The sequence below is a fragment of the Nuphar pumila genome, chromosome 6, assembly GCF_984573655.1.
Source record: "Nuphar pumila chromosome 6, dmNupPumi1.hap1.1, whole genome shotgun sequence".
In the NCBI taxonomy this organism is placed as follows: domain Eukaryota; kingdom Viridiplantae; phylum Streptophyta; class Magnoliopsida; order Nymphaeales; family Nymphaeaceae; genus Nuphar; species Nuphar pumila.
In genome coordinates, this window is record NC_143254.1 from 135185846 (window position 1) to 135330024 (window position 144179).

Here is a 144179-nt window from a genome sequence, read left to right on the forward strand (position 1 = left end):
TAACATACTTAGATAACCTACTTCATGGGCTTAAAGGCATAACAAAGTTACCTTTTGCTTGACCTTGCTTCTCAACCTTCTTTGGTCGATACCAGAGAATCTCTAATCACTAATCTAAGGTGGACTCCATCTAGTAGCCAAACCAATTGAGAGGTAAATAAGGCTAAAAATACACTAATGAAAGAAATTTGTATATCTTAAAATAAGAAAAGGCTTTGTCATACCCTAGGCTTTGTAATTCTGTATAAAATTATCACCATGTGACAACAATTTAGAAAAAACAAAAGAGCCAAAAGTTATCAAAGTACTTTTCCTTTTTGACAAAAAATAAAATTCTAATATATGAAAAAACCAAATATGATAGCATCAGGAATATCTAATTGTAAGTCCCTATAACTAATAGTCTCTGAATCTTAGTTAAGATCCAGTAAAGAGGGTAACGGTAAATGCCAAGCCATTTATCTTGATCTAGGATGACTTTTTAAAAAATAAAAGAAAGCTAATGTAGTTGAATTTGAAATTTTGTCAAAAAAGAAAAAGATTGTTTGGAATTTAGGCAATCACAAGCACAAAAGTTCGCACACAATATCACAAGTTTTACCATGGCCGCACTCGCTTTCTTATACCGAGAGTTGACCCGCTTTACACTCAAAGAATCAATATTGGTCGAAGGGTGCACCTACGCACTACAGTCCTGGTTCCTCCAGCATGTGCCAACCAGAGCCAGTTCATTCAAGTACAACGACAAAGAGCTTCTTCCAGTTGCACGATACTGATTCTTAATCAACAACCTCCAAGAGAAAGAAGTCGTATGGGACTACTTTGATTGTCAGATATCTCCTCCCAGATACACTTATGCACATGGAAAGCGATTTAAGCTACTTGGCCCATTCTTTTGTATCTACTATCATCCAGAGCGATGCGTCAGACAATTTTCTTAGAGACAAAAGCGCGTAGAAGCTCAACTATTATCAGGGATCATGCCAGAATTCGATCTTGCATCAGCAGAGTGGTCCGAAGCATACCATTCTGCCAGATATGGTTGAGATTCCTTCGTCAATCTTACTCTTTTTCCAGGTCCTCGAGTGTCTGCTGATTATCAGGAGTGGTGACAAATTGTTTGTCCGCCCTCCTCTTTGTCAAGTTTACTATTGATGAAATCATAATTTTCTTCAATAAAATCCTTCAATTTTTATTCTATTATGCTTTGACGACCTCACCTAGGTAACAAGGCCTATTTTTAGTTGTTTGTTCTCTTTGCAAAGAATGACAACACAATTATCGTGATTCCAGCGATGACTCAATCCCTAGTAATGGGATATCCTTCCAATTGTCTACCAAATTCTCATCAAATATTTTTTTCTATTCATTTTTATTCTGAATCGTCATCATCGAATTCTAATCATCCATCTTATTCTGCAGAGAGTATCAGTATTCTCAAGTGGTTCAGATCAGATCAGGTAAGAAGACACTACTATATCAGTGCATCAGTGATTTCAGCAGCAAGTAAGAAGAGATACATTCTCCAAGATCTGCCAGAGGATAGAGTCAGACTAACTGGATGACATCGATCCCGCTACATATCAGTTATTCAAAAGAATAATGATCAAAATACAATCAGAGCAAGCCATGATAAGTTTAGGAAAGAGGCCTTCCAAGGAGAAATCCAAGAGCAAGCCTGTCAGAATTGCCCAATATGAAGATATCTCGGAAGAGACAGACTCTGCAGACAGAAGCTCTGATGAAGAACAAGAAGCATGCTTACCAACTCACCAAATATTCAAAAAGCAGATCCTAGAGCCTAAATCCGTCAAAAGACCTGAGGATCAACTAGATATCAATCATATACATCTACAGCTGAGAGAGATGAGTCGCTTAGTCAAAGACCTGCGAACTGAAGACAAGGGAAAGAAGGTGTGCACATGCGAGGATTTCTACGATGGTTTCGGGGACTGCACAAAATTTAAGGTGCCTGCCAAGGAAAAGATACCCGTCACCTTCCCCATGAATACCACCAGAAACAACAATAGCAACAACAAGAGGGGCGGTAAAAAGAATCACAAAGGCGGCTCAGGAAACCAAAATCCCGACAGAGATAACCACACAAGTCAAAAGGATGAGATGGACAAGCAGAATGACAATCCCACCCTTTCAAAGGTCCAACAAGAATTAAAGCCACAAGAAAAACTAAAGCATGACAGTTAGGGATGCGATCACAACTTTACTCCCCTTGACCAACTACACAAAGAAATCCTTGAATATATGCTGGCCAAGGAAATGATTAAATCCCCAAAAGTCGTTGATCCTACAGTGGTTAGAGGAAGGTTTAAAGTTCAATTTTGCGATTTTCATCGAGCATTCGGGCATGATACCGAACACTACTTTGTTCTAAAAAACAACATTCAGGACTACATTGATAAAGAACTCCTTGATAGAAAAGAAGACCAGTCGACCATCTTGACCAAGCATCTTCAATCCAGTCCCCAACATAAAAAGAAAGATCAGGAAAAACCAAAGCACAAAGACTGAAGTGTTGATCGAAAGTTCACCCCTGTGGACCAGACACTCAACAGTGTTTTGAAATACAAGCTCGCGAGAGATATGATCCGTTTGCCCAAAGGCACTGATCCTTCAGCAATTATGAGCAGATTCAAGGACCGTTTTTGCAAGTTTCATCAAGCAGCAGGACATGACACGGAGAATTGCTTCATCCTTAAGAACATCACCCAAGGATGGTGAAGCTTTAGGTAGATCTCAAATTTAAGTTGGTAGACGAAAAAGTGGATTTAGGTTCATGGATCGGACTTTGCTACATGTTACAGGGTCAGACATCAAACTGCCGCAGCCATCATTCTTGATGAGTTGGAAACACTGAATTGGCAGGGAGGACGAGTCATTGTTTTTCACCGGCTGTGAAGCTTGTGGGTTAAGCATAGAGCATTTTGGATCTCACATTTACTGCATCAGGCCCTAGCTTTTTAAGTTGGACAGAGGATATGGTCAGGGAAGTAGCTCCTGTGAAATTTCAAGCAAACTGATCGATATAGACTTTGTCACCATGGGGCACTTTCAAATGAGTAATGCTTACCATTCCATTAGTCACACAAGCCATTTGATGACTTATCGGCTGCCTTTGATGCACTTTAGTGTGAGCTACGAAGAATTAGTTAGGGATGGTAGTGGATCGGGGGAAAGCGGGGCCCCACCTCGCCCCGTTTGGATCGGGGATGGAGGCGGGGACAAAGGTTAAAATCCATCACCGTTCGAGGATGGCCGTACACTTTTCCCCACCCTGCCCCGATCCCTGCCACTTTTCCTCGCAATAGCCCCGCCCTGCCCCGCCTCATCCCTGTTTGAACCAGGGATGGAGGACATGAAACAGGGATGAAGGCAGGGGTGGAGGTTAAAATCCATCCCCGTGCGGGGATGGAGGTTCTAATCTTGAGGCGGGGTGGAGGTGGAGACCTTGTCCCCCGCCCCACCCCACTGCCATCCCTAGAATTAGTATCTGAAAATTGAATATATATATATATATGATCAAGTGCTTCAGGAGCACCTACTCCCACCCCCATAGAGGCTTTACATTTTCATAATTCTTGAGAGCTTTTTGTTGATCAGACCCTATAGATATGATCTACAAGTATTGTTTTGTTCAAATCAAGTTTTGGATCATGTGATTAAGGCATACATATAGGTTTTTCAATATCTTCAAAAATCAACTGCTCACAATGTATCAAAATTTCATGACCTAAAAAAGCTTAATTTTATGTCAAAAAACATGATCCAAAGCATGATCCTATCAAATAAAGTATGTTGAATACATCTGTATGGCTTGATTGAGAAGATGAAACCTACACCTATGATTTCTAGTAGGTGGGTGTAGGTACTCCTAGCATTACTAATATATATATTGAAGAACATTTGGACCATCATGAATCAGCATCGAAACGGTATATTATACTGAAATTTAATCGTACAACCTTCTGTATCTAAAACTCCATGCTTGCTATCCATCGTTTGATTATTATTGTCGATGTGAAAAAATATATCACAAAGATCGTTGCTTAATCGACTCTGAAGTGCAAAGGCATAGTTTGGTGTGCATCATAAAGAAAATACAAAATTGATCGACTGATGCAGCAGAAAGCTGATTATGACCCATAAATTCTGTTTTCAACTTGTGGAGTCCCATCAAGAAAGAATGACATTATTTTAAATACAATGATCTAAGAATGGCCTCTATGTTAGTCGGACAAAGATTTTCTGAGCTGAAAAAGCCATGAAGCAATTTGCAAAGTGAGTAGTCGAGCTTCCAGCAGGATCTCCTCCAGTAAGATGCCTACTCTTGATAAAAAGGATTTGTTCTGTGAAATCTTTGTCTCGACAACTGCTTCTGATGAAACTCTTCCGATAATCAAGAACGTGTCAAGAGAAGACCCCTGCAACCACAGAATATCCTTTACCGTTATTCACAATAGAAACCATGTCCAAACAAACATAGCAAAGGTCATCCTATTTTATTGTATCACAGTATATTGGAATAAGCGAGACTTTGAAACACACATAATATCAGGATTTTCATGTCCCGTGAATATCTCATGAAAAGTGTAAGATTTTCAAAATATCCATGATATTTGTGACTATTAAACTACAACATTGTAGTGTAGCATTTCTGGTTTTAAGTCATTGATAAAGGTAAAGGGTTATGGCATACCAGAGAATGATTGACAGCTCGCAGACAGTCATTTGTCTTAAGCATTAGTAGTATTACACGTGGAAGTCTTCTTAACAGTTCTGATATTTGAACGAAATATTGAGAAGCATACATCTGCACAAATAAGTAGCATTGCCCAGCTAAATATCAAGACTGAAAGAGTGATGGCACTTAAATATCAAAAGTTTTTTTCAACATGCTTAAAAACGTAAAATCTACATAGTACACTAGTCAGCTTCAACACTAGGGTAACCAGATCTTGTTATTCTGAGAAAGATGATGGAAATGAGTGGGCTCTTGAAAATGCCTCAAATACATCATGTGCATTCGCTGACTAGATGAACAAATGAGTGAACACTAAACACAGCTAATCAAGTACATAGCATGTATTATCCGAGTATCGAGCAAAATTACTGCAAAGAAGACAGTGGCCAGGTGGTTTAGCATAGATCTTCTTGACATTGAACTGGAAGGCACAATGTGCTCAGAACGAACAGGATGGGTTCAAGAGAATTAGCAAAAATATGAAAGGATAAGGAATCCTTTGAGATAAACATCTCAGGGAGAATGTAAAGGCAAGATAACTGACCAACCTCCGGTTTTGAACAGGGTAGTGGAATGAGACGCAATCTTATTAGGCACCAGAAGTAATTTGAATTACAAGGAATCCTGTCAAGCACAGGCCTCAGCAGCCATATCTGGATCTGTGTGGACACAACTGTAAGACCACAGGCTTATACGGGCCAGGAATTAGAAGATAATCAGTGAATGAAGGGTTGCCAAAAGGACAATATGGATATACTCAGGTATGAAGTTACAACATCCACTACCTTGCAGTTTAAGAGCATACAGCAACAAACAATGAGAACTTTGAGAACAAAGATGAAAAAATAAATCATTTTCATACTGAATCAGAACAGAAAAAATTAAGAACTGCTTCTAGAAAAAGATAGTACTTTAAACATATAAAATACATAAGAACATATTAGATTAATAATCAATGGATTATAATATTAGATATGAATTTGATAATATTCCAGTCTGAACACAATAAGGCACATGTTAATACTAAGAAAATAACATGCCATAACTTAATGATGAAGGAACACGACTCTTGTCCACCTTATACAGAGTATGCAAATGTATCTTGTAATTTTCTTTTATCTATTGATAAAAAAGAAAACGCTATTGAAGGAGTAAAGAGAAAGGTAGAAGTGACAACACTTCACAGACCATTGGTGTAAAATAAGAAAGGTGAGAGAAGTATGAGCTTATCTCTTAAAACTCTCTTTACAGTCCATTGGTAAATGTCTGAAACAATTATTTAGGAAATCTGTATCTAAGATCTTTCTACAGTTTCATAAGTATGGGTCCCCAAATAGAACACTTCCCTAAAAATCAGTAAGGAATAAGCAAAGCCGTAATGCTTTGCTTTGTCAGTGGTTTCACCAGTAACTTAAACCCAAACCATCAAATCTCCATCTCTTGACCCATATTTCTTGTAGTTCCACTGAAATGGCACAAATGCAAGTGTTGTTTAGCTGCTGGATGGAGGGTTCAGGGTGGGGTTTGTTTTTTCGGTTGGTGCTGCTTGCTCTTGAAAATGTTGTCTGCTCACAAAAAGGGAATCTATATTATCTTTTCAATGAATCAAATCAAACATTCTCCAAAGCATGGTTCCTCATAATTTGCCAAAGATATACATTTAGCAAATGTTTATGAGCACATACTAGGAGCAAAGAATACTAAACCTGTAGTTCTGCACGGTCACTATCATTGCCTTGCAAAGACAAATGATCTACTGCTGGATCAATGACCCTATTCCATGGTCGCATTGTTAGAATCCCTGCAAATAGGGTATACAGATCCTCTCCAGCACCCAGCTTAACACTGTTTTCTTTTATCCCCTTTACATCGGCAAATATAAGAGCCTACAAAAAATGACAAAATATAAGAGGGGAAAAATGCATCAAGTGAGAATCACTGTGATGCTATCAGATTAAATACAAGAAAAAAAAAAGTACATTAAAGGTTGATGGATTACCTTCCAAAGCGCAGCATAGTTTGTCCTTGTTGAAAAGTCAAGTGTCTTGTACAAACCATGATCCAACAGAATCAGTTGAGGCTTTCTTCTACCTATAGACAGGCAATAACAGAACACGTATACAAATGAAAAGTACATCTAATATCTATCCCAAAGACAGTCTAATTGGTATATACTATTGAATCACAGAATAATAAATTATAAGTTCGAAAAGGGATGACGATAATAAGAGAAGCTTATTTTTAAACAGTTTAATTTTATGATCGCAACGAAGAAGATACTAACAAAGTTAAGGTCCAGTTTGCACCAGAGGAGAAAGAACTTGCACGTGCTTAAAATTGGTAGTTGGTGGCACAAACCAAACAACTGTAAGGAAATGAGTTCCTCTGAAGATATTCACTAAATCACCAAAAATCGACACTCAAAAGAGTTCCGCCAAAATACCAAAAAGAACACACAAAGAACCACAAATGGGTTCACTCACAAACACCCACTAAAGGGCACAAGAACAAGAAATGAAAAATAATACTTTTATTGATTTCAACCATTGAAGGAAGCTTACATTTGAGAGGGGGTTTCACCCCTCGTTGTATACGCAAAGAAGGTCTCCAAGAGAGACGTTGGGAGAGGTCCCAATGGCTCCAATAGAGCCATTGGGCTCTCTCTCCAGTGTCTCTCTTAGTTGAAAAGATTCTGAAAAGTAAAAAGAAGACAAAAAAGGAAACTAACCTAGTTATTGAAATGAAATAGGGATCTTCGAAACACGAGCTTAGATTCTCAAGGGAAAGTGTCAAGAATGACACTAAAGCATAACCCTTAAAAAGAGTATAACTGAAAATAAAATAAAAATAAAAAGGTATTCTTTATTGATATGAAAAACCAATTGCTTAGGAAGCATTGGAATTAAAATAAAAGAGGGGCTGCACCCCTTTATATACACAGCTGAAAGAGGACTTAATAGAGCTGTTGGACACAGTCCAACAGCTCTATTGCTAGTCAAGTCTGGACAGGACTTGACTAGCAACTGTCATTCTAGTTCAAACTGAACTAGATGACATAAAGACAAAATAAAAATAAAGAAAAAAAGTTACAGAAAAGAAAGAACGAATATATATATATATATATATATATATATATATATATATATATATATATATATATATATATATATATATATATATAGTTTTACATTTTAACACTCCCCCTCAAACTTACGGTACAATGAGCGAAAGTTTGTCTAAGAGAAAGTAAAATCAGGGAGCAGCGAGAGGCTTTGTAAAGAAGTATGCTAACTGATATTCTGAAGTGACATATGATAGATCAATTATCCCGTGTAGATATTCCTCTTTGACGTAGTGACAATCCATTTCGATGTGTTTGATACATTCGTGAAATGTTTTGTTACTGGTAATGTAGATCGCACTTTTGTTGTCACATCACATTTGTGAAGTCTTTGTTGTTTCAACTCCCATGTCAGCAAGCAGTCGTCGAAGCCAAACTACTTCCATGGTCGTGGTTGCCATGACTCTGTATTCAGCTTCGGTGGATGAGAGAGATACCTTCTGTTGCTTTTTATACCTCCACGAGATCAATGATTTCCTTAAAAAAACACAAAAAACAGTGGTTGAGTGTCTGTTATTGGGATCACCTCCCCAATCAGTATCAGTATATGCAATTAAATCAAGAGAAGAGAAGGAAGATAAGAAAATTCCTCGTGAAAGAGAGGACTGAATGTATCTGATAATACGCATGACTACTCCCATGTTGAAATTGACTTGCTGTGTAAACAACATGTGCTATATCTGGTCTCGTAATGGATAGATAGGAAAGTGCCCCGACAAACTGTCTGTAAGGAGTAGGGTCTGCAAGAAGTTCTGCATCATCAATCTTTATTTTAACATTAACAACTTCTGGAGTGTCGACTTTCTTATCATCAGTAATACCAGACCTGAAAACAATATCAAAAGCAAATTTAGTCTGAGATAATAAATATCTTCTAGGAGAATAAGCAACTTCAATGCCTAAAAAATATCTCAACAAGCCTAAATCAGTCATTTCAAAATGAGAATTAAGAAGTGTTTTGATCGTTTCAACTCCCTGTTTATCGCTTCCGGTGATGATCATATCATCCACATAGAGAAGAAGCACAATGATCCCTGCATCAGAATTCTTAATAAACAAAGTAGTGTTAGTTAAACAAAATTGAAAACCAATATCAATCATAACACGACTAAACCTATCATACCAAGCTTTCGGTGCTTGTTTAAGTTCATAAAGAGCTTTTTCTAAGCGAAAGACTTTATCCTCAGGAATACTTAGACCAGGAGAGGGTTCCATGTATACTTCTCCAACTAACTTTCCATTTAAAAAGGTATTTTTGACATTCATTTGAAAAATAGACCATTTTTTGATAGAAGCTAAGTATTCTAAAATAGGCAGGTGTAAACACCCCAAATTTTCCTCGTTCACTTCCAGACACCCCTGTGCCATAAATACCAAACCTGTAGGTCAGTGTAGGAGTCTAACCCTAGGTCTGTCCCCTTTTAGGTGTCGTTTCACCCCCCATTCTGTCAGTAAGATTCCCATTTTACCCCTAGGTCACCTTAGATTCTTGTCAGTTAGAGTAGAACAAGCTCATTTTTAAGCTCAGAACAATTAGAATGTCAGTCATTTCTAGCTCACCTGAGCTCACGATGAGCAGATCATGTTCATTTTTTATCATTCCTGCCGAAATTGGTTCATTTCCTGAGAAATGAGCTCATTTCTAACCTGGATCCCAGTCAATTGTTCTCGGGTCAGTCAAATTCAGTCGACCCTATTCCCTTGAGTCTAACCTGAGCTCACTAGGAGTTCAAGTAGTGCGGTTCCAGTTCAAATCCATTTCCCACAGTCTAGGAGTCCATTTTAGCCCATTTCAGCTGAAATTAAGCTAAGTCCAGTCAGTTGAGCTAGTGTTTGAGCTTTAGTTTTAGTTCATCCCAATATTATTGATCTTTGTTCCAACTCAAAACCCAGTTCTTGTTCGTCACTCACTTCACTCCAGTGATCATTTCTCACCATTTCTCTAAGAAATGATATCATTGCTCGATCGTTCAGTCCAGGAGTTTAGTTGAGCCAGTATCTTGTCAGTTCATTTGAGTTCTGAAACCCTAGAACTCAGTTCATTCCAGTTCAAACTAGTTAAAACCCCAGTTTTCAGTGTCACTCTTGGCCCTGCAAGGACAAAAACCATTTCTTTAATCATTGTGTTCATTTTTACCAATTTTATCACTTTTTAAACTAGTACAACTGTCAATCGGGGTCCAATACCTGAAATCCTTTATCCAGGGTTTGCATTTCACATGACATTCCATGTCATATCTCATCATTTCAGTGAAATCGCTACGTGGATTCGGGAACAACTTGCCAATGCAATATCTCCCTTGTCGAAGATCCAATCGACGATCCATAAGTTGCAGTGTCTTCGTTATTCTGTCTAGTATTTCCTGTAAAATTTTCAGATTTTTATGCATCTGTTTACTATTTTTCCTCTGACAGAAAGTAGAAACGGTTTTACAGAGCCGTTACGTATTGTCTAAACCCTAGATCGACTTGTGTCAATCGTATCTCTCTCACCAAAGATCCGATCGATGATCCATAAAAAGGAAAATCTTCCTCCATGTATCCACTGTCATCTGCTAAAATTTTATAATTTTTGAACATGATTTACTATATTTCCCTGTACCCGAAACCGGATGTATTTATATCAACTCATTACATATAAGTCAGAATCAATCGTATATTGTCGGAGCAATATCTCCCTAACCAGAGATGATTTTTCCGATCTGTAAAAAAGGAAATCTCTGTTTTTTTGTCTAATACCTCTCTGTAAATTTTTATGAATTTCTATGGTGGTTTGATTCCCGATTCGGGTCTGACACTGTAACAGATACGTGCCCGCGGGCAAAATCACGTATTTTAGGATTTTATTCAATTTTTACATTACAATAATGTCAAAAACATATTTTTTTATTACAGCTTAATTTTAGGGTTATTAGAACTATCCATGTCGATTTTTACTGATTTTTAAAATCATTTGATATATTATTTGATTAAATCATGAAAACATGGTGCCCGAGAGTCCCGATTTGAGTAAAACACTGGCGAAAATCACTATTTTTGTGATATTTCAATTTTTTTATAAAAAGTTTCAAGTTTTTAATGTTTGATCATGTTTATAATCATGCTAGGGTGCTTCACACCCGATTTGGTGTTTATTTAAATCTATTTGAACCCTAAATCCAAAGTTTTACAAAAAATTTTTCTGAAAACCCTGATTTTAAGGCCATAGTCTTGTTTTCGAGGGTATTTTTGTATTTTTTTCTAAATTTCGAATTTCAAAGTTGTTTATTTTTATTATTTATTCAATTTTATATCATCTTTTATTATGTTTATCTCAGGGGAAACATGGAAAAAGGCTTATATCCAGATAAATCCAGTAATTTTCAGATATTAATGGATAAATCCAGAAAAACCGACATATTTTCACTAACAAACTTTCTAGTTTTGCAGGGACATTCAAGAGTGTATTTTCTTTTATTTCTTTTCTCTTTTTATGTAAATTGTAATTGTAAATTTGGAATAAGAATTTACTTTTCCTGCTTAGAATAGGATTGCATTGCATATAGTGTATTTTTTTAATAATGTCAATGTATGATGGATGATGATTCATGCATATTCGAACTCATCATGGTCTACACGAATGGCACATGCACTAGCTTCTAAGAAGTTGATAAACTCGATGGGTTTCGTATTTGTGGTTATAGTCAAAATACGAACGAAACCCAGATTTACCATCTTTTTATAAGCCACAAATGACCTACACTCTTAGGCATTTTCAGAAATCATTGCATATTTCAAAGTTTTTCCAAATATTTACACATTTTAGAATCAAATGAGATATTATTCAATACATATTCGTGGCCATAGTCAGGGATATTGGTGAATATATTTCATCTAAATTCTATAAGGCACAAAAATTCTTTTTCTCAAAGATTTTCCTCAAAATTTCTTCAGAAAATATTTTTTACAAGATTGCATTCATGCATCACTTAGGTTTAGAATGCATCATGAAAAGGGTTTCACAAGGCTACACGCCCCTCCTTTTGATCAAATCAAAAATCCAATCCTAGAAAACCGATTTCTCAAAGTTATCCTGAATTTTCTTCAGAAAGTGATTTTCTCAAAGCATTAAGGTTTCCCTTCATTAAAGACGATTTTCAAAGATTTTCCAAGTACTTTTCTAAGTTCAATTCATGGTTTTCTAAATTCCAATTTCGAAGTTCAAGTTCAAGAGGAATTAACTTCCTCAAAACCATTTGAGTTTTTCTCATAAATCGATTTTCTCAAAAACCTCAGGATTTCTTCAGAAATCGATTTTCCTTTTATTCAGAAATGTTTTCTCAACATGATTCACGATTTTTCAAGATGTCTTCATTTACAAATATTTTCAAGTATTTTTCAATATTTGAAGCATACATCATGTTTTTTCAAGTCAAAATCTTTCTAAGTCATACCACATACCTGATTCTTTGTGCATTTAGGAATATAACATCGATTTAGACAAGTGGAGCAAAGCAAAGCACTAGATTGATTTGGGGTTTGATTACCCCTGGTTATGGCGCCGAAAATGGTTGAACCTCGTACCGACAGACGAGTCCCATTATTTGGAATTATCCTGCATTTTAAAACGGAGGCAAGTTATTTTCAAAAACTTTTTCAAATGTCAGTTTGACTTGCAAAAGTAAAATTTTGCAATGACAACAGTTTTGGCGACCGTGATGGGACCCGTCATCGTCTGATCAATCTTGTGCTTTGCTCTATTCAAGTTGTCAAAATCGTGTTCTACAATGTCAGCTCTATTTTCATGTGAACCTAAGAGCCTAGAATCAAACCCAACTGACATGGATTGCACGTAGACTTAGGCATGGTTTGGTAGGACCGATTGAGAAGGCATTATTCATGCTCACTTAGACTTAGGTCAAATACAATCCTCCTCAATCTAGGATTTGATTGAAAACAATGTTTGCTTCTTATAAATTTTTCAAAACTCTGCTTCTTTAGGTCATTAGAGCCTTCTGTTTTCTTGCATGTTGATCATATTTAAAAAACAACCCCACCTACTTTTACCTGGCCACCACGTTGCTGGGCTTTCTTCCAGAACCATAGTTCGGGACAAAGCCTCACAACTGGCCACCTATTTGGGTTAATCCCCCCTGCCACTTACCAAGAGCCATTGTCCAAAGTATATTGGTAGGCGCTCAAAGTTTTTGAAAAACATTAGCCTAGAACCGGAGAAAATATTTTTATACCACGTACATCAGGCCGTAGCTCGAGTATATCGGCATAGCATGATTGAACACAGATGATCTAAGCCTTAGAGTTAGGATTAGAGTCCTACAGCTATTTCAAAACTTGTGCATTTAGAGTCAGCCTTTTAGGGAATGTTATATGAGCATACTTATTGTGCAGGATGTGATTGAATGTTATTTCTCTTTATTCCCTTTGTTTCCTTATATTTTTTCATAATTTTTTCTGAAAATCCTGAACATTTTTTTAAAATCCCTTATTTTCTTACATTCTCTCTCATTTTTACAAAGAATTTATCAAAACCCTGGACGATTTTTGCAAATTCTCTATTTTTTCGCAAAACTCCAGGCGATTTTTCATCCTTCCTTTCCTCTGGATCTCGAATTTTCAGCTTTATTTTGATCCTGTCTACTATTTCCCTCAAGAAAAATCATGTGTTTTTCTTATGGATTTCAATCATGTTTTCAAAAATCTTTTCACCTTATTTTTTCAATGAATTCCATGATCATGGCAGTGGGAAATTATCTGCCCACCTTCCCTTATGGTTTACCTTAGTTGCGCACTTCCTTTGTCGAAGTAACAACGCAATTGTAGCAATTCCAGCGACGATCCAATCCTGGGTAATGGGATATCCTTTTAAAATTGTCAACCTAATCTCATTAGATGTTCCTCTTATCCTTTTCGTTCAAATTGTTGTCCTAAAAAAAAAAATACATCATGACCATCCCCTTTGTCCTACAGAGAGTATCGGCATTGTTGAATGGTTCAGACCAGATCAGGCAAGAAGACTGCACCATATCAACGCGTCAGCAATATTAGCAGCGAGCAAGAAAAGATGAGTTCCCCAAGTTCGGCCACAGGACAGGGTCAACAAGATGGCGACGACATCTTGTTGACCCTATATACTTTATTCCAGAAAATGATGGCCAAGATGCAATCAGAGCAAGCTGAGGCTAGCTCAGGAAAGGCGTCATCCAATAAGAAAACTAAAGGCAAAACCATCAGGAAACACATCAAAATCACCCAAAAGAAGGTTCAGTAGGACAGCGAGTCTGAAAAGGCAGATTCAGCGAAAAAAGATTATGGAGAAGAACGAGAGTTGTTCATTTAAGATTCCAAATCTATTAACCAGTCGAAGAAGCAGACCCTAAAGGTCGATGATCCAATCCAGCTTCAGTTGAAGGAAGTGACCAGGATGGTCAAGGACCTACAGGCCCGAGATAAAAGCAAGAAGGTCTATACTAGTGAAAATTTCTACGATAGTCTTGAAGGGGATGACAGTTTGGAAGATCTCCCCCATAAATTTGTCAAATTCGATAGGACTGATGATCCCAAGGCTAACCTGACCATGTTCTTTGTAGAATGCAATCAATTCAAGAGAGATAATCGGGCTTTGTTTAGATTCTTTCTGCACAGCCTAGAGGACATAACAGCCAAGTGGTACTCCGAGCATATCAATCCAATCGAGCTACGAGAGTTTGATAAGGTGGTCAACCTTTTTATCGAACGATTCCTATTCAATATTGAGGCATTGCCCACATTAAATCACCTCTGCAGCCTGAGACAGAAAGATGGTGAAAAGGCAAGAGACTTCATTCACAGATGGAGATCCACATGCAATCGAATGAGGGATCCGATATCAGAAGGGCATGCATTGTCAGTAATCCTAAACATTTTCTCCCAACCTCTGACGGGCCTGATCTCTACCTCCCCGGCGCGATCCTTTGTCGAATTAATAGAACGAGCCGAATGAATGGGGATAGAAAATGGTGTATATGAGAGCCTCAGACACCAAAAGAAAAGTGTGAGCCACTTGCGCAACCAACACCACGGGCCAAAACAATAGCAACGACATAAAAAGCAAAAAGGGTAATGCCCTCAAACATGATAACAAGTCTTCTAGCTCCCCGCAGAAACCAAGCACTCGAGAGAAGATAAAGCGTGACGGTTGGGGTTATGACCGCAAATTCACTCCTTTAGATCAGCCGCTTGAGGAAGTTCTTGAATACCTGCTCAAAAAAGATATGATAAAACTTCCAAGGGTTGCTGATCCTCCAGTCACCCTAGAAAAATAAAAAGATCGTTTCTACAAGTTCCACCGAGCAATGAAGCATGATACATAATGTTGCTTCATCCTCAAGAACATCATTCAAGACTGCATCGACAAAAAAACTTCTTGTAGTAGATGAAGAAGAAGATCAGTCGACCATTTTGACCAAGACTTTCCTTAATCATTCAAAAAAGTGATAATGTCAATGCTCTCCCATCTTGCTTTTGTCGTTTTAAAGGGATGATGTAGTCTCATTTCTTTCCTTGATTTGTCATTCTTTCTTTAATGCATCAATAAAATTATCTATTTTTTTCTCATAACCTAACGCCATCTTTTCGCAAAATATCTTCTTGCGAGGAGTGACCTATTTTAGAGTGCCTCCCGAATCAATCAAGAAGCGTATTGTCAATCTGTCGCCTTGTTATCTTCATAGAGCGTTCGTAAATTGTCTATCCTTTCGTCCAACATCTTACTCCCCAGTTACACTGGAGCATTTTTTTTAAAATTTATCTCTACTACAAAACGTCCTGTATGCAGGCAGGATCAAACAAAATCTTTCATCGTTCATTTGCATCTATTTGCATTCCTCTACATTTTGCATCTATTTGCATTCTTTTTCATCCATTTGCATTAATTTGCATCGAATTCATTACTCATTCAGGACAAGGGACAATCCTGAGACCCCGGCAAGTTGTCCAAGTCATCGTGAGGCTGAAGATTGAAAATCTCTCATCACAATCAACAAGCACTTTTCAAAACACCAATCTTTTTCAAATTCGACCTTCGGGTCGAGTCTTTTATCAAAACCATTTTCACAGGTGTAAACACCCAAAATTTTCCTCATCCATTCTATGACACACCCCCCCCCCCTTGCAGAGACCAACCCTGGTAGGTCAGTATAAGAGTCCAACCCCAAGTTTGTCTCAGTTTAAGTGCTACTTTACCCCTTTTTCACCAGGAAAATTACCGTTTTACCCCTACGTTATCTTAAATCCCTGTCAGTCAGAGTCGACCAAGCTCATTCTTAAGCTTAGAACAATTAGAATGTCAGTCATTTCTAGCTCACCTGAGCTCACGATGACCAGATCAAGTTCATTTTTTATCATTCCTGCCAAAATGGGTGCATTTTCTGAGAAATGAGCTCATTTCTAACTCGAATCCAAGCCAACTGTCTCTGAGTCAGTCATTCCTATTCAATCATATTCCTCTGAGTCTAGCTTGAGCTCACCAGAAGTTCAAGTGCTCCAGTTTCAGACCAAATTCATTTTTCATTGTCTAGCAACTCATTTTAAACCATTTCAGCGCATTTTAGCTGAAATTGAGCTAAATCCAGTCAGTTGAGCTAGTGTTTGAGCTTCAATTTTAGTTCATCTATCTTTGTTCCATCTCAAACCCAGTTCTTGTTCGTAACTCACTTCACTCCAATGATCATTTTGTTAGAAAGTGACTTTGAATATTTTAGGTTCGATAATGAACTCATATGCATGCACATTAAGTGCGAATATACCCACTTAAGGGAACAACACAAGCACATCAAGTGCTAATACATAAACCCATAAAAGGGATAAATATGACTTAAACTCATAAGTTGAATATTATTGAAGAAATAGGAAGAAGAGGGTAAAAACCCTATACAATGGAACATAAGCTCCTCCAAGGAGTAAAGAATACAAAGGGGGAGACCCCTATTTATAACACAAGAGAGGAACCACATAGGGGGCTCCCAAAGGAGTCATTGGGAGCCCCCAACGGTCACATTTGTGACCGTTGGGGGCTCCCCAACGACTTTTTGGGGAGCCTCCCTAGGTGGCGCAAACCACAAAAAAAAAGAAACTAAAAAATAAAAGAAAAATTACATGCATATTCCAATTGGAATATGCGTAAAATGACAAATTACAAGAATACCCTTGAGGGTATTTTAGGAAGAGAAAATATATATATTTATATATATATATATAAATAGAGATATGTATACATATATATATATGTATACGTATCTTTATATATATATATATATATATATATAAATATATACTCGTACATTTAAGGATTATATTTCAACATACATATATGTGTACGAGTACACATATTTTAACACCCCCCCTCAATCTTTGCGGGGAAACGAAAAGATTGAAAAAAGGCGCAAGACTCCAAGAGGCTTCCGTAAGGATGCTATTGAAACTTGTAAATGCCTTCTTCCAATGCCTTCTAATGGTGAACATATGTCCTGATCCATCCGGGGTACTTCCTTTTATCCTATCTCCAAGATCCTGTAGAATAACAACAAAGAAACAAGTAAAACATATATTTGCACTTTACTCAAGTGGAACATTTCTAACAAAATTAATTGAAACCAGATCGGATGACACATCCGCAAAACAATGGTGCAAAAATATAACTTATGCATAGAAATTTGAAGCACATGATAGGATAATTATTTTTGCATGAAAAGTAAATTTAGAAAACCAAAGTTTCAAAATCATACATCATGTTAAAGAGTGAGCGGAAGCAAATTATGCGGAAATGAATTACAAGAATGCATAATGCATTCATAAGGTCCAACATTGGACAAACATAACCCCATAATGGGGAATAACACAATGGTCCCCTAAGGGACACCACAGTAAGCCTACGAAGAGACATAAGTTACATATGCTTTATTGAATGAGAGCCTAAAAGGCCATAAAGAGCATATGCATATACTATCATGAAATGAATTAATACTTAAAGGAATCATTAATGAACATGCTCCAAACATGTAACAAAGTGTCAAACAAGAGAAACGAAGTCTCCAAGCATACTTTAGACAAAATGAACACAAGAGTTCAAAAGGTTTTGAATCCATTTAGAAGGCAAAATAATGAGTGTTATTTGAGTAGAGAACCTTATACATTTAGAAAAATCTCACTCAAATGACAAAAAACTCATTTTTCATATCAAATACAAAAGTGGTCAAAAATATCAATTTGATTTTAAAATATGCATATCAAATATATGATTCACTTGTATCTAAAGTTCATTCATTACAAGCAACTACCTCATTAGTCCTCCAAAAGCCCATAAATCAAGTGTATAAGCTACTAGATCAAGAATAAATATAATGCCATTAAAGGCCAAAGACACACACAAAGGTGTGCCAAAGAACCTCTTGCCTACATATAATTGTAATGAAATATGCGGAAAAGTAAAGAGTGCTCTACGCACTTACAACATCCACTAATGAACAAACAACAAGGGCTAATACCCAAACCCAAAGGAGACAACACAACATAAAAATATAAATGCCTCTTATTGAAAGAGAGAGAACTCTCAAGAGTGAAAAATACAAGAGGGGTTCACCCCTATTTATACACAAAAGAAGGAGGGGAGGAGTGGCCATATGGCCTTAAAAGAAGAGCCACCTAGGGGCTCCCATGGAGTCGTTGGGGGCCCCATCGACTCCATGGTGGGGCCCCTATTAGGTGGACAAAAAACCAAAAAATAAAAGATAAAAAAGAAAAAAGAAAAAATACAAAAAGAAAGAAAAGAAACAAGTACCCCTATCGGGTACTTGTGAAATGACTAAAATACCCCTATTGGGTATTTTAGATTATACAAATATATATGTATATAAATATATGCATATATATGAATTACATATATTTTAACACCCTCCCTCAAGCTTTACGGGGATATGACCGAAAGCTTGTTAAGAAGAAACAAAAACCGAGGAGTTGCAAGAGCCTTAGTGAAGAAGTCCGCCAACTGGTACTCTGATGTGACGTAAGGTAGTGCTATGGTTCCTCTTAGGTATTCATCACGAACGTAATGGCAGTCCATCTCAATATGCTTAGTACGCTCATGGAAGGTGTGATTGCTTGCAATATAGATTGCGCTTTTGTTGTCGCAACACAGCTTTGAAGGAGTAGAGATGACAATGCCCATATCACTGAGGAGGCTTCTTAACCACACAAGTTCCATGGTTGTAGTGGCCATAGCACGATATTCGGCTTCAGTTGAGGACAAGGATACTTTGTGTTGCTTCTTGCATCTCCAAGAAATCATAGAGTCACCTAAGAAAACACAAAATCCGGTAGTTGAGACTCGGTCATTGGGATTTCCTCCCCAATCTGCATCAGTATAAGCAATTAAATCAAGGGATGAGGCAGAGGAAAGAAAAACTCCCTTAGTTATGGTATTTTTGATATATCTGACGATCCTTAAGACTGCACTCATGTGCATAGTTGTAGGTGCATGTTGAAATTGACTGACAGAGTGAACGACATGAGCAATGTCTGGCCGTGTGATGGATAAGTAGGTTAGAGACCCAACAAGTTGCCGGTAGGGAGTAGGATCCTCGAGAGGTGTTCCATCTTCCAACCTTAATTTTGCATTGATGACTTCAGGGGTTTCTGTCTTCTTATCGTCGGAAATACCAGATTTGGAACATATGTCAGCAGCAAGTTTCATCTGAGAGAGAATGTACCCTCGAGGGGAGTACGCCACTTCAATTCCTAAAAAATATCTTAAGAATCCAAGGTCAGACATATCAAAATTTTCTTTCAAAACCTTTTTAATATCATTAATGCCTTTCTCATCACTTCCTGTGATGATCATATCATCAACATAAAGTAGTAAAATAACTACAGAAGACCCTGCACTTTTCACAAACAAAGCAGTGTCAGTATAACATGAACGAAAATTCAAACTTGTCATTACATTACTAAATCTATCATGCCAAGCTTTTAGGGCTTGTTTTAAACCATATAATGCCTTTTTAAGTTTAAGAATTTTATTTTTACCAATACATACTCCTGGTGGGGGATCCATGTAAACTTCTTCATTTAATTCGCCATTTAGAAAAGCATTCTTAACATCTAGTTGATAGATAGGCCATTTTTTCACTGACGCAATAGCAATAAGAGTCCTAACACTAGTCATTCTGGCAACAGGTGCGAAGGTTTCTTCATAATCTATACCATATTCCTGAGCATATCCTTTAGCTACTAACCGTGCTTTATAACGTTCTAATGAACCATCACTCTTGGTTTTAATTTTGAAGACCCATCTACATCCTATTGATTTCTTTCCAGTGGGTAACAAAGTTATTTCCCAAGTTTTTGCTTTTTCAAGGGCACTAAGCTCTAAGTTCATGGCTTCAACCCATTGAGGAATATTTTTGGCCTCATTATAGTGTGAAGGTTCATGAAATGAATGCAACGCAATTAGACATGCTCTATATCTAGGAGTTAAGGACTCATAGGAAACAAACCTATTAGGAGGATTGGAGATCCGACTGGATCTTCTTAAAGATGTTTCTTCAATGTTGGATCCTTGAGAGTATTTTTCCAAGGCACTTATTTGAGTTTGTTGACCACGCCTAACATATGTTTGGATTGGTCTATTATTCTCATCTATAGCATTATCAAGAGGAATTTCCTCTAGGTCATTCAAAGACTCATTAGAGATTTCCTCTTCTTGAGGAGTCTCATCTTCTTGAGATAGAAGATCAAATAAAAAAGTATATTCACTTTCGTCAATATCTTTAGTTTTCACAAAACCATTCTCATTTTCCAAAAATGTTACATCTTTGGATACATAGAGTTTGTTATTTTTCAAGTCAAAACATCTAAAACCCTTTTGATTTTCTCCATAACCCAAGAAAACGCATTCAATAGCTTTAGGAGATAATTTGTCCCGTTTATGAGTAAGGACAAAACATTTGCATCCAAAGACTCTTAATCTATTGAAGCCAGGTGTTCTTTCAAATAGTTTTTCGTATGGAGATGTATTCTGTAAGGATGAAGATATCATTCTATTTATTAAGTAAGTTGAGGTTAAGGCCGCTTCGGCCCAAAAATTCTTTGGAATTTCTTTGGAAATAAGGAGTGTCCTAGTGGTTTCCATGATATGTCTATGCTTTCTTTCGGCCAAGTCGTTTTGTTGGAGATTCCTAGGACACGATCTTTGATGACAAATTCCATTTACTTCTAAATAGTTTTGAAATTCATTTGATAAATATTCTCCACCCGAATCGGATCTAAGAGTGGAGATATTACTTGAAAATTGATTTTTAACTATCATATGAAATTTTTTGAAGAACTCAAAGACTTCGGATTTTAAATTGAGAAAGTAAATCCATACATACCTAGTGTAGTCATCGATGAAAGTGACATAATAGGAGTACCCTCCTTTAGACATGACGGGGGAAGGACCCCAAACATCCGAATGGACTAACTCAAAAGGTCTTTTGGACACAAAAGTTCGGTTTGGAAAAGGAGTAGATTTCATTTTGCCAAAAATACAATTCTTGCAAACAAAATGTTTCTCATTACAAAATTTCTTTCCAAATGGAAAGGAGTACATTTTTGAGAAACTTGGATGTCCAAGTCTTTGATGCCAAATATCAATATTTTTATCTTGGACATGGTTACAAAAAGAGTTAATGGGGAGTTTCAAGTTGCTCATGTAATAGAGATCTCCCCTTCTATGGCCTTGCCCAATCAGCTTCCCGGACCAGAGATCCTGTATAGAGCAATCCTTAGTTGAGAAGGAGATTTTACATCCATGATCGCATATTTGAGCAACAGAGAGGAGATTTAAATTAAGTTGAGGTACAACTCTCACGTTTGGCACAAAGAAGTCTTTTGAAAAGTTTAAAGTTCCAAAACTTTTTACTTATAAAGATGTACCATCGGCAGTTGAAACATAGGAGTTTTTATAATTATTACATAAATCGAAAAGCTCATTTACAAGGGGGGTCATATGAAAGGAAGCTCCAGAGTCAAGGATCCAAGACGACATACCTGGAGGAGAGGAAGAAGCTACGGCGGCACCCGAAGTTGATGGAATCTTGAGTAGAGTTTGTAGTGCCTCCGATAGTTGAGCAAGAGAAAAAGAGTCTGTTCCTTTGATTGCTTCCTCTTTCTTTTGAGTGGCTTCTTCAACGGAAGCAACTTTATTTTTTGGTGCTTCATTCAACTTAGGGCAATTAGGTCTTATATGACCCGGTTCTTGACAATGATGGCAAATGGCTTTTCTATAGTTGCCATTATAGTTATTTTGCCTTCCAAAATGAGGAGGTTTGTAGGTTTTCATATGGTTGCCGGGTTTAGATACGGCCAAGACATCATTTCCTCCTTTAATCATGCCAAGACGGGTTTCTTCTTGGCATATTTCGGCAATGGCATCTTCCAAAGGAAGAGGCTTTGATCTATGTAGGAGGGAGGATCTAACTTGTTCATACTCGGGCCTAAGCCCATGTAAAAATTGGAAAAAGTGTTCTTTTTCCATTTGTTCTCTCCTTAATTCCACATCTATACTAGAAACCCATTTTGGTTCTAGCAAAGATAACTCATCCCATAGAGGGCCAAGAGTGCTAAAGTAGTCCCTAACACTCATTTCTCCTTGTTTGATAGTCCAGATTTTTTCGTGAAGAAAGAATTGACGAGCAAGGTCTTTTTGGGTAAACATACCTTTCATGAAGAACCATGCTTCATTTGCCATCCGAAATTTGGCAATGTTGGCGCAAATCTTAAGCTCCACATTGTTCATGAACCAAGCAAGAATCTTGGCATGCTTACTTTCCCAATCTTCTATTTTAGATTGGTGATCTTCAATGGCCTTCATGCGGGCATCTCCTTCAAGAGCTTTTTCTTGATCGCCTTCCATCTTAGTTAGTTGGAGTTGTGGTTCCGGAATGGTGCCCATAACGTATCCCCAAAGCTTTTTCCCTTTGAGGTTGTTTTCCATGGCGGCGGCCCACATCATGTAGTTGGATCCATTGAGCTTGAAGGAGAGATCAATCTTTTGTTCTCCTTCCATAATAATCACACTTAAAAGGATAAAAGAAGAGAGAACCAACAAAAAAACAAATATAGCTACACAACTAGCTATATTAAGAAGAAGAGCATACACAAGGCTATGATACCATGTAATGAAATATGCGGAAAAGTAAAGAGTGCTCTACGCACTTACAACATCCACTAATGAACAAACAACAAGGGCTAATACCCAAACCCAAAGGAGACAACACAACATAAAAATATAAATGCCTCTTATTTAAAGAGAGAGAACTCTCAAGAGTGAAAAATACAAGAGGGGTTCACCCCTATTTATACACAAAAGAAAGAGGGGAGGAGTGGCCATATGGCCTTAAAAGAAGAGCCACCTAGGGGCTCCCATGGAGTCGTTGGGAGCCCCCAACGGTCACAAATGTGACCGTTGGGGGCCCCATCGACTCCATGGTGGGGCCCCTATTAGGTGGACAAAAAACCAAAAAATAAAAGATAAAAAATAAAAAAGAAAAAATACAAAAAGAAAGAAAAGAAACAAGTACCCCTATCGGGTACTTGTGAAATGACTAAAATACCCCTATTGGGTATTTTAGATTATACAAATATATATGTATATAAATATATACATATATATGAATTACATATATTTTAACAATAATAATACTTGAAATGAGTGCATCTACGACAAGAACAAGAGAATACACGCCAACATGGACCAAAAGCATCTCTTGTCTACGTAAAAATACACTCAAAACCAAATATGTTCAGCTACTAGAACAAGAGTAACAAGCCAATCATGGGCTAAAACACAATACATCTCTTGTCTACATAAGATGACACTTGAAATGAGTGAAATAAGTCAACCATGGGCATACATCTCAGCGACTAAAACAAGGACAAAAATGCCAACATAGGCTAAAATCACACATCATGGTGTGAATCAACGTGCCTTGTCTACATATAATAACACTCAAGACAAGTGTGTTCAGCTACTAGACCAAGAGAGCAAAAGCCAACAAAGGGCTACCAACACATGAAGGTGTAATAAAATTCTTATCTATATATGATGACACTTAGATAAGGGGCATAAAAGGAGAAGACTTTTGATGCAATAAAACTTGTAATGAAAAACATATAAATAAAACCTTGAAATAATATTCTTCAAAAAGAATACCCATAACAATATCATTTTGGAATAAATACACACACAAAGAACACTTGTGCACAAAAGCACAAAACATAAATGTGCAAATGCACTCACATGATTCATAGACAATAAAAGGTTGGACAATAATCCCCAAAACCTTGATTTTAATATACCTTAAAACATTTAAGGTTTCAAACATCATATATCCATCACATTTATATATAAATAAGAGCATCCATAAAATCAATGGCAAAAAACAAACGAGTGACACATTCATATACCAAATCATTCTATAGTCCCAAGGTGCCCATAACTCACCTCAACCACCATCTATAATATGGCAAGTGGACAATCTAAAATGACATAACAAAGAGTGACACACTCATAATTAGAGATCATATACCAAATCATTCTAGAGTCCCAAGGTGCCCATAACTCACCTCAACCACCATCTATAATATGACAAGTAGACAATCTAGAATGTCATAACACAAGGTGCCCATAACTCACCTTAACAACCATCTCTAATATAACAATAAGGCCATAAAAAAAGAATTTGATGCATCATATAACATGTGATGGATAGAAGATAAAATGCCATAAAAAGGCAATGAGTTCTTAGGGAAAACATTTTCCAAATATGTGATTTTTACAAAGAGGGTCGATTCAAAGGTCCAACATAATTAATCACAACAATATGCCATATAACAATAATGATGCATATATACGAAATTATGTTCAATCATGATCATTATACAAAAAAAAAACTTTAATAAACACAACATGAAATATTTAAGCTATGTCATGTGTGAGAAAGGATTTGGAATAATCCAAGAACAAATCAAGCCTTTATAATTTGCAATTATATGTATACCAAGATGCAAAATAGCAATAATCTTAAACGTGCAAATTTAGGACAACATGTACTAAGATATTACGGAAGCACTATGTGAAAATCTTACAAGTCCATTAAGGGATAAAAACAAACACAAGCCCTAAAGAAGGCAATAAGAACATCTCTTTATTGAAAAGAGAGTACTATGTGTGAGAAATCAGATGTGGGAGCCACCTTACTATCGTAGCAAGAGATAGAGAGAGAGGTAAGAGGGAAGAGAGAAAAAAATGTTGGGCGGCAATGATATCTTCTCCCCTTTCCATTGATATTTATATGTTGTACGAGTGGTACAATACAGTACAATAGTACAATACAGTACAGTATGTTGTACAATACAGTACAATAGTACAATACAGTACAGTATGCTGTACAATACAGTACAATACAGTACAGTAGTACAATACAGTATAGTATGCTGTACAAGTGGTACAATACAGTACATAAATATATTCATTTACATATACATATTTAACAGCCTCCCTCAAGTTGAGGATGATCTTCAATCATGCTCAACTTGCCCTTAAGTAACCAAAATTGATGACTAACCAATCCTTTGGTGAAGATGTCTGCTACTTGGTCTTCTGATCTGACATACGAAGCCTCAATTTCTTCTGTTTCAATCTTTTGTCTAACAAAATGCTGATCAATCTCAATGTGCTTTGTGCGACAATGATGAATAGGGTTAAAAGAAATATTAATGGCACTTTGATTATCACATAAAAGCAGAGAGGAAGAGATAGGTTCATTCAACTCTTGAAGAAGATGCCGTACCCAAGTGACATCAGTTGTCCCTGCTGCCATTGCCCTGTACTCTGCCTCAGTGCTGGATTTAGCAATGGCCTTTTGTTTCTTACTACTCCAAGTGACAATATTTGGGCCAATAAAAACACAATATCCTGAAACCGACCTACGCTCATCAGGGTCCCCACCCCAATCTGCATCACAATATGTAAGTAAACGGTGTCCTGTAGTGAAGCTTTCATCTTTGTGATAGAGCAATCCATCTCCAATAGTCCCTTTCAGATATCTGAGAATACGCTTAATACATTCCATATGACAATCAGTGGGAGCATGCATAAACTGAGATGCTTGATTTACAGCATAAGCAATGTCAGGTCTTGTAAATGTAAGATATTGCAACATACCAACAATGCGGCGATATAAAGTGGAATCATGATATAATTGGCCTTCTTTTGCACTAAACTTATGATTTAAGACAGATGGGGTGCTGAGAGGTTTACAATTAATCATACCAGTGGTGTGAAGAATGTCAAGAGTATACTTGTGTTGACTTAGAGTGAGTCGATCATCTTGTCTATCGACTTCAACTCCCAAGAAGTATCGCAATGGGCCTAAGTCCTTCATCTTGAATTTGGCCATGAGTAAAGACTTGACCAAGGCAATATGTGCATCATCACTCCCAGTGATAATGATGTCATCAACATATATAAGAACCCAAGTAGTAACATGATCATTCTTATACATAAATAAAGAATGATCAAGTATACTCTTAGAAAAGCCATGCTGCTGAATTTCCATGGAGAAACTCTCAAACCAAGACCGAGATGCCTGTTTTAAACCATAAAGAGACCTTCTCAATTTACAAACCCATGTAGCCGCATCATGTTCACTATATCCAGGAGGTTGCTCCATATACACCTCTTCCTTCAAGTCCCCATGTAGGAACACATTCTTGACATCCAACTGGCTAAGAGACCAACCATGCTGAAGTGCCAAAGTGAGGATCACACGAATGGTGCCAATTTTGACAACAGGGCTAAAAGTTTCCTCATAATCTTGCCCATATTGTTGTGTGAATCCGCGTGCAACAAGGCGAGCTTTATATCTTTCAATGCTACCATCTGGTTTACGCTTGATCTTGTAAACCCATTTGGAACCAACAACATTTCTATCAACAGGTCGAGGAACAATATCCCATGTATGACATTCATGAAGTGCTGCCATTTCTTCGTTCATAGCTTCAACCCAAGCTCGAGAATGGGCTGCCTGATGGAAAGTAGACGGCTCTTTCTCTTTGGCCACATTGGTTAGAAACAACTGAAAGTCAAGAGAAAAATTGTTGTAACTAACCCAACGATGGATAGGATGCCTTTCACGTGTGGATCGTCGAAGAGGGGGAGCCTCGTGAGATGGAGTTGAAGGGGCTCCTCGACGGGCATAAACCAAACCTGAAAACCGTGAAGGTGCATCCTGGATGATGGAGTTGTCTGCTTCAAACTGAATTGGTTCATCAACAACAGGATCTCTGATAGAGTCATATAGCAAAGTATCACAAAGCCATGGATCATAAGTAGTTTGCTCATATACCTGAGAAGTATCACAAGTGCTGAAATGGTCATCATCAAAAACAACATTTCTAGACACCTTAATCTTACCCAAAATAGGATCATAACATCTATATCCTTTATACCCATCGGCATATCCCAGAAATCTGCACTGAACTGCTCTGTCCTGAAACTTGTTACGTAAAGAATGATCCACATGGACATAACAAATGCATCCGAAAGCATGCAAATCATCATAAGAAGGGTGAGAACCGTGAAGCAAATAATAAGGAGACTGATCTCCTAATAATTCCATAGGCAACCTGTTAATGATATGCACTGCAGTGTGAAAGGCCTCAGTCCAAAGAGAGAAAGAAATATCAATATTGTGCATCATACTTAACGCGGTTTCAACAATATGCCGATGCTTACGTTCTGCTACTCCATTCTGTTGTGGAGTGTAAGGACAAGAGGAGTTACGTGTGATGCCATGGTCCTTTAAATATTCACTAAAATCATGAGATATGTATTCTCCACCACCATCACACTGGAAATAAGTGATATTTGAATTGAAAAGGTTCTGAACAAGAGCATGGAATTGTTTGAAAAGTTTGAACACTTCAGATTTAGATTTCATAAAGTAAATCCAAGTGTAACGAGTGAAAGAGTCAAGAAATAACACATAATAACGAGAGCCAGATAGAGATGAAACAGGAGCTGGGCCCCAAACATCAGAGTGAATAATTTCAAATGGCTTGGAAGCTCTTTTATTGATACTTTGAAAGGGAAGTACATGACTCTTGCAGGCATTACAACTAGGACACTTATGATCTAATTTGACTTTGGGAATAAAACCCTGAGAAGACAATTTGTCAAGGAACCCTTGACTACAATGACCTAACCGACGATGCCAAGAAACTGGCTTATTACATTGCATAACAGAAGAAGACTGACTCAAATAAGCAGGAAAAGATGGAGACACGGTAGATGACGTCTTCAAAGTCCCGGGGGCTGCTTCGAAGACGTACATGTTTCCGCGTCGTTCACCCTTAGCGAGCATCTTCTTGGTTCGAAGGTCCTTAAGACAAACAGAAGACGGAGTAAATTCCATGGATGAATTTGTTTCATCAACCAATTTAGAAACAGATAAAATGTTTTTCTCAATGGCAGGAGTGAGTAAGACATTTTTCAATGGTAGTGTAGATTGTGACAAAGAGAGAGATGCATTTCCAGTATGAGAAATAGGGTGGTGGGAACCATCTCCCGTGACAATAGTGCCAGTGCCAATATAAGGAACCATGTTGGAAAGTTTACCTGCATCAGAAGTAACATGTGCGGCTGCTCCAGAATCAATATACCAAACTCCATCATCATTCTGACGCAAATTCATGTTGTTAAATGCAGTCATCAGAATTTGTTGCACATCATGTGGCAACCCTGCACTCTGTCCCTGATCAGTACCCTGATGTGCTCGAAAATTTCCCTGCGGCTGCCCCTGAAACTGTCTAACATTCCTCTGTCCAGCTCTTGGTCCTGGCCTCCCTGCCTTGTTGCGATTCTGTGGGTTGTGCCAACAATCTGCTTTCACATGGCCACGCTTGTTGCAATGGAAGCAAGTAGGGACACGGGTACCTCTAGTGGCAGGTGGAGCAGTAGGAGTAGGAAGGAGTCCTCCACGGCCCATATGAGCAGCAGGTGGACGAAATGAGGTAGACCCAGATGTAAACATGACAGGATGAGGATCATCAATAAGATGATCTTGAGTCAAACTAACTTCATACTGTAGGAGTTTGGCCTGTAAATCCTCAAAGCATGGAAGTGTAGAGGCAACCTGTAATGCAGTGCAAAACATACGATATTGGGGCCCAAGGCTTCCCAATACCTGCTGAACAACATCTCTGTCAGAAACAGGATATCCAATAGCGGCCAACTGATCAATGATAATTTTGATATCCCCTAGAAATTCAGTAATGGTCTTAGTTCCTTTTCGCATAGATTGGAACTGCCATTTCAGTTGAAGTGCACGTGATTCAGAAACCTGTGAATAAGAGTGAGCAAGATGTCTCCATAGTTCTGCAGCAGTAAAATGGTCAGAGATAGTTTGTAATATACGATCAGATAACGTGGCAGTCAAATAGGCAACCACAGATTGGTCCTTCTGAAACCAAACATCATACGCAGGATTTGGAATAGCAATGCAACTCACCTTCCCATCATTACCAGTTACCTCTTGCGTAATAGAAATAGGTGGGGCGGGTGATCCCCCATCCAGATGCCCGGAAAGACCATGACTTCGAATAAACGGCAGAATTTGGCGTTTCCAAAGTAAGTAGTTATCATGAGTTAATTTGTGAGAAACAAGTTGAGAAAGAAATCCGGGGCTGATTTTAGAATCCATAAGGAAGAAGATCAAAGATGAATCAAACAACACGACAGAAATTCGTAGGTTGTACGGACAGAACCGTACGGACAGAAATTTTTGAGTTTTGGAAATCACGATTTTTTAGTTAATCGTGCAGAATGTACGATTTATCAACTATATTGCAAGAAATAGATAAGAAATCACAAGAAGTTTGAGAAAAGAGGCACTTTTGAGAAATGAGGGTTCCCAAATTTGGGGAAAACAGAAATTAGGGTTGATAAAATTGGGGATAACAGAATATGTAAGAAGGAAAAGATGCACGATATGAGGAAATGAAGAAACGACGTCGAAATATAGTGATTCAACGGAGAAACAACAGAGAAAAGATGAAAAAAAAAAACACTTTCCTTGAGAACGCCCAAAAACGCACGTCAAGGTCCTTAGGGGCCTTCCAGATGATCGTGATTACCACGCCCTTGGCTCTGATACCATGTGAGAAATCAGATGTGGGAGTCACCTTACTATCGTAGCAAGAGATAGAGAGAGAGGTAAGAGGGAAGAGAGAAAAAAATGTTGGGCGGCAATGATATCTTCTCCCCTTTCCATTGATATTTATATGTTGTACGAGTGGTACAATACAGTACAATAGTACAATACAGTACAGTATGCTGTACAATACAGTACAATAGTACAATACAGTACAGTATGTTATACAATACAGTACAATACAGTACAGTAGTACAATACAGTACAGTATGCTGTACAAGTGGTACAATATAGTACATAAATATATTCATTTACATATACATATTTAACACTATGTGAAAATGTCTATGAATAGACAATACACATACAAGCATAAATATTTTATAAAAGAAGTGTACGAAGACACTCTCACAATACTTGAACAAAATACGAAAAACGTAATAATATCAAACATGCAATAATGCATGCATTTCATAAAAGATGCAAATGCTTGAGACTCTCAAGCTTTAATGTAATTTAAGACAAAGAAGACCATATTATGGCCAATGTAGGCATCCTTAGAGATACAATCAAGAGGTTTTTGAAACCTTAGGTGAAAAATACAAACAAATACGTTTGCATCATTAGAAGAAAAAAAAAATGAAATCTTTTATACCAAAGGATGCAATAGATACACTATGCATTCTATATAGTGTGGGAAATTCTTTTAAAAGATCTTTTATAATGGTTCGAACAACCTATTTATCACAAACAATTTTTCAAAAATCCTTTAAATAAACAAAAAACATTGAAACATCTTTAGGAGTTCTCATAAATAGTTATCATTAACAATAACTACTTATGATTCATAACAAAGATAAAGACGTAAGAGATTCTTATATAAGAATTATATCAAGATTTTTCAAAAAAACACGCACTAAAATCCATAAACAAGAGAGGAACTCAAAACAAATTAGACTTTATATGAGAGAAAAGAGTTTTAAACAACGATCATTAATCAAGACATCATATATAATTTTTAAAAAGTAATTTATAGGTCAATCATGAAATACTTATGTAAACATCATAAATCCCACATAATTGAAGACAATTTTAACAACATAAATTACTATTATATGGGATGAGGAATCGATAGCCAAGAATTATATATTTGAACAATAAACAAGTTCACCAAATTTAAAAATAGATATTTTAAAATATACGAACACACGAAATGTGAAAGGAAATGATTCAACTATCAAAAAACACTAAATGTGCAAGAAAAATAGTTTCATAATGCATAATATGTTAAGAAAAGAGATACATACCGAAAACTTCAAAAAAAAGAGAAGGAACAATGAATACTTCACCATTTCTTGAGCACCACGCTTTCCGTTGCGCCAAGAGACAACCCCATCGTAACCAGACTCTGATACCATGTTAGAAAGTGACTTTGAATATTTTAGGTTCGATAATGAACCCATACACATGCACATTAAGTGCGAATATACCCACTTAAGGGAACAACACAAGCACATCAAGTGCTAATACATAAACCCATAAAAGGGATAAATATGACTTAAAGTCATAAGTTGAATATTATTGAAGAAATAGGAAAAAGATGGTAAAAACCCTATACAATGGAACATAAGCTCCTCCAAGGAGTAAAGAATACAAAGGGGGAGACCCCTATTTATAACACAAGAGAGGAGCCACATAGAGGGCTCCCAAAGGAGTTGTTGGGAGCCCCCAACGATCACATTTGTGACCGTTGGGGGCTCCCCAACGACTGTTTGGGGAGCCTCCCTAGGTGGCGCAAACCACAAAAAATAAATAAAAAAAAAGAAACTAAAAAATAAAAGAAAAATTACATGCATATTCCAATTGGAATATGCGTAAAATGACAAATTACAAGAATACCCTTGAGGGTATTTTAGGAAGAGAAAATATATATATTTATATATATATGTATACGTATCTTTATATATATATATATATATATATATAAATATATACTCGTACATTTAAGGATTATATTTCAACATACATATATGTGTACGAGTACACATATTTTAACACATTTCTCACCATTTCTCTAAGAAATGATACCATTTCTCGATCATTTAGTCTAGAAGTTTAGTTGATCCAGTATCTTGATAGTACATTTGAGTTCTGAAACCCTAGAACTCGGTCCATTCCAATTCAAACCATTTAAACCCCCGTTTTTCAATGTCATTCCTAGCCCTGTAGGGACAAAAACCATTTCTTGAATCATTTTGCTTTTTTTTTATCAAATTTATCACTTTTTAAACTAATACAACTGTCAATCGGGGTCCAATACCTAAAATCCTTCATCCAGGGTTTGCATTTCACATGACATTCCATATCATTTATCATCATTTCTTATCATTTTCCATCATTTCATTACATTTCATCTCATTTTCGAGATTCAGAACTCCAGTTTTGAAATTTCCAATCCAGATTCGAATTTTAAAATCTTTGTCAAAGTTCAATTTCAAACCCTGGGTTTTCAAAATTGACATTTTTACCACCAAGACTCTAAATTTCGAAATGTTTTCCTGAGAAAACAATCTGGATTCCTTTCAAACTTGATTTTCAAATTTTCAAACTGGATTTGCTTCGCAAAGGGGTATAAAATTTCAAACTTTGAGTTTTATTTCAAAATTGCCAAAATCTTTCATTTAATCGAAAAATCTTTCTGAGAAATCCTTCTACCTTCTTTGTTTTTCAAATAATGTTTTCCTTTATTTTTGTAATTCTTTTAAAAATAAGTGGGGCCCACTCTAAGTGGTGCCACACTGAAAATTTTTGGTTTTATTTATTTTAAAATATTCTTTTTAGAAAACGTGTGGGCCCACTCCAATGTGGCGCCCCACTTTGAATTTAAAAAAAAAAACGTGTGGGCCCACTCCAAGGTGTAACGACCCCAACTCATACTTTGAAAAATGCAGAATTTTTTTTAAAGAGAGTTGCGGAAAACTTCTCAGAGATCTGGGGTCCCTACAGTTCCAATTTCAATTAGATAACCATACACCACAAACAAACTTACATTTATCATCCATAATCAACCAACTAAACTCTTATATTAATAAATCAATAAGAGTCTCATACTCAATGTCAAAAGTGAAATAACAACTTGCAGAAAATAAGAACTAAAAAAAACAAAAGTAGAGTCACTCTATCCGTAGGTGAAGCAGTCTGAAACAAATGTGACCCTCGTATCCCCTCAGAAGCGAGTCGATTTCACTGATCACCTGTGTCTGGGAAAAACCAATAAAAGAAGAGGGTCAGAAATCCGAAGAATTCTGCGTACAGGTTTCCCTAATGAATCAAATAAGAAAAAGAGCATAAATAAGATTTATGTAATATTTTAAGGAATACGGTTATAATCAAATCATAAGACAATTAACCATTCATGCAGAATTAAACATTGAACATGAGGGAACACGAAGTAAGTAACATTGATCATAATTTAATCAATAAGGCAATTAAATGCAAAAGAAATCAACATCATGCAATGATCAATATATAACAATCAAGTAAACAGGTAAACATGCATGAACTAATGCATAACAAGAATATGTGTGATTTATGTGTAATGCATGAACCCCTTTATTATCTTTCATTTAAGCTCCACTCTTTCCATATGCATGTCCTATTAAATGCACACAACTTTAAATTCCTCTTTTTAATTTATCATTGTCCGCGGATACACCAAACGGGTACAGTCCCCGAGGTCAAGTAGGGTTCCTGAGGTAACTTAGCACACAATTTATATTTTATTACCGGGTTCCAAACGTAGCCCTCGACCGATATCAGGAAACAGCACCATCCATCGGAACCTTGGAAAACATCTAAAGTTGGGGACACCATAGAAAACAACATTCACTGGCGCCACTTTATTGGTATACCAAAACAACAACAACTGTGTCAAAACACACCACCCCCAGGAAAAGTGGCGGACTCTCCCTAAAACCATGGCCAGGAGAAGAACTTCAATATCGGGTTCAGGGGCAACAACACACACACGGAGTTTTTGTATCCTCACGGTTTCCCCCAAACCACAACATCCAAGATTCTCACGCTAAAGCAGGGACATCAAGAAGAAAATGAATTACACTGTTCTTTACTTTTTTTTATCTGGTTATTAATTCATCTCTTTTACATTTGCAAGATAACATGCAGAATTAATAACATAAGCTTGCACATCAGCATGCTAAGCTTTTCACGGGACCACAGCCCGTGACAACATAGAACAATGCGGTAAGACAATACTATCACATTTGATTTGTTCTCGAGGCTCACCCAGCCCCTGATGATCCAATTGACCAATCAATGCATTCACAAGCAAAAATCATCAATCATATGCCCATATGCATTCATTCCACATCCCTTTTCATGCACGATCATGTATGTTAATATAGAAATGTGCCTTAAACAACAATATCCTCATACATGCGTATGAGTTCACATATTCATGTTAAATGTAATTCTTTTGCACAGCCCGCACTTTAATCACACCTGTGAGCATTCTGGTAATGGTGCACGTGCCAAACACATCATTTAATATAAACATAAACATATAGAGAGAAGGTTTACACCCAAAACTCTTCATTCGTGACATGTATTGGAATTAACACTTGTATTCATAACCACCAATCTGAAATCTATCATGCATACCAAGGTAAAATTTCAGATTTTAATGTCACGTATGCATAATCGTGTATATTGTATAATCACAATAGATTGCATGTATATTGCAATGCAAGATCTCTTTACACGTACACATACCTGTCAATGGACTATGTTTTTTTTTTTTGAAATAACCCATGCATATTTCTAGCATGTGCATACATACAGTCCATATATATATATATATATATATATATATATATATATATATATATATATATATATATATATATATATATTTGTTGGAACAAGGATCATACAAGCCTAAAATCTTTAACTGGAAAAGATGCCATAAACAAAGCATCAAAATATGCTAGTTGGATCAACAGGTTGACCCAAAGGTTTAGAAATCCAAACCTAAGTTGTCTGGCAATATCTCCATAAACCAACGATTTCAAACTGATGGATTTCGCTACTAGCTATATGCAGAAGGTGAAACATCAAAGAAGTAATACAAAGAAATGGAGAGAAAATCTTGACTAATTAACCTCTGATTTAGACAAATATTACCCTCAGGCTACACTAGCTGAGGACAACTTAGTCTACTTAGCAACACAGATGACACGGCCAATCATTTTCAGTGAGTTAAAAATCAAAAATTATAAATTTTGTTCTGAGTTTGGCTTGGAACCAAGTCCAGCCACAGATCATCGTGAAGTACAGTAGTAAAGTACCTACTTTCTACTGTGAATTAAAATTTCGAAGCCTTTTCACAGTTTATATGCCCGTTGGAATATGAAAAACAGTCCTATGCAGGAAACAACAAAAGTTAGAGCTTGAGTGAGTTATCCATAAATTTTATAGTCTTGAAGGATTCATAGATCTTGGAATAATAAACACAGAAACCAACATTTCTAAAGTTGAGAAACAAAATCATTAAGTGGGATCACCAGAATTTTCTACCCACACATACAACACGTGCACAGTACACAACCACATGACTACCCATGGAAAACTGGAAATACTAAAATTGCCAACACTTGATGCATTTCAGATAAAACTCGAGTATTCTGGAACACCTATCCTCAATACACAAATACCCCAGCACTATGTATGGTTGAAACAAACTTGTCACCAAGACTTACAATGATATCCAGTTCGTGCACATGATGCCCAGTTAAATCATGAGAAAATCCCATTCTTAACATGCATTGAAATACACATAGTTAATGAAATCTGGAAGTTTAGGAAACACACCACATGTATCTCAAAAAAAAATCGAACAAGTGGCCCAGCCAAAACTGGGTCTAGCACACAGCCAGACCCACCCAGCCGACCCAGTTGGTTGGGTCTGGTACTCAGCCCAGCCGACTGAATGCCTGGGCCCTAATCATGAAAATAAAATTTTATTAACTCTGTTTTTTTTCTTTTTCACAGCAACCGGAATTTCCCAAAATCTGTCGATTTGGGAGTTACGGAAACCCAAAGCAAGCTTGACAATAATACCTCTGAGAGAACACCGAAACCCTACCAAAGTATTGCATGGGATACAAACCTATGTTCCCATTCTTATTTGAAATCAAAAGAGAACCCGTACCTCAAAAATCCATGTTTGAGGGTTGCGGCTATCGTGAGAGGGCGAGCGATTCCACCGGCCTCGACTGCTCCGGTGTCGTGGAGGGGATCTTTGTGCCGGCGTCGGTGGTTGTCGCACGCATGGGAAAGGACAGGAGAAGGGGGGTTGTCGTAGCCTGTGGTGGCTGCAGCCTTTCGACGACCTTCACCTCTCTGTTGCACGCCTACACGAGAGAGAGAGGGAGAGACGGGGGAAGAGAGAAAGACGAGGGAAGAGGGTGAAACACCCTCTTCCACTTCCCTTTTATCGCCGCCCCCCCCCCCCCCTGCCCCTTTCTTGTTCTGTTACAGACCTATCAGGCAACCCTTATCGGGTTGCCCCTTTCTTTAAAAGGGTGCTTACACAGGGGCGCGGCTCGGGTCCGGACCCGAGACCCGTAACCTGACCCCAAAATATATGGATCCACAAGTTGGATCCGAATGGATCCAACTGTGGATCCTCGGATAAATTTTAAAAAATTAAAATTTTATTTATTTCTTATTATTATTATTATTATTAGTTTTATTATAGATGTAGATATAAAGACCACTTTATAGATCTTAGATCCACATGTTGGATTCATTTGGGTCCAATCACGGATCCAACCCTAAATACTTAGTTTTTATACTAATTATTATTCCCAAAAAATTAATTTTATTTATTTATGATTATACTCATATATATATATATTAAAATATATATAGGTATAAGGATCCGGTATGTGGATCCCATACCCATCTACGCACCCCTATTAAATAATTATTCTCCGAATTATTTAATTAATTAAAAATTATTATACTTATACATACATATCAAATTTATGAGGTAAATTTATTCGAAAAAACCCTTTATGGGTCCTGGATCTGAAATTTGGATCCCAGGCCCAAATCCCTCTGTTATGAAATATATATTATAATATGTTTAAATAAATGCCTAAAAATTATGAGTATTACACCAAGGTGGCGCCACACTTAAACAAAAAAGAAAAAAAAATCCAGATTTCTTTCTCTCTACTTTCCTTTCTTCCTTTTTCCCTCTCTTTTTTCTTTCCTTTTCCCTCCTTCTTTCCTCTCTTCTTTCCTTCTTCTTTCCCTTCCTTTCTTTCCTTCTTTTCTTTCCCTCCTTTCCTTCTCCCTTTCTTCCTTTCTCCTTGTCGCCACCCCCTCTTCTTAAATCCTTCTCTTCCACTTTCTAAACCCCAACAAGGGAATTTCCCCCAAGCACCTATACGACTGGACATCTCTCTCCCTCTCTTTGACGCCAATCTCTCTCTCTCTCTCTCTCTCTCTCTCTCTCTCTTTACTCCAACCACACCACAACTGCCTCATTCCCTCAAGCATCCTCTCCCTTCCAGCAACACCCTCTTGCCTCCAACAACAGCAGCACCTTCCTCCGTCCAGCAAAGGATCCTCACCTCTTGCAGCATCACCTTCAGTCGTTGCAGTAGGATTCCCAAGGTAAAGCTCTTGTTCTTCCCATTATTTGTTAAGTTTATATGATATTTTTCTTTTCTGTCCAACGATATGATGTTATTTTCATGTATTACCGTTCTGAAAGCCACATGAAATCAACTCAAAAGAGATTCATATGGATGCAAGATAACGGTTTTACAAACTTAGATAACGTGAGGTGCATTGTTTTTTTTGTCATGATAAGACTATCGAGTGAGATATTTCATCCGTTCCATGGATGAAGTCTCTCACCTCAATAGCTGACATAAACAAAAATCGTGTCTCCCTGAGTTTTCCTGTTTTATTCCTAGTTTTAGGTAGATTTCATGTTTTAAGTGTTGCACTTAATCTCATTTCCTCATTTTTTATCGCTTAGTTTAATTTATCATTGATAGTTTAACAGTTTCAATTCTAGGCGTGTAGAAATATTAGTATTTCATGTGTAAATCTCTGCCAATAAATCTCAAGATTTTCGTGTTGAATACGCTTATGAGTTTGTGACCTCCTGTAAGAAACTTGAATCATTTTGAGACTTGTAGCCCTTCTTAAAAAATAAAATGTTGAATTGGGTTTTCAGTACTGAGAAACCACTGTATACATCAGATGCAGAACTATTAATCTGCGATCTCCCTCATGGGAGATCCGATTAGTAATCCGAAAATACAGTGTGTTCATAAAAGGATTTCGGATTTTCCCTGATTTTATTGGAATTTTCTGTTACAATATGCTATTTTTCAAAAATCCAAGATTGCAGACTACTCTGCAGAGCTCACTACAGGTCATTGGAGCTTTGGATCGATTTAGGTCGATTATAGCTCCCGACCTGTAAGTCGGATGTTCGGTCTATCAAAAGAGGAATTGGTCCTTATGATATTTTCTGGTATTACGTAGAATTTAAGGATTTTAGGATTCGTATTTCTATTTTTTTTAGATTTTTAAAGTAGATTTGTCAATTTCCTATTAATACATATTCATTAGATTTAGGTGTTGGCGTGTCCTCTGCAACCGTAGATCCAATGATAAATCTGTAAAAAGAGGATGTGATCCTCTGTTTGTCTGCAATATCCTCCTAAAATTTCAGAATTTTTGGTCATTGTTTAGTATTTTTCCATAATTTTAGAATAAAAGTTTGTTATTTCCCATTGGTTTTGGATTCGCCGGAATCCGATCTGTGCTGCCGGAGTTGTAATTCTCCGACTGTTGGTCGAATCCCAAATATGTAAAAGGCAAAAATCATCATCTAACTGTCTATTGTCACCCTGTAAAATTTGGTGAATTTCTATGGTAAGTTAGTACCCAAAATCAGATTGTCATTAGAGTAGGTACAGGCTTGTAGGCAAAATCATGCATTTTTAGGGTTTTTTATTAATTTTCATATTAAAATAATGCCATAAAATTTGATTTTATTATTTTTATTCCATTTTTAGGGTCAATATAATCGTCCATGCCAAATTTGGTGTGATTTTGAGTTCAATTGCCATGTGTGTTAGCCAAACTGTCAAAAGAAATGTTTAATTCGCGCGAAATACAAGCGAATTCGATATTTTGGTAATATTTTTGCATTTTTAGGGTTTAGCGTGCATATAACCATATCATAGCATCTTATGTTTAATTTTATTCTCATTTACAATCATTTGAATTTCAAAATTCTCATTTTTACAGAAAATTTTTCTAAAAACTTTGATTTCAAGGTCATAGTCGGGTTATCAAGGGCATTTTGGTCATTTTTACCTCAATTTTGAATTTCCAAACCTTGTTTTCGTATTTTCATGCATAAGCATCATTTATTTCTCATATTTATATCAGGGAGGTATGAACTGGGTTTATATCCAGATAACATCCGATAATTTCCCGATATTGTTGGATAAATCCAGAAAAACCTACATATCTATGCTAATCCATTTTTCTAGTTTTGTAGGGATATTCAAGTGAAAGACTTTATTCATTTTTTTTTCTTATTCATTATTCATTATTCGATGTAATATCAAATGTAATATTGGAATAAGAGTTACATTTCTGCATAGAATAGGGTGCATTGCATATAGTTCGCTTTCGTAATTTTCAATACTTGATGAATGACAATTCATGCAAATTTTCAAATTCACTATGATTGACACAAATGGCACCTGCACGAGCTTTTAAGGAATTGACAAACTTGGTGGAATTCGTATTTATGGTCATAGTCAGAATACGAACGAAACCTAGATTTGTCATCTTCGTATAAGCCACATTCAGCCTACACACTTAGGCTAACTTCGAAAACCACTGCATCTTTCAAAACAATTTTCTCAAATTCCTCAGAAAATATTCTTTGAAGTTATATTCATTCATTCGTATTAGTCAATTCGCATCATGAAAGCATTTCAAATGGCCAAATCATATGTTATTGATTTATTTCACTAAGAAATCGATTTCTTCAAAAAGAATGATCAAATTATTTCATAAATCGATTTTTTCAAAGTTTCAACTGTCTTAAGAATCAATTTTTTATTCAAAAGGTAATCTTCAATGTGATCCATGATTTTTAATGAATTCTTTTTCCAAATATCAGAAGCAAACATCATCTTTTCAAAATGTGCATTTTTTAAAAACTTCATAGCACATGCCTGATTCTTTTTGCATTTAGTAAATAGAACATGATTTAGATATTTGAGCCTAACTAAGCACACGTTGATCCTTGGTTCAATTACCCCTGGTAAAGGCGCCAGGAACGGTTGAACCTTGTACCGACAAACGAGTCTCATTCTACGAAATTTTCCCGTAATTTTAAAACGGAGGCGAGTCATTTTCAAAAACAATTTTCAAAACTTTGGTCAAGTTTGACTCGCAGAATTATTTCTCTCTCTCGTAGAGGGAGGGAAAAATTTTACGATGATAACAACTGGTCTTGCCAAAATCAACCGTCGGGTTAAGCCTTTTTCTAAATTCGGTTCTTACTGGTCGAACTCTCTAAATCCGGTTTTTACTGGTGAATGTTTTCAAACCCAGTTTAGCACTAGTCATTCCAAATCCGATTTAGCATCGGTCCTTCCATAAAATCAAATTTTCGAGTTGGTCCTTCCAAATCCGGTTTAGCATCGGTCCTTCCATAAAATCTAATTTTCGAGTTGGTTCTTATAAATCCAGTTTAGCACTGGTCCTTCCAAATCCGGTTTAGCATCGGTCCTTCCATAAAATTCAATTTTCGAGTTGGTCCTTATAAATCTCGTTTAGCACCGGTCCTTTTACTAAATCCAGCTTTGCGTTTGTACTTTTACAAAACCCAAACCTCTCATTGGTTCTTTTATTAAATCCAGTTTTGTGCAGGTCCTCTCACCAAAATCCGGTTTTCATATTGGTCGCTCTTCCAAAATTCAACTTTCGAGTTGATTTTTTATTAATACCAAGACTTTTTCAAGGTTCACTATTTAGTCACGGATGTGTCAATTGGATGTCAAGCAATTTCTTTCACAAAGGATTTCAAGAATATTTTTGTCAATTTGTCGTAAAAAATAGTTGTTAATCTCTAAATATTTATTGCACAAAATTTCACCTCATATTACCACCAGTATTCCCTCCAAAAGGACAAAGCTTTTGCGAAGAAAGAATAAAATTCAAGTTTTTCTGTTGGTCAACCAAAAGGACGAAGAAAAATCCTCGATATAGCCGGCAAAAGAAAAATTCAATGATGTTGAAAAGTCATAAGTGAACTGATATTGATCATAACTATGACGCATTTCTAAAGACTATTCTTCTAGTAATAAGGTAGTGGAAATATCCTGGGCGATATTAAAAAAAATTCACTCAATCTCAACTTCAATATCTCTTTAATCAATCAAGCTACAATCAATTGTCCGCAAATAGGATCTCTCAATCATCGTCAAGATGAAGACGGATGGATGAGTTAGACCCCCGGGGCCAAAGGAGACTCGGATTATCTCCAAGTTGAAGAAGTATGTGATGTGTCCTTCCAAGGAAAGTTTAAATCATCGTCAAGTTGAAGGTTGATGCGATGAACCTCCCGACAATCCCTTAAAGATATTTGATCATTGTTATCATAAAGAGATTTTCAATCCAATGAGACAATTTTATTAATATAATTCTTAGTACTAAAGAAGACTCGAATCATCTCTGAGTTGAAGGAGCATGTGAGGTGCCCTTCCAAGAAAAATCAGAACATCACCAAGTTGAAAGTTAATGTGATGAAATTCTCGCCAAATCCCAAGAGAGTTCACTTTTCATGTCTCAAAAGAGTGCAAAAGATTATCAAGATATTTCAATTAAAGAGACATCATTAATTCAATTCCTGGAACCAAAGAAGACTCGGATCATCTCCAAGTTGAAGGAGCATGTGACGTGTCCGTCCAGAGAAAATCAGAACATCACTGAGTTGAAGGCTGGTGTGATGAAATTCTCGCCAAATCTCAGGAAAACTCATTCTCCGTTTCAAAAGAGTGCAAAAAGATCATCATGGGTAAACCCCAGATATCAAACTACCGAAATTGTTAAGAATCCTCTTTATTTATGTGAAATTCTTTATCAATATCATTTTCATCAATTGCTTTTATGATATTTAGAACAAATTCATTTCTTTTCATATCAAGGAAATTGATAGCTTCTTTGAAGAAACTCAACAGCAATAAATTTGATTTTGATTCTAGATTCTACGGAGTTAACACCCAGTTGGAGGCAATACTCTATGTAGAAGAGGGAATATCTTTCAAACAAATATGCTTACATTTCAATTATTTTCAATCAACTATAATTTTTATTATATTGGCAATATTTTCAAGCTATCTTGACATGAAGTGAGAGCTTGATGTCTATTTTGATATATCCTGGCGTTATCCCTCTTTAGGACTTGATAATGGGAGTTCTCAAGATCCTTCCCTTCTTGTTTTAATCTGAGCACCTGGGCTCTCAGATTCGCACACTTCCCTTTGTACCCCATTGTCCCAACATAGACAGTTCCCGTTCAGGATAAGAGTTAAACCTGAATTGTTTTTGCAAAAGGTCATCAATTTTAAAAGTCATTCAGTCTCAGCAATGAGATGCCCAAGATCAATCACTTTTCAAGCTTTAGAGAACCTCATTTTCTTCCTTTTGCAAACCCCTCGGATTTATTATGCAAAATTCGAAGGTTCCATCATGGTTTCTTCTTTCGAGGATAGCTATTTCCCGTTCAGGTTAAGGGTTAAGCCTGAACCTCGTTCTTCTACGAGATATTTTTTTCTTTTAGGAAAAGGGTTAAACCTGAACCATTTTTCGCAAAAAGACTATTTTTCAAAAGCTATTTAGTCTCAGCAATGAGATGCCCAAGATCACTCCCTTTTCAAAGCATTTAGGGAACCATATTTTCATTGCCTTCTTTGCAACCCCTCATTTCGATGAGGTATCTTTCATGTTTTCCTCAATCTTTTCTCTCGAGGATTCCACTCTAACCTCCCATTCAGGTAAGGGTCAAACCTGAGCATGGTCTTCTAAATCTTTTCTCCCAAGGACTCCATTCAAACCCCTCGTTCAGGTAAGGGTTAAACCTGAGCCTCCTCCATGAGGTATTTTTTTCCCATTCAGGTCAAGGGTTCAAGCCTGAGCCTCATTCCAATGAGGTGAATTTTTCATCTTCATTCTTCATCCCATATCTACCAACATCACCAGAAATAATTCTCTCATACCCAGTCACATTTTTCTAACTGAGGATTTTTATAGTCCAAATTTGGTGTGTTTTTCTTTGCCACTAAGCTCGGCTTTTAACCGACTTAGTAGCAAAGATGGGCACCTGTAAACACCCCAAATTTTCCTCGTTCACTTCCAAACACCCCCTACCATAAATGCCAAACCTATAGGTCAGTATAGGAGTCTAACCCTAGGTCTGTCCCCTTTTAGGTGTCATTTCACCCCCATTCTGTCAGTAAGATTCCTATTTTACCCTTAGGTCACCTTAGATCCTTGTCAGTCAGAGTCGAACAAGCTCATTTTTAAGCTCAAAACAGTTAGAATGTCAGTTATTTCTAGCTCACCTGAGCTCACGATGAGCAGATCATGTTCATTTCTGACCATTCCTGTCAAAATGGGTTCATTTCCTAAGAAATAAGCTCATTTCTAACCTGAATCCCAATTAATTGTTCTTGGGTCAGTCAAATCTAATTGACCCTATTCCCTTGAGTCTAACATGAGTTCACCAGGAGTTCAAGTAGCGTGGTTCTAATTCAAATCCATTTCCCCCAGTCCAGGAGTCCATTTTAGCCCATTTCAGCTCATTTCAGTTGAAATTGAGCTAAGTCCAGTCAGTTGAGCTAGTGTTTGAGCTTTAGTTTTAGTTCATCCCAGTATTATTGATTTTTGTTCCAACTCAAAACCCAGTTCTTGTTCGTAACTCACTTCACTCCAGTGATCATTTCTCACCATGTCTCTAAGAAATGATATCATTTCTCGATCGTTCAGTCTAGGAGTTTAGTTGAGCCAGTGTCTTGTCAATTCATTTGAGTTCTGAAACCTTAGAACTCAGTTCAAACCAGTTAAAACCCCAATTTTCAGTGTCACTCTTGGCCCTACAGGGGACAAAAACCATTTCTTGAATCATTTTGTTCATTTTTACCAATTTTATCACTTTTTAAACTGGTATAACTGTCGATCGAGGTCCAATACCTGAAATCCTTTATCCAGGGTTTGCATTTCACATGACATTCTATGTCATATCTCATCATTTCTCATCATTTCATATCATTTCTCATCATTTCATATCATTTCATTGCATTTTATCTCATTTTCGAGATCCAACACGCTAGTTTTTTTAAAACATCTTAATCCAGATTCGATTTTAAAACCTTTCTTTCGAAAGCAATTTAAAAAATATGGGTTTTAAAATTGACATTTGTCATTTGGCTAACCCCAGAGCTTCATTTCAAAAGCATTTTTTCAAAAAAACAATCTAGATTCATTCCAAACCAATTTTCAATCTATTTTAAACCTCAGATGAGACCCATTCAGGTGGTGTCACTTCTGAATCAATGATTTCTTTCAAAATTTGCACAATTCTAATTATTTCAGAATTCTAGTTGAACTAGACTCTGTCATTTTACATTTTTAAGCCCTTTTAATCTTCCATTTATTGATTTTGAGTTAGAAGTGAGTTCATACCTTGTTTACTCCCCTTATTTGGTCTTTTTCTCATAGTTCCAGTCGAATTAGGACTTTGCCCCATAGTCCTAATCGAATCAGAACTCTATCCTGATTTCATTTTTTTATTTTATTTTCACTTGTTTTCAAAAGTCCTTTTTAAAATCTCGTCATTTGCTTCTCAGAAAACTAAAAATTCTCAGAGTTCTAGTCGAATTAGGACTCTTCCCCAGAGTCCTAGTCGGAGGACTCTGAACCCGACTTCAATTTCTATCTTATTTTTACTTGTTTTCTAAAACTCTCTCATTTGTTTTCTAGAAAACCCTAAATTTTAAGAGTTTTAGTTGAATTAGGACTCTGTCCCAGAGTTCCAGTTGGATCAGGACTCTAATTCTGATTTCGGTTTTCATCTGTTTTTGCGAAAAAGCTTCTAAAACCTCCTTGTTTGTTCAAAATTCTAAGAGTTTTAGTTGAATTAAGACTTTGTCCCAGAGTCCCAGTTAGATCAGGACTCTAATTCTGATTTCAGTTTTCATCTTGTTTTCGCGAAAATATCTTAAAATCTTCTTATCTGTTTTCAGAAAAATCAAAACTTTTAGAGTTTTAGTCAACTTAGGACTCTATTTCAAGAGTTTCAGTTGAACTATGACTCTGACCCTAACTTCGTTTTTCAGCTCATTTTATCAAATTTTGAGAAAACCTTTTAAAATTCATTTATTTATCTTTTAAAAATGCCAGATTTTCAGAGTTTCACTCGAATTAGGACTCTGTCCCGGATTCCTAGTCAGATTAGGACTCTAAATTCTCATGATTTTAATCTTTTATTTTCATCGTTATTCATTTTAAAGACCCTGTTTCTTAACCTTTGTTTTAATCTTTTAAAAATCCAATTTTATCAACTTTCTTCAGGTAGGGCCCACAATGCATGGAGTGTTCAAACCCTAAATTCTTTATTTTCATTCAAATTTCTTTCATTTCATAATTTATCCATACAAAAATACAAAAAATGTTAAGAAATCTAGGTGCTTTTTGAGGTTTTTGAAAAAAAAAATTGTTTTTAACCCCTTTTATTTTCAAGTTTTTTAAAATAGTTTTCTGAAAAACCAAGTGGGGCCCACTCTGAGTGGCGCCATATTTGAGAGTGTTAGGGTTAGCTTAGTATCCTAGCTAGGTTAGAAGAATCAAAACTTGATTTTAAAATTTCCATTTTACTTTAGATTTTAACTTAGGATTTTAAAGTTTTAAAAATTAGGGTTTTAGAAAAACCAAGTGGCGTCATATTTGGAGTCTCCTAAGTTATCTAGGGTTTTAGTTAGGATAATTAGGGTTAGTTAGAGTTCCACCTAGGCTAGAAGTTCACCAACCTCCCCCCCCCCCTAGTTGGTTTTAGATAGGATTTTGAAAAAGTCAAAAGGCATTAATTATCCTTAATTAATAGCTTTTGAAAAAAAAACTATAAAAAGGGGACCAAGGGGGTCAACCCCCAGGCTCTCTTTCTCTCTCTCCTTTTCTTGTTGCTTCTCTCTCCTCCTCCTCCTCCAGCCGAAATCCTCCATTGGAGCAGCCCAAGGTGAGTTTTAATTCATTATTTCTTATATTTTACATGATTATTTCATGTATTTTATCAATATCGCCCCTTATGTATTGGATTTAAGCATATTTTCCATTCAAGATCTATGGAATAAATTCAAGAAAGTGATATAATACTGTATGAAGGTATTTTTCATGATTTCAAACCGTTGAAATCGTTTAAATCATTGCTTTTATGTTTACGCCAAAGAAAATATGAGATTCGATCTTTTCACGGATCGAATACCTCTTTTATCGGCTAAATCAATTTCTAACTGTGTAATCCCTGATATTTTTTTATTTAATCATCATGACCATGTTTATTTTATATATTCAGGCATCAAATCATGATTTGTTACGTTATTTGCAATTTTTTTTATGGTTTTGCATGTTTAAATTAGGTTTGTTCGTGTGTGTTTTAGATAATACATGCTTTTGATTCTGGGTATGCGGAAACCACTGTATTTTATGTCCAATTTTCTGTCAAAAAAATATGATTTTTTTAAGGTTGGTCCATATGTTTGTCAGTGACCTCCTATAAAAAAATCGGATTATTTTGGGTTCTGGAACCCTATCAAAAAAATAGAAAACCAAACCCTGCTTTTTAAACCGTGAAATCGCTACGTGGATTCGGGAACAACTTATCGAGGCGATATCTCCCTCGTCGGAGATCCGATCGATGATCCGTATGTTAGAGTTCATCCACCATTGTTCGGTTGATGCTGAGGAAGGAGATGATTGTGAGAAAGAGGGGTGGCTGAAACAAGTGGTACAATCCTTCGTACAATGATCGTGCCCTATATGTTATATTTATACTGGAAATTAGATTGGGTCTGGATATTACACTATGTTACATCAGTTCAAACCCAATATAAATAATACAGACTTTTGGATTGATACATAGATTTCGAATCCAGATCCAGACCCGTAATGGGTAGAACAACCCAGTCTCAATACCCTCCCTCAAGTTGTGCATGGTCATGCACCATGGACAACTTGCTCTTCAAGAACCAAAATTGTATGCTGGTAAGACCTTTAGTGAACAAATCCGCCACCTGATCAGCCGTCCGAATGTAAGGAGGTTCAACTTTCCTGTCTTCTACCTTTCGTCGAATAAAATGTTGATCAATCTCAATATGTTTTGTACGACTGTGATGAATGGGGTTGAAAGAAATCTGGACGGCACTCTGATTATCACATAAAAGAGTAGTGGGTAGAATAGTTTCTCCTAATTCTACCAAAAGATGCCTCAGCCATATAACCTCTGCTGTAGCTGCTGCCATAGACCGATACTCGGCCTCAGTACTGGATCGTGCAACTGCACGTTGTTTCTTGCTACTCCATGCTATTAAGTTTCCATCAATAAAAACACAATAGCCAGACACCGACCTTCTGTCATCTGAATCTCCAACCCAAACAGCATTTGCATATACAATTAGTCGACGATGCTATCCTTTAGTCTTAGATTGATGATAAACTAAGTCATCCCCAAGTGTTCCCTTTAAGTATCGAAGGATTCTCTTGACAACATTCATATGTTCTGTGCATGGATCATGCATGAATTGCGAGACTTGATTCACTGCATACACAATGTCTGGTCTAGTGAAAGTGAGATATTGAAGCATACCCACAAGGCTGCGATATTGTCTAGGATCTCCATATGTCTCCCCATCCTAAGCACTAAGCTTATGATACAATACACTAGGAGTGGACAGAGGTTTACAATCCTTCATACCTGCCTTATCCAATAAATCCAAAGTATATTTGTGTTGAGTTAATGAAAGATATCTATCCCGCTGGTCTACCTCAACCCCCAAGAAATAACGTAGAACCCCGAAATCTTTCATCTTAAACTTTCGACTCAGGAGAGCTTTTGTAGCTTCTATATGTTCATCAGAATTCCCAGTAACAATGATATCATCTACATATATGAGAAGTAAAATACTGACCTGACAATCTCGAAAGATAAATAAGGAATAATCGAGGTGAGATCGAATGAATCCATGTCGTTGAACTTCGACAGAGAAGCTATCAAACCAAGAATGAGAGGCCTTTCCTTCTTCAAAGAATTTCATATAAAAATTCAAAACCAATTTTAAAATAATATATCTACTTTGAGAACTGATTCCGATGGTGAATACTTATCTAATAAATTACAAAATTACTTAACACAAAACAAAATTTGCCATAAAAAATCGTGCCCTAGGACTCCATAACAAAACGGACTAGCGGAAAGAAAGCATAAGCATATTATAGAAACTGCTAGAACATTGCTTGTCTTTAGAAATATTTCGAAAAAAATTTGGGCCGAAGCCGTCCTAACCTCAACATACCTAATCAATAGAATGCCTTCCTCAAAATTAAAGAATGCCACTCCTTATGAAAAACTTTTTAAATTCTCACCCGATTTCAATCGTCTTCGCATCTTTGGTTGTAAATGTTTTGTTCTCTTGCATAAGAGAGATAAGTTGTCTCCAAAGGCAATTGAATGTATTTTTCTAGGTTATGGGGAAAATCAAAAAGGCCATAGGTGTTTTGATTTAAAAAATGACAAGCTTTATGTTTTAAAAGATGTTTCTTAGAAGATAAGAATGGTTTTGAAAAAATGGAATCATCACATGAAATAGACTATATATTTTTACATGATCTTATTGATGACATAAATGATGATTCTATGAATCATCTTGAAAATATAGAGGACACTTTTGAAGTGTCTAATTTTGATATGTCACCACCAAGTAATGGTACTAATAATGAAAATATTAATGTTTACACCCGAAGAGATCAATAAAGGCCTATTAGTGCCCTAGAAAAATTCTCTCAAATCTCTGAATCTTCAGAAGAGCCCCCCATTAGGCGCTCTTCTAGAGAATCAATACCACCCAATAGGTTTGTATCCTATGAGTCTTTAGCACCCAATTATCGGGCATGTTTAATAACTTTCCATTCATATTATGAACCCACTCATTATAATCAAGTTAAGACTCTACCACATTGGGTTGAAGCAATGAAAATAGAATTAGATGCGCTAAAAAAGGCTAATACTTGGAAATAGTCAAACTCCCTCCACATAAAAAACCTATTGAATGTCGTTTGGTCTTTAAAGTAAAAACTAAAAGCGATGGTTCTCTAGAAAGATATAAAGTCAGGTTAGTAGCAAAGGGATATTCACAAGAATATGGAATTGACTATGAGGAAACATTCGCTCATGTAGCCCAAATGACTAGTGTCAGAACTCTAATAGTTGTCGCATCAACCAAAAAAATGGCCTATTTATCAACTCGATGTAAAAAATGCATTTCTAAATGAGAATTTAAATGAAGAAGTATATATGGATCCACCACCCGGAATTAATATTGAACAAGGTCAGACCCTTAAGCTTTTAAAAGCTTTGTATGGTCTTAAACAAGCTCCCAAAGCTTGATATGATCGTTTTAGTGATATCATGGTTAAATTAGGATTTCATTAATGTTATACTGACACTGCTCTCTTTGTTAAAAGTGCAGGTACTAGTATTGTTATCTTATTACTTTATGTTGATGACATGATTATCACTGGGAATAATCAAAATAGTATTGTTGATGTTAAAACCATGTTAAAAAATAATTTTGACATGTCTGATTTAGGCTTTCTTAAATATTTTCTTGGCATTGAAGTCATATATTCTCCTCGAGGATATATTTTGTCACAGATGAAGCTTGTTGCAGATATATGTACTAAGTCTGGCATTTCAGATGATAAAAAGGTAGACTCCAGAGGTCATTAATGCCAAATTAAGGTTGGAGGACGGGGTTCTTCTGGAAGATCCTACACCCTACAGACAGCTCATTGGATCTCTCACTTACCTAACCATCACCAGACCAGACATTGCTCATGCGGTTCACTCTGCAAGTCAATTTCAGCATGCTCCTATAACTGTGCATATGACCGTCGTGCTCCGGATCATCCGATACATCAAAAACACCATAAATAAAGGGTTATTTCTATCCTCATCTTCTTCCTTAAATCTTCTTGCTTATATTGATGCAGATTGAGGAGGTAACCCTAATGATAGAATCTCAACTACCGGTTTTTGTGTCTTTTTAGGAGATTCCTTAATTTTTTGGAGATGTAAGAAGCAACATAAAGTCTCGCTCTCTTCTACTGAAGCTCAATACCGGGTTATGGCCACCACAACAATGGAATTAGTTTGGCTTCGCAATCTTCTCAAAGACATGGGGGTTGATATTGTTGGAGATTCAAAGTTGTGTTGTGACAACAAGAGTGCCATCTAAATTGCAAGCAATCACTTTTCATGAGCGCACCAAACATATCGAGATTGACTGTCATTATGTTTGGGATGAATATTTACGAGGAACAATTATTCTTCCATATGTCACTTCAGAATATCAGTTTGCGGACTTCTTCACTAAAGCCCTTCCTGCTCCTCGCTTCATGTTTCTCCTTGGCAAACTTTCGGTCATCTCCCCGTAAAGTTTGAGAGGGGGTGTTAAAATATATGTATCAATATATATGTATATATATATATATGTATTTTTACATATATTTCCATAATACCCGATAGGGGTATTATGGTCATTTCACACAATACCCGATAGGGGTACTTGTTTTTTCCCTCTTTTATTTTTATCATTTTTGTATTTATTTTATTTTTTTTTCTTCTTTTTTTATTTTTTCTTTAAGCCACTTAAGGGGGCCCACCATTGAGTCGTTGGGAATTGTGACCGTTGGGGGCTCCCAACGACTCCATGGGAACCCCCTTTTTGGCACACCTTTTGAGGCCATGTGGCCTCCCTTCCTCTCCTTTTCTTCTTGTATAAATAGGGGTGAACCCCTTTGTAATTCTTATGTTAGAGAGCTCTCTCTCTCTCTCTCTTTTCAATGGGGTGAACCCCTTTGTAATTCTTATGTTAGAGAGCTCTCTCTCTCTCTTTTCAATAAAGAGACTTCTATATTTTTGCCTATCTCAAGGCTTGTGTATGTGTTGTCCCTTTGTGGACTTGGCTATCGTCTCCTTTGTTTGTCCATTGTAGGACATTGCAAGTGCTTATAGCACTCTTTGTATTTCCGCGTATCTCATTACATCATCGTAGTTGTACTTTTGAATAGGTACGTTACGTACTACGATGAGTAGAATGAGAGGTGTGTGGTTGCCTCGAACGTGCAATGGTGCGTATAAATCACCTAATGGTGATGGTTTTGCCTTCACAGGCAAGATGCTCGAGTGGATCGAAAGACCAGAGCATATAGAATAGGTCTTCAGTTAAGTAACACCTGACGTACACATTCGACCCGCTGACTTCATCAAGAGAGAGGATAGATGGTACAAAAACGCCGATGGACAGAGCATTAATGGCTATTTCGGACAAAAGACTTGGTTTTTCCAGTCATCAGAGTCAGGAGAAATGGGCTACAAAGTAGCTTTAGGCACTTTTACAGAAGTTGGATGCATCCATAGCCACTTATGCCTTTGGGGGTTTACTCTCTTGATCACTGGTCATCCCCTTAGGAACGGACTCAGCTAGCTACTCGGGACATCTAAAATACTTGGCATAATAAACCCCTAGATTAGTCTCAGTTGTTTCTATGTATCGTAACTTGTGCGTACCCGCAAGGCTAGCTAATATCGAAACAATAAATGTCTTGTTCTCAATAATTGTTGGCTTGAGTCTCTTACGACTAAGGTAATTGCTTACAGCTCGTAATTTACGAACTGTTTATAACTAAAACTAATGTAATTGTTTGTCTTATAAGGTGCTTATATCTTGTGAGTAATATAATTGTTGTCGTGTGATTGCTTACCGCATGCAACTTATAAACTGTTGGTTGTATAATTGTTTGCACCTTATGATTAATGTAATTACTTGTCGTGAAATCGTGTATGCTTTATGATGAATGAACTCTTACCTTGTGTTAGTTGATAACTCACTTGATTTTATAATTGCTCACATTAAAACCTTTATTTGCTTATATACTCAATTGTTCATGTTAGAAATACTTATTCATTTGCTTAGTCTATTAATCATGCTAAACATAACTCATTACTTGTTATAATTGCTTATTTCAGTTCCATATTGTCTCACTTGTGCACCTACTATTTTTCGTGAAACTAACTCATTTTATGGGTAGGTTATGTTTCGGACTACGATGACACGATGACGTGATGAGATCAAGATGAGACTATTTTCCTAACGTTTCGCTCCTAAGGACATTTCGATAAATTTGCATAAAGGTTTTCTTGAAAATCTCTTATTTGTACAAGTCTTAAAATTATTAAAAATTGCATCTCTATAATCTATTTGATTTCTTAAATGTACGGAGCTTCAAATCTATTGTGAAAGAAAGTTTGCGCTGTAATGCGCTCAAGGTCCGTTGACTTGCTTTTTCAAACACTATTTTCCGTTGAATTACTATTTAAAAACTCTGATAAATGAATGATTTCAAAGCTTTCGAACTTTTCATAAAAAGTTACAAGTCCTGGATTTTGGGGCATTACAGTGTGAGAGGATGATTCAGAAAAGAAAATGATTTGCAACTCAATAGAAACTCTTGTGATTAAACCAATTTTAATTCAGTCCTCCGCTTCTTTTGTCCCCACCTCTGCCCATATGGGAGAAACCACATTAGTTGTTATCTTTTGATAAACAACAACGAGAAGCTCTCTCTCAAAGTGCTTGCAATGTGCCCATAATAGTTAATATTACATTCTCTTCAGAAATCATGTGAATACATAATTGGAGCTCAATATATTAAAAAAAAAGATTCCTTACCCAAGAAACTTCTTTTGTCAGATGGACGAACCATCATGTTAGCAGCATGTGGATCACAATGGACAAACCCATGCTTGAAAATCATTTCTGCAAAGACTTGGCTTACCTGCACAGCTTTAGATAAAATCTTGATACATTACATAAACAATGACGAAAACAATTGGCAATGCAGCCATGATACTCACTAATTTTGCAACATCATTTGGATGAATTCCAAGTCGCCGGATCTCGGTCACATCAGTCACCTCCACAGCATCCATAAATTCCATTGTCAACAGCCTACTGGCACTCAAATTCCAATACACCTTTGGAGCATATATGTAGTCTGCAAGATGAGGAGAGAGCTTCTTAAAGTTTTCCAAACACTTCTCACTATTGTTGGCCTCATACAAGAAATCTAATTCCTGATGGAAAAAAATAATAATAAACTTGTCACCCTTTCAGCCTCAAGTTTCAGCTGCATATTCAACATGCTTCAATGGGAAAACGACAGGATGTATCACTTGAAAAGAAAAAGGGAAAAAAATACTAGCAATTCAAGAAAATGGTCATCAAATACCATATTTACAAGTTTGACATTCACGGATTCATCTTTAGATTGACAGCATATACTTTTATCATAATATATAACCTATGCATGTGAAAATTCAGTTTTCACAAGAAAACCAAAAGACATTCATTTGGAATTTCACTATGTTCAGCAACAAGTACAAACTGATCCAGTTCCTACCATTAAACAAGTTGCCTACCCTATTCCACATGGAGGAGGACAGGAGCACAATTTTAGGTGATGTCGCTCACATTTTTTATTTATTGCATCCAATTTCATTCTTCTGCACAGTTTCATTGGTTATAATAGGTCTAATATCATCTCAAGTTGCATCAACTAAAATTCATTTATTGGCAACAATCATCAATAATTTTATCTAGATCCGTATAGGAAACACATTGCTTGAATGCTAGATCTGTGGAGGAGATGGAACCAAATTAGGATGACTATTTGCAATCTTACAAGCATCAACCCAGAGAGCACATGAAATGAAAATCATGAACAAAACTATTTGGGACATGAAAAGGGGTAATTGCATTTGGAGAGAGGATGAGAGGTCAAGAGAAACAGCCAAGAGGAAGATTTTGGATGAGATTCAAGCAGGAGGAGACAACACCTGATCACCTGGAGGGAGAGAATGAGAAGGAAGATGGTAGTTCCTATGGCATCAACTGGAGGCAGTCAAGAAAGGTAAACTGCATGTTTCTGGATGACTTAGGAAGATGCCTAATGGGTAGTAGAGGCTCAAAGTTGTATGAGCATGGAAAGAAAGGGCCCCAAATCCCTTAATCAGCATTTTCCTATAAAGTTGAAGAGGAGTTAGTATCATGCTTGAGGCTGGCTCTTTGACATTTGTTTATATCAGTGGACTCTTATTTAAACTCAGGAAACTGCTTCTACCAGTGTTCTTCATGAGGGGATATACGAACAAAGTACATAAAGCCATTCACTAAGGTGTGACTATGGTGAAGTCCAAGAAATCTAGGAGGATAAAAATGATCCTCAACAAAGTTAGGGATCTTCTGGCTCAAAATGGCAATTGGTGGTGCATGAGATGCACCACTGTAAATTTCAAAGTTCAAACAGTGTATTCTGCCTATACTGCATCTCCAATTTTTATAGAAAAAAACCTAATTTGCATGTTTGTAGAGATAGAGAAACGTTGAAGGGAAGGGAACCCATTCACCTGCTACCAGCAAGCCTTAGAAACGACAGTAGTAGGCCAACTCCGATTAAGCTAGAGGAGTGTATCACATTCAGGTCATTCTAGGTGAATGCACTAGAAATTTTACAGGAGTTGGGGAGAAGATGCAAAAGCCAGAAAACACATACTGCAATGGAAGCGTTAGTCCCCGCTTCTGATGGCATATGTTCAGTGGTAAGAAATGCTCATCAAAAAGGACTTTACATCCAACGAGACCTTCCTCAAACAGAGATCAAGTTTTCATTTACAGAAAGAAATGGATAAGTTTTGATCAGATAGTAGGGAGATCTGAGATTCAATTAATTATCAAATCCAATTTTGTGTGGGGTGGGTTTATCTCCAGCTTTGCAATCTCATTCATAGATTCTCAAAGAACATCCTTTTTACATATTGTTGCCCTTGTTCTTCCTCCTTACCCCTTGGTTGGGAAGACCCTTGGCAACAAGATGCTCCCACATATGTCATGACCCATCAATTGAAGCTTTTGGCATCAGAGGTCTATTATAGTGGTTAGGGTTGATTATTTAGATGTAATGATCATCCACTGTGCAGCACACAGTGTTATAACATTATTCAAAATGGTAGCATCTCCTATTACAAACCCATTGTTGGTGATCCCCAACAAAGAAGGGGTCTACTCAATCCTACTTTCGATATTATTAACATTTGGAGAAGAGGTGAGCCATTGTGAGTGCATAGAGACATTGTCGAGAGATCAAGAGGGAAGGCTGAAGCCACAAAGTGTGATCCACCAAAGCTGTAACAAATTGTATCCCCAATAAATGAGATGTGCTCTAGAAGGGATGCAGAGCTCGACCAATGGGTTGTTCTACATCATAAGCATTCAAACTACTAAGGATATCTTCGAAGGATGAGCAAAAGGGTACAACTAAGTTTGTGTGGGCTAAAGAAACCGACTAGAGACGCTTTCTGCGCACCCGAAGCCAAGCTGACTAAGTGTAATGTCTGGAAAAAAAATCTGAGTCCGACACGTGTCTCAGTCCACCGACGATACCGGATCCGAGCCCAGCCCGAATCCGGCTTCTCGAATTTTCGAGAAGTCGGTGCACCACCCTTTTTAAAGGGTTTGGGTGTCTTGGGCGAGGGCATTTGCCCTCTCTCTCTCTCTCTCTCTCTCTCTCTCTCTCTCTCTCTCTCTCTCTCTCTCTCTCTCTCTCTCTCTCGGCCCAGCTCCGACGCCGTCGCTTCCAATCGCCGACCGGCGACAGGACGAACGGCCCTCCGGCAGCCATCTGGGTGGCAATAGTCTCCCCTCCTCCGTGCTAGCATCAGAAACACCGTCTTCATCTTCTTCCTCTCTGGCGACTCGTCGTCGGTTGCTGCTGGTAGGTGCCCTCCCCTCTCCTCCTGGAGTTCGGGCTGTCGGCAAGGGGCCTGGCCCCCTGCCGCCGTCGGTGTGTCGGCAGGGGGGTTTGCCCCCCTGTCACCGACGGCTCGTCGGCAGGGGGTCTAGCCCCCTGCCGCCGTCGGTGTGTCGACAGGGGGGTTGGCCCCCTGTCACTGACGGCTCGTCGGCAGGGGGCCTGGCCCCCTGCCGCCGTCGGTGTGTCGGCAGGGGGGTTGGCCCCCTGTCACCGACGGCTCGTCGGTAGGGGGATTGGCCCCCTGTCGTCGTTGGTTTGCCGACAGGGGGCTTGGCCCCCTGTCACCGTTGGTGTGCCGGCAGGGGGCTCCGCCCCTTGTCGCCTCTGTTTGCCGGCAAGGGGCTTCGCCCCCTGTCGTTCTGTTTGTCGGTAGGAGGCTTCGCCCCCTGTCGCTTTGGTTGCCGGCAGGGGGCGGAGCCCCCTATCGTTGTTTCGGCTTGTCGACAGAGGGCTTCACCCCCCCTGTCGTTGTTCTGTATGTCGGCAGGGGGCATGGCCCCCTGTCACCAACGGCTCGTCGGCAGGGGGCTTGGCCCCCTGTCGCCGTTGGTTTGCCGACAGGGGGCTTCGCCCCCTGTCGCTGTTCTGTTTGCCGGCAGGGGGCTCCGCCCCCCCTGTCATCCCTTGTTGCTTCTGTGTGCCGGTAGGGGGGCTCCGCCCCCTGTCACCTCTGTTTGCCGGCAAAGGGCTCCGCCCCTTGTCGCCGTTGGTTGCCGCCTGCCGCTTGGGTTGTTCGTCAGGGGCCCTGTCTGCTTGGCGGACAGGCCCTTGTTCCACCTTTGTCTTATGCTAACTTCCTTGCGTTTGCAGGTTGCACGACGGAGCGTACTCGTGTCTCGTGGCTTGAGACCCTTCGCAATTACTCCCGCAGGCGTGCAGGAACCCGCAACTCCCCAAGGTAGGGGAAAGTTGCGCAAAAGGACTTTGAATGAACTAAACTGAACTAAAGAAAAGACAATTAAACAATATACATATATACGTATACATATAAGCTATATGTACGTTTTTTTCAACTCAAGGACGCGGTTTCGTGATCCTTATCCTATTTACTTTGCAGCACTTTACTTCCTGTTGCTGCCGCGCTATATGTACCCAGGCTTTACTTTCTGTCTTTTTAACTCAAGGACGCGGTTTCGCGATCCTTGTCCTATTTACTTTCCAGCACTTTACTTTCTGTTGTCGCCACGTTATATGTGCCCAAGCTTTACTTTCTGTCTTTTTAACTCAAGGACGCGGTTTCGCGATCCTTGTCCTATTTACTTTTCAGCACTTTACTTTATGTTGCCCCCGCGCTTTATGCGCCTTGGCTATTTATGTTTCAGCACTTTTGTTGCCCTCCTTACTTATGTTGACTCACTTCTTGCCTGCGCTATGAAGATTACGATTATGTTATTGTTCTACCTTGCAGGTACCTCTAGAACTTGTTGTCAGCATTTGAGCTCATTTTTGTGTTTTCTGGTGGCTGGTGGTGTGATCATCGCAAAACTTTTCCTCTCTTGTGTATTTCTCTCTCTTCCTCCTCTTTTTCTTTTCTAACCTTTATTTTCCTCCTTTTTGAAGGGAGGAGAATAAAAGAAAGAAAAGAAAGAGAGAAGAGAAAAAGAAAGAAAAGAAAGAAAGAAGAGGAACTATTTTGCGCGGTCTCACTTGACCTTGATTTGAAAATATTTAGAAAATTACTTGCCTCCGTTTTTTGAAAATTTGCGGGAAAATGGAGAGACGGGATTCGCTCGTCGGTACGAGGTTCGACCGTTCCTGGCGCCTTTACCAGGGGTAATCGAACCAAAGATCGAATCTATGCCTTTTTGCTTTGCCTAAATATAATCTAAGAATTTATTCTAACTCTAAATGCACAAAGAATCATACTTGTGCAATGCAATGATGTATGCTCTTTTTAAAAGATATTTTTGAAAATTTCCAAGTATTCCGAGATGAACTTGATAAAGGAGTGAAGAAATGATTGAATCTAACTTTAGAACTTGAGATAGATCAAAGAAGTTCTAAGTTTTTGAAGTAAATCAGGATTTGGAAGAATAAATGAGAGAGAATGACTTGAAGCTTTGAAATGAAAGGAAATGAAGTTTCAAAGTCAAAATCGACTTTGAATTTGAATTTGATTTTAGAAAAGGAAATGAATACTTGAGATGGAATTGAATTTAAGTTTGGAATGGATCTGAAATAATCAAATGGTATTTAAGGATAGAAAATGGATTTAGGGAGTTCAGATGAGATCTGAAGAATGGAATTGGATTTGAAATCTAGAATTGGGAATGAAATTGGATCTAAAGATGGATTTAAGATCTGAGATCTGAGATCCGAGATAAAATTGGGTTCTGGATCCTAAGATGGATTTGGATCAAAAATCTAAGATCCAACATGTGATTGAATTCAGGATCCTAAAATGGAACTGGATCTGAAGTCAGAGATCCAAAGTGAAATTGGAGTCTGGATCCTAAAGGGGAATTGGATCTGAAAAAGTGGAATTGGACTCTGGATCCTAAAGAGGAATTGGATCTGAAGTCTGAGATCCAATGTAGAGTTGGATTCTGGATCCTAAAGGAGAATTGGATCTGAAGTCTAAGATCCGAAGTGGAAATTGAATTCTAGATCCTAGAATGGATTTGGATCTTTAAGATGGATTTAGGATCCGAAATACGAGATCCAAGATGAAATTGGATTCTGGATCCTAGAATAGAATTTGGATCTGAAATCTGAGATCCAAATGTAGAGTTGGGCTCTGGATCCTAAAAAATGGAATTGGATCTGGAGTCTGAGATCCAATGTAGAGTTGGATTCTGGATCCTAAAGGGGAATTGGATCTGAAGCCTGAGATCTGATATGAATGTTGAATCTTGGATCCTAGAATGGGTTTTGGATCTGAATTTGAGATCCAAAAAGTGGGGATTTATACTTGGAAATCTGGATCCAAGTTGGATTTAGGATCTAACTTTGGATTTGGAATTCCAAAATTTGATTTGAGAATTTTGAACTTGGAATATGAATTTCAAAGTCAAATTGGACTTTGATCTTGAAGTTTGAATCTGGAATTTAGAAGATGAATCAAGAATTTCTAAGTTGGAATTGAATTTGGAAAAATGAATTTTAGAAATTGAATCTTGAATATACAGATGAATTTCAAAGTTAAATTGTACTTTGAATTTGAGATAGAATTTGAAATTTGAAATACAAGATGATTCTGAAGTTTCAAAGTCAAATGGGACCTTGAAATTGAATTCTTGAATCCTTTTGAGAAATAGAGTTGAATTTGAATTTATGAATAGGATTTGACATGAGAAATGAAGGAAAGAATTACTTGGATTTATGAAAAAGAATTTTTTTAAAATATGATGCAATTCTATCCTAAATGATGAATGAATTTAAATTTTTGAAATTGGATTTTGAAAAGCCATTTCATTCTTTAAATGAATTAAAATAAGATTGAAGATATAATACATCCTTGACTATGGTCATTGAATGTATTATATAATAATCTATATTTAAATTTAAGTGAAGAATGAAACACATTTGGTGCTTTTATAGAATTTAAAATGAAATTAACTCTCAATATACCCTGACTATGGTCATTGGTATATATTTTGAATTAATTTTAAGTTAAATTCTGATAAAAGAAGAAAAATATTTAAGGAAAATATGATGAATTTTGAAAACGGATCCAATGTGGATCCAGTGTTGTTTTGTAAAAGATAAAAATCCTAAGTTTTGTCCACACCCTGACTATGGCCATTGATGTGGATCATCAACTTAGGATCAATTACCTCTTACGAAAATGGTGCACGTGCCATTCGTGTTGCCAATTGTGAGAATTTGAGAAATAAAGAAAAAAAATGCATGAAAACAAGCAATTCATGATGTTTATAATGCTCATCCATTCTATCTAAGAATTGGAAATGTAAATTTTTATTTATACCTAATTTATTACAACTTTGAATTGCAAATATTAGAAATTTCTAGTCTAAGAGAGAAATTCAAGCTTCTTGTATATTCCTGCAAAACAGAGTTAGCACAGGACTGGATGTGATGATATGAAGGACATAAAAAAAAATGCTATTTTAATGTGTATGTAATCATAATGAAATGGGTGTATACCTATCTAAATGTGATAATTATACTAAATGAAGGGTAAAAAAAAAAAAAAAACTTTTGACTTGAACACATCATCTATAGGAAGACTACTTTCCAAAACCTGCAAATGATTGCCAAAGAGCTCGATTTGGGAAACTGCAACATCATCATGTAACCTTATGAATGCCTCAAATGTTGCCTTGTATCAAAAATATTGCATCTTCATTGACCCCCTTTATTCTCAGCAACTGCTTCCAGCTAGTTATTCGATTTTTCTCAGCCAGCTAGCTGCTTCTTGAGGAAGAGGTTGGTATGTTACATGCTGTGAGTACAAGTGAAAAGGGGACAGCAAATTGGAGGTTGGGCTGTTACACAGGACTGTGAAACAGTGTAAAATGCTATGGAGTGGGTAAGCATGCAGCAGTGGAAATAGTAGGTGTGATGTGCACTTAGAGGAGGTTAGCAAGAAGATGAATGGGAAGGGATGGCAGCGCTGTGGGAATGATGCTACAGATAGTGTGCTGGACCTATAGTAAGATGCTACTATAGTTATTGGAAGTGATGTGCTGCAATGGAAGGAAAGTGTGAAAATGAATGTTGGAAGGTTAAGTGCAGCGAGGTGCTGCTAAGGTGATGTAAAAGTGTGTGCTGGGAAGTGAAGGATGAAGCGGTTAGTGTTGTAGCAGGAAGATGGGTGAGGTAGATAATACAAAGGACAGGGAGTAGATATTTATGCTGTAAAACAGGAAACACAGGGACAAAATGGGTTGTGAAGCAGGGAATGAACAGTGGTGTTTGCAACTAACGAAGATGCAACAATGGTGACAGCAAGCATGACTTTCAAAGTATAATTTGTGATGTACAAAATATAAATGTGCAGAGGCATAAGTGATGCTGCAGGGTATAATGAAGTGGATGTTATGACATATATATTATTGTAAATGGTCATGGAAGTTAGATATAGCAATGGTGATATATGGAGGATATGAGTATAAGATGAAAAATAGAGTGTACAGAGGCTGCTGATTCTAGGCATATGAATGCAGAAATGATAAACTAATATTAGTAGGCAAATCTCCTGAGTTATACAACAATAAAATTACCTGATCATCAGCCCCCCCCCTTTACCTGTTGCAGCAACTCCTCATGTAATGGATCTATAGTCATATTAAATACTCCAGGATAACACAAGAGATGAGCCCCTTTTGTAGCATATCACATGGTTAGCTCTTGACCCCATGATATTTACCAATGCCCATTTGCCCCACATCTGTGTCTACAGTAGTTGGCGCTTCTCCTGCAATAAATGATTCAGATCCCTTGAAAGTAATCTTCCCTGGAATGTCAATGTCGACCAGATGTATCTTTTTATGCTTAGCTTTCAGCTTTCCATTTCAAACAACATTGAGGATGATGAGGATGCATCACCACCAGCATCGATGTCTGCTGCATATATTGGGAAACTCTATTTTGGATAAGGATTGTTCCAAAATTCAGGTAGAACAACCAGTTGGGCATCCTTTTCTGCAGCTTCTTCAATTGTTTCACGTGTATGAGCAACGTTTTTCCCTTTATCTTGAGTGACCAAACAACTGGCAGAGAGCAATCTCGAAGTGCTCAATGAGGACTATGAAACACATAGAGGAGTCCAATTTTCTTCAGCATAACTTGCATTGGAACGAAATTGTGCCACCAGGTTTTATCCCATTGAATCTATGAAGGCTTTTGGCACGTATTATTGTATCAAGCTCCTATGACTTTCACCAAGTATCCACTGACCATATGGAAGATATTGTCTAACATTATGATGATCATCAGATCTTGCTTCAGAAACAAGGTCAGAGTCTTGATTTTACTTCAAACTCGGACTGCCATAGATGTCCAGCTCTTGAATCCAAGTGCCTCCACCACTCCCTTGAGATCCTGATGACCCACTTACCAATGGTAGAACTTCTGAGTCAAGTTTTTCAGCTGGACGTGAGTGACTTGAGCCGACCAAAATGTCTGGAGAAGGTATTGAATTGAAGGATCGCTGCTTAAGTGCCTCCACAAAATTTCAAAGGTGAGCCCCGAAGCTAGGGATCTGGTGGTTATAATTTTTGTTGAAATGAAGGACATGCTGATTCTGATCAACAATAACTTGTAGAAATGTGAACGTCATGGAATGCATATGACGTAGGAATGAATGCTAATGCCAAGTGATTGGTGATACTGTGTGTGGGGGGGTGTATCATACGGATGGTGAGCAGAAACAGTGAATGGAATGGGCAATGGGCGTAAAAAAAAAACTTTCAGCCAGCAAGATAATTTGGGGATCAAGGTTTTAATATGATTGGCTTTCACTGATACAGGAAGCAGGACCTCTCAAATTACACAATGGGGCAGGTAGATCACCTTGTGGAAAATAGTGGTGTGACCAAAAAAAAAAGAAATACGTTGAAGTTGGGAAATTGTGCTTCACACCTGAATCTGATAGAAAATAACAAAAATGGATGCAGAGGTGCCGTGAATTAAGAGAGGATGAAAATGAAACAAAAGGGGAAACTTAGGTGATGGATTAGCATGCTGGAGATACAAGATATGTCTTGAAAGGGGCGTATTGATACACACCATCATGAACACATACTGTGAAATAATCAATTGAAATAGAGAATAGCTAACACAGCAGATAAAAAAAAATCAGGAAGAAAGAAGAAAAGAAAAAGAAAAAAAAAATTGAGAGGGAGAAGATATTGGAGTGAAAAATTCCAATGGTATTGCAATGGGCAGGTTGGTTATGCCATAGGCTGACCGAAACTGCCACAGATGCTTTAATGGAGGTCAAAATATATGATAAATCAGAAGATCAAGTATGATGCGATAAGGGAATTAACATCGATAGGGAGACATAAGCGGATGTTAGGAAGCAAAAAAAAAAAAAATTTACTGCGATTATATCTTAAAGGTAATGACAATGATTAAAAGGGACAGAACTAAGAACTAAGAACTAAGAAATAGAACTGAAATCAGATACGATGGAAAATCACAAAAAAATAAAAAATAAAAATAAAAAATAAAGAAAATAAAAATGTCGGAACTCCTTGGTTCCTCTTTGATATTGCTTGCCTGTGATCTCGATTTGCTATATGCAAATCGAGATTGCAGAAGGTGCATCAATAGGATCAAAATAAGAAAATCAAAAGAATGATAAAAAAAAGGAAGGGGAAATGATCAGAAGAAAACCTTCGAACAATAAAGAGAAAAGGCAATAACTGGAAGGAGGATTTAACGGGGAATCGAATGGAATGAGAAATATTCACTTACCTGTAGTTCCTGTACTTCACTGATGTTCGACCAATCGGATTGCTTGGAAATCCTGGGGTTGGAACGACTCCCTTCAGTCGATGGGAAAGAAGAACAGAGAGAAAAAAAAATGGGGAAGAAGAAGAGTAGAAGCGTGGAGGGGTCGAAGACGGATCCCCCTCCTCTCGCGTGCTCCCCTTTTTAAAGAAGCAGAGGAGCCTTCGAGAGAGAGGTTGTTGAAGATTAGAGGTTGAGGGAGAAGAGGTTGTTTGAAGATGGAGGGTCGGGCTGAGAGGGAGGATGCGCGGGAAAGAGGTTGTTGCCTCTTTTCCAAATTTCCAAAAGAAGGATTCCCTTTTTCAAGATTTTTATAAAATGGCTCAAAATGAGGTTTTTGGCAAAAAAATTCAATTTTTCGAGTTTTAAAACCATTTGCCTTCCTCAATTTTTTTTTTATTTTTATATCGTTTTTCCATTTTTTTGTATTTTTGTAATAGAAAACTAAGATTTTATAAAAAAACAAAGTTTAAACACTAACTTTTTGTATTTTTCTGAGAAATATTTACAAAGAGTGTTTTTCCGAGAATTTCATACCATTTTGGAGAAATTTCTTCAGAAAGTGGGTTTGGACCCAAGTTTTGAGAAAATGTTTGAGTTTTAAAACTCGAATCGAGGAATACAACGCAATGGATCCAAACGGATGTCGGATGGATTATCCGAGCTATTTAAAGAATATTTTTGGTATTTTCTATAATTTTAATTTTAAAATTTGGACAATGAGACTCAGATTTGGATCTGGACAATGGATCCAGATCCGAAATCAATTTAAACATATAAACTGAATTTAATTTCAGTAAAGCTTGAGAAATGAATTGGAATTTAGATTTAAAATGACTCATTTGCTCAAAAAATGAATTTAGGGGCCAAAGAAAATATTTAAAGGATTTTGAAAAATTTGGGGTGTTCACAGGTGGCTATAAACTTAGCCGCATTTCTTGGCAGTGTTATACGATGCTATGATGCGTAGCACGAAGTGAATAGGCCTCATATTCTGTAAAATATCATAATTTGGATATCTCACTGTGATCATCGCAAAAAAAAAATTCCTCTTTTGTGGTTTCTCTCTCTTCCTTCTCCTTTCCTTTCCAGCCTCTATTTCCTCCTTTTTGAAGGGAGAAAATAAAAGGGCAGAAAGAAAGAGAGAAGAGAAAAGAAAAGAAAAGAAAAGAAAAGAAGAAAAGAGGAACTCTTTTGCGGGGTCTCACTTGACCTTAATTTTGAAAATATTTAGAAAATAACTCGCCTTCGTTTTTTTAAATATTTGCGAGAAAACTGGGAGACGGGATTCGCTCGTCGATACGAGGTTCGACCATTCCTGACGCCTTTACCAGGGGTAATCGAACCAAGGGTCGAATTCATGCCTTTTGCTTTGCTAAGAAATTACCTAAGAATTTATCCTAAGTCTAAATGCACAAAGAATCATGCTTGTGAAATACAAGAGTGTATGCTCTTTTTGAAAATGTTTTGAAATATTCCAAGTGTTTCTGAGATGGATCTGATGATAGAGTGAAGAAAATGATTTCTAACTTTAGAACTTAAAATTTAAAGTTCTAAGTTTTTAGAATAATCAGAGTTTGAGAACAAATCTTGACTTTGAAAGGAAGGATCTTGAAATTGAGATAAGGAGGAGAAAGGAAACTTCAAAGTCATAAATGGACTTTGAATCAGAATAGAGATGAAAAATGGAATTGAATTCTATCTTTTGAAGTTTAGAATCAAAATAAAATGTGGGAAATAGAATAGAATTGATTTGAAAGTTTGGAATTCAAAGATGGAATCTGAATCCAAAGTCTGGATTCTAAATAGAGTTGAAATTCAGGAGAGATTGAATTCTGGATTTAGAATCCTAAATGGGAATTGGTTTTGAATTTTGCGAAGAAATGGAATTGGTTTTAAGAATTTGAATGGAATTGGATCCAAGATTTGAGATCCAAAGTGGAATTGGATTTTGGATCCTAGAATGGATTTGGATCTAAAGTCTGAGATCTAAAGTAGAATTGGGTTCTGGATCCTAGAATGGATTTGGATCTGAAGTTTGAGATCCAAAGTAGAATTAGGTTCTGGATCCTAGAATGGATTTGGATCTGAAGTCTGAAATCCAAAGTGAAGTTGGATTCTGGATCTAAATGGAATTTGAATCTGCAATTTGAGATCCAAGATGAAGTTGGACTCTGGACCCTAAGATGGATTTTGGATCTGAAGTCTAAGATCCAAAGTAGAATTAGATTCTGGATCCTAAGTGGAATTTGGATCTGTAATCTGAGATCCAATGTAGAATTGAGATCTAGATCCTAAAATGGATTTGGATCTTAAGCCTGAGATCCAAATTGGAATGGGGATCTGGATCCTAGAATGAATTTTGGATCTGAAGTCTGAGGTCCAAAATGAAGTTGAATTCATACTGGGAAATCTGGATCCAAGTTTGAGATTAGAATCTAACTTTTGTTTTTTTTTTTGAATTTCAAAATTGATTTTGAGAATGAATTTCAAAGTCAATTTGGACTTTGAACTTGAATTTGGAATTTATAAAATGAATCAAGTTGAATTTTAAACTTTGGATTTGATTTCAAAGTTTGGATTTTAAGAAATGAGATAGAATTGATAAATAGGGATTTGAAGAAGAGATATTCACAATCACTTGAATTTTAAAAGGAATTTTTGAAAATATGATGCAATTCTATCCTAAATGATGAAATGAATTTAAAGAATTTGAAATTGGAATTTGAAAAGCTATTTCATTCTTTAAATGAATTAAGAATGAGATTGAAGATATGATATATCCCTGACTATGGTCATTGAATATATTATATAATAACCACATTTAAATTCAAGTGAAGAATAAAATACATTTTTTGTGCTTTTATCGAATTTAAAATGAAATTAACTCTCAATATACCCTGACTATGGTCATTGGTATATGTATTGAATTAATTTTAAATTGAATTCTGATAAAAGAGGAAAATATTTAAAGAAAACATGATGATTTTTGGAAGGGGTCCAGTGTGGATCCCAGTGTATTTTTGTAAAAGATAAAGATGCTAAGTTTTGTCCACATCCTGACTATGGCCATTGATGTAGATCATCAACTTAGGATCAATTATCTCTTACGAAATGGTGTGCGTGCCATTCGTGTTTCACCATTGTGAGAATTTGAGAAATAAAAGCAAAAATCATGAAAATGAGCCATCCATGATATTTACAATGCTCATTCATTCTACGTAAAGCAAGAAATGTAAATTCTCATTAAGATCTAAATTATTACAAGTTTTACATTTCGAAAATACAAATCTCAAGTGATGATGCTCTCTTTATATTCCCTGCAAAACACTTGATTAAGATGAATAATAGAAAGAAATCGCACATATCACATGGAGATCAATGATGAAATGTTCATATGTCAAGATATACATGATGAAAAAGGATGGAGAATGACTTACATACCTATATATATATATATATATATATATATATATATATATATATATATATATATATGTGCCTATATATATATACATATATATGAATGTATACATATAGGTATATAGATATATATATACATATCTATATATATATACATATGTACACATATACATATATATATCACATATGACAGGTATTTAATGAGAATAAAGCTAAAGAGATTATTATGCAAATGAAGGGATCAGAGCAACCGATCGAGTTGCTGTAAAAGAAATTAGCAACAGTGAAGGTATGTATACCGGCTGTAGGAATTACAGGTGTCACCTATGGTAAAGATCATAGAAATGGTCCGTAATGGGCAGAGACAGCAGGTGGGATATTACAGGTGGCTGCTACCTAGCAGGGGCGACTAAGGTGTAGGATGATGTTATAGAGGTTGACGGCAAGGGAAGATAAGGGTGCAGCAGTGACCGTTGTTGCAGGAAGCCTGGAGGTGTTAGGGAGGTAAGTGCTGGTGTGCAGGGGTTTTACTGCTATGTGGCACAGCAGTGGTATAAAGAGTGGAGCCTGTATGGCAGAACATGTAGTGAAGGCAGTGTTGTGAGCGATGATGGAGCTGTGATGTGAAGGTGGAAGTTGTTGTAGTAGTGATTGAGTGGGATTATAACAAGCAGAGGGAATGAAATACTGACAGCAAAGTTTACTCCCTGTTTGTATAAAACGAACCTGCTATATGAATGTCTCCAATTGATATTAAATGACATGGCCATATATATAAGCTAATACAGGAATACGAGCTGACATATGCAACTGAATATAAACAAATGTATATTCCCCCTTTGTCTTGCTAAACTTATCTTTCTATTTGCAGAACCCATGTTGCTAATAAGTGTATATCCAGGAAATGTGCCGCATAGAGCAGCAAGTGATTTATACATGACACCCCCATCCGATAGTCAAATGAACTACAGGTAGGGAAACAGGTTGGTAATCCATGCGCAGGGTTTATCGATACTATTCACACTGCAATCCCCCCTTGAGATCGGTTGTAACACCTAATGCTTGGAGATTTTACCGATGCAACAGGGCAGTCATGAGCATGTGTTTGCTCAGATAACGATTCGGGACCTAAATCCAAACTTCGGCATAGGAACAGAGGGACAGAATTTGTATAGAATGAAACAAACCCTGTTTCCAATACTCAGGCTGGTAGCATGATGGACAGTTTCAGTTTTCATCAGTAGGAAGCACACCTACCCCCTAAGAGAAGGAGCTTTCATTTTAAAACTCAATGCATCAAGTTTACAGGATAACGTAAATTATCAATCAACAAATTTGTTGAAACCCCAATGGGTCTTAGAATCTTACAGTGGTTTTTTTTTTTGAGAGAGAGAGAGAGACACCCTAGGCTGGGCCATTTGATCCAGTTTTACAACCAGTTTTCTTCAAACCAGGAACCAATTCCCAGACTGGTATCTCTGTCTATAGAAGGAAATCAGCTCCCTTCCCCTAAAGTTTCCTGGTCCTTCAGGAATTCAAACAAACAACAAAAGAGGAGAGAAATAAATAACTGAGCATTTGGTTCAGCCAGCTCTGATAACAGGAAATATGACATTCCAATAAAGCCCATAGACTTTGATGACTCCAGAGCACATCCTCTTTTTGACCTCAAAACCAATAGAGAAGGTAATGGGTGTTTCATAGCTGCAATTTCTGTTATAAAGGGACCACCAAGATAGGTGTAGAACTGGTGTGGTATAAAAAAAAAAAGAAGAAAAACACAGCATTAGAATTATCAAAAGAAGAAAAAAATAACAGAAATATTCAACTCAAATCCTATGATATACTTGCAGAACCATGACCAAAATTTGGTTATACAGGCCAAACAACAGAAATCACCATGGAGAATTTATTGTAAGCTCAACAATAGAGATACAAATCGATAAACCAGAGTATATACAGAAAAATTAGATCAGGTGTTCAAATAAAACGCAGTTGATATTATGAAATGAACCAGAAATGAAATGCTGGTGGAAGTTTTCTGGAACTAAAATGGAACCAGCCACTAAATGGGGATGTTCTGATAATAGCAGAAGCATTTATGTATGAAACAGAGACACTATAATCACTGAAACATAGAGACTAGAATGCAATGATTTATAACCAAACTACAATGATCATGATGCACACAGGAAAACGAAAACCAAAGTACAGTATGGCAGCTTATTCCCTATTGACATATGATTTCAGAGATGATAGTCTGAATTTAGACAAACACGTAAGGCCCAATGAAACATTAAATGAATCAACGAAGGTAAATATTGGGAAAACTTATGATACAAAGGCAAGAAGACGGGTAACCCAAGTTGAGAGAAAATAAGGAGAGTAAACATGTATCCCAAATATTAAACCGAAGTAGCCATCCCTGCCAAACCTCTGATCCTCAGAAGTATATGCTAATTAAGATACAGCATAATGGATCGATCCAGGCAAATGGCTTTAATAACCAATGCATAGATGACAAAAGTGACTCGAAGTCGAAAATGTTGTGGGAAATGTCATTCCTGAGCAACTGGGTTGCCAAATGACCTAGCAAAACTCCAAATCATCCCTTACGAAGACACGGCCTTAGGTCTGATGCCAAAGTGATTTTCATCATTCCCAAACGTAGATTGTTGAAATACGTAGCAGATGATGGACTTCAAAATGTTATAAACAGGAAATGATGAAAGGAGATTGAAAGGGTGAATCAGAAATCGACCAGGGAGCAACATAAACAGGATCTTACTCATGTATAGAGTGAGGAGATCCGATGAAATGAATCGTGAAAATGAATGTGGGGATTTATGAGATCCCGTTGTTGTTGCATGAGATGGGTCGGAGTTGTTGTAAACAATCCGACACCACCCATTATGCGTAAATGGGGAGTAAAACAGGAATAATGAGAATGGTTTAAGGTAAAAAAAATACGAATAATCAAGATAAAGCGATGATGAAGACCAGAAATTTGGCGTCAAAAGCAAAGAGCATTATATGAAATAGAAAATCTAAAAAGGAAAAAGGAAAACGGGGAAAGGATTTTGACAGGGAATCATAGAAAAAAAAAAAGATAACATGGTTACTTGCCTGTAGCTTCGCAGAGGTAGCCGTCCCCCTTTGTCTCAAGATGATCGATGGAGAGGTTTAATGAATGCTTGGTCGGTCCTTCTGGTTTCACTTGCAGATATTGCTTGATGATGAGTTTAATGGGTGTTGATAACAGCTCAGAAAGAGGAAATTCGATGAAGGTAGATTGTAATGGATGCCTCCAGGAAGAAAACTGATGGATATTCGATGAGAAGAGATGTCGATCGAAAACCGGATGCGTGAAAGTAGATGCCCTCCTAAGAGGCTTGAGGATCCCTTCTTAAAGAGAGGATCGACGTTTCCTGAAGGTGAATCTGTTAAGGATCGAAGGCTGAGGGAGAAAGGGGTTGTTGAAGATCGAAGGTGGAGAGGAGAGGAGCGCGGGAAGAATCCGTTGGAAGTTTTCCTTTTTTTCCAAAAAGGAGGTCCCTTTTTAAGCAATTTTTATAAAAATGTTTTAAAATTGAGGTTTTCAAGAATATTAACTTAAAAAGCTTCAGACCATTTGTTTTTCTCGTAGTTTTTCCCAATTTTTTTGGTTTTTTATGTTATTTTTCTATTTTTTTGCATTTTTAGAATAACATCCTAAAGTTTTACGAGAAATTAAAGGTTTAAAACTATTTCTATTTTTTTTTTTGTGTTTTCATAAAATATTTACAAAAAGGAGTTTTTTTTTTTTTAGAACTCAAGGCGATTTTTGAGAAAATTTCTTCAGAAAATAGATTCATGCCTAGATTTTTAGGAAATATTCGAGGTTTTACAACCTCGAACTGAGAAACATGGGGTTAGGGATCCAACAGAGTGTCAAATGAGTTGCTCGAGCCATTTAGGATCATTTTTTATATTTTTGTAATTTTAATTTGGAAATCGAACAACAGGGCTTAGATTTGGGTTTAAAACACTGGGTTCCGACCCGGAGTTGAATTTGAATATATCAATGTGGAATTCAATCCATGGAATTCAATCCAAAAATCTGAAGAAAGACTGAAATTTAGCTTTAAAATTGCCTTGATTTTCTCAGAAAATGGAACCGGGGCAAAAAGGTCATCTTTGCAAATTTTTGAAAAATTTGGGGTGTTCACACTCACTAAATGTTTATCATGCGCCTTCACAGGCAAGATGCTCGAGTGGGTCGAATAGACCAGGGCATATAGAGCAAGGCGATGATGATAAATAACCCTTCATCGTGCTTGTTCGGGCTGGTTCATTAAGAGATAGGATGGATGGTACAAAACCTCCGATGGACAGGCTATTCATGGCTATTTCGGGCAAAGATCCGGTTTCCTCAGTCATCGGAGGTAGGGGAAATGGCGTTACCATAAGTATCCTAGGTGATAGTCTTCTGGCACTTCTGCAGAAGTTGGATGCATCCTTGGGCCCTCTTTTAGCCTTTGGGGACTTACTGTTAAAATGTATCTCCTAAAAATCATTATTGTAAATATAAATATATATATTTATATACATAGAGATATATTTACATATAATATATTATATGTACATATATCTCTATATATATAAATATATATATTTATATATATTTACCCAAAAGGGTATTTTTGTCATTTCCTGTTTTGCGCATATTCCCTTTTGGAATATGTTGTAACTTTCTTTTTTATTTTTTGTAATTCTTTTTTTCTTTTTCTTTTTTGACATTTTTTAATGTGCATTGGGGGTCCCCCAATAGAGTCGTTGGGGGCCTCCAACGGTCACAAATGTGACCGTTGGGGGCTCCCAACGACTCCTTTGGGAGCCCCCCCTTTGCACTCTCTTGCATTTGTATAAATAGGGGTGTTCTCCCCTTGTATTGCTCAAGCTTGAGAGTCTCAAGCATTTGTTCTTTTATGAAATACATGCATTATTGCATGTTTGTTATTTTTACGCTTTTTGCGTACTTTGTTCAAGTGTTGTGAGAGTGCCTTCGTGCACACCCTTTTTGAAGTATTTGTGCTCATATGCGTATTGTCTTGTCATAGACAATTTCACATGGTATCAGAGCTTGGTTGATTATTGAAGATCGTGGGATTCTCTTTTTCGAGTGCCTCGAAAAACGTGCCCTCCAATCCTTGAAGTTTGAAGTGGTGGATCTTTCTTCTCAAATATTTTAGAAAAATCTTGTGCAAGTTGGTTTTGGAAATATCGTGTTGGTACGCTTTTCTTCCTCCTCCTTTACTCTCTAATGGGCGAAAAAGAGTCTCATTTTGCTCTTGGTTTCAAATTAAATGGGTCCAACTATCATATTTGGGCCGGAAATATGGAGGCTCATATAAAAGGGAAGGGGCTATGGGGATATGTACTTGGCACAATTCTGGAACCGGAACCCAAGATTACCGTGGTAAATGGGAGCGAAATCAAAATTCTTGAGGGAGAAGAAAGAACCAAAGCCCTTGAAGAATACTCCAAGAAGCACGATGAATGGGAAATGTAGAATTTCAAGATTCTTTCATGGTTTTTCTCATCCGTGGAAACCAAGATTAATGCCAACATTATTAAATTCAAGAAGGCATCCGAAGCTTGGCATTATCTTGAAAAAATGTACACATCAAGGGACCTATCTCATAAGTATTATCTTCAAAAGAAGGTTATTTCTCTTACTCAAGGTGAAATGACGATTAGGAAATACTTTGCCAATCTTTCATCTATTTGGGATGAGCTTGCAATGCTTGAACCAAAATGGAGTGGAGAGGCAATTGAGCTCCGTCACAAGCAACTTGAAGAAGATCGGTTCTTCAACTTTTTGAATGGGCTAAGGCCCGAATTTGAGCAAATAAGGTCATCTCTTTTTTCCTCCTTTTTTCCTCCTTCTCTTGAAGATGTTCTCACCAAATTAAGTGGTGAAGAGACTCGTATGAATTTATGTAAACAATGACCAAATGTTCTTGCAGTCCCTTGTAATATTGAAGAAAATAGTGAGCTCAATGCCGTATCAAGACCCGGAAACAATGTTAGGACCTATCGTCCTCCTCACTTTAAAGTTCAAAATCAAAGTGAATATGGTGGTCAAAGAGGAAAAAGGGACTATAGCAAGACTATTTGTCATTTTTGTAAAGAACCGGGGCATATCAAACCCGTATGCCCTAAATGGAAAAAGCTCCTTGCCATGGCTACCACTGGTGTACCACAGAAGGAAGAGGCATCTTCGAGTGGGTCCCTCCCCATGAATCAAATAGTGGAAGCCCTTCAAGCTCTCCTCAAGGGATCTACTTCCGGTGTGGTCGTATCCTCCTATTCCTCTCCAGGTAAAATCTCTTGGCTTTTGGACTCTGGTGCATCCTTTCATATATCCTCAAACATTTTTTCACTTTCCGATTACTCAAAAAATGTTTCCCCATCTTATGTTTCTACTGCGGATGGAACCTCTCTTGAAATTAAAGGAATAGGTAATTTTGAAACCCAAGAGTTTTTTATTCCAAAAATCAGATTTATACCTAAACTAAACTTAAATCTCCTCTCTGTTTCTCAACTCACAGACCATGGCTGTGATATTAAATTCTCTTGTGATAAATGTTTAATACAGGATCGCCAGTCCGGGAAATTGATTGGGGAAGGCTTTAGAAGAGGAGATTTATACTATATGGAATCTCTTCAAGTTCCCAAAATTTTGTGTAATGTTGCCCGACATAAAGATATAAATGTGTGGCACAAAAGACTTGGTCATCCTAATATCACCAAGTTATCATATTTACATTTTGTAAAAGACCTATGTAAAAGCTCATTTTCTTGTAATGATTGTATTCTCAAAAAAATGCGAAGTCTACCTTTTGAGCAAAGAACTATGTTCTCTTCTAAAACTTTTGAAATTGTGCATTCAAATGTTTGGGGACCCGCACCTATTGTTTCAAAAGGAGGTTTTTCTTATTACGTAATCTTTGTGGATGACTTTTCCAGATATTCGTGGATATATTTTCTTAAGTTTAAACATGAAGTGTTCTCGTGTTTTAAAAAATTTCATTCAATGATTAAGAATCAATTCAACAGTAACATAAAGATTTTTAGAAGTGATTCCGGAGGAGAATACCTCTCCAATCAATTTAAGGTATACCTTGAGAATCATGGCATTGTCCACCAAAGGTCTTGTCCTAAAACCCCTCAACAGAATGGGTTGGCTGAAAGAAAACATAGGCACATCATTGAGACCACTAGGACCCTTCTCATATCTCAAAATATTCCTAAAAACTTTTGGGCTGAAGCAGCTCTTGCTTCTGTTTATTTGATAAATCGATTACCATCTAGGATTTTAGGAAAAATATCTCCCTTTGAGGTATTACATAAGCTTGAACCTGATTATAATAGGTTAAGAGTCTTTGGATGTAAGTGTTTCATACTTACGGATAAGAACGATAAACTCTCTCCCAAGGCTATTCCTTGTGCATTTCTTGGATATTCTGAAACCCAAAAAGGTTTTCGTTGTTATGACCTTCGAGATGATAAGCTATATGTCTCTAGAAATGTAACTTTTTTGGAAAATGAGAGTGGTTTTAAAAAGAATGTTTCTCCACAAGAAAATTTTGATTATTCCTTCTTGTTCGACTTATTGTCTAGTAATGATGATATATCTAGTGATGATGATGTGTCATCAAACCATGATGAGGAAAATGATGGTGATATTGGTGAACATAACTCACTCAATAAACAAGAAAGTAGAGTTCCAAGTGAGCCAATAACCTATTCTTGTAGAAACCAAGACACCTTTAGAAGTGCAATTGATCGATATAGTGAGCTTACCCCTATTCTGGACCATAGAAGATCTGAAAGGAATAGGAGACCTCCAACTCGTTTTGTCTCTTTTGATTCTTTTTCACCCCGATATAGGGCCTGTCTTAATGCCATTCACTCTTATTTTGAACCAAGAAATTTTGAAGAAGCTAAAAAATGTATAGAATGGCAAGAAGTCATGCAAAGTGAACTTAATGCTCTAAAGAAGGCAGAGACTTGGTATTTCCAAACTCTACCCATAAGAAAGAAAACTATAGGTTGTCGATGGGTTTTTAAGGTTAAAACTAAAAGCGATGGATCCTTGGAAAGGTATAAAGCTCGTTTAGTTGCTAAAGGGTATGGGCAAGAGTATGGGATTGACTATGAGGAAACTTTTGCCCCTGTAGCCCGAATGGTTACAGTTAGATGTCTTATTACTATTGCATCTATTAAAAATTGGAACATCTTTCAAATGGATGTGAAAAATGCTTTTTTAAATGGTGATCTTAACGAAGAAGTATATATGGATACTCCACCAGGCATGAAGATTCCTAAAGATAAAGTTATTCGTCTTCGTAAAGCCCTCTATGGTTTGAAACAGGCCCCCAAGGCCTGGTATGATAGATTTACTAGTGTAATGTTGGAAAATGGTTTTTCCTCATGTTATACTGACACCGCTCTATTTACTAGAAGATCTAATGCAGGAATTGTGATTCCATTACTCTATGTTGATGACATGCTAATTACAGGTGATGATGTTCAAGGAGTCAAGGGTATTAAGTCCGTCTTGACTTCAAAATTTGAGATGTCAGACTTGGGTTTTCTGACATATTTTCTTGGTATTGAGGTTGCCTATTCGCAACGTGGTTATTTTCTATCTCAGTCTAAGCTTGCTTGTGAGATTATTGTCAGATCAGGAATTTCTGATGACAAAGTATGCGAAACTCCTGAAGTCGTGGGATAAAAAATGAAGATTGACGATGGTGTTCCCCTAACAGATCCTACTCCTTACAGGCAGTTGGTAGGCTCTCTAATGTACCTTAGCATTACTCGACCCGACTTGTCGCATGCTATTCACATCGCCAGTTAGTTTCAGCATGCTCCTACAACTGTTCATATGAGTGTTGTCCTTCGCATCATCAGATATTTGAAAGGAACCATGAACAAGGGAGTTTTTCTATCTTCTTCCTCTGAATTAAAATTGCTTGCTTATACTGACTCAGATTGGGGAGGTGACCCTAGTAACCGTCACTCCACCACTGGCTTTTGTATTTTCTTAGGAGAATCTTTGATCTCGTGGCGATGTAAAAAGCAACAGAAGGTCTCCTTATCATCCACTGAAGCCAAATATAGAGTCATGGCATCTACCACCATGGAAATTGTATGGATTCGAAGTCTTTTGGAAGATATGGGAGTAGTTGTCAAAGAACCAACAAAGCTATGCTGTGACAATAAAAGTGCAATCTACATTGCCAAGAACCACACCTTTCACGAGCGAACAAAGCATATAGAAATGGATTGCCATTATGTCCGAGAAGAATACTTGAAGAAGGTCATTGATCTACCATATGCTATGTCACAGGGACTCGGCAAAACAGATGTCGCACCCGCATCGACGCGACGCGACGCGGGTGCGCGTGCGGGTGCGGCACCGGGTGCGATCAACACGACCCTGGGTGCGGTCAACGCACCCAGGGTCATTTTGATACATCTTTTTTTATTTATTTTTTAAATTTTGCCCTATGAAATGGTACAAGGGTGATTCTTCGGACAAATCAAAGGTGTCGGAAAAATGCAAAGGGTGTTTTGGAAGGGGTGTTGTTTTAGAGTTGATACCTGGGGATTTGAAGGCAATAGGAAAAGGTTGCAGAGTCCTTGTTGCAGTAGCTCCTGCTGCAACTGCACCACAGGGGACATCGTATAAATCGCTCGACCTGCCCTCACTGTTATAAAAGGTGGGGTTGTTGTTACAACGGGAGAAGGGAGGCATCCTAAAGGGGAACGCATCGATGCGAGACAGCTTTTGAGGCGCCGGACTAATACCTTCCCTCTCTTCACCGGAATCATTCACGGCCAAGGCTGTTGTTGCGCCTGCAAAGCTCCTTGTTGTGCCTGCACTACTACTGCCCCGGTCTCTGATGCGCAACCAATCTCCCCCTTTCATCCTTTGTTGCTTCCAACATTCGGCCTTTGGGACAAATTAATAAAGCTAACGCTGCTGCCCCTTATTACTTCAAATCACATCACACTAACCCTTTACATGTCTCGAGTGTTGCACCCAACCAGGGTTGGGGACTCTAACCAAAGTTCCTTCACGTGATGCACTAACTAATTGCCCCCAACTAGTCTCACCTCCACTTCCAGAAGGAAAAAGCGCAAAACACAAAATCTCCAAATATCTTATTATATGTCATAAAGAAATCTAAAAATGTAAAGGTAGAAAAGATGGCTGGAGGCGGTACGGTCACGGAAACAGAGGTCAAAACTAATAAAATATTGACTGGTGATTTTAAAGCCCGAGTAATTACGCGGGACGACTTTTAAATATGCCTTGCCCAGGACCCGCGTTGGGGGAACCCGGACCCCTTTTAAATATATATATATATATATATATATATATATATATATATATATATATATATATATATATATATATATATATATATATATATATATATATATATTTAAAAAAAATTTGCCGCACCCCCGCACCCGGGTTTTTTGGAAGTGCCGAATCCCCGCACCCGCTCCCGCACCCATGTGACTTAGACCATATGTGACATCTGAGTATCAATTTGCCGACTTCTTCACAAAAGCTCTATGTTCGCCCAGATTTCATTTCCTTCTTGACAAACTTGCGGTTATCACACCGTAAGTTTGAGGGGGGGGGGGGTGTTAAAATGTATCTCCTAAAAATCATTATTGTAAATATAAATATAAATATAAATATATATTTATATATATTTACCCGAAAGGGTATTTTTGTCATTTCCTGTTTTGCGCATATTCCCTTTTGGAATATGTTGTAACTTTCTTTTTTATTTTTTGTAATTCTTTTTTTCTTTTTCTTTTTTGACATTTTTTAATGTGCATTGGGGGTCCCCCAATAGAGTCGTTGGGGGGCCCCAACGGTCACAAATGTGACCGTTGGGGGCTCCCAACGACTCCTTTGGGGGCCCCCCCTTTGCACTCTCTTGCATTTGTATAAATAGGGGTGTTCCCCCCTTGTATTGCTCAAGCTTGAGAGTCTCAAGCATTTGTTCTTTTATGAAATACATGCATTATTGCATGTTTGCTATTTTTACGCTTTTTGCGTACTTTGTTCAAGTGTTGTGAGAGTGCCTTCGTGCACACCCTTTTTGAAGTATTTGTGCTCGTATGTGTATTGTCTTGTCATAGACAATTTCACACTTACTCTCTCGACCACTGGTCGTTCCCTTAGAAGCGGACTCAGTCAGTCTTTCGGGTATAATAAAATACATAGCATAATGAACCCCCGAACGGATCTCGGCTGTTTCTACGTTTTATACATTGTGCGTACCCACAATGTTCAAATAATAATCAAATCACAGTATGGCATGCTCACAGCTGTTGTTTGTTCTTTCTTCGGACTACATGCTTTTATCTTGCTATCAGTTTGTTATTTGCAATAGTTAAAAGGTATGCATGATAAGTCTGGTTGTGATTGCTTACAGTTAGATTGTTATCACTGTAATACTAGCTTGCTTAAGCTCATGATATCTTGGTTAGCTTTGTTGTTCACCTGCGTATGATGTATCAGTTTCTAGTTGCTTAGATTTGAGTATGCTTTAGATTAGTTCATCTTATTCTTTTTGCGTACCTGTCAGTTTTCAGGACTGACCCCATTTTTTATGGGTGTAGGTGACAGGTAGCTCTTCTTACTAGCGGTGGTGCAATTGCTACATGGTTAAAGCCTTGCCTCTCTCGTCGACACGCTGGCTATTTGGTTTTGTACTTTTTTGTTGTTTTGGGTGGATATCCTCTTGCCTTGTATAAATTTGGTTTTGTACTTTTTTGTTGTTTTGGGTGGATATCCTCCTGCCTTGTATAAACTAAACCCTTTTTTTTTAATATACTCTTTTCTATCTTTTGCTCACTATTTTGGCTTAGGAAATGGGCTTGTGTTTGTGCTGAGTCTTTTTGCTAACGTACTCAAAAGAATCGACTTGTGCTTTTAAAACCTTTGGCATCTTTAAAAATCTTTGCTGCAAACTTTGATTTTCGAAGGTATTTTTATTCAAATCTTTTTCTCTCAAGTCGAACTTCTGGGGCGTTACACTAAGCAGTTGCATGCTTTAAATCCTAATGCCTTGGTGAGGGACTGAGAGTGCCAGCTTCATAATGAGAGTTAGATGTCAGAAAGTCTGCAGCTTGAGAGGTAAAAGCCACAACTCTTTATTAGTAATTGGATAAAGCAACAGGGTTTTAATATTATAGGGATTAAGGATATCAAGCTGAAGAACATGGACCTATGTCTAGCCAATCATATCTGGAATCCAAAAGCATTTCAATATAAAAGATCCGAGGGAAAAAAGGGTGAAATGTATACATGAGAAAGTATACAAGCCAAGCTTCATATCCAGAAAAAAAAGGGGTAAATGGAAAAATAAAAAAGGGCAAAAAAACAAAAAGCAAACTCACCTTTGGCAAGCTTTCACGAATTTCATCAACCAACCACCTACAATTGGAAAATTTGAGCATTTAACTACATGAATAAGCTTGTATGACCTCAAAACTGTTAAATAAAATTGGACATTACAGAGACATGGCATGCAATTTGAAACACAAACCAATACGGAACTTTACAGTTTCCAGATCCAAGAGTATGAGAATAATATTTACCTATAATCAAACGCAGGGAAGCACCAGTTCAAAAAATTGACAATGAAATCCACCATTGCAGTATCTATGGCTGATGTGTCTGTCAAATGAGTATGTTGAACCTGATAATTCAAGTATATGGACATATAAATCAAGGAGCAGTAAGAGCTGGCATACTAAATTTCCACCAGCTAGTTGAGCCCCATGAATACCTACTCAAGCAAACAGATAGGCAAAAAATGAACAAAAAATAAATTACAAAAGAAATACCTTAACAGCAACTTTTTTCCCATCATGAGTAAGAGCAACATGGACTTGTGCTAGAGAAGCACTTGCCAATGGAACTGGGTCAAACTCAACAAAGACCTGCACAATACAGTAACACTTTAAAAATGAGTCTTCTACCAACCTAAATGCTTGTAAAATGTTTAAAATATAATAAAGAACTGTTAGATTGATGTCATATCTTGGGTTAGATATTTAGATCGAATGACAATGAATGTAACTCTTAATATTGGCTGAGTTGAAGGAAACAGAAAATAGAAGAAGAAATAGAGAGCATTTCTCAATATGAGACTGAACCTGCATGACTCCCAATGTCGAAGACTTGCTAGGTACTTGTATCTAGACGGATAGGTTAAGTAAGGAGTTTTAGAGCTCAAGTATGGAAGCACACATACATTCAAGAAGGAGAAGGAAGAAGAAGAAAGAGACGAGAGAAAGAACTTGAAGTTTCCATTCTTTAAAGTAAATGAGAGTCCCTAATTTTATGTAAGGGTTGACTATCTCAATGATACAAAGTAAAAAGGAAACAAAAGAAATATAAGACTAAAGTACCCATAAACAATAAGGTAATGTACAAAAGAATGTTTAATATCAAGGGGTAGTACAAGACTCGTAAAACACCTATATTACATAAGTCTCAACACACCCCTTCAAATTTGGAATGATGTAACGGAATCATTCCGAGTTTGGAAAGGAAAGAATTGAGATGCAAAGGAGAAAGACTCTTTATAAACACATCTGCAATCTGATTCTTTGAGCTCACATGCTCCAAAGCAATAACTCCATCTTCATAAGCCCTCCTTGTTTAATGACAATCTATTTCAATGTGTTTGGTTCGCTCATGAAATTTCAAATTCTTTGCAATATGAATAGCACTCATATTGTCACAATATAACTGAGTCTTGTCTACAATGGAGATTCCTAACTCATCCAATAACCATCGTATCCAAATAATCTCAGCAGTGACTTGAGCCATAACTCTATATTGCCATTTTACCCTCCGTACATACAAGTTTGTATTTAATTTATAATTATATTCTCAGTTTATAACTTTATATTTTCAGTACATAATATATATTTTGGATATAACATATATATTTAGATTATATTCAGTTTATTTTGAATTTATCTTATATTTATGTGATATTTAATATATATTTATATAGTCGTGTCCCCATACCCACATTTTTTGGAATTATCGTGTCGTACCCTCCATACCTGTACCCATACCCGGACCCGGACCTGTACCATACCCAAGTGACAGCTATTGAATGTGTCTTTCTTGGTTATAGGTAAAATCAAAAGGGTTATAGGTGTTATGATTTAAAAAAAAAAATTATTTTAAGAAATGTAACCGTTCTTGAAAAAGAAAATGGTTTTGAGAAAGATAAAACCTTAGTTGTCAAAAGCACTAGTCGGAGCCTAGGTGGAAGACCCCTAAAAGGACTAGCCGAGGCCTAGGCGAGACCAAAAAAATAAAACATCAAGAAAAGCAAAAATATTACAATAAATAGTTAAATTTAGTAACAAACATACGATTATAACTATGGATGAAGTGTGTAATTCAATGTAAGATGTCGCAAAATTAATAAAATTGCATAATATTGAACATACACCAAAACTTGGGGCACACCATCCAAAAATTGCATAAATAGGTCATTGTTAGGACCATCCAAAAATCATAGTTTTTAGATGTTTATGATTGTTGCTGAATAGAGAACATGTAATTGATTAAGCATCTTTATGCTCAGATGTGTATTTTAAAGAGGTAAAAAAATCATTGGTTGATATCGTACTAAAATTTCAAGATAAAATGTTCACATTTTTACATCAAATCAATTTGCAACAAAGCTTCTTTCTCAATAAATAAGTATTGATAAACACATCTAATGGTTCAAATTGAGCATAAAACACCTAAAACTTTAATATTTGGAGGGTCTTAATGGTGACGTAAAGAAAAAGGGGACAGGATGAACCCCGTTCTCATATACATATATATATATATGTGTGTGTGTGTGTCAAAAACACATGCATACATGTAAACAACAAAAATAAAAAAGAAGGAAAAAAATAAAAAAAATAGAGGAAAAGGAAGAAAAAAAGAATAGAGTGAAGGGGCAAGAGAAGGAAGAAGAAAAAAGAAAAAATAAAAGGAAAAAAGAAAAAGAAAAAGAAAAAAGAGGGGAAAAAAGAAGAAGAGGAAGAGGAAAAAAAAGAGAAGGTGGAGGGGTGAAAAGAGGAGAAAGAAGAAAAAAATAAGAAGGTAAAAAAGAAGAATAAAAGGAGCGAACAAAAAAGAAAGCTTTTGGGACGGGAAGAAAAAGAAAAAGAAAAAAATAAGAAAGAAAGGAGATAAAAACAATTAAAAAAAAACATGGCGACCATGTCCCTCGGCCTAGGCGAGGACAGCCTAGGCGTCGCCTAGGTGAAAAAACAGGATCCTATCACCTAAACCCATAAGCCTAGGCGATCGCCCTGCACCTAACCCGCCTAGGCGCCACTTTTGACAACTAAGAAAGATAATGACTATTTTTTCGTGTTTGATATGTTGCCTAAGGAAGTAAATAAATTATCTAACATTGATGAAGTTTTTGTAAATGATGTTGATGATGATTACATCACTAATAAACCAAGTAGCATTGATGGTGATTGTAATTATGATGTTGGTATTAATTCTCCTAGCATTATTGGTACTAAAGACAATATTAACAAGACCAATAATATTTGAGAGCTCAAGGTCTATTCCCGGCGAAATCATGAGAAACATCCATGTGCACTAGATAAATTCATGCAAAATCATTCCATAGATATAACAAACCTTAGGAGATCGGATCGTATATCTAGAGCTCCTAATAGATTTGTGTCCTGTGAGTATTTTTTTCCTAGATATAAAGCTTGTCTATTAGCCATTCATGCCTTTTTGAATCATCTAAATACAAAGAAGTCAAAGATTACTCTCATTGGATAGAAGCTATGCTGGTTGAGTTAGATGTCATCCATAAGGCCAAAACTTGGAAAATTGTGAACCTTCACTTAAGAAAGAAACCCATAGGATATAGATGGGTATACAAAGTTAAAACCAAGAGTGATGAAATTTTAGAAAGATAATAAAGCTAGGCTGGTAGTCATGGGGTATGATCAGGAATATGAGATTGACTATGAAGAAACATTTGCATCAGTAGCTAAAATAGACCAATGTTACGACTCTTATAGCGGTAGCCTCAATTAAGAAGTGGCCAATTTACCAATTATATGTAAAAAATGTTTTCTTAATGAGGATTTCAATGAAAAAGTGTACATGGATCCTCCACCTGGATTTGACATTGAAAGGGGTAAGGTTCTTAAACTTTAAAAATCTCTCTATAGTCTTAAACAGGCCCCAAAGGCTTGGTATGATCGTTTTAGTGAAGTTATTATTGACAATGGATTTGTTTCTTGTTATACTGATATTGTTCTCTTCATTAGAAATGCAAGAACATGTATAATTGTTTTATTATTATATGTTAATGATATGATTACCACTGGAAGTGATATAAAGGGTATTAATGAGGTTGAAAATGTTCTTAAAGGAACCTTTGATATGTCTGACCTTGGTTTTTTGAAGTATTTTTAGGTATCAAGGTTGCGTACTCCCCAAGGGAATATGTACTTTCTCAAATGAAACTGGCTTCTGACATAATTGCTAGGTCTGGTCTAACGAATGAAAAGGCAGTGGATACACACGAAGTTCTCAACATCAAGATAAGAGCCAATGATGACACTCCATTAGAGGATCTCACTCCCTTTCGCCAACTGATTGGGTCTCTCACATATTTATCTATCACTCGACCTAACGTAGCCCATGTAGTTCACAGTGCAAGTCAATTTCAACATGTGCCCACTTCAGTCCACATGGCAGTTGTTAAGAGAATCATCAGATATTTGAAGGGCACTATAACCAAAGGGTTTTTCTTATACTCTTCTTCATCTCTTGATTTAATTGTTTATATTTATTCTAATTGGCGAGGCAACCCTAATAATCGTATTTCTACTACAGGTTATTGTGTGTTTCTTGGTGATTCGCTTTTATCCTAGAGATGTAAGAAGCAACAAAAGGTGTCCCTCTCTTCCACTGAAGCCAAGTATCAGGCAATGACAATTACCACTACCGAGATTGTTTGGCTAAGAAGTCTATTGAAGGATATAAGTGTTATCATCTCTACTCTGTTGAAGATGTGTTGCGACAACAAGAGTGTTATCTACATTGCTAGCAATGACACTTTCCATGAGCGAGCAAAGCACATAGAAACACATTGTCACTATGTTCGGGAGGAGTTTCTACAAGGCACTATTGAACTCTCTTATGTCGCATCTAAATATTAAATATCAGACTTCTTCACCAAGGCTTTGCCGGCACCTCATTTTTTGTTCCTCCTTGACAAACTTTTAGGTGATCTTACCATCAGTTTGAGGAGGTGTTAAATAAATATATATATATATATATATATGTGTGTGTGTGTGTGTATATGTTTACATATATATTATATAGTACATATATATATACACACATGTATATATATATATATGTTTCTTATTTTGTAATAAGTAATGCCTTTTAGGGGCATTTTTATACTTTTGCATGGTGTAATAGGTCCTGCCCATTAGGGGCAGATTTGATATTTTAGTTTTTGTTTTTTGTCTTTTATTTTTGCTAAAACGGCTTTTTGGTCATTAGACATATAGCCGTTGGGGCCTCCCACCGTTGGGATCTGCCCAACGGCTATATTGGGCTCCCATAGCCCTTCTCTCTTGTATATATAAGAAACATCTTGTCCCCTTTAGTGTGTGTTTCTCTTGAGCATTTGGTGGATTAATAAAATTATATTTTTACTTTGTGTGTTTGGCCTGTTAATGGCTTGTGTGTGCTCTTGAGTGTTGCCTTCTAGACCTTAGTGGCTTATGTGCATGTCCCTTGGTAGACTTATGTGTGTATGCACATTCTTTCCTTATTTCATTACATAATCATACTCTTCCTTAGGCTCAAGTTTATCAAATCCATTTTCGTTTTCAAGAAAGTAACATTTCTTGAAACATAAAATTACTAGGTCCAAAAGGAAAAATTTTCATTTTCCCAAGGATACAATCTTTACACAAGTCTTTTTTATTACACTTCTTTTCAATAAAGGAAAATAAATACAATTTTGACATGCTTGGATGTCGCAATCTCCTATGCCAAATTTCTAAATTTTTTCTTTCAACATAGTTACAAAAACGTTTGTTTGACAAACAAAAGGAATCCATGAAGTAAAGATCCCTTCTTCTATGGTCTCACCCAATCAGCTTCTCCGACTGAATATCCTACACCCAACAATCACTAGGTGAGAAGGTGATCTTACATCCATGATCCAACATTTGTGAAACTGAAAATAAGTTTAAATTCAAGTTAAGTACCACTCTAACATTTGAAACATAAAAATTTTGGCTAGTTTGAGAAGAATCATTTAAAATTTTCAAACTTTTAATCTTTAGAGATGTTACATGGGCAGTAAAAACACAAGAATCATTTGAACTAAAATAACATATATTCGGATAGAATGGACTCATTTGAGTTTATACGAAATGAAGCACAGGAATCAATAATCCATGAAGACTTATCAGGATCGATGCAAGTAGATATTATGGCACCGGAGATAGAAGATGATTGACCTTTGAAAAGTGGTTGTAAGGCCTTCACTAGTTGAGAAATTGGCATTGATCGAATGCATTTGGAGCTCTCATTTGTACCACTTTTCTCATGAAGAGATCCTACGTAAGCCACTTTCTTTTCTTCTTTCTTTTCATCTCTTCTCTTCAGGCAAAAGGGCTTGATGTGGCTCAGTTCACTGCAAGAATGACAAATAATTTTCTTTTTGTTTTCATAATCATTAGGAGTTCTCCAAAATGATGAGGTCTATAGAAACGCGTGTTTGATCCGAGCCTAGACATGGCCAAGACCAAATCTTCATTCTTGAAACTATGCTTCTTTAGCCTATTGTCCTCTATAGTCAATTCTTCCAAGGTCTACACAATAGATGGAATACTCCATCTATGAAGAAGCATCGATTTAGTGGTATCAACTTTGGACCTCAGTCCATTGATGAATTGATAGAAGTGAATTTGTTTGAACTTTTTTCTCATGAAGCTCTATATCCAATGAATAATATCACGTCGGTTCAAGAAGTTGAAGTTCATCCAAAGGAGAGAGAGCATTATAATATTCACGGATGCTCATATCTCCTTAATCATAGCCCTCACCTTGTCTTGGAGATTGCATATATGTGCAATATCCTTGAGCAAATATGTCATGAAGATACTTCCAAGCTTCATTTGCATACTCGAACTTTGCCAAACTTGCAGGTGTTAATATCCACACTATTTATGAGCCACGACATAATCTTGGAATGGCCCATCTTCCACTCATTTCATCTCTTCTCATACTCCGTAATGACTTTATTAATATTATCTCCTTGAAGTGAAACCTCCTTCCCATTGTCATTCTTTGTGAGGACCAACTAGACAAGTATACCATCAACATTCATCAAATAAAACACCACTAATGCCTTCTTCAGGCATCACGTATGTACAAAAATCAAACAGCTCAAGACATATGGAACAAAATCCAGGCAGATCTTTATAAGGTTACATTTGGATCCAGGATTTTCTGGGGAATAGTCTGAAGGATTGTTGAGGCACAGGAAGAAAGGTGCAGAATTATGGGTTCATGTATGACACCAAAGTTTCGAGGTTTTTTTGCTTGCCTGATAGGCGATTTGAAGGCTATGGAAAGGATATGGTAGAGATGAGACAATAAACAAATCCAACTGCACCACATGTTGATGCAATTTACACACAACACATGCACCCAGAAAGGAAAAAGACAACAATATGCATAGCTAAAAAGAATTAAACATACTTCATTGGGGTGTCTTCCAAGTTCTTTCGCAAATACTTCACACACTTGTTCGTACGAGGATACAGGACACCTATTCAACATGGAGGCCCTCATTATCTGCACATATTCTTCAGGAACCAAATATTCCTGCAAAAAGAAACTCTCATTTATTGAAATCAGAAAATATTTATTAAAAAGTTAATGACACGAAGGCATGGTTATGTATATTTTCTTGGATAAGACTGACATACGCTCTTAATGATTTCTGACAATGTGATGCCATAAGCCAGTAGGTACTGCACCCAGCACAATTTCTACGCATGTTAATTTCTACCAATATCCAGCATGGCAACAGCCAGAAACTCCATTGTGGTACGAGCACATGAGTCGATTTTAAACCCAGTTTGACCAAACAAAATCTGTTGTCTTGACTGGCACCATTCAGACATTTGATTGGCTGGGAAGCAAAAGGATGCCACCCTGCCTGTTTCCCACCAATCTGATGCAGAATGGCACCAGATAATGCTGAACTGCATCAGGATTGTGATGCACTCAAGTGTATACAAGTATACACTCCTATAGGTATTGGTAAACAATGAGCCTCAGCTTTAAAGCAGATATATCTTTTCAGCATTGGAGTAATGTCAAGGCTAGAAATGAGTTATTTATTGTCAACCTATTGTTGATAGCAAACCCACAGTCCAAAGTTACCAAATGCAAACAGATGATGAAAAAAATTGGTAATGATGTTTACAGAACCATTGCGGTGATCATCAAAAGGAATAAGTCAAATGGTGACATGCCCAAATGGCACTATAATATTATGTTCTATTGTAACATCAAAATGAAAACTATGAAACAACATATATCAAGCAATCCATATTATGTTTTATTGTTTCATCTAATGACAACTATGAAACAACATATATCAACATACGCTCCATGGTCGGCGGGGGGCGGCTTGTGGTTTTATGCTGTTGTTTGTGGTGAACATGGCTCGGAAGGTCTCCCAATCAGATGCCAGTTTCCCCATGTAATAAACCATATATATATATATATATATATATATATATATATATATATATATATATATATATATATATATATATATATATATTTGGTTAATGGTTGAAACCAAGTCAAAGACATTTGATTTCTCTGCTTATTTGAATTTATATTTTCTGCTAGGTCTAATAGTCTTTGGTTATATTTTTGTGTGTGGAAGGCCGCCTTTCTATGTTTTTATGGTTGACAAAAGGACCATCAGCATTTCTAGCTTTTATGGTTGTCATTGTAACACCCTTGATTTTCTAACCCTGATTTACCCACATTTTTATTTCGTAATTACGAGCATTTATGTGGGGTTTGTCGTATATGGGTTCATTGGATCTAAGGCCGATCAAAAACCCATGAGTTTTGGTCCTATGGGGGAGACCGGATATGATGTTTTGGTTGGATTTGGATCCAATCCAAGGGGCGTATTGGCCATTTTTGAAAAAGGTATTGGAGGTTTTTGGTAATAAGACATGCCCGTAATTTGCTAAAAAGGTTTTGGTTTTGTTGGAATGGCATTAATATTATGGTATGTGCAGCCAAGGTTATTTTGGGAATGAAAAAGGCATGTTTGGTATTACTTTTGGCTACAAGGGCTTTTTAGTCCTATTGCTTGGACTTGTGACTTATGGGGTTGCCAAGTGGCACCCACAAGCCTTACCCTTTAGCCACCTCACACCCCCTCTAATCATTCTTTTTTTTCTTTTCATTTCTCATCTCTCTCTTTTGTGCCCTCCCTCTCCCATAAGCATCTCTCTCAGCCTCTCACTTTCCCTCACCCATACCTCTCTCCCTCTCTTTCTTTCTAATGTCTCACCCTCATCTCTCTTGCTCTATCTCCACCATCCCTCACTCCCCCCCCCCCGCCCCTCCCTCACGCATTTTTTTCTCTCTCTCCACCCTATTTCCCTTCCTCTCTCTCTCTCTATTTTTCTTGCATTGAGAGCCAGCGATTTAGAGGGTTTTTCAGCATTTTTTGGTGTTTTGTTTTGGGGATTTTTGGCATTTCCGCGGTATGGTTCCTCTCTCCATGAATTGCATATATATATATATATATATATATATATATATATATATATATATATATATATATATATATATATATATATATATATATACATATTGGTTTTTAAAATTCTGTTTTAAGCATACTTGTTTCTACCTTCTTTTTCAATGACAACATGCTTGTTTCCAATTTCCTGTTGTAGTTGAATAGTTAGTAGACAAATATATATATTTTGGTTTTTAAAATTTTGTTTTAAGCATGCTTGTTCCTACCTTCTTTTTATGTTGTATGTTTAAATGACAGCATGCTTGTTTCTAATTTCTTGTTGTAATTGAATAGTTAGTAGACAGCATATATATATATATATATATATATATATATATATATATATATATATATATATATTGGGTTTTTTAAAATTCTGTTTTAAGCCTACCTTCTTTTTCTGTTGCAGGCATGTTTAATGACAGCATGCTTGTTTCTAATTTTTTGTTGTAGTTGAATAGTCAGTAGACAACATATATATATATATATATATATATATATATATATATATATATATATATATATATATATATATATATATATGTTTTTAAAATTATGTTTTAAGCGTGCTTGTTCCTACCTTTTTTTCTGTTGTAGGTATGTTTAATGACAACATGCTTGTTTGTTGAATTGTTAGTAGACAGCATGTATATATACAACAACAACAACAACTACGCCTTCATCCCAAAACAATTGGGGTCGGCGATATGAACCAAAAAAGAAAATCATTCTAGGTCTTCCACATGAATCCTTCTCCTCCAATCATTTTTATCCAATGCCATGTCCTCGGTGAGGTTCAAAGCATTCATATCCTTTTCTATCATCTTCATTCAAGTCTTCCTAGGCCTACCCTGACCTCTTTTAACTAATATATTTTTTCATTTCTCCATCCTTCTAACTAGAGCATCATTAGGCCTTCGCCGAATATGTCCAAACCACCGTAAATGATTCTTTCTCATCTTATTTTCAATGGGTGCAACGCCTACCTTCTTACGTATCTCCTCGTTCTGAATCTTATCTTTTATTATATTTCCACACATTCATCTAAGCATACGCATCTCAGCTACACTCATTTTTTGAATATGATGTCTCTTGGCAGCCCAACATTTCATACCATATAGTAAAGCGGGCCTAATAGTCGTCCTATAAAACTTTCCCTTCAACCGCAATGGCATTCTACGATCGCACAACACTCCAGTTGCACTTTTCCATTTCATCCACCCAACCTTTATCCTATGATTTACATCTCTATCAATTTCTCCATACTTTTGAATGATAGATCCCAAATATTTGAAACAATCATCCACCGGTATTTCTTGCTCACCAAGCTTCACTACACTCCCATCACTACTTCGTTGCTTACTAAACCAACATTCCATATATTTTGTCTTACTCTTACTCAACTTAAAATCTCTTGCTTCCAATGTTTGTCTCCATAATTCTAACTTAGCATTAACCCCAGATCTAGACTCATCAATCAAAACAATATCATCAGCAAACAACATACACCATGGCACATTTTCTTGAATTGATCTCGTAAGCACATCCATCACTATAACAAATAGGAAAGGGCTTAAAGCAGATCCTTGATGTAACCCAACCGTTATAGGAAAATTGGTTGTCATCCCTCCACAAGTGCGGACATTGGTTACTACTCCATACATATCTTTAATTATATTAATGTACTTGAAAGAAACACCTTTCTTCATCATTGTCCACCAAAGAACGTCCCTAGGTACTCTATCGTATGCCTTCTCCAAATCAATAAAAACCATATGCAAATCTTTGTTTCTCTCTCTATATCTCTCAATAAGTTGTCTAAGAAGATGTTAGTAGACAGCATGTATATATAATTGTTCTTAAATTCTCTTTTCAAGTGTGTTTAAGCATGTTTGCCAAAGCCTCTAAGGTGCAGAATTTTTTCTGCACTCATAGGGCTGTGATTTAAGTGTATTTAAGCATGTTGTTATAGCCTCTAAGGTGCAGAATTTTTCTGCACTCACAGGGTTGTGATTTAGTGTGTTTAAGCATGTTGTCATAGCCTCTAAGGTGCAGAATTTTTCTGCACTCATAGGGCTGTGATTTAAGTGTGTTTAAGCATGCTGTTATAGCCTCTGAGGTGCAGAATTTTTCTGCACTCATAGGGCTGTGATTTAAGTGTATTTAAGCATGTTGTTATATCCTCTAAGGTGAAGAAATTTTCTGCACTCATAGGGCTGTGATTTAAGTGCGTTTAAGAATGTTGTTATTGTTAAATTGTATTGTAATTTCTATATATATGTATATATATATATATATTTGATATATATATATATGTGTGTGTGTGTGTGTCTACCTAGATATATATAGATATATATATTTTGTAATACCCACTAGGGGTAAAATAGTTTTTTCCATGTAACACGCATATTCCTCTTGGAATATGCTTTTTCTTTTCTTTCTTTATTTTTCCTTTTTTCTTTTTCTTTTTTCCTTTTCATCTTGGAGGGGTCCCACCATAAAGTCGTTGGATCCCTCCAATGGTCATAAATATGCCCATTGAAGGGGCTCCAACGACTCTATGGGAGCCCCTCCTTGGGTCCCATTTTGTCTATAAATAAAGGGGCATGCCCCATGTATTCTTAAGCTTCTTTGAAGCTATTCTCAATTGAAGATCTATTTTTTTTTTTACCTCTCTCTCTCTCTCACTTTGTGCTTTTTGTCACTTAGTAGCTTATTGTATTTTTGCCCATTAGTGGATCTTTGCTTGATTGCTTGCACATTTGCTAGTCACTTTGTGACTCTTTTATATTTCATGACAGTTATAACCTCTAAGGTGCAGAAATTTTCTGCACTCAGGGCTGTGATTTAAGTGTGTTTAAGCATGTTGTTATAGCCTTTAAGGTGCAGAATTTTTCTGCACTCATAGGGCTGTAATTTATGAGTATTAAGCATGTTGTATTTCCTACTGTAGTTAGACAGCATGCTTGTTCCTAACTTCTTCTTTTTTGTTTTAGGTATGATTTGTGACAGCATGTTTGTTTCTAAATTCCTGTTGGAGTTAAATTGTTAGTAGACAACATGTATATATATATACATGTTTTAAATGTTTTAAGCATGTTGTTATAGCCTTTAAGGTGCAGAATTTTTTTGGCACTCATATGGCGGTGTTTTAAGAGTTTATAAGCATGCTATTTTGACCACGTGTGTGCAGAAATTTTCTGCGTTTTTGAATGTTCATAAGTATGTTGTTTTAACCCCATGTGAGCAGAAATTTTCTGCAACTCCTTGTGCTAATTTTTAAGTGTATATTAAGCCTGTTGTTCTAAGTTTCCTCCCTACAATTCAAGTCAAAATCCTTAAGCATTTGCTAGCATACTGTTTTAACCTGTATGTGCAGAAAATTACTGCACTTCAATGGTTGTTTTTTGGGTGCTTATATGCATGCCCATTTTAAGCCCCTTTGTGCAGAATTTTGCTGCACTTCATTGATTGTTTTGTGTGAAGTTTAAGCATGTTTTTAAATAATTTGGGTATAAATTTATGCAAGTAAATTTTGATATTTTTAAGTGTATTGTAAGCATGTTGCCATTAGTTTGTGGCGCAGAAATTTTTACACATATATTAGCTGTTAAGTGCCTTATTAAGCATGTCTGATGTCACCTTTGAAACAAGTAAAATATATATGATGGATAAATGGGCCAATTTTAGTGATGTGGTTCGGAATTTTTCTTGTGATGAAAATTTAAAATTTGACTAGCATGTGAGTGGATTCAAGGAAATCTGCATGGCATTACACATGTGGTAAGGGTCTAAAAGACCGATTTTTCTTGCGAAAATGCATGAGCTTGCATGGTAGGAATGTGACTGGTTAGAGGTGTTAGGGTGTTGACCCAAAATACCTTGGGGTTTGGTACGAATTGTGGCATTATGCATATGAATGACATGAATTAATTAATAACCAGTTACAATGGTTTTGTCATGCTCTGAAAGATAGGGTGACATTACTTGTCAAATGGGAACGAGTTGCACCAACCTCGTGAGAGGTAGTTAGATTTTTGTTTATGGCATAGATGAGCCTTGTGTAGTCTCGTCATAGGGTGAGTTGTAGACCCGTCCTCCACCACGGGGCTTAGGGGATAATGGACTCAAATACTCGAAGTAGAGGTGGAGTTGTGATTGTATGGAGAGGGATAAGGTCCTGGACTCTGGGTCCCAGGGAGTGGGATGCCTTGACGAAAGATGTCGAACTCTAGTGCAAGTGTCTCGGTGTCCCCCAGAAGTTAAAATGAACAATAAAATGGTTGAATGAACACCTCCTAGGCGGGCCGAGGGCAGCCAAGTTGCCAAGAAGTGGTGCCCCTATGGCAGTAATCACGATCAGAACTTAATGATGTATGTGAGCATGACATGTAATGCAAAATCCACTAAATGAAAAAATTAATGAAAATATTCATGTATTTAGACCTTCATTGCATGAGTTGTGGGTTTGGTGCACCTAGGCACCTGAGGGTCGACACAATTGAGCTAGGGTCGACTCATCGATGTTCATGCTAACGTGTTGAGTACACCTAAAGGTCGATACCTATAGCTAAGGATCGACTCTTCTTGTTTTAAAACTTGGATTTGATGCCAAATGGGCTTTTCAAACATTTTCGCTATGCTATGCTACACTAGCTAAAACTCCGCCTGTGTAGTTATACACTGCCGGTCCCAAGCCCGGATAAAGGAGGAGGGTTGCGGTAGGCCTGTGACAGCCAGCATAAAAACTTTGTCATATCCTATGAAAATGAACCAATATGAGAATTTCGTTGGGGCGTTCCCTACTGAGCGACGCGCTGTAGTCTCTAGGCCCGGAGGCAGTGATAAATGTGCAAGGGTTGCTAGGTCGTCGCCCAGAAGCGACGCGTCACACCGGCGCCCGGGTGTGGTGTCAAATAGGCAAGGGTTCCCTCACTTTGTTGGACGGGTGGGGGTAAAGAAATTAGTCCAAGACCATAAAATTAGGTTAGCCACTTGGAACATAGGGTCTTTAACTGGTAAGTTGGTAGAGTTAGTAGATGTTATGTGTAGGAGAAAGATTGATATTTTATGTCTTCAAGAGACCAAATGGGTAGGTGAGAAAGCTAAAGTGATAGAACCTTGGGGATATAAGATTTGGTATACAGGAATAAATAGGAATAGGAATGGAGTAGGGATTGTTATGAGTCGTCAGTTTATAGATAATGTAGTTGAGGTCCGTAGGAAGGGTGATAGAATTTTACTTATTAAATTAGTATTAGGTACGGATATTATTAATATTATTAGTGTTTATGCACCTCAAGTAGGTTTAGATGATTCCATTAAGCATCAATTTTGGGAAGATTTAGATGGAGTAGTACAAGAGACATCTTATGGAGAAAAGCTTTTCATCGGCGGTGACCTTAATGGACATGTAGGCATTAGTAGGGATGGATTTGAGAATATCCATGGAGGCTATGGTATAGGAGAAAGAAATGAAAGTGGAGAAAGGATTTTAGATTTTTGTTTGTCCTATGATATGATCTTAGCAAACACTTGGTTTAGGAAGAGGGAGTCTCACCTAGTAACATTTAAAAGTGGGGTTAATACGAGTCAAATAGATTTTTTCCTACTTAGAAAGAGAGATAGGGGTTGTTGCATCGATTGTAAGGTTATACCAGGAGAAAGTGTAGCTACACAACATAGAGTCTTAATTTTAGATCTTAGAATTAGACAATGCCGCAAAAGGGATAGACATAGGATAGATCCTAGAATTAAGTGGTGGGCACTGAAAGGAGCTAAACAAGGAATGTTTGTAGAGCAGGTAGTTAAGGAAGTTGATTGGTGTCTCGAGGAGGATTCAGAATCAATGTGGAATAAGATAGCGGGTGGTATGAGAAAAGTAGCTAAGGAGGTATTGGGTGAGTCTAAAGGCGGTGCACCACTAGGTAAGGATACATCATGGTGGAACGAGGATGTCAAATTAGCTATTAAGGTTAAAAGATAGTGTTATAGAAATCTAAGTAAGAGTCGTGATAATGAGAATTTGGAGAAGTATATGATAGCAAAGAAGGAAGCTAAAAAAGTTGTTCGAAACGCGAGGGCTAAGGTATATAAGGAGGTTTATGACAAGTTGGATACCAAAGAAGGCGAGAAGGATATTTATAGGCTTGCAAAAATCGAAGGATTTGGGTATGGTTAGATGTATCAAAGATGAAACGCAAAGGGTTTTAGTCAAAGATGAGGAGATTAAGGAGAGATGGAACGATTATTTTGATAAGCTATTTAATGATAGTCATGCTCAAGATCTTGGAGACTTCTCCATTCCTTTTCATGAGATAAATCGTGACTTCATGCGCAAGATTCAAAAGAAAGAAATTGCAGAGGCTTTGAAGAAAATGAAATCAAGAAGGGCAGTTGGCCCAGATGGTATACCTATCGAGGCTTGGAAATGCTTGGGAGAGAAAGGTTTAGAATGGTTGACAAATCTTTTTAACTTGATTTGGCGAACAAATAAGATGCCTAATGAGTGGAGGAAGAGTACTTTGGTGCCTTTATATAAGAATAAGGGTGATATACAAGATTGCACAAACTATCGTGGTATAAAACTCATGAGTCATACTATGAAACTTTGGGAGAGGGTGATTGAGTCTAGGTTGAGGAAGGTTGTCATGATATCGGAGAATCAATTTGGTTTTATGCCTGGAAGATCAACTATGGAAGCTATACATCTTCTTAGACAACTTATTGAAAGATATAGAGAGATGAACAAAGATTTGCATATGGTTTTTATTGATTTAGAGAAGGCATACGATAGAGTACCTAGGGACGTTCTCTGGTGGACAATGATGAAGAAAGGTGTTTCTCTCAAGTACATTAGTATAATTAAAGATATGTATGAAGGAGTAGTAACCAATATCCGCACTTGTGGAGGGGTGACAACCAATTTTCCTATAACGGTTGGGTTACATCAAGGATCTGCTTTAAGCCCTTTCCTATTTGCGATAGTGATGGATGAACTTACGAGATCAATTCAAGAAAATGTACCGTGGTGTATGTTGTTTGCTGATGATATTGTTTTGATTGATGAGTCTAGAGCTGGGGTTAATGCTAAGTTAGAATTATGGAGACAGACATTGGAAGCTAGAGGTTTTAAGTTGAGTAAGAGTAAGACTGAATATATGGAATGTCGGTTTAGTAAGCAACGAAGTAGTGATGGGAGTGTAGTGAAGCTTGGTGAGCAAGATATACCGGTGAATGATTATTTCAAATATTTGGGATCCATCATTCAAAAGTATGGAGAAATTGATGGAGATGTAAATCATAGGATAAAGGTTGGGTGGATGAAATGGAAAAGTGCTACTGGAGTGCTGTGCGATCGTAGAATGCCATTGCGGTTGAAGGGAAAGTTTTATAGGACGACTATTAGACCCGCTTTACTATATGGTACGGAATGTTGGGCTGCCAAGAGACATCATATTCAAAAAATGAGTGTAGCTGAGATGCGGATGCTTAGATGGATGTGTGGAAATACAATAAAAGATAAGATTCAGAACGAAGAGATACGTAAGAAGGTAGGTGTTGCACCCATTGAAAATAAGATGCGAGAGAATCGTTTACGGTGGTTTGGACATATTCGGCGAAGGCCTAATGATGCTCCAGTTAGAAGGTTGGAGAAATGGGAAAATATATTAGTTAAAAGAGGTCGGGGTAGGCCTAGGAAGACTTGGATGGAGATGATAGGAAAGGATATGAATGCTTTGAACCTCACCGAGGACATGGCGTTGGATAGAAATGATTGGAGGAAAAGGATTCATGTGGAAGACCCAAAATGAATTTCTTTTTTGGTTCATATCGCTGACCCCAATTGTTTTGGGATGAAGGCGTAGTTGTTGTTGTTGTTGTTGTATGCTACACTAGCTAAATGATCGTGTTGAGGAGTAGGACCATTACTTCTTTGTTTGAATCCTTTTTTTCAGGCACTCGGCAGTAGGCGGGAGGGACACGTAGGACACGGGAAGCTCGAGGACATCGAAGGACGCAGACATGGGATTGCTTTTGTGGATTTTGATTTTTTATCAATTTTGTACATGTGTCATTTAGAAATGAATGAAATTATGGTTTTTGCCAAAGAGCAAGCGTCTTGTTTCGTAGTCATTTTCTGGGACCAATGCTTTGGAAAAAGGTTTTCAAAGTAAAAAGGCTTCCGTTGTGCATTCAAAAAAAAAAAAAAAGAGATTTCAAAAAAATATATCTCTAAAATTTTGGATGTTACAGTCATTTTGCAATATATTATTGGTGGAAGCAGGTGGTTCACTTGCCCTTGTTTCTGGTGGTTTTGGTGCTCCACAAACTGGTGGACAACAACTTCAAATTGAAGTTCCAAATGACAAGGCAATTGAACCTTTTCTTTTTTGCCCATGAAATTTATATGATGCCTTTTCTTTGTTTGAACCTATATACATCAGTAAACGTTGAACCATACTTTTGAAGAAATGAAACTATGCATATGGTTCATGCTCATATTATGCAGGTTCTAATGGTATCAACAATAAAGGTCATGCATGGTTTGTAAAAAATTATTTATTGTTATAATTAGAATCTAATATTACAATGCTTGTATTTTCTCTCTTTCTTTCCCGTGCAAATGCACGGGTTTTGTTCTCTATACATATATGCATTTTCTTTGCTAAGTATTCTTAATGTGCCAACTTGACAATTAAGTTTAAGCACTTGAATATATCATCTTCCTACTCAAGGACAACCTGTACACAAAAGGGACCAGAAGACACAGCTGGTGAATCAAACAGCGGTATGTATATATGGGATTAAAGGGGACAGTATGATGTATTGGCACCAAAACTCTTACAATAACATTTTAGTTGTTATGTGCATATCAATGAATATTTTGAGCTTTGAACTTTAGTCTCATGGGATTATTCTGGTAATGCAGAATTCCAAACTGAACTGTCAGACATGATGTTCCGAAACTATCAGGGAAGCAAGTTCTAGCCAGCCAGGCACTATAGATGAAGGTACTACAGATTTTCAACGACAAGTTTCTACAGGTTATCATAAGTTCAAGGGATGCAATTGCACAATTGTTGTTGTGGAGGGATCCACCTTGGCAGCATTACATCAAGTGGTTCACTTGGTCAGTCAGTTGACTCGATGTATTTTGAATCTTTTTTTATTTTTTCCAGTGAGCCGGTAAACCTCTCTCTCTCTCTCTCTCTCTCTCTCTCTCTCTCTCTCTCTCTCTCTCTCTCTCTCTCGATGATTTACATTCCGATTGATTACTAATTAAAACCGTGTGATGTCCCACGGGGTGCGTTCAAGGATAAGCTTATTGGGGTGGAAACAAAAGGATAAATAAATAAAAGCCCAAAGGAACCAGAAAAAAAGTAAGATGGATGGAGTTGGGCAATGCATGCTGCGAAAAGCGAGCAAACTGACGGCCCGCGAGAAAGTGAACGAAGCGCCTCACCAATTGGCCAATATGTTGACCGAGCTTGATGTAAATTCCACCGTTGTCGAAGCACAAATCCCGGAGCCGACGGGCACATCGAACGTGGGCTTCGTGCTTGGCTTTCGCCCTCTCCTTACTTCCTTCGGGGAGTCCCCACAGCGAATACTCGTAATCTGATCAGGACGAGGGAGCAATGAGTGCCTACGGATAAAAAAGAAAAAAGGGAACAAGGAATAGAGGCGGGCAGTACCGAAGGCAATGATGGAAGCGGTGAAGGCACTGCGAAGCAGGCGAAGGGGGGAGGACGTGCAGATCTTGAGAGTGGTGGAAGGATCGTCCGTGGAAGCGATGGCTGCTCCTGCTGCTCCGCAACCGAGGGCCGAACCCACGACAAGCCACCTGGAGCGGACACGCCACAACAGCCGAGCAGCGGCCATAAGTAACCCCCAATCACAGATTCAGATGTGTTGAGGACTGACTGTCTTCCTCCCGTATATATGTGTTTTTCTTATGACTCAAGCTGGCAATTGTTGCCCCCTTCCTTTTTTTGAGAGCCTGAACCTCCTCTTTCTTCTTGGGGTTCGGGGGCTTTTGGCCTTCGCGACGACTGACCAACCGCTTTCACCTCCCTCGTCCGCCAAAAAAACACGATTAAGAAAGTCAATCCCCGATTAATTGTTGAATACGAGTTTTGCTAGTATGATCGTAGCTTTGGCTTTTCAGACCATCGATAACTTCGGGATAAATTGGGATACTTATTATGTGGCATCCAATAATATCCCTACTTATCCCTGCTTTCCCCCTTTGATTGCAAACCAAATCCCAATTGGCTGGTGGCAATACCTCGGAGCTTTTTGCTCGGAGGTATTATGGCGACACAATCCGCCGGATTGACTCGTGTACTTTGCTTTCTAACTGTGTAGCAAAGCAAAGGATTTGATGAAGTGGTTTTAAGGTAAACCATCAAATTCATCCTCGTGCACTATTTCTGTGAAGGGAATAGAATTTTTTTAAAAGCGCCAGACTGACCAGCCTAATGGCCAAGGGCTTCCCACTAACTCATTTTCGTGTGTCTAATCATTTTATTGATCATGTGCACAGTTGCCTAAGTGAAAGCTGATCAAGTGCATCTCTTCATGCGTATCTACCTAGTTCATGTCACTGGAGTTGCGTGCTGCTCCCACGGATCTCACACCGCACTCTTATTTTGTTTACTGTACACGTAAGTGATACAGTCCCATGCGCGGCCCACGACCAGCAAAAAAATCTTCCAGGAGGTCATGCCGTACATCTGGCATGGCCGTTTACAGCATGCATTCAAGTCGTCATACCAACACTCATGTCCATCATATTCTGCTAAGCCTATATAGGTCCAGCAGTATATAAATTCGCCACTTTGCTTGAGTCTGTAGACCCAACCTGAGGAGGACCTATGCATCCTTAAGCATTGTTACCCAGCATTTTCAGCTTATGCACAGCACCCCTCGTCCTGACAACACTCGACATCTTCATGCCCAACTCCACCCACTACACTTCAGCAATACCTAAGCACCAGCCGCTGTTTATACTGTTGTAGTTTCACTTTAACCATTTCATTTTGCCTCTATCATCTGTGCATCTTGTTTATATCCGGTGGCATCACTCAGTATTACTTGTTTCATTGCATTTTCCCATTTTACACATACCAGACCATTTGTACATCAATCATTGGCATAATGTATGTTTGTTGTTCATTGTACATATCATCATTATATGTGCATTATAACATGCCTTTCCTCACTAGCTCAGTATGTCATTTTGGCATTCATTTCTTTATCAACTCAGTGCATTCCACATGTATTCCAATACACATTTTCTCGTAATGTTTAGCACATGCACTTTCTTATCAGCATATACATTTAAGTTTCAATATAGCCTCTTAATTCATTTCTATGTCTTACCTCTTGTTTCATGCTAAACTCCGCCTTTTGCAGGAAATACATGGAAAATGCAATCCTCTTCTTAAACTTAGAAGTTCTTTATTTAAGTCAATGATACAATAGTTAGATGCACATATAAAGGAGGAGGGTTGCGGTAGGCCTGTGACAGCCAGCATAAAAACTTTGTCATATCCTATGAAAATGAACCAATATGAGAATTTCGTTGGGGCGTTCCCTACTGAGCGACGCGCTGTACTCTCTAGGCCCGGAGGCAGTGATAAATGTGCAAGGGTTGCTAGGTCGTCGCCCAGAAGCGACGCGTCACACCGGCGCCCGGGTGTGGTGTCAAATAGGCAAGGGTTCCCTCACTTTGTTGGACGGGTGGGGGTAAAGAAGTTAGTCCAAGACCATAAAATTAGGTTAGCCACTTGGAACATAGGGTCTTTAACTGGTAAGTTGGTAGAGTTAGTAGATGTTATGTGTAGGAGAAAGATTGATATTTTATGTCTTCAAGAGACCAAATGGGTAGGTGAGAAAGCTAAAGTGATAGAACCTTGTGGATATAAGATTTGGTATACAGGAATAAATAGGAATAGGAATGGAGTAGGGATTGCTATGAGTCGTCAGTTTATAGATAATGTAGTTGAGGTCCGTAGGAAGGGTGATAGAATTTTACTTATTAAATTAGTATTAGGTACGGATATTATTAATATTATTAGTGTTTATGCACCTCAAGTAGGTTTAGATGATTCCATTAAGCATCAATTTTGGAAAGATTTAGATGGAGTAGTACAAGAGACATCTTATGGAGAAAAGCTTTTCATCGGCGGTGACCTTAATGGACATGTAGGCATTAGTAGGGATGGATTTGAGAATATCCATGGAGGCTATGGTATAGGAGAAAGAAATGAAAGTGGAGAAAGGATTTTAGATTTTTGTTTGTCCTATGATATGATCTTAGCAAACACTTGGTTTAGGAAGAGGGAGTCTCACCTAGTAACATTTAAAAGTGGGGTTAATACGAGTCAGATAGATTTTTTCCTACTTAGAAAGAGAGATAGGGGTTGTTGCATCGATTGTAAGGTTATACCAGGAGAAAGTGTAGCTACACAACATAGAGTCTTAATTTTAGATCTTAGAATTAGACAAGGCCGCAAAAGGGATAGACATAGGATAGATCCTAGAATTAAGTGGTGGGCACTGAAAGGAGCTAAACAAGGAATGTTTGTAGAGCAGGTAGTTAAGGAAGTTGATTGGTGTCTCGAGGAGGATTCAGAATCAATGTGGAATAAGATAGCGGGTGGTATGAGAAAAGTAGCTAAGGAGGTATTGGGTGAGTCTAAAGGCGGTGCACCACTAGGTAAGGATACATCATGGTGGAACGAGGATGTCAAATTAGCTATTAAGGTTAAAAGAGAGTGTTATAGAAATCTAAGTAAGAGTCGTGATAATGAGAATTTGGAGAAGTATATGATAGCAAAGAAGGAAGCTAAAAAAGTTGTTCGAAACGCGAGGGCTAAGGTATATAAGGAGGTTTATGACAAGTTGGATACCAAAGAAGGCGAGAAGGATATTTATAGGCTTGCAAAGATGAGAGATAGGAAATCGAAGGATTTGGGTATGGTTAGATGTATCAAAGATGAAACGCAAAGGGTTTTAGTCAAAGATGAGGAGATTAAGGAGAGATGGAAAGATTATTTTGATAAGCTATTTAATGATAGTCATGCTCAAGATCTTGGAGACTTCTCCATTCCTTTTCATGAGATAAATCGTGACTTCATGCGCAAGATTCAAAAGAAAGAAATTGCAGAGGCTTTGAAGAAAATGAAATCAAGAAGGGCAGTTGGCCCAGATGGTATACCTATCGAGGCTTGGAAATGCTTGGGAGAGAAAGGTTTAAAATGGTTGACAAATCTTTTTAACTTGATTTGGCGAACAAATAAGATGCCTAATGAGTGGAGGAAGAGTACTTTGGTGCCTTTATATAAGAATAAGGGTGATATACAAGATTGCACAAACTATCGTGGTATAAAACTCATGAGTCATACTATGAAACTTTGGGAGAGGGTGATTGAGTCTAGGTTGAGGAAGGTTGTCATGATATCGGAGAATCAATTTGGTTTTATGCCTGGAAGATCAACTATGGAAGCTATACATCTTCTTAGACAACTTATTGAAAGATATAGAGAGAGGAACAAAGATTTGCATATGGTTTTTATTGATTTAGAGAAGGCATACGATAGAGTACCTAGGGACGTTCTCTGGTGGACAATGATGAAGAAAGGTGTTTCTCTCAAGTACATTAGTATAATTAAAGATATGTATGAAGGAGTAGTAACCAATGTCCGCACTTGTGGAGGTGTGACAACCAATTTTCCGATAACGGTTGGGTTACATCAAGGATCTGCTTTAAGCCCTTTCCTATTTGCGATAGTGATGGATGAGCTTACGAGATCAATTCAAGAAAATGTACCGTGGTGTATGTTGTTTGCTGATGATATTGTTTTGATTGATGAGTCTAGAGCTGGAGTTAATGCTAAGTTAGAATTATGGAGACAGACATTGGAAGCTAGAGGTTTTAAGTTGAGTAAGAGTAAGACTGAATATATGGAATGTCGGTTTAGTAAGCAACGAAGTAGTGATGGGAGTGTAGTGAAGCTTGGTGAGCAAGATATACCGGTGAATTATTATTTCAAATATTTGGGATCCATCATTCAAAAGTATGGAGAAATTGATGGAGATGTAAATCATAGGATAAAGGTTGGGTGGATGAAATGGAAAAGTGCTACTGGAGTGCTGTGCGATCGTAGAATGCCATTGCGGTTGAAGGGAAAGTTTTATAGGACGACTATTAGACCCGCTTTACTATATGGTACGGAATGTTGGGCTGCCAAGAGACATCATATTCAAAAAATGAGTGTAGCTGAGATGCGGATGCTTAGATGGATGTGTGGAAATACAATAAAAGATAAGATTCAGAACGAAGAGATACGTAAGAAGGTAGGTGTTGCACCCATTGAAAATAAGATGCGAGAGAATCGTTTACGGTGGTTTGGACATATTCGGCGAAGGCCTAATGATGCTCCAGTTAGAAGGTTGGAGAAATGGGAAAATATATTAGTTAAAAGAGGTCGGGGTAGGCCTAGGAAGACGTGGATGGAGATGATAGGAAATGATATGAATGCTTTGAACCTCACCGAGGACATGGCGTTGGATAGAAATGATTGGAGGAAAAGGATTCATGTGGAAGACCCAAAATGAATTTCTTTTTTGGTTCATATCGCTGACCCCAATTGTTTTGGGATGAAGGCGTAGTTGTTGTTGTTGTTGTTGTATACAATAGTTAGATGATCATGAGAAATTTTACCTTTTCCAGCTTTTAGATAGAATGAATGAGCATGATAAATACCATGAATCATTTGTTATCATATTTTCTCCTTTATTTTCAAAAAAATTCACAATGGTGAAACACGAATGGTACGTGCACCATTTCGTAAAAGGTAAATTAATCCTAAGTTGATGATTTACATCAACGGCCATAGTCGGGATGTAAACAAAACTTAGGATTTTTATCTTTTATAAAATAACACTGGATCCTCTTCAAAAATCATCATATTTTCAAATATTTCCTTCTTTTATTAGAGTTTAACTTAAAATTGGCTCAAAATATATACCAATGGCCATAGTCAGGGTATATTGAAAGTTAATTTCATTTTAAACTCTATAAAATCATAAAATTATGTTTTATTTTTCACCTGAATTTAAATATAGATCATTGTATAATACATTCGATGACTATAGTCAAGGATGTATTATATTTTCAATCTTATTTCAATTCATGTAAAGAATGAAATATGATTTTCAAAATCCAATTTCAAAATTCTTTAAATTCATTCATCACTTAGGATAGAACTGCATCATATTTTCCAAATTCCTTTTTCAAAACTCCAAGTGATGTAAATATCTTCTTCAAATCAATCGTCAATTCTTGTAAAATCCAATTCATCTTTTCATTTTCAATTCTATTCCATTGTCAATCTCAAAGTCCAATTTAAACTTTGAGATTTCAAGTTCATTTTATATTAAAAAAAAATCCAATTTAAATCAAAATCAAAGTCCAATTTGACTTTGAAATTCATTTATTCTCAAATCAAGTCTGGAATTCCAACTCCAAAGTTAGATCCAAATTACATCTCAGATTCCAGATTTTGGATCCAATTCCCATTTAGGATTCTAGATCCAGAATCCAACTTCACATTAGATCTTAGACTTCAAATCCAAATTCCATTTTAGGATCTAGAACTCAACTTCCATCTTGGATCTCAGACTTCATATCCAAATCCATTTTAAGATCCAGAATCCAACTTCACATTGGATCTTAGACTTCAGATCCAAATCCATTTTAGGATCCAAAATCCAATTCTACTTTGGATCCCAAACTTCAGATCCAAATCTATTTTAGGATCCAGACCCAATTTCACTTTTGGATCTCAGACTTCAGATCCAAAATCCATCTTAGGATCCAGAGTCCAACTCTATCTTGGATCTCAGATTTCAGATCCTAAATCCATTTTTAAGATCCAATTCCATTTCCAATTCTAGATTTCAAATCCAATTCCATTTTCAGATTTCATCTGAACTTCCTAAATCCATTTCTATTTTTAAATACTATTTGATTTTCTCATATCCATTCTAAGATTTGAATTCAATATCACCTCAAAATTTCATCTTCTTCTCCTAAATCCATGATTAAATTCAAAGTCCATTTCTGACTTTGAAACTTCATTTCCTTTCATTTCAAAGCTTCAAATCATTCTCTTTCCAAAATCAAGATTTATTCTGCCAACTCTAAATTACTTCAAAGACTTAGAATTTCTCTGATCTATCTCAAGTTCTAAGTTATATAAAAACCATTTTCTTCACTCCATTACCAAGTTCATCTCAGAATACTTGGAAATTTTCAAAACATCTTTCAAAAGAGCATACATCCTTGCATTGCACAAGCATGATTCTTTGTGCATTTAGACTTAGGATAAATTCTTAAATAATATTTAGGCAAAGCAAAAGGGATAAATTCGATCATTGGTTCGATTACCGCTGATAAAGGCGCCAGGAACGGTTGAACCTCGTACCGACGAGTGAATCCCGTCTCTCCATTTTTCCCGCAAATTTTCAAAACGGAGGCGGGTTAAATTTTTAAATATTTTTCAAATCAAGGTCAAGTGAAACCCCGCAAAAATGTTCCTCTTCTCTCTTTTCTTTTCTTTTCTTTTCTTTTCTCTTCTCTCTTTCTTTCTGTCTTTTATTTTTCTCCCTTCAAAAAGGAGAAAAATAGAGGCTAGAAAAGGAAAAGAGAAGGAAGAGAGAGAAACCATTACGAGAGGAAAAATTTTGCGATGATCACAAACCCTTGCATCAAACCTTGCTAGAGACGACCCTAAACTCTCTATTGAAATTGTGCCTCCACTTAACTCATTCTGTTGTTGGTGCATATGTGTCGCACATGCATGCACTGCTTGCCATGTCGGCTAGTGCACTTGTGCGCCCATGTTGCCCGTGCGGTGATTGGCTTGGCACGCTAAGGCTAGCCATGCGATGAGTCTGCTGGCATGTGTGTCGGTTGGTGCTGGCTGCTACGACTGTCGCACTTGAAGTCAGATCCACAACACTCCCTCCCTTTTGAAAAGTTCCTAAACCTCTAGGAAGAAATCTGGGAAACTTCTTGCGGATGTTGAAGTCACATTCCCAAGTAGTTGTGGCTTCCCTCTTATTGTCTCATTCGATTAGATGTCGCTTTACTCAACTATTGTGTGTTCGCTCTTTTCGAGTTCTCAAAACCTTAGTGGGCTGTTGTGTAACCGCGGTCATAGTTTCTTCAATAGGAGTCGGGTCATTATAAGCTTTTAATCGAGAAACATGAAAGACCGGATGTACACACACTCCTTGAGGTAGCTTCAACTTATAAGCAACTTGCCCAATTCGCTTGATGATTTGGTATGGACCAAAATACCTTGAGGTAAGCTTTGTGATAGGAGTTTTAATCAAGGAAAATTGCCCATGTGGAATGCGCTTGAGCTATACTCAATCTCCAACTTGGAATTCTCTATCCTTCCTTTGCTTATTATATATTTGTTTCATTCACATTTGGGCACGTTCAAGGTTCTGTTTTAAAATCTTTAAAATATCATCTCTTTACCTTAATTGCTTCTCAGCTGTAGGGGATCTTGTCAACCCATCTTCATAAAAAAGTGGTTGAGGGGGTGTGTGACCATACAAGGCCTCATAAGGTGTCATTCTTGTGTATTCCCAAGTTGTGTAAACAACACATTCTCAATACGATGTCGGCACCATGCATTGGTAGAACAAATAAGTCAAGTATAAAATGCGAACCTTGGAGATTGATCTCCACATCCATGCAAAGTTGTTTGCACTTGAGATGACTTTCATCCCCCACCATAACATCGGACTTCGGATGATCATGTGGGCAAAACTTGAACTTAGACACTAGGTCTTCTCTCACAAAGTTGTGGGTAGACCCTGTGTCTATAAGGACCTCAACTTTTTTGCTGGATAAAGTGTCATAAACTCACATGGAATTAGGAGTGAACTTGCTTTCCAAAGCGTAACATTGGCCAATTGGTTTTTGAAATACTTTAAATCTCTCTTGGTCAATTTCTTCCACGGTTTCTTCCTCTTCCAACTCATGGTCACTCTTATTGTTGGTAACTATCAAGCACTTTAAAGTTTTGCATTTATGACCGACATCCAATTGCTCTTGCAATTTAAACAAAGTCTTTTTCTTCTTAATTAATCCATCTCCTGGCTGGAGATGCGCTCCGCTTTAGGATAGTTAGTACCTTGGAATTTCACTAACTCATTTGGTGTAGGCCGTAGTATAAACTTTGCACCATGATTGACACTAGTGGAACTCTTGCTAAAGTCGTGCATTCACTTATACCTTCTCCTTCTCCCTCCCATGGTGGACGACCCACTTGTTCTGCAACTAGCCTGTGGTCGAGTTGCATCCTTCTTGGAGGTTGGATGCAGCCAAAACATTGCGTGGTGGTACCCGAGTTCATGCTTGGGCCATGTTTTGGTGTAGTTGACTCTCTGATGTGTGTGTTTTAGCATGGAGTTCGAGTTTGTGTGTAGGAGTTGTGTATAGAACGTTGGCAGCTCATGTTTGTATTGTGTGACTTTATTCATATTGGATATAGCAATTCAAGGTAGGTGCTCGATTTATTTTCTCGTAGGTAGTGAGCATGCTAGGACTACATATAGTTTTGCATTATGGTTTTCGTGAAAAGCATGATTAGAGTGTTCTCATATGTTAGAAAAATTGATTTTTGGTGATGTTTGTATTTGTGGATCCGTATAATTGATTTGAAACAACCCTATACGTGTTGAGGTTGAGTTTCAATCAACTTTATTGCTTCAAACCTTGAGATTCTGGTGTTTAAGAAGATGGAACCGAACTAGAATATCTCAGGGGTTGAATCCTGCATTTTAGGGGTCAACTCCTATGTATTTTTTAGGTTTTGATTGACACGAGGGTCGACACCTCCATATTATGTGTTGTTTGGTATGGTTGTGCAACTGAAGAGTTGACTCCTATAGTTTGTAAGTTGACCCTTCTTTGTACTGATGAAACAACCCTTGGTATCCAATGCACTCAAAGATATATTTTTTTTTAATTCTGGCACATGTTTGACATGAGTTTGAACCACTTCATTAAACATTCTTATCTTAACTGTACCAACTTCTGCTACCTTATAATAGGTAACATTCCTCATAAGAACCATCCTGCCATCACATGTAGTGTAAGAATCAAATATATCAATGTTATATGTGTTTGGTGGTCTAAGGAGGACTTGGTTTGTGCTGAGATTGTAAACACCCCAAATTTTTCAGGTCCATTCTGGACACCCCCCTCACAGATGTCAGTCAACCCTGTAGATCAGTGTAGGAGCCTAACCCTAGGTCCATCCCAGTTTAGATGTCATTTCACCCCTTTTTTGTTAGTAAAATTACCATTCTACCCCTAGGTCACCTTAGACCCTCGTCAGTTAGACCCAACTTAGCTCAACATAGGTTCAAAATAATTAGAATGTCAGTCATTTCTAGCTCCCATGAGCTCACAATGAGAAGACCCTATTAATTTCTGATCATTTCAGCTAAAATTAGTTCATTTCTAGCTCGAATCCAAGCCAATTGTCTTCAAGTCAGTTAATTCCAGTCAATCCTATTTCTCTGAGTCTAACTTGAGCTCATCAAAAGTTTAAGTGGCTCGGTTCCAGTTTAGATTCATTTTCCACAGTCTTGGAGTTCATTTTGGCTCATTTCAACTAAAATCGAGCTAATCCCAATCAGTCTAGCTAGTATTTGAGCTCTAGATTTAGTTCATCTCAGTATAACTGACCTTTATTTCAGCTCAAACCCAGTACAGTCTCGTTACCCACTTCACACTGGTGTTCATTTCTCACCATTTTCCAGAGAATGATGTCAATTCTCGATCATCCAGTCTAGGAGCTTAGTTGGGTCAGTGTCTTTTTAGTTCATCTGAGTTTATAAACCCTAGAATCCAGTTTGATTCAGATTAAATCAGTTTAAACCTTATTTCTCAGTGTCACTCTTTGCTCTGCAGGGGCAAAATCATTTCTCAGGTCATTTTGTCCAAAACATCAATTCTATCATTCTTCAAGCTGGTACAGTCACCAATCTGGGCTCGAAACAATTTCTTTTCTGGAATTTTAGCTATATTCAAGACCCAATTCACATTTAGATCGGATCCAATATCGGATCTGATATCCAATACTCAATTTATGTCTTCAGACAGGAATCTTCAATTCCTTGTCTCTGCCAGGGGTCTGGGATTTCAAATCCCTCATCCAGGGTTTGCAATTTGCATGTCATCTCACCTCATTTCATGTCACTTTATCGCATTTCATATCATTGCATATCATTTTCGAGATCCAGTACTCTTGTTTTCAAAATATCAAATTCAGACTCGATTTTAAAACCTTTATTTTCGAAATCAACTTCAAAAAACCTAGATTTTAAATCGATATTTTCCATTTGGCCAACCCCCAGGGCTTTATATCCCTTTATTTCAAAGCATTTTCTTTAGAAAAATGATCTGAATTCGTTTTAAACTAGATTCCTAAATTAATTTTTAATTTTCTTAATTTTTTTCAAGTGGGGACCACCCTGCATGGGGTGCCAAACCCTAATTTTTCCATCTTTATTTAATTTCATTTAATTTTCATGTTTTACTTATTTCAAAAATACAAAAAAATTTATAGATATAGGTGTCTTTTAAAGCTTCTTAAAAATCTTGTTTTTAACCCCTTTATTTTATCCTTTTAAAATCGTTTTTGAAAAACCAAATGGAGCCCACATTAGGTGGCGCCACATTTGAAAGTCTTTAAGTTAGTTTAGTTTTTTATTAGAGTTTTAACTAAATTGTAGTTTAAAAAATCAAACCAAATCCCATTAGGATTCTCTAGAGAAATCAACCTCCCCCCCCCCCCCTTGGCTTATCTCTTTTAATTAAGAGAGTTCTGGCTAGATCAGAACTCTCTAATTAACAAAGCAAAAAAATCTTATAAATACCTACCTCTAGGGGTCGACCTCCTCCTCCTCTAGCAGCCTCCATTGAAGCAACCCAAGGCGAGCTTCTTCTTCTTCTTCTCTTATTATTTTTATGTATTTTTTTTTTCCATTGAATCCACCATTGCCGCCCCCTATGCATGCCTTTTCTCTTTCTTTTTACTTCAAAAAATCATGTGAGGGCTTCAAGAAGATGATCAACTGAGCCATGATTAAACTTTTTATAATTTTATTCCATGGATCATGCTTATTTTTCATTTATTTTGTTAATGCCCAAAGAAAAAAGGTGATTCGACCTTCTATAAGTCGAATCCCTCTTCTCTATTGGCAAGATCAAGTTTGTCATTCTAGATCCATTCTTCAATTTTATATCCAGGATCCATATCTTGATCCGGATAGATTTTCCAATTTTATCTTTGATCCAGGATCCAGCTCGTCATCATTCAGGATCCATTCTAAATGTTTTTATCTTTGATCCAGGATTGTTTCATCATTGGATCAAACTCATGGTCTGAGATCCAGACCTATTTGTCATTTTAAAGCTTTGCATCCATATCTGAATTCAAACCTTCTTCTTATTTCAAACTTGGGTTCAAAACTGATCTTTTAAAATCTAAAACCCAGTGCTTTACATTTGATGTTTTGAAATGCTTTTCAGAAATACATCTTTTCCAATGTGTCAGATCTGTATCGAGATCAAATTTTTGATTTGGATTTTATCAAACTTGAATTTCAAAATGGATCTGAGATCTAATTCACCTCAGATGGGACCCACATAGGTGGCGTCACTTCTTGATTTTTTCTTCATTTGATTGTTTCAAAAAGAACAAAAATTAGTTAATTTAGGACTTTGTTTTGACTTATTATCCTTTATTTTTGTTTTTAACATTTCATCTTGTTTTTAAAACCAAATGTGGGACCCACCTAGGTGGTGTCACATTTAGAGGTTTTCAAATTCATTTAGGTTTCATTAGAGTTTAATTAAGTTGAAATTAGGTAAAGTTAAAACAATATTTTAATTAGGACTCTAAAGAGGGGTCGACCACCCCCCCCCCCTCTCTTTATCCTTATCCCTTCTAGAGTCCCCACTTGATCCACCTCTTCCTCACAACCCTAGCTTTTTAAAATCTATAAATAGACCACATAGAAGGGGTCACCCCCCCCCCCCTATGCTCTCCAACCCTCTCAACTCCCTCTCTCTCCTCTCTTAAGCTTCAATCTTCTTCCTCCTTCAGCACCCAAGGTATAGCTTTCTCCATTTTCTTGTTATTTTTGTTTTTTCTTTATTTTTTTATGCTCTTCCAAGTTACCGCCCCTCCTCTTTTCTTCTTTTCTTCTCTATTTCATTAAGTTTTTGTATAGTAGCTCCAAGAACCCGATTAGCTGATGGTACGATTTATCTTTTTAGCTATTTCTTTCATAAATTTTAATCATCATTGTTGTATTTTATTACAGCCACAAGAAAGAATAAGATTTGATCTCTCACAGATCAAATCTTTCTTTCAAACGACTATAGCAAAATCTAATCCATACTTCAGTAATTTATTCTATTTTTATGCATTGTTTATGTAATTTCTCATCATCTACACGTTTATGCATGAATTAAAATGCTTCATATAATATTTTTAGGGTTTATGCATGCATAAATTAGATTAAATCATGATTAGGGTTTTATTTCTAAGATGTTCAATTTTGGGCGTCTGTTAATAGTATTATTTCACATATTAATATTCCATATTTTGAGCTAAAAATTTTGTACGATGTTTACGCATGTTAGCATGCTTTTGTCCAAATTTCAGATTTTTCCAAAGTCATTTGATGTGTTTTCATAAATTCAAGAACTGAAACATGTTTTCTGCACCGTCAAAATGATGTGCATAATCAATAACATTTGTCGGAGTCATATCTTTTTAGCCGGAGATCATATTTCAGATTTGTAAAAAGTGGTGTCTTGATCTATGTATCTAGTTTATTTTGTGTGATTTTTGTGATTTTTTACTATTGTTTACTATTTTATTTTTACCCAACAACAGAGTTTGTTCTTCTTGAATCGTCAGGCACAATTCAGATCCAGGATCATCTTGCCGGAGTGATATTTCCCTAACCGAAGATATCTTTCTGATCTGTAAAAAAGTGACTGCTTCGTCTGCATGTTTAGTTTCTGTGGTGTAATTTTGGTAATTTTTTACCATCATTTATTTTTTTTTTTTAACCTGAAACCAGAATATGCTTTTTTTGAATCGTCAGACATTGGTTAGAATCAAGCACATCTTTCCAGAATCATATCTCCCTAACCGAAGATGATTTTTCTGATCCATAAAAAGAAGCTTCTTTGTCGTTATGTCTAGTTTATCTCTGTCAAATTTCATAAACTTTCATCCCTATTTGATATTTTATTCTGATCTGACACCATGATAGGTACAGGATAGTTTATTATTCAGCATGTTTTCCACTTTTTTATTTAACATTCATTTCTTGAATAATTATAAAAATTTATTTTTCGATTGTATGTTGTTTTTAGCACTGTTAACAGTATCCATGTCAATTTTCATGATTTTTAGAAGTCATTTGATATCTTGTTTAGTTGTTTCTCAACTCAGATTTATTAATTTCTTTTAAGTTGCAAACGACCTACACTCTTAGGTCATCTTCAGAAATCATTGCATATTTCCAATGATTTTCCATATTTCAAAACCCTCCTATTAGGATTCAATGGGGTATATTCAATACATATTCAATGGGGTAAAATTTATCTTGTTCGAATTCTATAAGGCACAAAAAACCTCTTTCTCTTTTTGCACAAAACAAATTTATGAAACAAAGGGGATTTCTTAATGATTTTCTCAAGTCTTTTTCAAAAAGAATTTTGATAAATCAAATGCATCACTTAGAATAAGGAGGCATCATAGGGCCACATGCCCAATCATAGGATTTGCCTTCTTTAAAAATTGATTTTCTCAAAATATCCTAAAATATCTCCTTTTCAAAGCATTTTCAAAGTAATTCCAGGCATGCATCTTGTTTTTCAATAAATTTTTCCAAATCATGTCACATGTTTGATTCTTTCTGCATTTTAGAATTTAGAATAATATCTTAGACATTTAAACAAAACTAGGCATACAGTTCAATCCTTAGTTCAATTACCTTTTGTTATCATCGCAAAATTTTTAACTTTTGCGAGTCAAACTGACCTTTGAAATAGTTTTTGAAAATAACTCGCCTCCGTTTTAAAATGCGGGAAAATTCCGTAGAATGGGACTCGTTTGTCGGTACGAGGTTCGACCGTTCCTTCCACCTTTAACAGGGGTAATCGAACCAAGGATCAATCTACTGCTCTGCTCTATTCAACTTATCTAAATCATATTCTAATTTTTAAATGCACATAGAATTAGGCATGTGCTATGAATTTTCTGAAAATGCATATTTGAAAACATGATGTTTGCTTTGAATAACTGAAACACTTAGAATAGATATCACATGGAAAATCGTGAATTGGGATTTGAAATGTACTTCTGAGAAAAGTAAAAATCATTTTCTGAAGAAATGTAAGGATTTTGTGAAGATCGATTTTGAGAAATATGAAATAACTTTGGAAAACTTGATTTCTTTGAATCAGAACTCTGAAATTGAAAATATAACTTAGAAAATCGAATTTGGAACTTGGAAAATACTTGAAATATCATTGGCAAATCCATATTTTGAGAAAATCGATTTTTGATACGACTTAGGAAAATTTGAAGAATTTGATTTCTTTGACTTGGAATTTGAATTGGAATTGGCAAATGCAAGAAATGAATGAATATGGATTTGAGGAATTGAGAAATACTTTTTGTATTTTTGAGAAATGCAGTGCATTTTGAAGTTAGCCTAAGAGTGTAGGCTGAATGTGGCTAATGCGAAAATCATAAATCTGGGTATCATTCATATTCTGACTATGGCCATAAATACGAATTCCACCAAGTTTATAAACTTCATAAAAGCTAGTGTATGTGCCATTCGTGTAGACCATAGTGAGTTTGAATATGCATGAATCATCATCCATCACACATTAACATTATTTAAAAAAAAATAAACTATATGCAATGCTGCCTAAGCTAAGCAGGAAATGTAAATTCTTATTCCAAAGTTTAATTTAGTTTACATCACTATTGAAATTTAAATACATGAAAAATAAAGTCTTCAATGTACCTGCAAAACTAGAAAACTTTGTTAGTGATGATATGTTGGCTTTTCTAGATTTATCCAGCAATATCAGGAAATTGCTGGATTTTGCTAGATATAAGCCTTTTTGCCATGATTCTATTAAATCAAAATGATGAAGTATGAAATAAAATTGAATAAACAAGGAATATAAGATATGAAATTTCGAAATTGGGGTCAAAATGACCAAAATACCCCTAATAACAAGACTATGGCCTTGAAATTAGGGTTTTCAGAAAGATATTTGGTAAAATGCAAGTTTTGAAATTCAAATGCAAATAAACTAGGCTAAAATATGATATGACATACTTAAACACATGAAAACTAAGGTTAGGGATTTCGAAATTGAGGTCAAATGACCCAATTGCCCCTGATAGCAAGACTATGGCCTTGAAATCAGGGTTTTTAGAAAATATTCTGGTAAAACTTAGGTTTTATGCACTAAATGAAATCAAATGAACATCAAATTTAACTTAAAGTATTCTAATATGATTATGAATATGATTAAACCCTAAAAATATATGTTTATACACAAAAATCCAAGAATATCACAAATTTTGTGATTTTTGCAGTGTTTTGGAATTCTTCGGGTGCCCTGTTTTGCAATTCAAGCCATTCAAGCATCAAACAGATTCTAAAAATCCTCAAAATCAGTAACTGCACTTGTTATAACCCTAATATCAAATTATAATTATAAAAATATTTTTTTGGCATTAAATTAATCCAAAAATAACATCAAACCCTAAAAATATGCTATTTTTAACCTAGTTCACCAACCAGTCTCAGTCCAAGACCCGAACCAGGGGGCCAACCTCCATGGAAATCTATGAAATTTTACAGAGACCAAATAGATAGGAAAACAGAACTTTTCCTTTTTACAGATTTGAAAAACCACTTAGGATCAAGGAGATACCCTTCCGGCAATCCGATCTTGAATATTGCAAACCAAACATGAGTTAAAACAGACACTGCATATTACAAATTTTAGGATAAATAACAGTACTATTCCAAAATATCTGAGATTTTAACAGTGAGCAGCTGACAGAAAAATAACAATACTCACTTTTTACAGATCATGAATCGGATCTGTAGTTTGAGATTTATAAACAACACAAGTCTGATTAGGGTTTTGGTAAACCCTAACAAGTTTTAAATTAAAAATCAGAGTCTCTGACAGGCCTGTGACTCCGCCTGTGTAGTTATACACTGCCGGTCCCAAGCCCGGATAAAGGAGGAGGGTTGCGGTATGCCTGTGACAGCCAGCATAAAAACTTTGTCATATCCTATGAAAATGAACCAATATGAGAATTTCGTTGGGGCGTTCCCTACTGAGCGACGCGTTGTACTCTCTAGGCCCGGAGGCAGTGATAAATGTGCAAGGGTTGCTAGGTCGTTGCCCAGAAGCGACGCGTCACACCGGCGCCCGGGTGTGGTGTCAAATAGGCAAGGGTTCCCTCACTTTGTTGGACGGGTGGGGGTAAAGAAGTTAGTCCAAGACCATAAAATTAGGTTAGCCACTTGGAACATAGGGTCTTTAACTGGTAAGTTGGTAGAGTTAGTAGATGTTATGTGTAGGAGAAAGATTGATATTTTATGTCTTCAAGAGACCAAATGGGTAGGTGAGAAAGCTAAAGTGATAGAACCTTGGGGATATAAGATCTGGTATACAGGAATAAATAGGAATAGGAATGGAGTAGGGATTGTTATGAGTCGTCAGTTTATAGATAATGTAGTTGAGGTCCGTAGGAAGGGTGATAGAATTTTACTTATTAAATTAGTATTAGGTACGAATATTATTAGTGTTTATGCACCTCAAGTAGGTTTAGATGATTCCATTAAGCATCAATTTTGGGAAGATTTAGATAGAGTAGTACAAGAGACATCTTATGGAGAAAAGCTTTTCATCGGCGGTGACCTTAATGGACATGTAGGCATTAGTAGGGATGGATTTGAGAATATCCATGGAGGCTATGGTATAGGAGAAAGAAATGAAAGTGGAGAAAGGATTTTAGATTTTTGTTTGTCCTATGATATGATCTTAGCAAACACTTGGTTTAGGAAGAGGGAGTCTCACCTAGTAACATTTAAAAGTGGGGTTAATACGAGTCAGATAGATTTTTTCCTACTTAGAAAGAGAGATAGGGGTTGTTGCATCGATTGTAAGGTTATACCAGGAGAAAGTGTAGCTACACAACATAGAGTCTTAATTTTAGATCTTAGAATTAGACAATGCCGCAAAAGGGATAGACATAGGATAGATCCTAGAATTAAGTGGTGGGCACTGAAAGGAGCTAAACAAGGAATGTTTGTAGAGCAGGTAGTTAAGGAAGTTGATTGGTGTCTCGAGGAGGATTCAGAATCAATGTGGAATAAGATAGCGGGTGGTATGAGAAAAGTAGCTAAGGAGGTATTGGGTGAGTCTAAAGGCGGTGTACCACTAGGTAAGGATACATCATGGTGGAACGAGGATGTCAAATTAGCTATTAAGGTTAAAAGAGAGTGTTATAGAAATCTAAGTAAGAGTCGTGATAATGAGAATTTGGAGAAGTATATGATAGCAAAGAAAGAAGCTAAAAAAGTTGTTCGAAACGCGAGGGCTAAGGTATATAAGGAGGTTTATGACAAGTTGGATATCAAAGAAGGCGAGAAGGATATTTATAGGCTTGCAAAGATGAGAGATAGGAAATCAAAGGATTTGGGTATGGTTAGATGTATCAAAGATGAAACGCAAAGGGTTTTAGTCAAAGATGAGGAGATTAAGGAGAGATGGAAAGATTATTTTGATAAGCTATTTAATGATAGTCATGCTCAAGATCTTGGAGACTTCTCCATTCCTTTTCATGAGATAAATCGTGACTTCATGCGCAAGATTCAAAAGAAAGAAATTGCAGAGGCTTTGAAGAAAATGAAATCAAGAAGGGCAGTTGGCCCAGATGGTATACCTATCGAGGCTTGGAAATGCTTGGGAGAGAAAGGTTTAGAATGGTTGAAAAATCTTTTTAACTTGATTTGGCGAACAAATAAGATGCCTAATGAGTGGAGGAAGAGTACTTTGGTGCCTTTATATAAGAATAAGGGTGATATACAAGATTGCACAAACTATCGTGGTATAAAACTCATGAGTCATACTATGAAACTTTGGGAGAGGGTGATTGAGTCTAGGTTGAGGAAGGTTGTCATGATATCGGAGAATCAATTTGGTTTTATGCCTGGAAGATCAACTATGGAAGCTATACATCTTCTTAGACAACTTATTGAAAGATATAGAGAGAGGAACAAAGATTTGCACATGGTTTTTATTGATTTAGAGAAGGCATACGATAGAGTACCTAGGGACGTTCTCTGGTGGACAATGATGAAGAAAGGTGTTTCTCTCAAGTACATTAGTATAATTAAAGATATGTATGAAGGAGTAGTAACCAATGTCCGCACTTGTGGAGGGGTGACAACCGATTTTCCCATAACGGTTGGGTTACATCAAGGATCTGCTTTAAGCCCTTTCCTGTTTGCGATAGTGATGAATGAGCTTACGAGATCAATTCAAGAAAATGTACCGTGGTGTATGTTGTTTGCTGATGATATTGTTTTGATTGATGAGTCTTGAGCTGGGGTTAATGCTAAGTTAGAATTATGGAGACAGACATTGGAAGCTAGAGGTTTTAAGTTGAGTAAGAGTAAGACTGAATATATGGAATGTCGGTTTAGTAAGCAACGAAGTAGTGATGGGAGTGTAGTGAAGCTTGGTGAGCAAGATATACCGGTGAATGATTATTTCAAATATTTGGGATCCATCATTCAAAAGTATGGAGAAATTGATGGAGATGTAAATCATAGGATAAAGGTTGGGTGGATGAAATGGAAAAGTGCTACTGGAGTGTTGTGCGATCGTAGAATGCCATTGTGGTTGAAGGGAAAGTTTTATAGGACGACTATTAGACCCGCTTTATTATATGGTACGGAATGTTGGGCTGCCAAGAGACATCATATTCAAAAAATGAGTGTAGCTGAGATGCGGATGCTTAGATGGATGTGTGGAAATACAATAAAAGATAAGATTCAGAACGAAGAGATACGTAAGAAGGTAGGTGTTGCACCCATTGAAAATAAGATGCGAGAGAATCGTTTACGGTGGTTTGGACATATTCGGCGAAGGCCTAATGATGCTCCAGTTAGAAGGTTGGAGAAATGGGAAAATATATTAGTTAAAAGAGGTCGGGGTAGGCCTAGGAAGACTTGGATGGAGATGATAGGAAAGGATATGAATGCTTTGAACCTCACCGAGGACATGGCGTTGGATAGAAATGATTGGAGGAAAAGGATTCATGTGGAAGACCCAAAATGAATTTCTTTTTTGGTTCATATCGCTGACCCCAATTGTTTTGGGATGAAGGCGTAGTTGTTGTTGTTGTTGTTGTTGTCTCTGACAGAGGAAAAATACTAAACAGTAATAAAAAATTCTGAAAATTTCACAGTAGACAGATCTAATCAATGTGAATCCATGGCACTTTACAGATCTAAAATCGAATATAGGATGAGAAAATTATCGCCACAGCAAGTTACCCTCTTGATTTTAACAATGATTTTAAAGTTTTAAAAACCCTACTTGATGTCTGATTTTTCTGACAGGGTTTCCGAAGTCCAAAATCTCTGATTTTTTTACAGTAGATCAATCACATATGCATGAATCACATATAAAAAAATCAGAAATAAACAACACATATTTCAATTCAAAACAGCATGCTCTTTTCTGTTTTTAACTAAAAACACACAGAAATCTAAGAAACTTGAGAAAATATGCATTAACTAATAAAAAACAATAAAATAAACCATAAAACAGTAAAATAAAAATTATTTCTATGCTGGAAAATGTGTAATAAACATGAATAAGCAAAGGAAAAAAATAAAATACAGGGAATCCATGGCTGTAATTTGCTTTCACCTTTGAAATCATGGATTTAACCCATTTAACGGGTAAATCTCACATTTCGTCAGTTAAGAACATGAAAAACGTACCTCTCATCGATTCTAATGGATTAGAATCCTTGAAATCACCCTCAAACTGAGTTAGATCATCTTCTTGGGTCGATTTTGGGGTTCTTGGATGAAATCCATGGTTAAATCTATGAACACAAGAGTTTCCATGGTGAAATCTATTGAAAAATCATAAAAAAAACTAATAAAATAATAATAAAATAATATTAAATAAACTCACCTTGGGGCTGCAGCTGCAATGGAGGAAGGTAGAGGTGCTGGAGAGGAGAGAGAGGCCACGAAAATTTGAGAGAAAAAGAGCCCCCTTTTTTACCTCTTGAAGTCCCCTATTTATAGGTTTTCAAAACCTCCTTAATTAGGGTTAATTAAGGAGTTTTATTTTTTTAGAACTCTTTCTAATAAATCCAATAAAGGGGGCAACGATTTTTTTGGAGAATTATAGCCTAGGTGAGACTCTAATTAATCCCTAATTAGCCCCTAACTAAACCTAGAAAACCCCCAAATGTGATGCCACTTGGCATCTTCCACATTTGGTTTTTTAAAAACCTTTAAAAACACTAGTTTTAAAAACTAAAGTTCAAAATGGGTTTTCAGAATGATATTAACTCTTCTAAACCCCTAACACTAACCAAGACACTGACTAACCCTAGTCTAGCACTGACTTACTCGAATATGGTGCCACCCCGAGTGGGCCCTACTTGAGTTTTTCAAAAAGCGATTTTAAAACTTGAAATTGAAGGAGTTTTCAAAAGGATTTTCAAAAGCAATCTTAAAATTAGAATTTTTGAAATGGCATAGGGTTCTAACCAAGTCATAACTCCTCTGGATATGGTGCCAACTGAGTGGGCCCGCATCGAGTTTTGAAGAATTTTAAAATAAACACTGAAAATGGTTTTGAAAAGGGGTTAAAATCAGTATTTGAAATTCAAGATCTTTAAAAATAGGATATCAAGCGAACTGGAACTCCGAGTTAGAGTCCTGAACTCTTAGGATTCTGAGATTTTAGATTTTAGAATTCAAATGAAAGAGTTTTCGAAAGATTTTATCAAAAACTGCTGAAATAAGTCAAAAAAACACAGTCAGGGATAGACTCCTAACTCGACCGACCTCTAAAATAGAGTCCTGAATTAACTGGACTCTGTAAAATGACCTAAATTTTGAAAACAATAAAAATGAAATAAAAACAGACTTCAAAACAGACTTCTGACTGGACTAGGACTCTAGGACAGAGTTCTGATCGGACTGAAACTCTAGATTTTTGGTATTTTTCTGAAAAACAAATAAAAGAACTTGTCAAAACAGTGAAAACAATAACGAATATTGGAATAAAACAGAGTTCTGATTCAACTGAGACTCTGAGGACAGAGTCCTGATTGAACTAAGACTCTCAGATTTTTGGATTTTCTGAGAAAACAAATAAGAGAATTTTGAAAAACAGTTAAAAACAGGATAAAATCGAAGTTTTGGTTCAGAGTCCTGATCTGATTAGGACTCTGAGAAAGAGTCTTGATTCAATCAGAACTCTAAGAATTTTGGTTTTTCTTGTAGGCAAATGATGAAATTTAAGCAAAGCTTTTTGAAAACTAGTGAAAATGAAGTAAGAAAATCAATTTTGGATAGAGTTCTACTTCGATCAGGACTCTGGGGTAGAGTCCTGATTTGATCAGGACTCTGAGATAAAACCTCAGAATTTTGAAAATCTTTGATAAAAGTGTAATAGTTTTGGTAGATTAAAAGATTTCTGAAAGATTTTCTCAAAATTGAAATCAGGATTAGAGTCCTGATCCAACTAGGACTCTCTGAACAGAGTCCTGTTTTAACTGAAACTCTGAGTTTCTGACTCATTTTGAAAGATTTTAAAAGATTTGATTGAAAATGAATAAAATAGCTGTAAAAGATTAGAGTCTTAATCCAATTGAAACTCTGAAGAAGAGTCCTGATCCGACTGGACTCTTGAAGAAAAGTCCTGATCCAACCAGGACTCTGAAATTTTGGCAAAAACAGAAGATTTTGAAAGGTTTTCTCCGAAAGCAGGTAAAAAGGTAGTGAAAAGTAGAGTTTTGATACGACTGGACTCTGGAAAAAGAGTCCTGATCCAACTAGGACTCTGAATTTTTTAGAGATTTTTGACAAGTAAAGGAATCCAGAAGCGACACCACCTAAATGGGTCTTATCTGAGAATTGAAATCAATTGAAATTGAGTTTGAAATGAATCCAGATTGTTTTCTGAGAAAATATTTCGAAATATGAGGTCCTGGGGTTGGAAAATGATAGAATGTTGACTAAAAACCCAGGTTTTGAAATTGATTTTGAAAGAAAGCTTTAAAACTCAAATCTGGATTGAATGTTTTGAAAACAGGAGTGCTAGATCTCGAAAATGAGATGTAATGACATGCAATGCTATGTAGTGCAATGAAATGGTATGCCGAATGCATGCAATGATATGCAATGACACATGAAATGTGAGCACTGGATAAGAGTGAAAATTTGGGGTGTTTACACCTCTGGTAAAGGTGTCAGGAACGGTTGAACCTCGTACCAACGGGCGAGTCCCCTCTCTCGATTTTTTCCATATTTTCAAAAACGGAGGCGAGTTTTCAAAATCTTTTTCAAAAGGTCAGTTGACTTACAAAAGTAAAATTTTGCATGATAACAATACACTCACATATCATCATTTAATTATTGAATCAATATTAAAACTGATTCTTTGTAGTATACTAATTACAACTATACACATCAACAAATAATTGATTGTAAACACCCCAAATTTTCCACATCCATTCTCAAACAATCCTCCTCAGGCAGTGCCAACCCTGTTAGGTCAATGTAGGAGTCAAACCCCGAGTCAGTTTCAGAAAATCACCATTTAACCCATTTTTATTAGGAAAATTACCATTTTACCCCTAGGTCATCCCAGACCTCAGTCAGTCGGAGTCAACCAAGCTCATTGGTCAGTTCAGGACAGTTAAAATATCAGTCATCTCAAGCTCATCTGAGCTCACAATGAACAGACCATTTTCATTTCTGACCATTCCTGCCAAAATGGGATCATTTCTTCAAAAATGAGCTCATTTCTCACTCGAATCCAAGCCAATTGTCTCCAAGTCAGTCATTCCCAGTCAGTCATGTTCCCCAGAGTCTAACTTGAGCTCACCAGGAGTTCAAGTGCTCCAGTTTCAGTTCAAAACCATTTCCAAGTGTCTAGGAGCCCATTTTAGTCCATTTTAGCTCTTTCAGCTGAAATTGAGCCGAGTTCAGTCAATTGAGCTAGTGTTCAAGCTTTGATTTTAGTTTATATCAGTATTACTGACCTTTTTTCTAACTCAAACCCAGTTTAGGTTCGTAATCACTTCACTCTAGTGATCATTCCGTACCATTTTATAAAAATGGCAGCTTTTCTTGAAAATTCAGTCGGAAAGGTCAGTTGAGTCAGTGCCTGGTCTGTTCATTTGAGTTCTAAAACTCTAAAACCCAACTCAATTCAGTTCATTTCAGTTTAATCCAGCTCAACCCCTAATTTCTAGTGTCACTCTAGCTTGGCAGAGCTTGAAAATCATTTCTTCAACCATTTTTGCAAATTTTGTCAATTTTAACACTTTTTGAAATGATACAAGTGTCAATCGGGGTCTCACATCCAAAATTCTTCATTCAGAGTTAGCATTTCGCACAGCATTTCATGTCATTTCTCATCATTTCATATCATTTCTCAGCATTTCATAACATTTCATCACATTTCATTCCATTTTTGAAGTCCAGAACTCCAGTTTTATAAATTTCAATCCAGATCGAGTTTTAAAAACTTTCAGAAATCAATTTCAAACCATGGGTTTCCAAAATTGACATTTTTACCCCCGGGAGTCTAAATTTGGAAATATTTTCTCGAGAAAAACAATCTGGATTTCTTTTAAAATCAAATTTTCAAATTCTATACTGGATTTGCTTCGCAACGAGCTATTAAACTTCAAAATCTGAGCTCGTTTCAAAAACTGCCAAAAATAGCTCATTTCGTTTGGAAATATTTTCTCGAGAAAAACAATCTGGATTTCTTTTAAAATCAAATTTTCAAATTCTATACTGGATTTGCCTCACAACGAGCTATTGAACTTCAAAATCCGAGCTCGTTTCAAAAACTGCCAAAAATAGCTCGTTTCGTTTTGAAAATATTTTCTCGAGAAAAACAATCTGGATTTCTTTCATAATTACATTTTTAAATTCTAGATTGGATTTGCTTCGCAACAAGCTATTAAACTTCAAAATCCGAGCTCGTTTCAAAAAAAAAAACTGCCAAAAATAGCTTGTTTTGTCTAAAAATAGGTTTGAAAGCATTTTCTCGAGAAAAACAATCTGGATTTCTTTCAAAATTACATTTTTAAATTCTACACTGGATTTGCTTCGCAACGGGGTATTGAACTTCAAAATCCAAGCTGGTTTTAAAATCTGCCAAAAATAGCTCGTTTCGCGTGGAAATTTTCTAAAAGGCTATTTTACCCCTCTAATTGTCAAAATAAATTTCAAAAGTAGAATTTGGACCCGCTCTTAGATGGCCCATTCATTTACATTTCTACTTTATTAAAAAAATGTTTCTTTTTATTTGTTTGTTTTGTTTTTATTGATTTTTGTTTTTATTTTTTATTTATTTTATTTTAGAGAGGAGGTGGGACCCACAAGGTGGTCACCCAAACCTCCAGCCCCATTTCCTTCTTCCTTCCTTTTTCTTTCTTCCCTTCCTTTCCTTCTTCTTCTTTCTTTTCTTTCCTTTCTTCTTTTCCTTCTTCCTTCCTTTTCTTCTTTTGTTCCTTTCTTTCCTTCTTCCCTTCCTTCCTTTCCCTATTCTCCAACCCATCTCACTTAAACCCTTCTTTCCCTCTCATTCCCTTTTCATTAAACCCTAAGTTGAAAATGAATTAAGACCTAAGTGAAGAAGTTCTAAAACAAAAAAAAAAGAAAAGGAGCAAAAAGCTACGGCTGGCCCATTTTCCCCTTAACGCACCTCTCTCCCTTTTTCTCTCTCTCTCTCTCCCTTTAGCTATCTTCTTCTCTCCTTGGCTGCTACAGCCACAACAGCCTTCCAATCTCCAACAGCACCTTAGCTTCAGCCACCACAGCAACCAAGCTTCCTCCTTCACCCCCATCTTTCCCAGCCGGTGCTTCCTTGGCAGCTCCTTCGGATTCAAGCTATCAACAGCAACCTCCATTGCTCCACCTTCACCACCTCCACAACAGCATAGCAGCTCCAACATCTCCACCACAGCTTCAACACCCCCAGCACTTTGGAAGCCTTCTCTACAATCGGTTTCAGCCACCTCCACAGCAGCCATCATCGAACTCCATCTTGCAACAACCACCTCTTCCAAGAGCTCCTCTAGCCGGACCCATACCCAACTTCAACCACCTTCACGCCCAATAGCTGGTCCAGCATATACAAGGAAGCATCCCTTTTCAGTTGGTGTCATCTTCCTTCAATTGATCCAAACTAACCCAAGGTAAGATATTCATTTTGTTTTTTTGTTTTTTTATTATTATTATTTTCATTTGTTTTCCTTGTTTCATGGTGTTGCTATTGAGGGAAAATGATCCGTCCAATCAATGGACCAGATTCTCCCTTCTCATAGCCATAAAAATAAATATGATTTGTGTCTCCCTGAATTTTTCATGTTTCATTCATGTTTTAGATAAATTTTATGTTTTATGTATTGCATTTAGTCTCATTTCTCCGTTTCTTGTTATTTAGCTCAATTTAATTGATAGTTCATCATGTTTTATTTTAGATATCCACTTTAGCTATGATTTCATATAAAACTTTTTGTTCAAAAATCCTAAAATTTTTGTGATAGTTACAATTATCTGTCTCTGATATCCTGAAAAAAATTGAAATCCATTTGAGCTTTACATCCCTATTAAACAAATCAAACCCTATATCGGGTTTTCTGTCCTTTTAAATTTCCAGTTTGCGCTTTAGCAGACAAGAACCTCCGACACCACCCTCGTGGGAGATCCTGATTGTTTTCAAAAAATCACATTGGATTTACAATTGAATCTACTTATGATCTGGAAATTTTGAGGATTTTCCTGACAGTTTTGACCTCTGTAAAAAATCGGATTTCTCAGACCTCTGGGAAAATATCGATTTTCTTTCGTCAGGGTATAGACAGACCCTAATTCATCAAGTCCACCCAATCTGTAGCCCGTCTGCAAAAACCGTAACCCGAATCCTAATAGTGTCAAAAGATCAAATCTTTCTATGTTTGTCAGGGACATTTTCCCACAATTTCAGCCATTTTCCCATCTGTCTGCCATTTTCCCCACATTTTCTACCGAAACCTGTCTGTTTCATTCATTTACTAGAGTCGCCGGATTTCGATCCGACTTGTCGGAGTGGTACAGCTTCGACCATAGGTCAAAAGCAGAAAGTGTAAAAGGAAAAAATCCTTTCCCTACTGTCCTCTGTCACCCCATAAAATTTGTGAAATTTTTATGGAAGTTTGATATCCTAAATCTCCTTTAGAATCAACATTTTAGGCAAAAATCATGAAAATTAGGATTTTTATTTGAATTTCCATATTTAAAAATACAAAAAAAATTGATTTTCGAGCTCCATTATGTTTCTACGGTTATTTTAGGTGTCCATGCCAAATTTGGCTTAATTCCAAGTTCATTTGCTCCATGTGTTAGTTTATCTTTAAATTCAGAAGCGAAAATCAGGCGAAAATCAGGTTAAATTTGATATTTATGATATTTTCGCCAATTTAGGGTTTTTATCATGTACATAAGCATGTAGAATCATATTAGGGTTAATTTTAATGTCATTTGCATTTCATATTTTTCAATTTTGCAAAATTTATTTCAGAAAACCCTGGTTTCAAGGCCATAGTCTTGTTATCAGGGGTATTTTGGTCATTTTGACCTAAATTTCGAAATTTCAATTTCTAATTCTCCAAAATTTCATGCATATCATCATATCTTATCATATTATGTTTGATTTATTTCATTTGATTTTCAAAATTCCAAAATTTACAAAAATTCTTTCAGAAAACCCTGATTTCAAGGTCATCAGGGGTATTTTGGTCATTTTGACCCCAATTTCGAATTTTCAAGTTTATTTTTGAAATTTATTCATTATTTATCATGTTTATATCAAAGGGGGTATGAATCTGGGTTTATATCTGAATAATATCCGATAATTTTTCATATTTTCGGATAAATTCAGAAAAACCTACATTTTTGTGCTAACTTTATTTTCCAAATTTGCAGGAATATTCAAGAAGAAGACATAGCCATTTTATTTCTTTTATTTCAATTCAATGTAAAAATCAATGTAATATTTGGAATAAGAGTTACATTTCTGCTTAGAATAGGGTTGCATTGCATATAGTTTAATTTCTGCAAAATTTTAATATGTGATCTATGATTCATGCACATTATTTCAAATTCACTATGGTTTACACGAATGGCACGCGCACAAGCTTTTATGGAGTTTATAAACTCGGTGGGATTCGTATTTATGGCCATAGTCAGAATACGAAGAAAACCAAGATTTATGATTTTCGTATTAGCCACATTTAGCCTACACACTTAGACTAACTTCAAAATGCACTGCATTTTTTAAAGTTTTAAAAGGATTTCCCAATTCCTCAATGAAATTCCCTTTTCAAATTCATATTCATTCATTCATATCATTCAAATTGCATTATTCTCAAATTCATTTTCCAATTTCAATTTCAGAAAATTCAGCTTTCTCAAGAATTTCCAAGTCTTTCTCAGGATCTAATTTTCTCAAAATCCTGAGTTTTCAAAAGAAATTTCAAAGCATTTCCCAAGTTCAAACCAAGATTTTCCAATGTTTTAAAATTCTCAAATTTCAAAATCCCAAGTTTTCAAAAATCGATTTTCTCAGATTTCCTATTTTCCTGAGAACCCAGTTTTCCTGAGAATTCATTCTCCTTTTTAGAAATCCTTTTCCAATGAATTTCTTGATTTTCCCAGCATTTCTCAAATTCATTTTCTCATAAAATCAATTCCAAGTTTCCAATCTCAAAACCAATTTTCTCAGATTTTTAAGCTTTCCTGAGAAATCACTTTCCAATGCAAATTTCTGATTTTCAATGAACTTCAATGGATTTCCCAGGAATCCCAATTTCAAGTACTTTTCCAATCATTTTTTCCAGCATATTTCAATTTTCCAAAGCAAACATCATGTTTCTCAAACTTGCATTATTTTCAAAATTTCATAGCACAAGCCTGATTCTTTGTGCATTCTAGGAAAAATAGAGCATAATTTAGATATTTGAGTCGAGTTAAAGCACGCAATTGATCATTGGTTCAATTACCCCTGGTAAAGGTGCCAGGAACGGTTGAACCTCGTACCGACAGGCGGATCCCATTCCACGGAATTTTCCCGCAAATTTTAAAAACGGAGGCGAGTAAATTTCCAAAATCATTTTCAAAACTTTGGTCGAGTTTGACTCGCGAAATTCGTTTCTTTCTCGCAAGGGAAAAAACAAATTTTGCGATGATAACAGGTTTGGCGACCGAGATGGGACCTGTCTTCGTGTGATCAATTTTGTGCTTTGACTTAGTTCAATTATCAAAATCCTGCTCTACAAAATGTCGGCTTTATTTTCTGATATCATATGAACCTAGGAGCCTAGACTTGAACCCAGCTGACATGGATTGCATGTAGACTAGGCATGGTTTGGTAGGACCATATTGAGGAGAATTATGCACGCTCACATAGACTTAGGTCTGAAATACAACACTCCTCAATCTAGGACTTGTATGAAAACAATGTTTGCTTCTTCAAAAAATTTCAAAATTCTATCTCTTTAGGATTTAGAGCCCTCTGTTTGTCTGCATGTGATCATATTTCAAAAACCACCCCACCTATGTCTACCCGGTCTTCACGTTGCTGGGCTCTCTTCCAGAACCATAGTTCGGGACAGAGCCTCACAACTGGGCCACTTATTTGGGCTAACGCCCCCCTGCCACGTACCAAGGGCCATAGTCCAACGTATATCGGCAGGCGCTCAAGGATGTTGGGAAAACACAAGCCTAGAACCGAAGATGAATTTTTATGCCACGTACATCGAGCCTCGGTTCGAGTATATCGGCATAGCATGGTTGGACACATATGATCTGAGCCTAGAGTCAAGATTAGGGTCCTACAGATCTTTCAAAATTGATGCATTTAGAGTCAGCTTCTTAGGGAATGTTGTATGTGCATAATTGTTTGTGTAGGATGTGATTAAATGCATTCTTCTTTTATTTCTCAATTCTCTTTTATTTTCCTTTTACAAATTTCATCTATTTTTCTTCAACAATTTTATCAAAAACCCTGGACGATTTTCAAAACCTCATATTTTTCCTCAAAAGTCCAGGCGATTTTCCTTTTCCTACCTTTCCTCTGGACTTCGAATTTCTAACCTTATTTTGATCCTGCCTGCAATTTTTCAAATGTTCAAATCTTGTCAAACTTCTCTTCTTCATATATGTCTTCCAAATTCTATTCAGAATTTTTGTCTCTTTCCAAGTCCTTAGACATCTCCTTCATCATCTCTATTTTTCCCAAAAATCCTTCAGTCTAAACTATTCCTTTATTCTGCAGAAAGTATTGGCATTTCACTATAGTTCAAACAAGGTCGGGAAAGAGAACAACACCAAGCAGTATCGAAGAGATGAGTTCTTTGAGGCCAGTCAAGAAGCAGGACAAGACAAGTGAAGATGAGATTGATCCAGTCATGTATAGAATGTTTCAAAAAATGATGACAAAGATGCTATTAGAGCTACCCGAGTCAAGCACCAGAAAAAAACCAGCCAAGCGGAATGATCAACCTCTCCAGTCCAGTACCCAGCATAAAGGGAAGGAGAAAGAAAAACCAAAACACAAAGACTGGAGCGCTGATCGAAAGTTCACCCCTCTGGATCAGAAGCTCGAGACTATTTTAGAAAATTTGCTTGCAAAAGGCATGGTCCATTTACCAAAAGTCGTTGATCCTCCGTCAATCATGGGCAGATTCAAAGAACAATTTTGCAAGTTTCACCGTGCAATAGGACACGATACAGAAAATTGTTTTGTCTTCAAGAATATCGTTCAGGATCATGTTGGTAAAAATATTTTAGGGGAAAGCAAAATAGTAGACCAGCCGGATGTCCTAGCCAAACCCCTTCAATCCCGCTCCCAGCAGAAAGCAAGCAGTCAAAAGAAGCCAAAACATGACGGTTGGGGTTACGATCGCGAATTTACCCCTCTAGATCAGCCCCTCGAAGAGGTCCTTGAATACATGCTGAGCAAAGGAATGGTTAAACTTCCAAGAATTGCTAATTCTCCGGTCGCCCTAGGGAAATGGAAAGATCGCTTCTGCAAATTCCACCGAGCTACAGGGCATGATACTGAGCGATGTTTCGTCTTCAAAAATATCGTTCAAGACTGCGTTGACAAGAATCTCCCTATTAAAGAGGAAGACCAGTCGGCAGTTCTGACCGAGCCTTTCCTTGATCATTCATGAAGACGACAAATGCCAATGCTTTCTCATTTCCATCATTTCTGCTTTTTGCTTCTCTGAATAAATGTAGTCTCCAGTTGCTTTCTTTAAATTTGTCATCCTTCCTCCAAGACATCAATAAAATCATCAGTTTTCCTTATATTTGGAGGTCATTTTCTTCATAATGTTATTTTCTGAACTCTCCTGCAATATGCCCTTTGGGATGAATGCTTTTCCCTGAAAAAATTCTTCCTTCTCAGATAACCTCCCAAGTTCGTAGGGAAGCTCATTACCAATTATGCATACTTTGTTATATTCCTTTAAAAATGTCTTTTTCTTCATGGTTGACGGCCTCGCCTAGGTAACAAGACATATCTCGGTTGTTTATTTCCTCTCATGGAATAACAATGCAATTGTCGCAATCCCAGCAATAATCTTATCCCTGGTAAAGGGATATCCTTCAAACTGTCAACACAATTTCAGATCTTCATCCATTATTTTCATTCTATTCTCCAAGTCATTGCCTTCAAGAATTTTCTATCATTCTAATCATCCTATTTGTCTTACAGAGAGTTTCGGCATCGTGGAATGGTTCAGACCAGATCCAAGAAGAAAATAGTGTTGCTTCAGTACCCTAACAGTAGCAGCGAGCAAGAGATGGATTCTCCGCGATCTGCTAGGAACCAAAGTCAACAAACCAATGATGATATCGATCCTCAGATGTATGCCATGTTTCGAAAGATGTTGAATAAGATAATGGCAGATCAAACAGGGGACAGTTTCGACAAGATTCCTACCAAGAAAAAGATCAAGGGTCGAACATTAAAGAAACAACTGAAGATATCCAAGAAGTGTATCCAACATGAGGATACATCTGATGAAGCAGAATCAGGAGGTGGCACCGATGAAGAGTGTGAGGCTCAGCAAGCTTTTCAGAAGATGACACAGGGGCAGGGGTCAGACAATAAGCTAAAAGATCATTCTGCTAATAACTCTGACCAGTCGCAACTCAGAGATGTGGTCAAAATGGTTAAGGATCTGCAAGCCCGCGACAAGGGCAAAAGGATTTTTACAAGCGAAGATTTCTATGATGGTTTAGATGGGGATGACAGCCTAGAAGATCTCTCCCGTAAATTTGTCAAATTTGATGGGACTGGCAATCCCAAGGCTCACCTGTCTATGTTCTTTGCCGAGTGCAATCGATTCAAGAGAGACAATCGTGCTTTGTTCAGATGTTTTCCTCACAGTCTGGAGGGCACCGCCGCCAAGTGGTACTCAGAGCATATCAATCCCATCGAATTGAAGGAATTTGATAAAGTGGTTAATCTGTTCATTGAACGATTCCTTTTAAACACCAAAGCGCCGCCAACGCTAAACCATCTCTATAATACAAAGCAAAGAGATAATGAGAAAGCCAGAAACTTCATCCGCAGATGGAGGGGCACTTGCAATAAAATGAGAAATCCCATCTTAGAGGAGCACGCACTCTAGATTATTCTAAACAATTTCTCACAACCTTTGAGAGGTCTTATCTCCACCTCACCCTCCAAATCTTTTATTGAGCTTACTGAACGGGCCGAGTGGCTCGAGATGGGAATAGAGAATGGGGTCTATGATGGCATCACCCTTGTCAAGAATAATCAAGATTCAAAGAAGAAGGAAAATTTTATCTTCTCTGCCAATGTCGGCCGCAGTGGCCACAAAAATAGCAAGAGCAATCATGCAGGTCAGAAAGAAAAGTCTTCAAAGAAGAATGAAAAATTGAGTCAGCAGAAAGAAAAGATAAAACGGGATGGTTGGGGTGATGATTGTCAGTTTACTCCTCTTGAGCAACCTCTCGATGAAATCCTTGAATATATGTTGACCAAAGAAATGGGAAAGCTTCCAAGAGCCACAGATCCTCCCATGATCATGGGAAGGTTCATGGACCAATTCTGCAAATTCCATCGGGCAGTAGGACACGATACTGACCAATGTTTTGTCTTCAAGAACATTATTCAAGATTGCATTGATAAGAATATCCTCGTTGAAGATAAAAAGAAGGACTAGCCATCTTTCCTCGATTACTCAAAAAGCCGACGATGCTAGCATTTTCCCATTTCTCATTTTGCCTTCAAAGGATGATGTAATCCTGTCTATCTTTCCTTGATTTGTCATTTTCCTTCAATGCATCAATAAAATTATCAATTTCTCCTTCTCTGCACCATGTCCTTCTGCGAGAAGTGATATTTTCAGAGTCTCTCTTGAATCAATCAAAAGTCAGAAAGTATTCTTCAAATATCAATTACTTATCCTTTCATTCAACTTCTCACTCCCCAGTTATACTGGGGCATTATTTTGAAAATTGTCTTCAAAACATCCTGTATGCAGGCAGGGTCAAATAAATCTCTCATTTTGCATGCATTTGCATTCATTTACATACATTTGCATTCATTTGCATTTGCATGCATTCATTCGCATTCATTTGCATCCATATGTACCATTTTCATTTTCCCCTTCAGGTTAAGGGATAAACCTGAGTTACCCCTTCAGGATAAGGGATAAACCTGAGTTTCCCTTTCAGGTTAAGGGATAAACCTGAACTAGCCATTCAGGATAATGGATAAATCCTGAGACCCCGACAGTTGTCTAAGTCATCGTGAGGATGAAAATTGAAAATCTCTCATCAGAATCAGTTGGGTAAATTTTCAAAATCCAGTGTTTGTGCTGGTAAGATTTTCAAAAACCAGTGTTCGTGCTGGTAAAATTTTCAAAAAAAAAATCAATGTTCGTGCTGGTAAGATTTTCAAAAACCAGTGTTCGTGCTGGTAAAATTTTCTAAATCCAGTGTTCGTATTGGTAATCTCTCAAAATCCAGTGCTCGTACTGGTAATCTTCCAAAACCCAATATTCGTACTGGTAATCTTTCAAAACATAATGCTTGTACTGGTACGTTTTCAAAATCCAGTGCTCGTACTGGTACCCTTTAAAAATTTAACACTTGTGTTGGTGTCTTGCCCATTGGTCGCGTTATTCAATCTCTTAGGTGCAGTCTTCACGCTGACCTTTCATCAGAATTCAAGTTCAATATCAATTATGTCAATTTCGACCTTCGGGTTATCCAATTTCTAATTTCCAAATTTCTAATTTTGACCTCCAGGTCACCCAATTCTCTATTTCAACCTTCGGGAGATCCAATTTGATCAATCAGGCCTCTGGGCCGCCCACTCTATCAGATTCTCAATTCAGGCCTTCGGGTTACGATCTTACCAACGTCAATCATTCTCCTGCCTTCGGTTTACAACTTTGTCAATATCTATCACTTTCCAAGCCTTCGGGTTACAATTTCATTTATGTCAATCATTTTTAAATCAACAAAATCCTGCTTTCGAGCTGGTCGGTCAACAAATCCTGCTTTCGAACTGGTCGATCAACAAATCCTGCTTTCGAGCTGGTCGGTCAACAAATCCTGCTTTCGAGCTGGTAAATCAAAACAAATCCTGCTTTCGAGCTGGTCGGTCAACAAATCCTGCTTTCGAGCTGGTCGGTCATCAAATCCTGCTTTCGAGCTGGTAAGTCAAAACAAATCCTGCTTTCGAGCTGGTAAATCAAAACCAAACCTAACCTTTGAGTTGATCTCTTACTATGTCTTTTCAGGATTCAATTTAGTCATGGATGTGTTGCGTTGCACCTCAAATGCTCACTTTCACAAGGGATTTCAAGAAAATTTTGCCAATTTGCCATTAAATATTTGTTGATTTCAAAATTTTTATTGCACAAAAACATTACCTCAGAATACCTTCAATATTATTTTCGAAAGGTCAAAGCTTTTGTGAAAAAGGATTCAAAATTCAAATTCTTTCTATTGGCCAACCAAAAGGATGAAGAATAAATCCTCGATATGGCCAGCAAAGGAAATTCAATGTTGTTGCAAAGCCATGAGTGATTGATATTGATCGCAGTCAATGGCACATTTTTAAAGATCATTCTTGGAAAATAAAGCAGTCAAAATATCCTGGGTAATACAGAAAAATCCATTCAATCCCTATATCTCCTCAATCACCTAAAGTTGCAATTAAATATCTGCAAAAGGGATCTCTCAACTGTCGTCAAGATGAAGGCGAATTAGGCGAGTAGACCCCCGGGGCCAAAGAAGATTTGGATCATCTCCAAGATGAAGGAGTTTGTGACGGATCCTTCCAGGGAAAGTTCAGAGCACCGTCAAGATGAAGGCGACTGTGATGAGCCTCCCGACAAATCCTAAAGGATATTTAATTTCTGCTATCATCAAGAGACTTCCAACCAAAGAGCCAATAACCGTCAATATAATCCCTGAGAGAAAAGAATGATCGAAACAGCTCCAAGATGAAGGAGTTTGTGACGTACCCTTCCAAAAAAAAAGAGAGAAAAGTCAGGACATCTCCAAAATGAAGGATGATGTAATAAAATCCCCAAAAACCTAAGAGAGCTCTAATTCTGCCAAAAAAAAAAAAGTGGGCAAAAAGATCATCATGAGAAAAGAATCACAGGATATCAGTCTGCCAAATTTGCCAAAGAATCTTCTTTAATATTGTGAAATTCTATTATCAATATTCTTTCACCAATTGATATCACAATATCAAGAATACTCTCTTTTCTGCTCATATCAAGGAAATTGATAGCTTCCTTGAAAAAAAAGCCAATTGCAAGCAATTTGAATTCGAATCTTGATTCTATAGAGTTAAGCCCAGTCGGAGATAATACTTCAGGTAGAAAAGAGGAAAGATTTTCATACCAATATACATCAATTGCAAGCATTTTGAATCAACAAACAATTTTTAACATTTTGGCAATATTTTCTTACTATCTTGACATGAAGTGAAGAGCTCGATGTCCATCTTGACACATCCTGATATCACCTTTTACCTCTTTGAGAGAGTAACCTTTATCATCTTTCGCGTTGTTGAAAGATTAGCCTTTTTTGTGAAAGGATCACCTTTGTTATCTTTCGCGTTGTTGAAAGAATTCATCTTTTGCGTTGTCAAAAGAATCGCCTTGCTCCTTTGGATCGCCTTATCATCTTTTGCGTTGTTGAAAGAATTGCCTTGTTCCTTTGGATCGCCTTTTTCCATCTTTCGCGTTGTCTAAAGAATTCATCTTTTGCGTTGTCAAAAGAATCGCCTTACTCCTTTGGATCGCCTTATCATCTTTCACGTTGTTGAAAGAATCGCCTTGTTCCTTTGGATCGCCTTTTTCCATCTTTCGCGTTGTCGAAAGAATTCATCTTTTGCGTTGTCAAAAGAATCGCCTTACTCCTTTGGATCGCCTTGTCATCTTTCGCGTTGTTGAAAGAATCGCCTTGTTCCTTTGGATCGCCTTTTCTCATCTTTCGCGTTGTCGAAAGAATTCATCTTTTGCGTTGTCAAAAGAATCGCCTTACTCCTTTGGATTGCCTTATCATCTTTCGCGTTGTTGAAAGAATCGCCTTGCTCCTTTGGATCGCCTTTTTCCATCTTTCGCGTTGTCGAAAGAATTCATCTTTTGCGTTGTCAAAAGAATCGCCTTACTCCTTTGGATCGCCTTGTCATCTTTCGCGTTGTTGAAAGAATCGCCTTGCTCCTCTGGATCGCCTTGTCATCTTTTGCGTTGTCGAAAGAATTCATCTTTTGCGTTGTCAAAAGGATCGCCTTGCTCCTCTGGATCACCTTGTCATCTTTCGCGTTGTTGAAAGAATCGCCTTGTTCCTTTGGATCGCCTTGTTATCTTTTGCGTTGTCGAAAGAATTCATCTTTCGTGTTGTTGAAAGAGTCACCTTATTCCTCTTCAAGAAAATTGTCTTATTCACCATCCAACTTACCATTTTCATTTCACTTCCCAATCAGGATAAGGGTACAAACCTGAGCCTCCTTTGATGAGGTATTCCATTTTCTGCCCAATCAGTATAAGGGTATAAACCTGAGCCTCCTTTAGATGAGGTATTTCATTTTCTGCCCAATCAGGATAAGGGTATAAACTTGAGCCTCCTTTGATGAGGTATTTTATTTTCCGCCCAATCAGGATAAGGGTACAAACCTGAGCCTCCTTTGATGAGGTATTTCATTTTCCGCCCAATCAGGATAAGGGTACAAACCTGAGCCTCCTTTGATGAGGTATTTCATTTTCTGCCCAATCAGGATAAGGGTACAAACCTGAGCCTCCATTGATGAGGTATTTCATTTTCCGCCCAATCAGGATAAGGGTACAAACCTGAGCCTCCATTGATGAGGTATTTCATTTTCCGCCCAATCAGGATAAGGGTACAAACCTGAGCCTCATTTTGATGAGGTATTTCATTTCCCGGTCAGGTTAAGGGTTAAACCTGAGCTTCGTTTCTACATGAGGTATTTCATGTCCCATCCAGGTTAAGGGAAAAAAACCTAAATCTCACTTCTTTGAAGTAAATTTCTCTTCTTCATTCTTCATTTCATATCTACCATTTTCATCAAGGCAGTGCCAACCATTCTCAAACAATCCTCCTCAGGCAGTGCCAACCCTGTTAGGTCAATGTAGGAGTCAAACCCCGAGTCAGTTTCAGAAAATCACCATTTTACCCATTTTCATTAGGAAAATTACCATTTTACCCCTAGGTCATCCCAGACCTCAGTCAGTCGGAGTCAACCAAGCTCATTGGTCAGTTCAGGACAGTTAAAATATCAGTCATCTCAAGCTCATCTGAGCTCACAATGAACAGACCATTTTCATTTCTGACCATTCCTGCCAAAATGGGATCATTTCTTCAAAAATGAGCTCATTTCTCACTCGAATCCAAGCCAATTGTCTCCAAGTCAGTCATTCCCAGTCAGTCATGTTCCCCAGAGTCTAACTTGAGCTCACCAGGAGTTCAAGTGCTCCAGTTTCAGTTCAAAACCATTTCCAAGTGTCTAGGAGCCCATTTTAGTCCATTTTAGCTCTTTCAGCTGAAATTGAGCCGAGTTCAGTCAATTGAGCTAGTGTTCAAGCTTTGATTTTAGTTTATATCAGTATTACTGACCTTTGTTCTAACTCAAACCCAGTTTAGGTTCGTAATCACTTCACTCTAGTGATCATTCCGTACCATTTTATAAAAATGGCAGCTTTTCTTGAAAATTCAGTCGGAAAGGTCAGTTGAGTCAGTGCCTGGTCTGTTCATTTGAGTTCTAAAACTCTAAAACCCAACTCAATTCAGTTCATTTCAGTTTAATCCAGCTCAACCCCTAATTTCTAGTGTCACTCTAGCTTGGCAGAGCTCGAAAATCATTTCTTCAACCATTTTTGCAAATTTTGTCAATTTTAACACTTTTTGAAATGATACAAGTGTCAATCGGGGTCTGACATCCAAAATTCTTCATTCAGAGTTAGCATTTCGCACAGCATTTCATGTCATTTCTCATCATTTCATATCATTTCTCAGCATTTCATAACATTTCATCACATTTCATTCCATTTTTGAAGTCCAGAACTCCAGTTTTATAAATTTCAATCCAGATCGAGTTTTAAAAACTTTCAGAAATCAATTTCAAACCATGGGTTTCCAAAATTGACATTTTTACCCCCGGGAGTCTAAATTTGGAAATATTTTCTCGAGAAAAACAATCTGGATTTCTTTTAAAATCAAATTTTCAAATTCTATACTGGATTTGCTTCGCAACGAGCTATTAAACTTCAAAATCTGAGCTCGTTTCAAAAACTGCCAAAAATAACTCATTTCGTTTGGAAATATTTTCTCGAGAAAAACAATCTGGATTTCTTTTAAAATCAAATTTTCAAATTCTATACTGGATTTGCCTCGCAACGAGCTATTGAACTTCAAAATCCGAGCTCGTTTCAAAAACTGCCAAAAATAGCTCGTTTCGTTTTGAAAACATTTTCTCGAGAAAAACAATCTGGATTTCTTTCATAATTACATTTTTAAATTCTAGATTGGATTTTCTTCGCAACAAGCTATTAAACTTCAAAATCCGAGCTCGTTTCAAAAAAAAAACTGCCAAAAATAGCTTGTTTTGTCTAAAAATAGGTTTGAAAGCATTTTCTCTAGAAAAACAATCTGGATTTCTTTCAAAATTACATTTTTAAATTCTACACTGGATTTGCTTCGCAACGGGGTATTGAACTTCAAAATCCAAGATCGTTTTAAAATCTGCCAAAAATAGCTCGTTTCGCGTGGAAATTTTCTGAAAAGGCTATTTTACCCCTCTAATCGTCAAAATAAATTTCAAAAGTAGAATTTGGACCCGCTCTTAGATGGCCCATTCATTTACATTTCTACTTTATTAAAAAAATGTTTCTTTTTATTTGTTTGTTTTGTTTTTATTGATTTTTATTTTTATTTTTTATTTATTTTATTTTAGAGAGGAGGTGGGACCCACAAGGTGGTCACCCAAACCTCCAGCCCCATTTCCTTCTTCCTTCCTTTTTCTTTCTTCCCTTCCTTTCCTTCTTCTTCTTTCTTTTCTTTCCTTTCTTCTTTTCCTTCTTCCTTCCTTTTCTTCTTTTCTTCCTTTCTTTCCTTCTTCCCTTCCTTCCTTTCCCTATTCTCCAACCCATCTCACGTAAACCCTTCTTTCCCTCTCATTCCCTTTTCATTAAACCCTAAGTTGAAAATGAATTAAGACCTAAGTGAAGAAGTTCTAAAAAAAAAGAAAAGAAAAGGAGCAAAAGGCTAAGGCTGGCCCATTTTCCCCTTAACGCACCTCTCTCTCTTTTTCTCTCTCTCTCTCTCACTTTAGCTATCTTCTTCTCTCCTTGGCTGCTACAGCCACAACAGCCTTCCAACCTCCAGCAGCACCTTAGCTTCAGCCACCACAGCAACCAAGCTTCCTCCTTCACCCCCATCTTTCCCAGCCGGTGCTTCCTTGGCAGCTCCTTCGGATTCAAGCTATCAACAGCAACCTCCATTGCTCCACCTTCACCACCTCCACAGCAGCATAGCAGCTCCAACATCTCCACCACAGCTTCAACACCCCCAGCACTTTGGAAGCCTTCTCTACAATCGGTTCCAGCCACCTCCACAGCAGCCATCATCGAACTCCATCTTGCAACAACCACCTCTTCCAAGAGCTCCTCTAGCCGGACCCATACCCAACTTCAACCACCTTCACGCCCAATAGCTGGTCCAGCATATACAAGGAAGCATCCCTTTTCAGTTGGTGTCATCTTCCTTCAATTGATCCAAACTAACCCAAGGTAAGATATTCATTTTGTTTTTTGTTTTTTTTTATTATTATTTTCATTTGTTTTCCTTGTTTCATGGTGTTGCTATTGAGGGAAAATGATCCGTCCAATCAATGGACCAGATCCTCCCTTCTCATAGCCATAAAAATAAATATGATTTATGTCTCCCTGAATTTTTCATGTTTCATTCCATGTTTTAGATAAATTTTATGTTTTATGTATTGCATTTAGTCTCATTTCTCCGTTTCTTGTTATTTAGCTCAATTTAATTGATAGTTCATCATGTTTTATTTTAGATATCCACTTTAGCTATGATTTTATATAAAACTTTTCGTTCAAAAATCCTAAAATTTTTGTGATAGTTACAATTATCTGTCTGTGATATCCTGCAAAAAAATTGAAATCCATTTGAGCTTTACATCCCTATTAAACAAATCAAACCGTATGTCGGGTTTTCTGTCCTTTTAAATTTCCAGTTTGCGCTTTAGCAGACAAGAACCTCCGACACCACCCTCGTGGGAGATCCGGATTGTTCTCAAAAAATCACATTGGATTTACAATTAAATCTACTTATGATCTGGAAATTTTGAGGATTTTTCTGACAGTTTTGACCTCTGTAAAAAATCGGATTTCTCAGACCTCTGGGAAAATATCGATTTTCTTTTGTCTGGGTATAGACAGACCCTAATTCATCAAGTCCACCCAATATGTAGCCCGTCTGCAAAAACGTTCAATATAAAAGTTGTTTCTAACATAATTTCCTGTCATTTCCCGAAATTTGGGAATTTTTGAATCTGTTTTATTATTTTTCTTGGATTTTCCCTTTCTGTCTAACAGATCCAATGTCCAGGAATTCCAGAGATTTAGGTCTCTGATAACAGTGTGGCCTTTTCCAAACCGTAACCCGAATCCTAATAGTGTCAAAAGATCAAATCTTTCTATGTTTGTCAGGGACATTTTACCATAATTTCAGCCATTTTCCCATCTGTCTGCCATTTTTCCCACATTTTCTACCGAAACCTGTCTGTTTCACTCATTTACTAGAGTCGCCGGATTTCGATCCGACTTGCCGGAGTAGTACAGCTCCGACCATAGGTCAAAAGCAGAAAGTGTAAAAAGAAAAAATTCTTTCACTACTGTTCTCTGTCACCCCATAAAATTTGAGAAATTTTTATGGAAGTTTGATATCCTAAATCTCCTTTAGAATCAACATTTTAGGCAAAAATCATGAAAATTAGGATTTTTATTTGAATTTCCATATTTAAAGATACAAAAAAATTTGATTTTCGAGCTCCATTATGTTTCTAGTGTTATTTTAGGTGTCCATGCCAAATTTGGCTTAATTCCAAGTTCATTTGCTCCATGTGTTAGTTTATCTTTAAATTCAGAAGCGAAAATCAGGCGAAAATCAGGTTAAATTTGATATTTATGATATTTTCGCCAATTTAGGGTTTTTATCATGTACATAAGCATGTAGAATCATATTAGGGTTAATTTTAATGTCATTTGAATTTCATATTTTTCAATTTTGCAAAATTTATTTCAGAAAACCCTGGTTTCAAGGCCATAGTCTTGTTATCAGGGGTATTTTGGTCATTTTGACCTAAATTTCGAAATTTCAATTTCTAATTCTCCAAAATTTCATGCATATCATCATATCTTATCATATTATGTTTGATTTATTTCATTTGATTTTCAAAATTCCAAAATTTACAAAAATTCTTTCAGAAAACCCTGATTTCAAGGTCATCAGGGGTATTTTGGTCATTTTGACCCCAAATTCGAATTTTCAAGTTTATTTTTGAAATTTATTCATTATTTATCATGTTTATATTAAAGGGGGTATGGATCTGGGTTTATATCTGAATAATATCTGATAATTTTTCATATTTTCCGATAAATTCAGAAAAACCTACATTTTTCTGCTAACTTTATTTTCCAGTTTTGCAGGAATATTCAAGAAGAAGACTTAGCCATTTTATTTCTTTTATTTCAATTCAATGTAAAAATCAATGTAATATTTGGAATAAGAGTTACATTTCTGCTTAGAATAGGGTTGCATTGCATATAGTTTAATTTCTGCAAAATTTTAATATGTGATCTATGATTCATGCACATTTTTTCAAATTCACTATGATTTACACGAATGGCACGTGCACAAGCTTTTATGGAGTTTATAAACTCGGTGGGATTCATATTTATGACCATAGTCAGAATACGAAGAAAACCAAGATTTATGATTTTCGTATTAGCCACATTCAGCCTACACACTTAGGCTAACTTCAAAATGCACTGCATTTTTTAAAGTTTTAAAAGGATTTCCCAATTCCTCAATGAAATTCCCTTTTCAAATTCATATTCATTCATTCATATCATTCAAATTGCATTATTCTCAAATTCATTTTTCAATTTCAGAAAATTCAGCTTTCTCAAGAATTTCCAAGTCTTTCTGAGGATCTAATTTTCTCAAAATCCTGAGTTTTCAAAAGAGATTTCAATGCATTTCCCAAGTTCAAACCAAGATTTTCCAATGTTTTAAAATTCTCAAATTTCAAAATCCCAAGTTTTCAAAAATCGATTTTCTCAGATTTCCTATTTTCCTGAGAACCCAGTTTTCCTGAGAATTCATTCTCCTTTTTAGAAATCCTTTTCCAATGAATTTCTTGATTTTCCCAGCATTTCTCAAATTCATTTTCTCATAAAATCAATTCCAAGTTTCCAATCTCAAAACCAATTTTCTCAGATTTTTAAGCTTTCCTGAGAAATCACTTTCCAATGCAAATTTCTGATTTTCAATGAACTTCAATGATTTTCCCAAGAATCCCAATTTCAAGTACTTTTCCAATCATTTTTTCCAGCATATTTCAATTTTCCAAAGCAAACATCATGTTTCTCAAACTTGCATTATTTTCAAAATTTCATAGCACAAGCCTGATTCTTTGTGCATTCTAGGAAAAATAGAGCATAATTTAGATATTTGAGTCGAGTTAAAGCACGTAATTGATCCTTGGTTCAATTACCCCTGGTAAAGGCACCAGGAACGGTTGAACCTCGTACCGACAGGCGGATCCCATTCCACGGAATTTTCCCGCAAATTTTAAAAACGGAGGCGAGTAAATTTTCAAAATCATTTTCAAAACTTTGGTCGAGTTTGACTCGCGAAATTCGTTTCTTTCTCGCAAGGGAGAAAAAAAAATTTGCGATGATAACATTGATCCACTATTGCACACCTAAATCATTGAATAAATGATTATGAATTGCAATATATAACATGCTTTATACACACTCACATATTATAATTTAACCATTGAATCAACATTAAAATTGATTAATTATAATATACTGGTTACAACTACACACATCAATAAATAATTGATTCATTATTGCATACACATCCAGATTTAGAAAGTACATATTCACGAGCCCTAGTCTGGGCACTGGACCTTTTGACCCACGGTGACCTCTTCATGGGAGCATGTAATTCCTCCTCCATCAGATGATCTTCCTCCTCCTGCTTCTTCACCCTCTTATCACTGTCATCATCTACATCCACTCGATTATCCTCCCTCTCCACCCTCTGCTCCACCTCAACTTTGGCCTCTTCCCTTTGCTGAGGTTCCTCCTGTAACTTCTCAAGTTTTTCAGATTTTATAAATGATAAATTTAAGTTATAAATGTTTTATTATCGATAAATATTCATTTCTCACAGATTTGGGTCTCAAACCGGTCAAATTTGGGTTTGGATCAACTTTATTTGGATTCGGGGGCATAATCATTATTTTTGATAAAGATGATGAGATTTTTGAGCATTGGACATGCCCTGTATTCCTAATAAAGTGTTAGGTTATTTTGTCCTAGGGACAAATAAGGAATTTTTGAAATAGATTTTTGGTTTTATAGGTAATGGCTTGAAATTAGATTTACAAAAAAAGGCAACATGGGTGTAGAAAAGTTATGAAGGGCAAATAGGAAATTTCAGTGGGTCAGTTGTCATTAAAGAAGGATAGCTCAGCTCCCATCGATTGAGGGTGTTTTAACCTATATAAGGGCTCTATTACGGTTAATTTTGTAATAGATTACACATAAAATTTTCTCTTCTCTCTCACCACCTTTTGCTCCTTCACAAACCTTGTAACTGCCGACCTCTGATTTAAGAGAGTCGACTCCTGAACTTTTAGAGTCGACTCCTTAGTTCCCCAAATGGGTTTTATTGGTATTTTGAATTCAGGTTTGGGTTGTTAAGCCTTGGATTCAAGTGAATCACCCTGAGAATAGACTAAGAGGCTTATGTTTATGATATTTTTGGGTTATTGCATGAAATTATGTAGGATGGTCTAATGAGGACCCAATTTGAGTTGAAATGCATGGGTACGTGAGCATGCATGCATGGTATGATGCATAAGTTTTTGCAAGTTTTTCTTTTCAGTATTCCTGGTAAAAGGAGTACTGATTTGTGAGTAGTGTAAGTGTGGCACTATGTGATTTGCATAAGCACGACTTTGTCTGTGCTCGTATTTGCAAGTGTTGCAATACGTGTTATAGTACTTATATATGAGATTTTAGTTATTATATTATAAGATTGTGCAATATATGATTGAACGCATGACATAAGAACAATGTCAGTTGAGTGTTACTTGTGTGGGCATTGGTCTGAGGTACTGAGAGGGTGCAATATTATGCATAAAAATTAATTAAGAATAAGCTACACTAAAGGATTGATTTGTGCTCGCCAAAGTATGTGGCTGGAGCGAGCTTGTCAAATGTGAGCAAGCATTAGCACCAACCTTGTGGCAAAACATGTAACGCTAGTTGGTCAATTGTGGAGCATCCCTAGCTACAGGGATTAGGGGACATTGGACTCTGATACTCGAGGCGGAGGTGGAGTTGCTGCAATATGCTTAGTAGTGTACTACGTTGACTTGAGAAAGTGATAAGGTTCTCGTATTCTAGGTTTTGGAGAGATGGATACCTTGATGAAGGGCCCTGAACTCTGGAGCAAGTGTCTTGGTATTTTCCAAGGGTTAAAAGACATAGGGTACTAGTGTAAGTTTTATGAAATAGATTTTTAAAAGATGTTTTTGATGAAAACGATTTATGCAAGCCAGACACCAAATACTAAAAACCAGCTCTCACGAGTGGTAGAGTCTGGGTCGATCTCAGAGAACGGGAGAGACACTTTGTATTCCACAGAAAACTAATCTA

At 36.9% G+C, this 144179-nt stretch overlaps 1 protein-coding gene and 1 pseudogene across 2 annotated transcripts; both read right to left on the reverse strand.

The window, feature by feature from the left end:
- Nucleotides 1–3984: 3984 nt before the first annotated feature.
- ATH9 (ABC2 homolog 9) lies at nucleotides 3985–99168 on the reverse strand. 2 transcript variants are annotated; one of them, XM_090010865.1, is made up of 12 exons: nucleotides 98883–99168; nucleotides 98651–98805; nucleotides 87102–87227; nucleotides 80156–80251; nucleotides 79907–80007; nucleotides 79706–79742; nucleotides 53427–53645; nucleotides 53242–53347; nucleotides 6759–6850; nucleotides 6466–6645; nucleotides 4715–4828; nucleotides 3985–4439 (listed from the first exon to the last, which is right to left on the reverse strand). In XM_090010865.1, the coding sequence occupies exons 1-12, from the start codon at nucleotides 99067–99069 to the stop codon at nucleotides 4245–4247; spliced, it is 1608 nt and encodes a 535-aa protein (XP_089866991.1). In that variant the 5' UTR covers nucleotides 99070–99168; the 3' UTR covers nucleotides 3985–4244. The 2 variants fall into 2 exon arrangements, with proteins under 2 accessions (XP_089866991.1, XP_089866992.1); XM_090010866.1 differs by lacking the exons at nucleotides 3985–4439; nucleotides 4715–4828 and adding an exon at nucleotides 5914–6324.
- On the reverse strand, nucleotides 61396–77207 carry LOC149836370 (omega-amidase, chloroplastic pseudogene; annotated as a pseudogene).
- Nucleotides 99169–144179: the final 45011 nt, after the last annotated feature.

Excerpts from the sequence above, each read along its gene's own strand:
- ATH9 (XM_090010865.1), bottom strand. The coding sequence starts at position 99,069 with ATGGCCGCTGCTCGGCTGTTGTGGCGTGTCCGCTCCAGGTGGCTTGTC. Across the intron at positions 98,806-98,882 it reads CGCTTCCATCATTGCCTTCG|ATTACGAGTATTCGCTGTGG; the intron begins GTACTGCCCGCC and ends CGTCCTGATCAG. Across the intron at positions 4,829-6,465 it reads GTGACCGTGCAGAACTACAG|ATGTATGCTTCTCAATATTT; the intron begins GTTTAGTATTCT and ends TTATTTGTGCAG.